General features: G+C 42.4%; 4 protein-coding genes across 9 annotated transcripts; 1 reads left to right on the top strand and 3 right to left on the bottom strand.

Moving 5' to 3' along the window:
- Nucleotides 1-17466: 17466 nt before the first annotated feature.
- Nucleotides 17467-61892, bottom strand: Slc25a17 (solute carrier family 25 member 17). 2 transcript variants are annotated; one of them, XM_048354903.1, is made up of 9 exons: nt 61722-61891; nt 44655-44715; nt 41744-41810; nt 38756-38907; nt 27421-27537; nt 24835-24980; nt 24651-24746; nt 21588-21670; nt 17467-18272 (listed from the first exon to the last, which is right to left on the bottom strand). In XM_048354903.1, exons 1-9 carry the CDS (start codon nt 61773-61775, stop codon nt 18125-18127), a joined length of 924 nt encoding a protein of 307 aa, XP_048210860.1. In that variant the 5' UTR covers nt 61776-61891; the 3' UTR covers nt 17467-18124. The 2 variants fall into 2 exon arrangements, with proteins under 2 accessions (XP_048210860.1, XP_048210868.1); XM_048354911.1 differs by lacking the exons at nt 38756-38907; nt 41744-41810 and having other exon boundaries at nt 61722-61892.
- Nucleotides 61893-63642: 1750 nt separating this feature from the next.
- Nucleotides 63643-92247, bottom strand: St13 (ST13 Hsp70 interacting protein). Its single transcript, XM_048354890.1, has 12 exons — nt 92063-92247; nt 86447-86504; nt 84405-84480; nt 83311-83381; nt 79729-79795; nt 76970-77054; nt 75952-76062; nt 73440-73542; nt 72093-72209; nt 69577-69625; nt 66138-66271; nt 63643-65433 (listed from the first exon to the last, which is right to left on the bottom strand). The coding sequence occupies exons 1-12, from the start codon at nt 92170-92172 to the stop codon at nt 65305-65307; spliced, it is 1110 nt and encodes a 369-aa protein (XP_048210847.1). The 5' UTR covers nt 92173-92247; the 3' UTR covers nt 63643-65304.
- Nucleotides 92248-92769: 522 nt separating this feature from the next.
- On the top strand, nt 92770-135183 carry Xpnpep3 (X-prolyl aminopeptidase 3). 5 transcript variants are annotated; one of them, XM_048354856.1, is made up of 11 exons: nt 92905-92926; nt 107072-107188; nt 108639-108786; nt 115082-115489; nt 117294-117496; nt 123744-123806; nt 125339-125452; nt 127321-127406; nt 130834-131011; nt 133050-133170; nt 134387-135183. In XM_048354856.1, the coding sequence occupies exons 4-11, from the start codon at nt 115138-115140 to the stop codon at nt 134551-134553; spliced, it is 1284 nt and encodes a 427-aa protein (XP_048210813.1). In that variant the 5' UTR covers nt 92905-92926; nt 107072-107188; nt 108639-108786; nt 115082-115137; the 3' UTR covers nt 134554-135183. The 5 variants fall into 5 exon arrangements, with proteins under 5 accessions (XP_048210792.1, XP_048210813.1, XP_048210806.1 ...); XM_048354863.1 differs by lacking the exon at nt 92905-92926 and adding an exon at nt 97727-97748; XM_048354835.1 differs by lacking the exon at nt 108639-108786 and having other exon boundaries at nt 92770-92926.
- Dnajb7 (DnaJ heat shock protein family (Hsp40) member B7) lies at nt 97172-98756 on the bottom strand. The gene has a single exon (XM_048354871.1). The coding sequence runs from the start codon at nt 98302-98304 to the stop codon at nt 97375-97377; it is 930 nt and encodes a 309-aa protein (XP_048210828.1). The 5' UTR covers nt 98305-98756; the 3' UTR covers nt 97172-97374.
- Nucleotides 135184-138969: the final 3786 nt, after the last annotated feature.

Genomic DNA, 138969 nt, shown 5'->3' with positions numbered 1-138969 from the left:
TCTAATCTTCTGACCTACCCCCCCCCCCGGGTTGTTATATAAGACACCCACTCTTTAGAAGAAAAAAGCAAGCTTCAAAGACGATGATGTGATTTGCCAAAAGCCACTCAATCTGCATAGAACTGAAGAGGACTGAGCCCAAGTCCCCCGAACCCACAAGTGGTGAACTTGCTGCGGCACCCAGCAATGGCTTAAAAATAACTCATTTTCCTCACCGAATCTTTCAGAGAGCAGCTCAGATGAAACCCCTCCCCCTCTTTTTTTTTAAAGTACAAAAGTCTGTGGAAGGGCTGGGGATATAGCCTAGTGGCAAGAGTGCCTGCCTCGGATACACGAGGCCCTAGGTTCGATTCCCCAGCACCACATATACAGAAAACGGCCAGAAGCGGCGCTGTGGCTCAAGTGGCAGAGTGGCGGGAAGAAGCCAGGGACAGTGCTCAGGCCCTGAGTCCAAGGCCCAGGACTGGCCAAAAAAACAAACAAACAAACAAACAAAAGTCTGTGGAAGTAACCGTAGAGCTCATGCAGAGGAGCACATTAGAGGCTCTTACTGGAACCCCAGATCCCTAGGAAAGCTTCATAAATGTTTATCAAGAGGAATCAGGCTTTGTGTTGTTGTTTTCGTGCCAATACTGGAGTTTGAATTCAGGACCAGTGTGCTATCCCTTAGCTTTTACACTTGAGGCCGGTGCTCTACCACTTGAGTCACACCTCCACTTCAGCTTTTTGCTGGTTAGTTGGAGATAAGTTGTACTGGCGTTCCTGCCCAGGCTGGCTTTGAACCTCAATCCTCAGATCTCAGCCTCCTAAGTAGTTAGGATTACAGGCAAGAGCCACTATTGCCCAGCCTTTTGAATTTCTTGAATTTATGTTCTTTCCCTTCAGAATTCACGTAAATTCTAACAGTCACACTGAAGCAACACATTCATTCCTCAGCAGAATAAAGAACCCTATGACATGCCTTAAAAACAAAGTAGAGATATACAAAACAAATTAGAATTCATTCAATTTCATTGTGCCTGTGCCCTTAGCTAAGAAACAGAGCAGATTTCATTAAATATTTCCCAAAACCCTCTGAGGAAGAAACTATTGTAATTCTGAATTTATGGATAAGAAAACTGAATTTCATTCCCACAGGCAGACAGTGGTAGAGCTGACATTGAAGCCTGGGTGTCTATTAACTGCTAGATAAGTCTGAGATGACCTTGACCCTTCTTCCTGAAGGGGGAACTTTAGAGGGAAGGTTTCAGGGTTAGTTTTATCTCCTCCCTTCATCCTCAACAGCTCCTAATTTGTGAGTAATAAATATTTTCAGTATCCACTGGGCTATCTTAATGATGGAGCGGGCCATTAAAAATTATGTTTACAGCCAGATGCTGGGTGCTCACACCTGAAATCCTAGCTACTCAGGAGGCTGAGATCTGAAGGTTGAGGTTCGAAGCTAGCCCAGGTTGGAAAGTCCACAAGATCCTTACCACCAGTTAACCACCAAAAAGCCAGAAGCAAAGCTGCTAGCGCACCAGCCTTGAGGAAAAAAGTAAAGCAAGAGCACAAAGCCCCGAATTCAAGTGCTCGTACTGGCACAAATTCAAAACAATATGATTACAAAATCATATCCTAACACGAGGAACTAAGTATAAGCCAACATACAGGGACCAAAAGCAGGATTGTTTCACTGATCTTAACCTATCTATATCTCAATCCTAGTTTTATGCACATACACTTAGATACAAATGGAAAAATATCCCAAGTATTAACAAAGTCTACTAAGCAGTGGAAAAGCTCTGGATGACTTCTTTTCTTAATCCATTTACTTAATTGCCCCAAATTTTCTACAACTAGGAAAGTGATAGCATGAGGCCCATAAGCTTAAGTCATGGTGACAGTTGGGAGTGATTTAAGTGAAATTAGCGTGGGAGGAAAAAGAATAAACTAGAAGAATAAACTAGAAAAAATGTCAAAGCTACAAGGGGCCAGTCTAGATCTTGACATGAGACAGGTAGGCTAGCTTGAAAGATGGATAATAATGGGCTGGGAAGGTGGCTTAGTGGTAGAGTGCTTGCCTAGCATGCATGAAGCCCTGGGTTCGATTCCTCAGCACCACATAAAAAGAAAAAGCTGGAAATGGTGCTGTGGCTCAAGTGGAAGAGTGCTAGCCTTGAGCCAAAAGAAGCTCAGGGACAGTGTGCCCAGGCTCTGAGTTCAAGCCCAGGACTGACAAAAAAAAAAGGGGGGGGGTGGTGGCGGGTGGCGGGGTAATAATGGGATACATGAGGTTGTGCATGACTGTGACTACCACACACCACACCCTCCTCCCTTTAACTCTGAGAGTACTGGAAGTGGTTTAACTGTTCAGTGGATGGTACAATGGTCCCGGTGGAGTGGCCAGTTACATGTGAGTTGAGCGATGGAAAGCCAGGCTCCTGTGCTCAGAGTTAAGCCTGCTGAGAGAGGACAGAGTCACTGGTTGCTGCTGAGCTTCTCTGACTCTCAGAATCCAAGAGAATCCAAGTGGTCTTTTGCATCTTTTTTGGGGGGTGGGGGTGGGGAGGTAGTACTGGGGTTTGAACTCAGGTCCTCATGCTTGTTGGGCAGTTGGTCTTTTGGCCTATTTTTTTTCTCTTCCTTTCTTTTGCTGGGCTTGAACTCAGGGCCTGAGTGTAGTCTCGACTTTTTTGCTTAAGGCTAGTGCTCTACCACTAGAGTCACAGCTCCACTTACAGCTTTCTGCTAACTGGAGACAGTCTCATGAACTTTCCTGTCCAAGCCAGCTCCAAACTTCAATCCTCAGATCCCAGCTTCCTGAATAACTAGGATTATGGATGTAAGCCATCGGTACCTGGTTGCCCTGGTTATTCAAATAGGGTCTCACGTTTATGCCCAGGCAACCTTGGCGCTCCCAAAGAGCGGGAATAACATGTGTATCCTGCCCAGCCTTTTCTTCCTTTCTTTTTTTTTTTGCCAGTCCTGGGCCTTGAACTCAGGGCCTGAGCACTGTCCCTGGCTTCTTTTTGCTCAAGGCTAGCACTCTGCCACTTGAGCCACAGCACCACTTCTGGCCGTTTTCTATATATGTGGTGCTGGAGAATCGAACCCTGGGCTTCATGTATACGAGGCAAGCACTCTTGCCACTAGGCCATATTCCCAGCCCCACTTCTGGCTTTTTCTGTATATGTGGTGCTGAGGAATCAAACCCAGGGCTGATGCATCCTAGGCAAGCACTCTAACCACTAAGCCACATTCCTAGCCCCAGATACTAATTTTGAGTATACATACAGAAGTAAACCAGATGCTTGCTTCTGGTTGATTTGAAGCTAAGTCCAAGCTAAACATTTCATAAAACTCCTATCTCCAGTTAAAGGAAAAAAAAAACAAAAACCCCAAACTAAAAAACAGAAGTAGAGCTATGGCTCAAATGGTAGTGTGTCAGTCAACCTTGTGTGAAAAAGCCAAGTGAGAGTGTTAGGTTCTGAGTTCAAGCCCCAGGATTGGGGGAGGGGGGGAAATGGGTGCCATCGGTTCACACCTATATTCCTAGCTAATAAGGAGGCTGAGATCTAAGGATCATGGTTCGAAGGCAGCCCAAGCAGAAAAGTCCCTGTGAGACTCTATCTCCAATAAACTACTCAAAAAAGCCAGACATGGAACTGTGGCTCAACTGGTAGAATGCTAGCCTTGAGCACAAGGAAGCTCAGGGACAGGGCCCAGGCTCTGAGTCCAAGCCCCAGGACCAGCAAAAGAAAAAAAAAAAAAAAGAAAAGAAAAGCAAAAGAAGAAAAGGAAAAGTACCTAGAAGAGTAATGAAAGATTCTAAACCAAACAGTTAGTGGTGGTCATTTCTCAGTGGAAAGCAGACAAAAACTATTATTATTTGAAGCCTGTACAACATGTCTAATTTTTGCCAATAAAGGAAGACACAGAGGAGGAGGAGACGGAGGAGGGGAAACCACCATCATTACATAACTGGGTACATACACAGTCACGACTCAGCAACACAAGGGTTCTGTTGCTAATGAAGGAGGAGGAAATGGGTATTAGCAAGCAGCTAAGCTGGGAGGCAAAGACACGTGCAGAGAAAGGGACATAAAACAGCAGAGTGAGGCTGGAGGGCCAGGTCACAAAAGTAATGCAAAGGCAGGAAGGCAGGAAATGCATGGTAAAGGGTTTGGTGCTTATTCTGGAGAAGAGTAAGCCCCTTGTAACTAACCAGTCACTGTATGTATGTATGCATGTACATATGGATGTGTGTGTATGTATGTATATATGTGTGTATGTATGTATGTATGTATGTATATACATACGTACATATTTTGTCGGTCATAGGGCTTGAACTTGAGGCCTGGGCACTGTCTGTGAACTCTTCTGCTTAAGGCAGGTGCTCTAACTCTTGGAGCCAGAGTACTACTTCTGGTTTTCCGGTGGTTAAGTGGAGGTAAGAGTCTTATGGACTTTCCAGCCTGGATTGGCTTCAAACCTCAATCCTCAGATCTCAGCCCCCTGAGTAGTTAAAACTACAAGTGTGAGCCAGTTGACCAGTCACTTTAGATAGCACAACAACCACCACCTGGTTACTGTAGCAAGTAAATAAATACATAATAAAAGTGAATCAAGTGCGGATGGCTCATGTCTGTAATCCTAGGTATTTAAGAAGCCGAGATCTGAAGGTTGCAGTTCAAAGCCAGCCCCAGTAGAAAAGTCTGTGAGACCCATATTTCTAATTAACCACCCAAAATACTAAAAGTGGCTCAAATGATAGAATGCTAGCCTTGAGTACAAAAGCTCAGGGACAGCACGTAGGCCGTGAATTCAAAGCCCCATGACCGGCATAGACACACACAAAAAAGCATCTGTTTTACTGTTAGTGCAAAAAGAAATACCAGTAAAGAATAGAATCTGAAATGTTTTCTGCAAACATTGTTGATGTTATAAGTGTGTCCACTCCCATCTAGCACAAGGCAAGCTGGCTATACACTGGGATCCCCAGGAACCCCTCTCTGGGTTTAATTAATTTGCTCAAGGAACTCACAAAGTTCAGAAGAACACTTAGGCGTGCTGTATTAGCTTTCTGCTACTGTAATGAAAACATGAATCAGTTTATAAAGAAGAGAGGTTCGGGGGCTGGGGATATGGCCTAGTGGCAAGAGTGCTTGCCTCCTTATACATGAGGCCCTGGGTTCAATTCCCCAGCACCACATATACAGAAAGCGGCCAGAAGTGGCGCTGTGGCTCAAGTGGCAGAGTGCTAGCCTTGAGCAAAAAGAAGCCAGGGACAGTGCTCAGGCCCTGAGTCCTGAGTCCAAGGCCCAGGACTGGCAAAAAAAAAAAAGGAAGAGAGGTTCATTTCGGCTCATGGCTTCAGAAGCTGCAGTTCACGATTTAAGTGGCCCTATTGTTTTGGACCCATAGTGAGTTACTCATCATGGCATGGTACTTATTTTATGGCCAAGACTTGAAAGGTAAAAAGGAAGGGAATGGGCACCTCCCAGTCGAGACAAGCCCACCTTCACTGGCATTTAACACACTGAAGCAACGCTCGCACCTGTAACCCTAATTATTCAGGAGGCTGAGGGACTGAGGATCACAGTTCAGAGCCAGTCAGGGCAAGAAAGTCCAGGAGACTGGTTTATTAATGACGCAGAAAAAGCCGGAAGCGACACTGTGGCTCAAATGGTAGAGCACTAGCTCTGGGCACAGAGAGACTCAAGGACAGAGCCCAGGCCCTGAATTCAAGTCCTGGGACTGGCAAAGAAAAAAGGGCGGGGTATGATCATGGATACAAATGCAATCAGATAGAAGAGGTGCTTGGGGCAAAGCATATGGGAAGGGGCAGAGATTCCATGACATCTCAGGTATACCAACCTATGGATACCTCCATGTATTCAACTACCTAGAAGCTTTCCAAGGGCTGGGGGTGTTGGTTCAGTGGTACAGGCCTGCCTAGCAAGCCAAAGGCCCTGAGTTCAATCACTAGTACTGCCAAATAATACTAATAAAAACACCTGCTTAGAAGCTCTCCAAACCCAATCCTTTTGGGGTTTTATAGAGGCTTCATTATGTAAGCAAGGTTGGATATATCATTTGTCTTTGTTCTTTTTTTTTGGTATTGGGGATCGAACCCAGGACGTTGCACTTGCTTGGCAAGCGCTTTGCCACTGAGCTACATCCCAGCCTTCATTTGTCTTTGTTAGTCATTCCAGCCCTTTTCTCTTCTCTTCCTGCTCCGAGGTTGGGAGACAAGACTGAAAGTCACATCCTCTGTAACTTTCTGGTGAGCAGCCTCCATCTTGGGACTATGAGGGACTGGACTATAAAACACATTGATCAAGGTTAAGGACTGACATGTTGATGAAATATTCTTTCTGGCTTAATTTTTTTTTTTTTTTTTTTTGCCAGTCCTGGGCCTTGGGCTCAGGGCCTGAGCACTGTCCCTGGCTTCTTTTGCTCAAGGCTAGCACTCTATCACTTGAGCCACAGCGCCACTTCTGGCTTTTTCTATGTATGTGGTGCTGAGGGATTGAACCCAGGCTTCATGCATGCTAGGCGAGCACTCTACCACTAAGCCACATTCCCAGTCCCTCTGGCTTAATTTTTAAAGGTATCAAGGTTTCAATGTTGATTTTTGTTTTAGTGATTTTGACAATCTTTGTATTATGCACCTGACTGCCATCAGATAGGTCTAGTTCAGAGCTTCTGTCTCTTTCTGATGCCTTACCCGCTGAGCCACTGTCTTCCGGCCCCTCAAATCCTGCACCAGGCTTTTCCTTTACCACCCATCAGCTTTGCTTTGCTTGGTTCGCATTGCCATCTTTCCAGCTTACTTGCGTATCCTCCTCACAGGCAGACACTGTTGTGACTTCTAATACAGGTTGGGATATTCGTGAAAATGAAGTCATACATTAAGGTTTTCTGTCTGGTTCCTCCAAGCATCGTGATACATTCATCTTGCTACCCATAGCTATAATTTGTTATCTCTCATTGCTGCAAGGTGTTTTGCTGCAATAATTAATATGACCACCTGCTATTTAGTCAATGCTGGGAATCCCTGGCTATTATGAAAAATATAAACATTTTCATGTATTGGAGAAGAAAAACAGAGTTCAACTAATGACAATGGGCTAGGAGTCGAGGTGAGGAGCAAGAGTCTAAAGCAAGCCTTGAAAAACACTGATACTTCACACCTGACAGTGACTCTTCCAGAACAGAACTGGGAACCTGGGACGCAGAAGGAGATCAAATAACCAGACAAGCGATTGGGAAGGTCCTGCATTTTAATTGCAGGGCAGTTTCTTTCTCAGCTTATTTGTCCTTATTTCACAAAAACATAAAAATGCCAATTCCTTTGTGGCTGATCTACAGAAAATCAGAAGTTGCCTATTAGCAAAGACAGGCATATGAAGACCAGAAATGTGCTAATCAACAACTAGGGACAGGACAATATGTATTTGCAAATAAGCAGATACAGAAATGCCAAACAATCTGCAGTGATTTATTTGAAGGGACAAGCAATGGTTATCACCTCCCAAAGGCAGCAGAGTAACACATGGCAATAATGTTTACGTTCCAAAGCAACAATTAAGTTATGTTTGATGTGGTCAGGGATGGTCAGCATTTTAGAAAGATTTAGCTAAGTCGTTAACAAAGCAGTAAGTATAAACATTTTGGTGCACACAGCAGCAGCAAAAAATGAGGTTAGGAAGAGTGCTAGTGCACTAGCACACACTCCCGAGAAGGGCTGAAAGTGCTCAGAACTGAGTAGGCTTGAGCCTAGTTGATTCTACACATAAACAATGGGATTCTGAACAAGATAGAAACGTCTTCCTCTAACTCATCCACTCAACACTGTACCACTGTACCTGAATACTGGAAGGGCTAGTCAGACCAATTAGGCAAGTAAGCAGTCATTTAGATTAAAAAGGAATAGTGTAGTAGTAAACGTGTCAGTCCTGGGCTTGAACTCATGGGCACTGTTCCTGAGCTGCTTTGCTTAAGTCTAGCACTCTCACCTGAGCCACTGAACTTTCAGCTTTTTGGTGGTTAATTGTTGTTAAGATTCACATGGAGGGACTGGGGATATAGCCTAGTGGCAAGAGCGCTTGCCTCATATACATGAAGACCTGGGTTCGATTCCCCAGCACCACATATACAGAAAATGGCCAGAAGTGGCGCTGTGATTCAAGTGGCAGAGTGCTAGCCTTGAGCAAAAAGAAGCCAGGGACAGTGCTCAGGCCCTGAGTCCAAGGCCCAGGACTGGCAAAAAAAAAAAAAAAAAAAAAGATTCCCATGGACTTTGCTGGCCAGGCTGGCTTTGAACTTTGATCTTCTAATCTCAGGCTCCTGAGTAGCTAGGATTAAAGGCATAAGCCACCAGCCCCTGGCTATTTCTCTTTTTATTTAAAAAAAAAACGTTGCAAAGTCGTTTATTAAACTAAAAGTTCAAAACCAAAGTGGCTGCAATAGACCCAATTTGGAGGTCCTTTCGCATAGTATAGCATTAAGCCCTCCCTTGAGAGAGAGAGAGAAAGGACTGGACTCGGATCCAAAGACTCTTGTTCCTACTGTTATTTACTGCTGTGTGACTAAGCAGCTCATTTCGCTATCTGAATTTATCTCCACACTTATAATATGGAGGTTCCATCTGCCCACTCCTACAGGTCTGAAATGAGTAGCAAACAAGACAGTAGATGCCAGGCTACTTTATAAACTATGAAGCACCATATACAGATTACTTACTATTATTCATATTTGCATTACAGTACAAGTGTCTGACAGGAACATACTTAGTATTTCAAATACTGGCTGGGGTACAGGGGTTGGAGGCATGGCTCAATTGATACAGCACTGGCAAATGAGTGAAAGCATCAGGTACCAAGTTCGAGTCCTGGTCTGAGAGCTATAAAAGAAAAAGAAAAGAAATACTGGGGTAAAGATTAAGAGCTATAGTTGGCTACAACCTAGATAGGTGCTCCAATAGTTATTACATTTCAGATGATATGGAAAAATGTGTATGTTTACACCAATATCACTTGTCTGTAAAGATTTGATTTGTCAATTCACAGACTGTCAAGGTACCTTTTTATCTATTTTTCTTCCTGCTCTTTATCTTATTTTATTGCCAGTCCTGGGCTTGAAATGGCAGCCTGGGCATTGTCCTTGAACTTCTTTTGCTCAAGGCTAGCGCTCTACCATTTGAGCCACAGCACCACTTCCAGCTTTTTCTGTTTATGTGGTACTGAGGAATTGAACCCTGGGCTTCATGCATGCTAAGCAAGCACTAAGCCATATTCCAGCCCCCTCCTGCTCTTTAATCATTTTCTACCTATCTGCCAGATAGTGACTAGAAGAAAGAGCAAGTTAAAACTGTGGATCAGTTAGTTTTCAAATTTTCACGAGTGCAGAAAAAGCCCTAAGAGGTGGGTGCTACTACTACTGGATCCAAACTGTGACTGTTATGTCTCTGGCTTCAATTTCTACTGGCATCTGGAGGTACTAAGTTCATCCTGTGGCCAAAAAGACAAATGAAAAGTTTTTGCACATGCTAGTAGGAAAAAGGATATCATGTCAGCAAAATACTTCCTACTCCATTCTTTGCTTTTATAGATAAAAGAATGCTTCAAAGCAGTGCATTGGGTCAATGTACATCCCTCTTCAGACTGCTCAGTGGGTCTAAGAACACTGCTTTCTCTGTTTAATCAGGGCAGTTCTTGCTGGCCAGTTCTGACAGGAGGGATTTCTGAAGATGATGTAGGAGGCTGAATGCAACGCCCCCTGCTGGTTTAAAGTTTTCTTCCTACCTACAATGGTGAAAAATGTTTAAAGAAAGAAATACAGCCTAGCTATTTTCTATCAAATGGAAGCTGATGGATAAAATCAAAAGTCAAAAGCTGTAAAAGTGTTCTGTGATTTCTATAGCCATTATTAGCATGAAGGATTTCTACAGAGGCTGTGTGTGTGTGTGTGTGTGTGTGTGTGTGTGTGTGTGTGTGTGTGTGTTTTGCTAGTTCTGGGGCTTAGATTCAGGGCTGGGCACTGTCCCTGGCTTCTTTTTGCTCAAAGCTAGCACTCGGCCACTTGAGCCACAGCATCAATTCTGGCTTTTTCTGGTTATGTGGTGCTGAGGAATAGAACCCAGGGCTTCATGTATGTGAGGCAAGCACTCTAGTACTAGGCCATATTCCCAGTCTTGTGTGTGTGTCTTGAACTCGGTGTCTCCAATTCTCACACAGCTTTATAGCCCCACACAGCTAAGTCTATCATTTGAGCCAGTCCAGCATTTTGCTAATTAACTGAAGAGTCTTTCAGACTGTTCTGACTGGGCTGGCTTTGAACTTCCATTCCTTATATCTCATTCTCCTGAGTGACTAGGATTACAGGCTTGCACCACCAGTCACCACAGTGATTAATAAAATGAACAGGAACTCCCTGGCATTCAGAAGTAACTATCTAACCTAGTGCTCACACCTGTAATCCCAACTATTCAGTAGGCTAAACTCTGAGCAAAGAGGTTTGCAGCCAACCAGAAAAGTCTGAGTGATTATCTTTAGCAACAATGTTGGATCCCCTGGGTGCTGGTGACTCACGCCTGTAACCCTACCTACACAGGAGTCTGAGATCTGAGGATTGTGGTTCAAAGCCAGGCTAGGTAGGAAAGTCCATGAGACTCTCATTCCAATTAACCACTAGAAAACCAGAAGTGGCACTGTGGCTCAAAGTGGTAGAGCGCTAGCCTTGAGCAAATTGCTCAGGGAGAGTGTCTAGGTCCTGAGTTCAAGCTCCATGACTGCAAAGGAAAAATGTTGGATTGAAGGTATGGCTCAAGTGGCAGGTCACCAGCTGTGAGTAGAAAAGTTGAGTGAGTGTATGAGGCCCTGAGTTCAAGCCCTCAGAGTAGTTCAAGAAAAAAATGAAATACTCTTATACAACTAATCAATGCTAATAATAAAGAGGGATAGAAAGAGAGAACTATTATCAATTTAAAATTTCTTTGCCTTAAGTGTTCACTGCGTTACTAATTTTTTGAGACAAGATCTCAAGAAGGCTAGCCTTGAACTTGTTAAGTAACCCAGGCTGGCCTCCAACATTGGATTCTCTTATCTCTACTCCCTGTGTCCTGGGATTAAAGTCATATACCAGCACGCTAGGTGCTTTTATAATTTTCAATACATTAACAAATGCAAAATGAAATACTCAGAAGGAAAAAAAACTAGCTTCAATAAGTTGCACTGGAAAACTAGATATCCACATATAACGAAATGAATTTAGACCCTTACACCAAAAAATTAACACCAAATGGATCAAAGAACTCTAGGAAATGGAAACATGAGTTTTTTGTTGTTATTGCTGATGGTGGTGGTGTATGTTTTTGCATTTAGTTTTTAAGGGGGGGGGACAAAGGAGGAACACAGGAAGGGAGAACAAAAGCTATTCATTATACACTATGGAGAAAACGAATTATGTAACTTGTGAGCCGAGATGAGATGGAAAGTAAGGGAAAGAAAAGGAAGGAGTGACATTGTCCAAAAATAACAAATGTACTCATTACCTGACTTATGAAATGGAAACTCCTCTGTACAACACCTTAACTTTTATTAATTTTATTATTATTTTATTCTGTTTTGAAGATGGATTAAAGACCTGAATATAAAACCTAAAACAATAAAAATCTTGTAAGAAAATATGGAGCAAGAATTTCACATTGGCCAACTGGCTGGTGGCTCACATCTGTAATCTAGCTACTCAGCAGGCTGAGATCTGAGGATCCCACCAGCCCACACAGGAAAGTCTGTTAGATTCTTGGAATTGACCACAAAAGCTGGAAGTGGCGCTGTGGCTCAAGTGGTAGAGCGCTAGCCTTGAGCAAAAGGAGCTCAGGGACAGTGCCCAGGCCCCGAGTTCAAGCCCCAGGACTGGTAAAACAGCAACAACAACAGAAAAATAGTGCTGGCAAGGATGGAGAAATTGTAACCCTTGTGCATTGTTGATGACAATGTAAAATGGAAGCTGGTACCTGGAAGCTGGCTCATGCTTGTCATCCTAGTTACTCAGGAGGCTGAGATCTGAAGATCTTGGTTCGAAACTAGCCAAAGTAGGAAAGTCCGTGAGACTCTTGTCTCCTGTTAACAAGCAAAATGCCAGAAGAAAGAGCTGTAGCTCAAGTAGTAGAACACCAGCCTTGAGCAAGAAAAGCTAAGGGACAGTGCCCAGGCCCTGAGTTCAAGCCTCAGTGTCTGCACAGACACAGACACAGACACAGATAGACACACACACACACACACACACACACACACACACACACAGCATGCAACATGGAACAGCCATTGTGGAAAACAGTCTTATGAAAACTAGAGATTCCACAGAGTTGAGTACTTCTACTTCTGTGTACCCAAAAGAGATGGAAGCAGGATGTTATCAGTGGGGAGGTCTGAGATGCTTCTGTCCTTCTGCTTCCCTGTTCGGAACAAAGCTAGCTAACCGCAGAGACCTGGTATTACCTGTGTCTGTAATCACAGCAATTGGCATAGTGCTTGGATACAGTAAACAGAAAATGATTTTTAAATTTATAAACAGAACATTACTCTTAGAACAGTAATGTGGCACCCACACAAACAACTATCTACTCGGTGGGCCATCCACTTGCCAATGGGTTCCACAGAATCTAGAGGAAAACAAGAACAAAGTACACAGGAAATGATTATTAGATGGCACCGTTACAGTGGATGGTTCTGGTGACCCCCTTTAAAGCAAAAACTAATGGGATTTAAAGGTTAAAAAACAAAACAAAGGCTGGGAATATGGCCTAGTGGTAGAGTGCTTGCCTCGTATACATGAAGCCCTGGGTTCAATTCCCCAGCACCACATATATAGAAAACGGCCAGAAGTGGCACTGTGGCTCGAGTGGCAGAGTGCTAGCCTTGAGCAAAAAGAAGCCAGGGACAGCGCTCAGGCCCTGAGCCCAAGGCCCAGGACTGGCAAAAAATAAAATAAAAAACCTGAAGTGGGGTGCTGGTGGCTCAAGCCTGTAATCCTAGTGGTAGAGTTCTTTCCTAGCATGCATGAAGCCCTGGGTTTGATTCTTCAGCACCACATAAACAGAAAAAGGTGGGCTCTGTGGCTCAAGAGGTAGAGCGCTATCTTTGAGCAAAAAGAAGCCAGGGACAGTGCTCAGGCCCTGAGTTCAAGCTCCAGGACTGGCAAAAGAAATGGAAGGAAGGAAAGGAAAGGAAAGGAAAGGAAAGAAGGAAGGAAGGAAGGAAGGAAGGAAGGAAGGAAGGAAGGAAGGAAGAAGGAAGGAAGGAAGGAAGGAAGGACTAGTGGCTCACGCTTGTAATCCTAGCTACTCAGGAGGCTGAGATTGGAGGATCACAGTTCAAAGCCAGCCCAGACAAGAAAGTCTCTGAGACTTTTATCTCCAACTAACTACCAGAAAACTAGAAGTGGCACTGTGGCTCAAAGTGGTAGAACACTAGCCTTGAGCAAAAGAGCTTAATGACAGGGTTGAGAGCCTCAGAGTTCACTGCATGTTACCTGTTAGTTTATAAATTTTTCTTTCTCTTTTGGAGATACTGGGGTCTGAACCCAGGGCTCTACTGCTTAAGTCATACCTCTAACCCATTTTCCTCTGGTTATTTCTGAGTTAGGCTCTCGCCTTTTGCCCAGCATTTCCATCCTCCTATTGCAGCTGGAATGACAGATATGAACCACTATGCCCAGCCTTTTCTGTTGTTTTGGGGTCTTGCAAACTTTTTGCCCATGTTGGCTTCAAACTGTAATCCTCCTGAATAGTTGGGCATGAGTCACCACTTGACTGGACTTGCCACTGAGTGCTGTACTATGCACTAGTGCCTCTCCCCCCTACTGGAGGGGTGTGCAGGGGGTCAATGCAGTCTGGGTGCTTGTTTGTCTCATTTGCCTGGCTTGCTGCTATAGGAACCACACCCCCAGCCCTACTCTGTCTCTAAATGGTAATTTTCTTTTCTCGTTCACACTTTCAAAAATGTTTTTCTTGCCCAATACATCCCTCTGAACATTTTTTTTTTGGCCAGTCCTGGAGCTTGGACTCAGAGCCTGAGCACTGTCCCTGACTTCTTTTTGCTCAAGGCTAGCACTCTACCACTTGAGCCACAGTGCCTCTTCTGGCCTTTTCTATATATGTAGTGCTGGGGAATCAAACCCAGGGCTTCATGTATATGAGACAAGCATTCTTGCCACTCGGCCATATTCCCAGCCACTCTGAACAACTTTTGAGGGACTAACCAGTGTGCCCACAACTGTCAGTACTAATCCACAGGCCCTTCATTTATATCCTGGCAAAAGGCTTGTGTAGTCTCAATTAACCACGTTTACTGGAGCCATGAAAAGCTGCACATGAGCCTTTCTGTATAGTTGGCACCTTGGTAACCCACAAGGAAGGTGAGGGCCAGTGGGAGTGCTCACTCAAGAGGTGTGGCGTTGGGCTTCACAAGTCACTACTCCGGCTCTTCTGAAGAGCCGCGGTAAGTTGCCTGGGACTTTCTGCTACTGAACTTCATGTTTTACTGAATAACCAAGCTTGGGGAGACTTGCTATATTTTGCTTCCTTTCTGGGTGGCGGGGAAGGGTAAAGGTATTTGTCACCAGTGGAATATTTGTCACAAATAAATTAGTAATGATTATCTTCAGTCCAAAAAGAAAAGCATGAATCATTTGTCGCTTGAGTGTCACCCTTGCCCAGCATGACGTGTGCAATTTTCTCTGCATTGCTCCAATTTTGCATTTGTGAAGCCAGCCCTGGCTTCTCCTTTGGAAAAGAAGACAAACTGAAAGTCATCCAGCAAAGAAACACTCAGAAGTAAAACAAAGAGGAAATGCTGCCCCATAAGAGTGATTTTCTTGGTTTGGACAGTATTTGTTAAGTAGATGTATAAGCACCTGTGCCAGGTGCTTACACATACACATACACATGTGCATGTATACACGCATCCATGTGCACACATGAGCACACGCAGGCATGAGGCACATCCCTTATTTAACACTTGCAAAAGTAATCATTTTTATTTGACAATGGAAGACACGAAGGCTGAGAAAGTTTAAGTGAGCCAGGTGCCAGTGACACATGCCTGTAATCCCAGCTACCCAGGAGGCTGAGATGTGAGGATCACAGTTTGAAGCCAGCCAAGGCAGAAAAGGTCCCCATGAAACTTTTTTTTTTTTTGCCAGTCCTGGGACTTGAACTCAGGGCATGGGCACTGTCTCTGGCCTCTTTTTGCTCAAGGCTAGCACTCTACCATTTGAGCCACAGTGCCACTTCCAGCTTTTTCTGTTTATGTGGTGCTGAAGAATCAAACCCGGGCTTCATGCATGCTAAGCAAGTGCTCTACCACTAAGCCACATTCTCTTAATTTTATACCAGAGTGCAGGAAACTAAAGTCTAGTCTTGTCTCTAACCAGACAAGTCATTTAGACAGTTTCTTTGTTAATTACATGGGGATACTGTTGCTTGCACCTACCTATTTCACAGAAATCTCAGTACCATCACAAGTTCCCCTCAGCTCTCCTCTATCTGATGATCATAAAGGGAGCTAGCTGACATCAGTAGCTCTCACACATCCTCTGAAGTAGGCAGTAAGCATTATTATCTCCACTTATCAAAGGACTGAAATGCAAGGACATGACGTTGTTAGTCAGTTGCAAAGCTGGGAACTCAACCTAAGGTTTCTAATTCCCACTGCTATGTTTTCAGGGTAAATCTCATTTCTGCCCTTCAAAGTAAACAGTACAATAGACTACAGTAGATATACTGGTATTCACTCCAAAACAGAAATTAAGAATGTACAGAAACTAAAATGTCTAATTCAGTGACACTACTGTGATCTGTAAGGTTCTCAAGCCTCATATTCTAGAGAAACTACACAGAGCCATAAGCCAAAAAAAAAAAAAATCCATCTCCTTAGGATAGATTTCAGCTCTTCAGTATCATCAAAATCAATATATTAACCAAAGGCTACAGAATGAGGTGAATTATTACCTATTTCAGCCAATGAGCTTTCCAGAAGGAACACAGAACTTCAATATTAAATTGTTCCCTCGGGCTGGGGATATGGCCTAGTGGCAAGCGTGCTTGCCTCGTATACATGAGGCCCTGGGTTCAATTCCCCAGCACCACATATACAGAAAATGGCCAGAAGTGGCGCTGTGGCTCAAGTGGCAGAGTGCTAGCCTTGAGCAAAAAGAAGCCAGGGACAGTGCTCAGGCTCTGAGTCCAAGGCCCAGGACTGGCAAAAAAAAAAAAAAAAATTGTTCCCTCATTAAACCAGAGGGGGGAAAAACGGGTCAAGTGCATTCTCACATTCACAAACACCTAGTAGAGCTATGCAATTTGGTTTGGAAGTGATTCTAACATAGCAGCCCATAATACCCTGAGCTCAAAATTCAAGTTTCAAAGTGAACAGCATAATTAAAACAAAAAGCATCACTAGCACCCTCAGAACCAGTCTCTTCCTAAATACAAATCCAAACAGTAGTTTTGTCCTTCCCACTCAAGGCCGAGGTAGGTATATGCAGACATTAAAGCAAAATAAAAAGTAGTCATGGGGACGATTCCATCTTTAGTTCAGTGGCTGAAATAGGGAGTAAGTGCGCAGTCTAGTTTGTCTTCATTCTCACTTTCTAGAACAACATAATAATCTTTGAATTACTCTGAGTTTAATAATCACATCTTTTGTAATTGCCAATGGACAATAAAACAAAGAGAAAGAAATTCGCTCTCAAAATTGAGCTAAGTATGATATCCATAGATGAGTCATTATGACTCTGACTAAATCGTAGATTTATAAATGAAAAGACTGTAATTTTGTTAGAGAGACAAAAACCAAGTCACAGGAATCAGATATGTTTCCCTATTGTCCAGAAAAATCTGCTTCTTGAGAAGGTGCTGAAAATATAGAAATCTCCTCCTAGCTATATGCTCTGAGGGAAAAGTGAATGATGACAGGAGAGGCCTAGATTTCTCAGAGGTTGTCTTCTTCATATATTAGTCTAGCTTTCCTTTGAGAAAAAAAAAATCTCTACCTTGGTTTCTATAATTGAAACCGATACAATCTTCTGTTGGGCCAGAGGCCTTGAGAGCTCCTGAACTTAAATAGGAATCACCCAGGGATCTTGTTCAACTGCAGAAATAAGATTTAGAAGGTCTGAGCTGCAAACCCAACAAGCTCTAACTGGTGTCAATGCTACTGTTTGATGGAGTAGCAGGACTCTAAGGAATGTTTCCAAATAGAAATAACCTCCATCAAATGTTGCTCCAAATATATAGCCTCCACCCTTTGTCTGTAAAGGGAGATAATATTTTAGAGCCTACACAAGATATTTGCTCCCCCTCCCTTTTGTGTGTGTGTGTGTGTGTGTGTGTGTGTGTGTGTATTTTTTGTTGTTGTTTTCTTTACCATCTGGTTGTATATCTCATGTAATCCCTGAGTAAAGAGAAACTTCCAAGAACATTAGATAATTTATTAGGACTTCTGATTGGAGCTTGTTTCAAAATAAATATTTTTGAAAATTATGTAGAACACTAATGAATAAGTGACATTTACAAATAGTTTGTAAGAGAATCATTTTAGAATTAGTCATCTTCATTTCTCCAAAATAAATACTTCACTTAACTCTCTGTAGGCAGGAGGAAAAAAACAACCCAACAAAAATAAAGTCACATCTGTGGCACAATCATAGTATTATTTTTATCGTATGGAAAATACCAAGATTAAAGACATTTAAAAGTAGCTGAAAAAATTACATGTTATTGAATTTGCCTGGAAACTGGGAGGCAGTTAATGGAATAAAAACAGCTAGAAAATTTAAGAAAAACTTTAGATAGGAAAGATTATACAGGAGAGGAATGTCCACCCCTCCCTTAAAATAACCAGTAAACTCTACAAACTTTCACTTTCAATATTTTCATGTTAGTTCAACCTCCCTCCCCAAATCCAGCCATCATAAAAATGAAGTTGGTGATCAGTCCAGCTATAGTCCCTGTTTACCCTTTCCACAAGGGTACCGTCTGCAGTGGGAGGAGCTGACGTGGAGGAGACTTGCTTCTTTCCATTGGACAGACACACCCAGCTACAGTATCTCCACACTTTCCTGGGGCGGCATCTCAGTGTTTGTGTGCGCGTTTCAGCCCCATTATGGTGAAGGTAGCTGCTGTCAGTTTCTCATAGACAAGGAACATGAGAGCAGCTGTGAGAACTGTCTGCAGCAGTTTGGCTTCAAGGCCTTTGTAGAGTCCAATTATCCCAAAACGCCTAAAAGAAAAGAGGTTGGAAATAACAGGTCTTCTTTGTAGAAGTCAACTTTTACATCAGAGAAATATGCCACCTTGATGGCTTCTTTGAAAAGGTTTTAGACTTCAACACAGACTTCTGTTGTCAAAGTACTTCTTAGTTTTAAAGGCATTTGGGGACTAATAAAGTTTAATATTCCTGGTCCCAGCAATACTTTTTATAGTCTCCATTAATTAGTGGAATGCTGGCAAGATTCTACTAATAGGATGCAGATTCTGAAATCTCCTAACACCATTTTAGATGCTAAAATCGGATCTAACTAAGAACTTTTAACAGTCTTCCAACTCAGTTATTTCAACTTAATAGCCTCTAAGTCATAGAAAAGCTGCCAATTAGGGGCTGGGGATATAGCCTAGTGGCAAGAGTGCCTGCCTTGGATACACGAGGCCCTAGGTTCGATTCCCCAGCACCACATATACAGAAAACAGCCAGAAGCGGCGCTGTGGCTCAAGTGGCAGAGTGCTAGCCTTGAGCGGGAAGAAGCCAGGGACGGTGCTCGGGCACTGAGTCCAAGGCCCAGGACTGGCCAAAAAAAAAGAAAAGCTGCCAATTAGATTAGAATATTTGGGCCTGAAAAGAAGGAGGGAAGGGCTGGGAATATGGCCTAGTGGCAAGAGTGCTTGCCTCTTATACATGAAGCACTAGGTTCGATTCCCCAGCACCACATATATAGAAAATGGCCAGAAGTGGCTCTATGGCTCAAGTGGTAGAGTGCTAGTCTTGAGCAAAAAGAAGCCAGGGACAGTGCTCGGGACAGTGCTCAGGCTCTGAGTCCAAGGCCCAAGACTGGCAAAAAAAAAAAAAAAAAAGAAGGAGGGCGTCAGAAATGAAAAGAAATGAAGTCTCAGACTTTCCAGACTTTTGATCTTCCAGCATCTCAATCACCCAAAGGGCTTCTTAAAATAGATTTCTGAGCCCATTCCCAGAGTTTCTGATTCATTAAGATGGGAATAGGGCTCCATAATCTCTATTTCTAGTTAACTCTGGAGACCAGCCCTTAGGAAACACTCAGAGAACAATGCTTTAGCTAGAAGCTGAAGTTCAGAAACAATAATCTCTCTAAGGCTACTTGTTGGAAATGAATTAACCCCTTATGCTGGTTCAGCAGCAACTCCAGGGGTACATATATATACATATATGGCATGTGGATTGAGAGATTAAAACCAATCTACTCAGACTGTAATTGAAGCTTCTCAGGAAAACTAAGGATCAAGGTCTGAAGCCAGCCGGTATAGATTCAAACCCAGCTCAGGCAGGAAAGTTCGTGAGACTCCTCTCTCTCTCTCTCTCTCTCTCTCTCTCTCTCTCTCTCTCTCTCTCTCCCTCCCTCCCCCCCTCCCTCCCTCCCCCTCCCTCCCTCCCTCCCTCCCTCCCTCCCTCCCTCTCTCCTCTCTCTCTCTCTCTCTCTCTCTCTCTCTCTCTCTCTCTCTCTCTCTCTCTCTCTCCCTCTCTCCATGGATCGTCTTGGCCACAGGCCAGCAGTTCGGTAATAAACTTTCTCTCCTGCCTGAATACCGCGTGGCGTTCTCCTTTACCGGCTACCTACTTTAAAAACCTAACAATTATATATATATTTCAATTCTGTTTCTGCCAACATGTGGCTGGAAAGACAGATCTTACTCGTTCAATCATTCATTAATCACCAAAAAGCCAAAAGTGGAGGTATGGATCAAGTGGTAGAGTGCCAGTCTTGAGCAAAAATGCTAAGGGGCAGTGCCCAATTCCCGAGTTCAAGCCCCATGACTGGTACAAAAAACAAACAAAACAAACCCAAAGTTATAGGAACAAGACTTGATCCATAATTCATTTTATTTTTTGGTGGTGCTGGTCCTGGGACTTGAACTCAGCGTCTGGAAACAGTTCCTGAGTTTTTCTGCTCAAGGCTAAGGCTCTACCACTCAGCCACAGGTCCACTTCTAGCTTTTTGGTGGTTAACTGGAGATCAAAGTCTCAGGGAGTTCCCTGCTCATGTTGGCTGCAAATCGAAACTCTCAGATCTCAGTCTCCTGAGTAGCTATGATTATAGGCGTGAGCTACCAGTGCCCTGCTCCAATTTTATTTTTATTTTTTTGTTTGATTTTGTTTTTTTTGCCAGTCCTGGGGCTTGAACTCAGGGCCTGAGCACTGTCCCTGGCTTGTTTTTGCTCAAGGCTAGCACTCTGCCACTTGAGCCACAGCGCCATTTCCGGCTTTTTCTATATATGTGCTGCTAAGGAATCGAACCCAGGGCTTCATGTATATGAGATGAGCTCTTTACCACTAGGCCATATTCTCAGCCCCAATTTTATTTTTTTATACGATGCATATATTATTTGTATAATAAATTTATTTCAAAGTACCTTGTATCTAGGAACAATAATCAAGTTATAGCCGCTTCTACTTTAAAAGGACTCCCTGATTTAATTTGACTTCTCTGTCAGTTTCTTCAAAGGAAAAAGAGAAATGACTAGCTTCTACCTCTACAACTACTGTTAGGATTAAATGAGATGACTCATGTTTTTGTTTTCTTTTCTTTTTGTCCCCAGTCCTAGGGCTTGAACTCAGGGCCTGGGGGCACTGTCCTTTAGCTTCTTTTGCTCAAGGCTAGCACTCTACCACTTGAGCCACAGTCCCACTTCTGGCTTTTTCTGTTTATGTGGTGCTGAGGAATGGAACCCAGGGCTTCATGCATGCTAGGCAGGCACTCTACTGCTAAGCCATATTCCCAGCCTGAGATAACTCATGTTATAGCACCTAAGCCGATGTCTGTTGTGTAGCTACATACCCACCATCACTACTACCATCATCATCACAATTGTCATCATGCTTCCCACTCTCTACTCTTTTTCCCAGGACTTCTGCTACTCTACAAGCAAATGTCATATTCCTAAGGGAGGCCATATATGCTGTGAACAGCAGGAGCACTCAAATGGGGATCTCTTTCTCCTTCCTTATTTTGTTAGAGGTGGGGGACTACTGTAGTTAGGAATTGAACCTGGGCCCTTGTCCATACTAAGTATGGCTCTACCACCGAGTACGCCTCTAGCCCTAAAGAGTTCCCTCTCTGGAGTTGTATATACCTGCAAATAACCTTTGCTAGGGCCAGAAGTTTCCCATAATTTCCCAAATGCAGTCATATTGTGTTAAGCTTCTAAAGGGAGAAATATTGGAATGCACACACGGGGAGAGGTTTCAGGTGCCATTGCACTAGTGCAAGAGAAGCAGATTCAACCACTCCTGGGCAGAGGGGGCTGCTGAGGGGAGGGCAGAAGGTGGAAACACAGAGAAAAGGCTCACTTGACTCGCTGGTGAAGAAGATAGAGAACATTCCGAAGACTCCCCAATGTTCTGTTATCTGGGTTTAGTCTATGACGTCCAAACTGTGAAAGGAAAAATAAACATTTCTATTTATTGCTGCTTAAAAAAATTCAAAACTTGGGCTGGGAATGTGGCCTAGTGGCAAGAGTGCTCGCCTCCTATACATGAAGCCCTAGGTTCGATTCCTCAGCACCACATATATAGAAAATGGCCACAAGTGGCGCTGTGGCTCAAGTGGCAAAGTGATAGCCTTGAGCAAAAAGAAGCCAGGGACAGTGCTCAGGCCCTGAGTTCAGCCCCAGAACTGGCCAAATAAATTAAATAAATAAATAAACCAAAACTTTATTTATACATGGAGAGGAAATTACATTAATGTCTTGTATAGTTCATAAGAAAAAATATCTACTTAAAGTGCTTGTCTCGTATACATGAAGCCCTGGGTTTGATTCCTCAGCACCACATATATAGAAAAAGCCAGGAGTGGAGCTGTGACTCAAGGGGTAGAGTGCTAGCCTTGAGCAAAAAGAAGCCAGGGACAGTGCTCAGACCCTAAGTTCAAGCCCCAGGACTGGCAAAAAAAAAAAAATCCACTTATTATCATACATTTCATTAATCCTGTTTTTAATTAAGTGAAATATTTTGATGAAATAAGTTGAAGATTTTTTTCTGTACATCACTTTTGATCCTCGGATCTCTGCCTCCTGAGTAGACATAAGCCAGTTAAATATTTCCTTTTTAGTAAAGCATGAGAATAGGTGGTTTTTTAAATCCACTATGGGGCTTGAACTCAGGGCTTGGGCACTACATCTGAGCTCTTTTTCTCAAGGCTAGTGCTCTACCACTTTGAGCCACAGCTCCATTTCCAGTTTTCTGGTGGTTAATTGGAGGTAAGAGTCTCATGGACTTTCCTGCCTGGGCTGGCCTTGAACTGCTATCCTCAGATCTCGGCCTCCTGAATATCTAGGGTTATAGGTAGGAACTATTGGTGCCTGGCAAGCATAAGAACTTTTACTGTTTTTGTTGAACCCATGTAAGCTTGCACTGTACCATTAAGCTCATCTCCGGTTTCAAGAATTTTCATTATTACAGGGAAGTATGGAGAAAAGTCTACTATCGGGGCTGGGAATATGGCCTAGTGGCAAAGAGTGTTTGCCTCATATACATGAGGTCCTGGGTTCAATTCTTCAGTACCACATATACAGAAAACAGCCAGAAGTAGTGCTGTGGCTCAAGTGGCAGAGTGCTAGCCTTGAGCAAAAAGAAGCCAGGGACAGTGCTCAGGCCCTGAGTTCAAGGCCCAGGACTGGCCAAAAAAAAAAAAAAGAAAAAAAAAAAGTCTACTACCAAAGGATGATGATGGAACTATGTTTTTTATAACTTCGAGTTCTCTGAGAAGTTCTGATCAACCCAAATCAATCACAACTTCTACAGACTAACTCCCTCCATGTTATACATTATGTTAATACATAAGCATGTATTATTATTATTAATTTATTTATTTTTGTCAGTAGTGGGGTTTGGATACAGAGCCTCATGCTCTCTTTCTAAGCTTCCTTTCTTGCTTGCTTGGCTAATATTCTATCACTTGAGCCATCTCTCCTGCTTGGATTTCTGATAGTTATTTTAGAGATGGAGTCCATAAGATTCTTCTGCTTGGGCTGTCTTGAAATCTTTTTTTTTTTTTTGGCCAGTCCTGGGGCTTGGACTCAGGGCCTGAGCACTGTCCCTGGCTTCTTTTTGCTCAAGGCTAGCACTCTGCCACTTGAGCCACAGCGCCACTTCTGGCCGTTTTCTACATATGTGGTGCTGGGGAATCGAACCCAGGGCCTCATGTATATGAGGCAGGCACTCTTGCCACTAGGCCATATCCCCAGCCCTGTCTTGAAATCTTAATCCTTTGGATTTTGGCCTTCTGAATAGCTAGGATTACAGGTGAGTCACTGGTACCTTTGGTTTTAACAGAAAACCAAAATACTTTCATCACTTTCATTTTATCTAGCAATAAGTCTTTCACTAATTTTCTTTCCAGAACATTTTGTTGTTGTTGGTGGTGGTGGTGGTCATGGGGATTGAATTCTGGGCCTAGGCACTGTCCTGCAATCTTCAGCTCAAGGCTAGCACTCTATCACTTGAGCCACAGCACCACTTCCAGTTTTCTGGTGGTTAACTGGAGATAAGAATCTCATGGACATTCCTGCCCAGGTTGGCTTTGAACGGCAGCCTCAGCCTCTTGAGAAGCTAGGATTACAGGCGTGAGCCACTAACACCAACACCTGACTATCAGAACTATTATTTTTGACAGTGCTGGGGCTTGAGCCCTGGCTTCTCATATGCTTGACAAGTACTCCATAACTGAGCTACATTCTCAGCCCCAGAACAGATCATGAAACTGGCCACATCTGATCGCTCTCCTCTCTACTGCTGCTATCCTGGTCTAGGCCATCACCCCCTCACTTGGATTACTGAAATGGTTCCTTATCTGATCCAACTTCCTGCTTTTGCTTTCAGTTTCTAACCAATTTGCCACAGAAATCTTGTGGAATTATTCATCAGGTAAAAGCCTCTGAGGCATCCCACTGAGCTGGGGGTACTACCTGTACTTTGACCTATAGCCTCCCTGCTACTCTTCCAATCTCACCCTAAGCGAGCCATTCTCAACAGTGGCCTCCTTTTAGTTCCTAGGATGCACCAAGCTCTTGGCACTTCATGCTTCCTATTCCTGGAATGTATTTTGCATGGCAAGGTCCTTATCTTCCCATGCATCTTGAATTCAACAGGCCTACTACACCCTTCTCCACTAAGTCAGGGTCTTCTAAGAAACTTGGTTGCCTACAAAATTACAGATGTAAATTCCATTCCACACCAAAGAGGAAGCAAATCGACAGCCTGGTTACCAGAGTACCAAACAAATGGAAAAAAATGGAGGGGGACTACTCAGGCATACCAACTGACTTCTCATGTCCTTATTAACATTGCTTCAAATAAAGAGACCACATGTTAAGGGCGTTGTTGGACTCAATGCAGGTAGAACACCAGACTCACCCTCAGGATCGACTGCACCGTCTGCATGGGATAGGTGACTGTAGTGGCAATTGCTTTGGCTATTGCACCAATAATGAACACATCCAAAGAAGAAAGCTGGAAGGCAAAGAATGAACCGTATCAACCCAAACAATGAGAAGGAGCTCGGCATTATTATTTGGTTGCTTTCAAAATCAGGGATTACCTTCGTCTTTTTCTTTAGAAGCTGTCGTTTCAAACCTTCATAGAACATGAACTGGATGGCAGGATTGAAGACCAACAGCAAAGAGGGAAATGTACCATTCCATAACGCCAAGACTCCTTCATCTCGAATGATTTGGTGAAAAGCATCTAAGCAACATATCAGGAGTTTAAAAAGGATGACGACAATACCTTAACTAGAGAAGATAAAAAGTCTGTTCAAATGTACCCAGAACACAAACCTAACTGGTTCCTTCTTGCAAGGGCATTGTAGGGACACATTCATGAGTTAATCATTTATTGCTGCTGTTGTTTTAGTAGTACTGTGGGGTTGAACTCATAGCACTATTCTTGCTAGGAAAGGGCTCCATCATGTGAGCCTTATCCCCAAGCTGTTTATTTTGGAGACAGAGTTGCACTATGTAGCCCAAGCTAGCTTTGAACTCACAATCCTCCTACCTCAGACTCCTAAGTGCTAAGATTACAAGTATGTACCACCACACAGAGCAATTAATTACTTTTGTCAATAGTTTGTTAATTATTAGCTAATGGATAACTACTAGTCATTTAATTATGACTAATTAACCAATCAGTCACTGAGACTATCCTCAATCACAGGAAACTCTTCCTGACAATCTGGCATTAGAATAACACATATCTACCACAGAGCTGTGAACTGATAATGCCCCTAAAACACAAGATCTAGTATAACAAAAGATAGATTGTCTCCTGGAATTCACTGCATAGGACTGACTTATTATTGAAACTCAGAACCTTGGCCAGGTGCTGGTGCCTAATACTTATAATCCTAGCTACCTGGAAGGGAGTTCCAGGCCAGCCAAAGAAGTTTGTGAGATCTCCATCTCAAGAGAAAAAGTTGTGTGTGGTGATATATGCCTATCATCACAGCTAGGGTAGGAAACCTAAGTAAGAGGATTATAGTCCAGACTGGTCTGGGAAAAAGGAAGACAGTAGCTCAGAGCAAGAGAGATGAGGCAGGGCTGGGGATATGGCCTAGTGGCAAGAGTGCCTGCCTCATATACATGAGGCCCTGGGTTCGATTCCCCAGCACCACATATACAGAAAATGGCCAGAAGTGGCGCTGTGGCTCAAGTGGCAGAGTGCTAGCCTTGAGCAAAAAGAAGCCAGGGATAGTGCTCAGGCCCTGAGTCCAAGCCCCAGGACTGGCCAAAAAAGAAAAAAAAAAAAAAAGAGAGAGAGAGAGAGATGAGGCATGTTCAAGCAGTACAGCACCTGCCTAGCAAGCAAGAAGTCGTGAGTTTAAATCCCAGTACCTGAAAAGCAGAAGGAGAAGAGGAGGAGGAGGGAGAGGAGGAAGAAAAAGAGAAATTAAAAGAAGCTGGGCACTGGGGGCTCACACCTATAATCCAAGCTACTTAGGAGGCTGAGATCTCAGGATCAAGGTTCAAAGCCAGCCCAGGCAGGAAAGTCGGTGAGACTCTTATCTCCAATTAACTACCAGAAAACTGGGAGTGGCACTATGATTCAAAGTGGTAGAACCCTAGCCTTGAGCAAAAAGAGCTCAGGGACAGTGTCCAGGCACCAAGTTCAAGCTCGACGACTGCCTCCTCCTCCCCCCCAAAAAGCAAGCAAGCAAGCAGATCAAAGATCATCAGATATGAAACGTGCATCTTTATCCAAAGAAAACACTAGGAAAAAAGGTGTAGTCAGTTATTTTCTAAAACATTTACTTGGTTTAGGGATATATCTCAGTGGTGGAGTCTTGCCTAACAGGCATGAACCCCAAGTTCAATCCACATCACCAAACAAAAAAAGAAAAGAAAATTATATGGGAAGGTGGCTTAGCGGTAGAGTGCTCGCCTAGCATGCACAAAGCCCTGGGTTCGATTCCTCAGCACCACATACACAGAAAAAGCCAGAAGTGGTGCTATGGTTCAAGAGGTAGAGTGTTAGCCTTGAGCAAAAAGAAGCCAGGGACAGTGTTCAGGCATTGTCATATATAAACTACACTTTATAAACTGTTTTTAATTTTTTTGTCAGTCATGGGGCTTGAACTTGAGGCCTGGGCACTGTCCCTGAGCTTTTCTCAAGGCTGCCACTTTGAGCCATAGCAACACTTACAAACTTATATAATATGTAAGTTACACACACACACACACACACACACACACACACACACACACACACACAATGCACCTACATGCTGTGAGAACAGAGAGCAGTATTCGCTATCTCATCTTAGGCTTGGATATAATGATGCACTTTGGCCTCTATAGTATTTGTGGGCAAGATGCAAACAGGTTTGAATACGCTTTGCTACTGGGTACAGCCCTGTGTCCTCAATGTCTTTACCACTGCCACAAGAAGAGCATATTCAAGCCTAGTCCCAGAGAGAGGGAGAGAGAGACGTGTGGACCTGAGACTATCAGCTGGGGTTGGCTTAGATGAGTTCCACTTCCTGCCAACCTATGGACACATTAGCTAACAAAAGCTTTACTGAAAGTCATTGGGGCTTGAGGCTGGCTGTTTCCTAGCTTGATTGTGGCAACAGGTTCTGTATGTAAAGGGAACAAATCTCTGAGAAGAACTATAGCCTAGCAATACTCACCAATGATGCCTTTGTAGTTGGTTGGAACAATGTCTTCATTTCGAAACTTTGCCCCTTGTAGCTTCAGTCTGGTGTTTACCACCCAGAGTGGAGTTGTGAGCAACACATTCACCACTCCTTAAAAAGAAAGAGAAAAGGAAAAGGGAACATAAATTAACCTTTTAAGCTATGTTGTATTAAAGCTACATACTAATATTCCACTTACTCTTCTACCACTGACCTCAGGTAAGTGGTGCAATTGCGTACATGCCACTATTGTTAGAAGCAATCTGGAAGTAAAATGGCTGTCAGCAGCTCCTAGAAAAGAGCAGTGAGCTTCCTTCATTGCACAACAGGAGGTAATCACATGCCCATCTTTATAGCATTCCCAGTAGTAATTTTATGTTGGAGATAAGGAGCAGCGGCAGAGCATTTGCCTAGCACCCACAAAGCCCAGGGTTCAATCCCCACCACTGCAAACACCAAAGACCAAAAACTGCCCCCAAAAGCAGTCGCAATTTTTATATAGTTTTAAAGATAATTTTAAAGTAACAGTCTTAGAGAGGGGGACCTGGATTATTGATAACATGTTATGCATAGGACAATATCAAAGAACACAGAGCTGTCAAGTCTTAGCAGTTTGTGTGGCTTTAAGTGAATCTGGATCCAGCACAGTAAAGTGGCGGGTGGGAGGACATGGTGACATTTCAAAGTGCCTCAACAGGGAACAGAAGTTCACAGAAGAGTGGCTCATCACTTGGAGAATCAGAACAGGCAGGCAGCAAGCAGTCATTACGAAGTGACACACACAAAAGCAACCAGAAACAGCTGCATGCTCATCATGACCCTTACAAGGATGGGTCTGGGCCCCCTAAGGCTGCCTCCCAGGAGAACAACACAGTGGGCCAGGTTCTTGAGTGAAAACACTCCGTCCCACTTCAACACCATCGAAGAGATTAAAACGTTCCCCCATCAGTCCTGAAATGATTAACAAAAATGCCTTACAAAACTGTAACAATGTGATTGATAAATGGTATATACTTTAAAATATGCTAACCAAGGAACAAACTCAACAAGTAAACATATATAGAGCTATCTGGTTCTAGCCCTGCTCTGGACAAAAAAAGAGAACAATCTTAAGGGAGAAAAATCATCTACCAAAAGTCCTTTAAACCCAGAGAACAAATGCTTTAAGGATCCACAAAAAATTCTACACAGAAAACACTTCAGCCAAGAACAAACCAAGTGAATTAGACAGAAGACTTAAATTCAATGTTTTCATTTGTGTACATAGTTGCAAAAGGAAGATATTTTTCTATGTCTTGGGAGCACTGTGAGAACATTTTGCACCAGGCTCTCACCTATAATCCTAACTCCTCAGGAGGATGAGACCTGAGAACTGTGGCCCAAAGTCAACCTTGGTAGGAAAGACAAGGGAAGACTCCTTTCTCCAATTAACTACCAAAAAGCTGGAAGTGGAGTTGAGATTAAGTGGTAGAATGCCTATCATGAGCAAAAAAGCTAAGGGACAGCACCCAATCTCTGTGTTCAAGCTCCAGTACTGGCACATAATTACAGAGGGAGGGAGAATATATTTCTTAAAATAAAGGATCCAGTGATCCCTCATCTATCGCGGGAGTTAATGTTCCAGAGACCCCGCAACAGGTAAAAATCTGCACAGCAGCAGCATTGTATAAGTTGCCCTTGCTGTACCATGGTTCACTTATTGCTGCTTTGTGGATTTTCACCTATCGTGTGGGTCTCTGGAATGTAGCTCCCGTGATAGGTGAGGGATCACTATTTATGTGGGGTTTTTTTTCAACCCGATATAGTGAAGCCATAATAAGTGAACTATGATATAGCAAGAGACAACAATTGTACTCTCAAATAATTTTGTAAGTTGTACGTGTCCTATTTTTACAAATGCACATAACATCCAGACTTATTTTCATACACAGTCACTTGAGACTTTCACCATTATCTTACCAAAAGTGATTCTTTTTTTTTTTTTTCTTTTGCCAGTCCTGGGGCTTGAACTCAGGGCCTGAGCACTGTCCCAGGCTTCTTTTTGCTCAAGGATGGCACTCTACCACTTGAGCCACAGTGCCAATTCTGGCTTTTTCTATATATGTGGTACTGAGGAATTGAACCCAGGGCTTCATGTATACAAGGCAAACACTTTACCACGAGGTCATATTTCCAGCCACCCCCCCTCCCAAAATGATTCTTGCTTTTTTTTTTTAATGCCCGTGCATCAGAAGCCAAGATGGAAAGACAGAAACATGTGCTCAGAGTTAAGGACGGATTCCTTCCTACCCATGCAGCCCACACCTCACTCAACAGAAACAAAGCAAAAGCTGGAAGAATCAATGAGGAATGTGACAGAGCCGTCCTACTGCACTTCTCTTAAGAGGAAATGAAGAGAGCTTGGCCACCAGATGTCACGTGCACCCATGGAAACCACAGAAACTGCACACACACCTTTCTAAACAAATGAAGTGCAGCACCCAGTAAACCCATTAGAAATCAGAGTTTCCTTCATGTCCTTTTCAAGAGGTAGGCACACAGAGAACATGTACGAGGTAATGCAGTCGAGGTTAAGGTTTAACCACGATGGGAAATTCTGCTTTCACACCCACATTATCAACACAGCTGGAAGACCACAAGAACTTAAAGGACAACCTCAGGTACAAAGTGTACCACATCATTTTAAAAAGAGAACACAAAAAGTCCTTATTAAAGTATTCCTTATTTCAAAGCTTTTTATTTCAGAAGTTCAAGTACTTTTTTCATCTTGTAAACCAAAATAGACAGAGAGGTACTTTTTAACCACTATAATTTTATGAATTCTGGGAAAAGGGCACTCAAAATACTTGAGAATCTAAAACTTTACTAAAATTTGCAATTTATATAATCAAGCAAAGGACAATATTCTATTGAGGAGAAACATATCATGAACTATTCATGACTACTAATGCCAGCTCTTACTAACTCTTACTAAAAGCTTTCAAACAGCATGTGGAGAAAACTGCTGCCTTCTATGGGCGGCTCCTACTTGAGCTCTAAGATGGGAAGATGGGAATGCTGATGAATACTTACCTAAGGACAGGAGGTTAAATGTCTATGATTCTATTTTCTTTTTCAAAAACAAGTCAGTTATGAGAAAAACAGAACTAAAATTAAGAGATGAAGACATATAACTCAACATCCTAAAACCATTTCCCCATTCAAGTAAAGGAGCCCTGGGAATGTCACTTCAAACAAGAGTATGCTGGGATTTCGATTCTTTTGAACTCTGAGATGGGGAAGGGAGAGAGAAGGGAATGGATGGGGGTGGGGGTATTAGCGGGATCCTGGAAGCGGTCTGACACTGATATTCTTTTGTCTGCCTAAACAAACCAAACCTGCCAAACAGCAAAGAAGCTGCCACTGGTCCCCTCCATAGGGGGAGTTCTCATAATGAACTAAACCATTATGAGAAGGAAACAAGAATGCTTCCACTCCTAGATATTCTCTGTGGTAAAATATCATCTGTGTCTCTGACTTACTCAACTCCAAAGATAATCACTGACATCCATGAACTGGGGCTCAAGGATTGTTCATTCCTTCCTAAAAAGCATTTACAACACCTAGAAAATTCCCTCCTTTCCTCTTATTATGAAGAACATGTAAGCATCTGAACCTCACTGGGTTACCACTCTTCTGTGATCTCCCAACTCCCATGCAAGTTAAATCAGTTTGTGTGCCTTCACTCCCGCTAGCCTGCCACTGTCAGCTCATTTCATCAAACACTTGGAGGGTAAAAGAGAAGCCTTCTCTTCATCTCTCAATAATGGGAACATAGCTACATACGTCTGAAATCTTGACAGCAAATAGTTTTATTTGGTAGTGGTGGTGGTGGTAGAGGTGATTGATGGTGTGTGTGAAGTTTGAATACATGCGTGTGTGTGTGTGCGGCAGTCCTGGGGCTTGAATTTAGGACTTGGGTGCCATGAACATTTTGTGGTGGTGGTCATGGGGCTTGAACTCTGGGCCTGGGCACTGTCCCTGAGGTCTTCAGCTCAAGGCTAGCACTCTACCACTTGAGCCACAGCACCACTTCTGGTTTTCTTGTGGTTAACTGGAGATAAGTTTGTCAGCCTGCCCTGGCTGGCTTTGAACCATGTTCCTCAGATCTCAGCCTCCTGAGTAGCTAGGATTATAGGCATGAGCCACCAGTGCCTGGCCTGTCCCTGAGCTTTTTTGCTCAAGATTAGTGCTCTATCACTTGAACTACAGCTCCACTTCTGGCTTTTGTTTTTTTTGGTGTTTTTTTTTTTGTTTTTTTTTTTAGTTTATTGGAGATAGGAGTCTCTCAGACCTGACTACCCAGGCTGGCTTCAAACCTTGATCCTTGGATCTGAGTCTCCTGGATAGCTAAGATTACATGCACAGTTTAATCAGCAGTGGGCTTCCTTTATTAAAGAGAAAACAATGGTAGAGTTCAAATAAGAACAAAAGACCCAGTGAGAACTTGAGGTCCGACATAAGAAAATGACAGCACAGGGAATATGGCCTAGTGGTAGAGTGTTTGCCTATCATATATGAAGCCCTGGGTTCAATTCCTTAGCACCACATATATAGAAAAAGCCAGAGGTGGTGCTGTGGCTCAAGTGGTAGAGTGCCAGCCTTGAGCAAAAAGAAGCCAGGAACAGTGCTTGGACCCTGAGTTCAAGCCCCAGGATTCGCAAAAACCAAAACAAAGAAAATAACAGAACAAAGCCACAATCTAACCATTTGAATCCTTAGGAAGGAATATAATTTGTTGCACAACAAGAATAAACCTGGAAGCTGGGCACCCGTGGCTCATGCCTATAATTCCAGCTACTCAGGAGGCTGATATCTAATGACCACAGTTCAAAGCCAGTCCAGGCAGGAAAGCCTGGAGACTTTTTTTTTTCCAGAGCTGAGGACCGAACTCGGGGCGCAAAGCTTGCCAGGCAGGCGCTCTTCCGCTGAACCAAATCCCCAGCCCCCCCCCCCGGAGACTCTTATCTTTAATTAAACACCAAAAAAGCTGGAAGCAGAGCAATAGCTACAAATGGTAGAGATTAGCCTTGGGCAAAAGAACTCAGGGACAGTACCCCGGCCCTGAGTCAACCCCTACCTACAACTGCCAAAAATCAATAAATAAAAGAACAAACATGGCTGCCAGATTTAAAGCCCAATAGCAGGAAATATATGATAACTATCACTCAAAAAGAGTTATTTGTAAAATTTGCGATTTTATAAAAAAAATGGCAAGGATCTTTATTTAAGTTATCTTTAAAATTCTATTCTCAAATTCTTCCTCAGGGTGTTATATGTTTTTGTTTCTTCTGTGAAGCTACAATAAATAATGCATTTCTAAATTTCCAAGCAGATTTTGAATAACAATAAAGCTGCTCCTAGTTTTCCTTGGAGATAATACAAGTCATTTCTACAGCAGTAATGGGACAACAGGCTCACAGGAGGACGAGGAAAACACTGTTCTAATTATTGTAAGAATATGTGCTTATTAAGATATGAAAAGTTATGCAAAGAGATTTAAAACTCACAAAAGTAATTTCCAAGGAATATTCTGCCATTAGAAAGAGAGAGTATCTCTAATCAGAGAAATCTCAAAAATCATAAAATCTTAGCTGGGCACTGGTGGCTCACGCCTGTAGTCAGAGTACTCAGGAGGCTGAGATCTGAGGATCATAGTTCAAAGTCAGCCTGGCCAGGAAAGTCTGTGAGATTCTTATCTCCAATTAACCACCTAAAAAGCAAAACAAAAAATACAAAATCTTGTAAAATTCTTCTTCTTTCTTTTTGATGCCAGTCCTAGGACTTGAACTCAGGGTTTGGGCTCTATCCCGGAGTGTTATCCTAAGACTAGCACTTTACCACTTGGGCTACAGCTCTACTTCTAGCTTTTTGCTGGTTATTTAGAAATAAAGAGTTTCATGGGCTTTCCTGCCAGGATGGCTGCAAACCACAATCCTCAGATCTCAAGCTCCTGAGCAGCCAGGATTACAAGTTTAAGTCACCAGTGCCCAGCTTTGTAAAATTCTTTAATGCAGGGTCTACCATGATGATATTATCAGCTGGGAAGGGATGACTCTGTGTGTGTGTGTGTGTGTGTGTGTGTGTGTGTGTGTGTGTGTGTGTGTGTGTGTGTTTTATGTGTTCATGCGTATGTTTGGCAGTATCCTTCATGTCTACCCACTAGATGCCCATAGGAGCAACCTCACTCCCTGCTCTCGTGTGAAAATCACAAATGTCTGTAGATACTGACATAGGATCTGGGATCACAATCAGCCCCGCCTGAAAACTGACCAAACCCAACGAGCAAATGATTATTCACTGTAGTTTTTAGACTCTCCAGAGACAGGCATTCACTTCATTCACTCACTTATTTATTTATTTATTTGCCAGTCCTGGGACTAGAACTTGGGGCTTGTGTGCTATTCCTGAGCCTTACTACTTTAGTCACTGTGCCACTTCCGGCTTTTTCTGAGTAGTTTATTGGAGATTAAGAGTCTCACAGACTTTCCTGCCTAGGCTGGCTTCCACCCACAGTCCCTCAGATCTCAGTCTCTGGAGTAGCTAGGATTACAGGAGTGAGCCACTGGTGCCCAGCTTAGACATTCACCTTTAATTCAACAATCTATTTTCTCCCAAGAGCTGTGAAGACTATTGTTTAATTGATATGAACAATCTCCTTATCAAATATTTGTGTGTCTAATCATCAGGGAAATGCAAATAAAAACCACAATGAGAAATCACCTTGTCCTAGATAGAATGGCTACACCACCTCATTAATGTGCACAATTTCTTAATATTTTTATGTACCAGTTAAAAAACAAATAACAAATTATTAAAAATAACAAATGTTGGCTAAAATGTAGAGAAAGGGATGCTGTTGGTTATGTACCAGGATGGAACTTCTTGTAAAAATGAAAGGAGAAGTATTCTGTGTTCCAGCAATCCCATTAAATCCAAAGGAAATGAAATCACTGTATTAAAGAGATGCTTGCAGAAATGTACTGAAACACTATTCACAGCAGTGAAGATATGCAATCCACCAAGATGTCTACCAACAGAGGAACAAAGAAAATGTGATATATATATATATATATATATATATATATATGATGCTATTCAGTCTTAAAAAGGGTGAAATCCCATCATTTGTGGCAACACTAATGGAACTGGAGGACACTATGTTTAGTGAAATAAACCTGACACAGAAAGACAAGTACCTCATGGTCTCACTCTAAAGAAGCATACAGAACAAGAGAGTATAATAGAGGTCACTAGAAGTCAGGAAAGGACGGGAAGAGAAGATAGAGAGGCTGGGAAATGGGTACCAAAACAGAATTAGGTAGGGGTATCAGTTTTGGTGTTCAATAAAACAATAGGGTAAGTACAGTTTAAGACAGCTTAAATACATTTCAAAATAAACAGAGAATTTTTTTTTTTTTTTTTTTTTTTTTTTTGGCCAGTCCTGGGCCTTGGACTCAGGGCCTGAGCACTGTCCCTGGCTTCTTCCAGCTCAAGGCTAGCACTCTGCCACCTGAGCCACAGCGCCCCTTCTGGCCGTTTTCCATATATGTGGTGCTGGGGAATCGAACTGAGAGCTTCACGTGTAGGAGGCAAGCACTCTTGCCACTAGGCCATATTCCCAGCCCAAGGAGAGAAAATTTTGAAGGTTCCCAACGCATAGAAATGATATTGAGAAGACAGAAATGCTAACTATCCTGCATACATGTATTAAACTGTAAATCTAGGCCAGGTGACAGTGTCACGTGCCTGTAATCTGAGCAGTATGCTGAGACCTGGAAGATTCCAGTAAGAAGCTAGCCCAGACAGAAAAGTCTCCAACTCCAATTAACCAGCAAAAATCTGAACTGGAGGTGTAGCTCAAGTGGTAGAGGGTCAGTCTTGTATAAAAAAGCTGAGGGGGTTGAGGATGTGGCATGCACGAAGTCCTGGGTTCGATTCCTCAGCACCACATAAACAGAAAAAGCCGGAAGTGGTGCTGTGGCTCAAGTGGTAGAGTGCTAGCCTTGAGCAAAAAGAAGCCAGAACAATGCTCAGACCCTGAGTTGAAGCTCCAGGACTAGAAAAGGGGTAGGGGAAAGCCTTTTTAGGTCAAAGACTTGAGAAGACATTTCTGCAAAGATGAATAAAATGAGCAATAATATGAAAAGATATTCAATATCAGGAAAACACAAATCAAAACCGTATTACCGTATCAAAAAGTATTACCTCATACCCATCAGGATGCTCTTAGCACAGAATAGCAAGTGAACTGTCATTGTATTATTTTTGGTGAGATTATAAATGATACAAATGCTAAGGAAAATGCTACAGAGGTTTCCCCCAAAAGTAAACATAGGACTATATGTGATTTCTGGGTATATAACATGAAAGAATTGAAAGCAGGCTTTCAAAGAGATACAGCATGCCCACGTTCATGTAGCACTATTCACAATAGCAACCCCAGTGTCCATTAACAGATGGATATATACAATATAATAAACACAATAGAATACTATCTAGCCCTAGAAAAGGATATATCTCTCAAATGCTAAAGTATGGATAAACCTTGAGGACACTATGCTAAGTAAAATAAGCCAATCGGAAAAAAGACAAACTCTGGGCTGGGGATATGGCCTAGTGGCAAGAGTGCTTGCCTCGTATACATGAGGCCCTTGGTTCAATTCCCCAGCACCACATATACAGAAAATGGCCAGAAGTGGCGCTGTGGCTCAAGTGGCAGAGTGCTAGCCTTGAGCAAAAAAGCAGCCAGGGACAGTGCTCAGGCCCTGAGTCCAAGCCCCAGGACTGGCAAAAAAAAAAAAAAAAAAAAGACAAAGACAAACTCTACATAATTCCACTTACATGAGGTATCTAAAATAGTAAAAACAAAAAATTGTATACTGGTACTGGGGCTTGAACTCAGGGCTTGGAAGCTCTAATTAACAACCAAGGCTGGTAGAGCACTAGTCTTGAGTAAAAAATAGTGCTCTACCAGCCTTGGTTGTTAGAGATTAGTCTTATGGACTTTCCTGCCAGAGCTAGCTTTAAACCGTGATCCTCACATCTCAGCCCCCTGAGTAGCTAGGATAAAGGCATGATCACTGGCATCCAGCTTTAACACAGTCAAATCATTTAAGACAGAAAGTTGGGTTACAAGAGTTTTAGACTCCAAGCCCAAACTCCTAGTTTCATATGTCAGGTTAGGACACTTGCCCCAATAGGCCACCTGAAGAGATCAGTAATGGTAAAGGTCAGGGAAAGGAGATTTAATTAATATAGAGAAAGACTTAGTTCACACTGAACTGGCATGCTGTAGGAAAAGCAAAAGTATGCATTATATTTGAAGCCCTCTTTCTCTTCCACAAAGACATTTACTTAGGTTTAAAGGAGAGGGTGGATGGGGGCAGGGAGGGGTGGAATCCATAATATTAAATGGCCCCAGTCACAGGTAGTGGCCACCAGTGGGCAGGCCAGTTGGTAACTGTCTCAAGATTGGTAGGGTGGGGCCTTCTTACAATGAGTCACTACTACCCAGTAGGGGGAGCTGTGTCTACAGATAAAGAAAGTTTATCCATCAGTCCTGGTCCTTCAGTAGGGGCCTTGTCACAGTGAGTCAGGCAGAGTCCTGCCTGGCAGGAACGCTGTCTTTCATCCCTCAGTCTTGTCCTTCCTGGATTTCAGGACCATAGCAGAGTGACTACAGAAAGGTATGGTGCAGAGCCAAGGACACAGATATAAAATGGAGGCTGGGACACTGTGTCTTTGCTCTGTTTTTAGTTAATTCCTAGGCCCAAGTACAGAGTCAATGCTTTTCAACAAAAGCACTTCAAGAACCTGTTGCAGTAGAATGGTGGTTACTAAGGAGTGGGGAGAAGAGTACTTTATTTATTTTGCCAGTCCTGGGGCTTGAACTCAGGGACTGGGTATGGTTGCTGAGCTTCTTTTGCTCAAGGCTAGCACTCTACCACTTGATCCACAGCACACTTCCAGCCTTTTCTGTTTATGTGGTACTATGGAATCAAACCCTGGGCTTCATGAGTGCTATGAAAGCATTATATCACTAAGCCACATTCCCAGCCCAAGAGTACTTTATTTAAGGGGCATGGAGTAAGGCTTACAAGATGAAAAGCTCTGAAGATGTGTTTCACAACAGTGTGAATAGGCCTAATGCTACTAACTTATATTTAAAATGGTTAAAATCATAATTATGTGTGTCTTCCACATTAAAAAAAAAAAAGCCACAGTCAGGCACGATGGGCTCAAGCTTGTAATTTTAGCTATGTGGGAGGCAGAGATTGGGGAAACTGCAGTTCGGAGAGAACCCAGGCCACATACTCAAAAATTCTGGAGAGTCTATCTTTTTTTTTTGGTCAGTCTGGGGACTTGGACTCAGGGCCTGAGCACTTGTCCCTGGCTTCCTTTTGCTCAAGGCTAGCACTCTGCCACTTGAGCCACAGCGCCACTTCCGGCCATTTTCTATATATGTGGTACTGGGGAATCGAACCCAGGGCTTCATGTATACGAGGCAAGCACTCTTGCCACTAGGCCATATCCCCAGCCCCATGGAGATTCTATCTTGACTAATGGCGGAGCAAAGGGGCTGGCACCTGTCAAACCACGCTATGTGGGAAACATAATGGCTAAGTGCAGTGGCAGTCATTCCAGCAATTTAGGGAGGCATAACTAGGAGGGGTCACAGTCCAGGCTGACCCAGGCCTAAAACAAGACCCTACCTCGAAAACAATCAATGCAGCCAGGAGCCCATGGCTCATACCTGTAATCCTTGCTACTCACAAGTCTGAGATCTGAGCACTGTGTTTCAAAGACAGCCCAAGCTCTCCAATTAACCTCTAAGAAAAAAAACCCAAAACTGGAAGTAGAGCAGAGGCTCAAGATGTAGAGTACCAGCTTTGAGGAGAAAAAACTAAGGGACAGTGCCAGGCCGAGATCAAGCCCTACTACTGGGGGGGAAAAAAAAAAAAAAGGAGGATAATGGTGAAGCTTGAGTGGTAGAGTGCCTGCCTAGCAAGTGTGAAGCCCTGAGTTCAAACCACCTCACCCAAATCAGAAAAGTAGTTTTTGTTTGCTTGCTCTTTAGAGATAGGATCTTGTTTCCAGCTCTCCTGGAACTCATAATCCTCTCTCCTCAGCCTGACACAGAGGCAGGAACACAGGCATGTGCAATTGTGCCAGATGACTACTGTCTCTATAACATTACTATGTGCTTAACTAATCTCCTGGAGGCTATATAAATCACAAGACAAATATTAAAATGTAAAAACATTTTATGCCCAGAAAACCTTGTTACCTGCAACAAATCCAACTACCAGATCTTTTCCAGTAGTAGAACGTTGGTCCTTGGCCCAGACTGCTTTGAGACTATTAAAAGTATAGAAATAGACAAAATTGGAGCAGCAGAGACTGGAAATAACTGGAAACCACCCTCGATATGGTGCCAGGCTGGGGGAAAAACAAAATAGGCAAAGTAAAGGTCATGTACAAAAGCCATTTAGAAACTGCCAGAGACATCCTAGGAAAAGGTGACTTGCACTCACACACAGGCTCAAGGCTCACTTCTACAACATAAGAGACTCCAGGTCACACACACGTCACGTCCAAATCAAGAAATCCTTCCTAGTCGGGCACTGGTGGCTCATGCCTGTAAGCCTAGCTACTCAAGAGGCTGAGATCTGAGGATCACGGTTCAAAGCCAGCCTGGAGAAGAAGGTCCGTGAAACTTAATATTTTGTTTTGTGTCCTCAGTCCTGTGGCTTGAACTCCAGGCCTGAGCACTGCCCCTGGCTTCTTTTGCTCAAGGCTAGTGTAATGGCATCCGGGCGGGGGGAGGAGGGGAGAGAGGGGGAATCCCCCATCCCTCCAAGAGTCCACCACTCAGAGACAGTCTCAAGTCAAGTAGAAAGATGGATTTATTGGGGAAGTTCCAGATGGACCGATCTCAGGTTTCAGAAAAACATATAACACAGAACTGGACAGTGGCACAAAGACTTACTTCTGGAGGATTTCCAAGTACCAACAAACCAATGGCTCCAATGGAGAGCTGAATTGGGATGCCATGGGGACGACAGACACAAGACTTGAACATGTGGCATGGCATAATGGCGCCTGAGCTCGCCTGCCCCTAAATAGGGTCAGGCCAGAGGGCTGCGTCACAGGGAGCTCCCAGTTCCAAGCACTTTACAGACCAGTTAAGTAACCTATAGGCCATATGCCTGCTCCTGTCTCTCTCTCTCTCTTTTTTTTTTTTTTTGCCAGTCCTGGGCCTTGGACTCAGAGCCTGAGCACTGTCCCTGGCTTCTTTTTGCTCAAGGCTAGCACTCTGCCACTTGAGCCACAGCGTCGCTTCTGGACGTTTTCTATATATGTGGTGCTGGGGAACTGAACCCTGGGCTTCATGTATACGAGGCAAGCACTCTTGCCACTAGGCCATATTCCCAGCCCCTGCTCCTGTCTCTTGGGGTTCAGGAACTCCCATTACCTGGGGATGGGGCTTCCCTGGGGCTTCCCTTCCTGTAGGAATCCAGGCATGCCCATCAATAATTGGCATGCTGATTCAAGGAGAGGGGCACTACTGTTTACAGGGAGAGGGAATCTTCCAGGGTCTCTAAGCAGAGGGGGCTGGGGAGATAGTGGAGATGGAGTCAGCTTCTGCCCTCTTTCGCTGGCCAGATCTGACCTCCATATTACAGCTAGCACCCTACTGTTTGAGCGACAGCGCCACTTCCAGCTTTTTCTGTTTATATGGTGCTGAGGAATTGAACCCAGGGCTTCATGCATGCTAGACACTCTACCACTAAACCACAATCCCAGCCCTCCATGAGACTCTTATCTCCAGTTAACCACCAGAAAACCAGAAGTAGTGCTGTGGCTCAAAGTGGTAGAGTGCTGGCCTTGAGCTGAAGAGCTCAGGGACAGCACCCAGGTCCAGAGTTCAAGCCCTATGACTGACAAAAAAAAATAAATAAAATAATAATAATAAAATTATTTAATGATCTTCTTCCTTCATTAGCATTTCTTTTCTTTTTCTTTTCTCTTCTTTCTTTTGGAGACAGGATCTGGCTATGTTGTACAGGATGGTCTCAAATTCCTGGACTTGAGCAATCCTCTTGCCTCAGCCTAATGAATAGCTGAGATTGAGATGTGTGTCACTGAGCCTGGCCAGCTAGGACAAAAGCATTTAAAATTAACTAATTATAGAAAATAGGTGCAAAAAAACAAACAACGATGGGACATGTCAGAAAGTCACAAAATTGGGGCTGGGAATATGGCCTAGTGGTAGAGTGTTTGCCTATCATATATGAAGCCCTGGGTTCCATTCCTCAGCACCACATGAATAAAGCCAGAAGTGGCGCTGTGGCTCAAGTGGCACAGTGCTAGCCTTAGGCAAAAAGAAGCCAGGGACAGTGCTCAGGCCCCGAGTCTAAGCCCCAGGACTGGCAAAAAAAAAAAAAAAAAAAAGAAAGAAAAACACAAAAACTAAAGTAAAGTGACTCCTACTGGTCAAATCTGAGACAATGTGAGCACTAAAGTAGTCAATCAATTGCAAGCCACTAAAAAAGAAGAATGATTCACCATACTAGTAATAAATAAATAAAAGAAGGGAAGGAGAAAGCTCCTGTTTACTGCTGGTGAATGTAGAAGCAATGGCAGATATGAGAAATTGCCATCTAAACTTCATGATAAATTTACAGAATATTTTTTAAAGTAACTATATGTGATTGAAGCACATGTAAGGAATCCTAAGTAACCAATGGAGAGCAAGCAGACCTTAGATGACTACAGGCAGGACACCCTGAGAAGGATACACTGTCTATGTATTAGTATTATTTTGGGGTCATATTGGGGCTTGGGCTTGGTAGCAGATGCTCCACAACTTGAGCCATGCCTCTAGTCCTTCATGCTGTATACTATTTTTTAGGTAGTATCTTGCCATTTTAGCCTATGACCAGTCTCAGTCAGAGATCTTCCTATCATCTATGTCTTGGAGGTATGGTTCAAAAGCAGAGTGCTAGTTTTGAGTGGAAAGACAACGAGTTCAAGCCCCAGTACTGGCAAAACAAAAAAAGCTGAGAGCTTGAGGCCCTGAACTTAAGCCCCAGTACCAGTGCCCAGGTACACATACACACACACACACACACACACACACACACACACACACACTCAAATGACCACCAACACAACACTGTAAGGCTATGAGAACTGAGAGAGGATTTAGGGGTCAGAAGTACAGGAATCTAGCAATTGCTCTAACACAGTTGTGAGAATGAGATGCACTTACAGGCCTTCTTCCTTAATGATTTCCAGGAGCACCATGTGTGTGGTTTTAGACTTTCTTTTCTCATCAACTAAAACAATAAAGAGTACATGTTTTAACTTTGAGCATTCTTATCTCCGGGAATCAGCAAGTTTCAATGAAATGCCATTTACCTCACCCAATTAGCCTTTCACCTATTCTTTGAGATCCCTAGATAACCATAGATGCTCCTGTATAACTGTTTGCTGAATTCCCAACTGTAGATTCCTTGGATTTCATTGTTCAATTTGAAAACATTTTTATTCAGTTGCTAGTTCCCACAGTGAGGCAGAAATTGATAGTTATTTCTAATATTTTGTAGTTAAATACAGATACTGGATCTAAATAACCCCACCTTGTCCTCACTGCCATCTTGGCCTCTTAATAGACAATAAGGAATTTTCACCCAGTTCCAAGAACTCTGTAGGTGACATAGGACTTCCTTTGAACTACAGCTGTGTTATGGGTCATTAAGCACAGTAGAGGTGATATTCTTTGAAGTACAGATGTGTTGTGGGTTGTTTAGCCCCAGGAAAGTTTTGCTCCAAAGAATACTTGCCCTTGGTTGTCCTTGGTTGTTCCCCCTTAGCTTGCTTTGCTGCTGTGAAACACACTGTTAGTCCCCATACCATGTGACATCTGCCTTGGTGTGGTTTTTGCCTTTATAAGCTTTGTTATAACTGCATTCAATACTGCAGGTTCTTTGGGACACGAGTCCACTTGCAGTTACCAGCCTTCTAATAAAGACTCCTGATTCAACCTCTCAAAATATGGCTTCCCTGTACCTCACTGATGGAATTCCTGTATAACATCTGGAGGACCCAGCGAGGTCCCAGTGCCAAGGGGGCACTTGGGTTCCTTGAGACTGGGCTGCTGGGGGACAGGAAGCTCTACAGGGGAGGCATTGCCTGAGATGTTTCGGGGCCCCATGGTCTTTCCACCACTCCCAACAGCGGGACTACGGACACCTGACATGCCACTAAATCTTTTTGGAGTCACTCAGGAGGCCTCCAGAAGTGAGTAAGTTTGTTTTTCTCTGTTTCTGTTTTCTGGAGATCCATCTATCTGAACTGTTGTGGTAGGGGATTGAATGCTATCACACTCCCCAACAGGCCCTCGAAGCCTGAGACTTTCCCAAAGGGTTTGGTGGGGTAACTCATGGCGAGCTAACTCATCTGGTTTTCCTGAATTTGGTTGTTGGGGATTGACAAGGACATCCATCTGGTCTCAGGAAGACATTTGGTATTTTGTCTGTTTGTCAAGTTATGTCCTATGCAGTCCCTCTCTCTCTATGGTGGCACTAGCTTTTATCTCACTCTGTTCTTAATAGTGTCTGTAACAAGTGATATCCAAATTAAACCTTCCCTAGCATTGATAATACCAAAGAAACAATACAAAGTCAATATTCAGTACAGTGGAAAAGAATGGAAGGAGGAGAGGGCAGACTAGAGTGAGTTTTCCCTGTACTTCATATATATACACATATATACTTCTATGCATATATTATGTTATATTATACATAGCATATATGCATGTATCTAAATATATATGTATGTATATATGTGTATATATTGCCTTATGAATCGTATAAAATTATCAGTCCAAAAACTATTAATTAGTCACAAACAGTAGGTATAAATGGTTAACCTTGGATTTGTATATGCCTTTTATGAAGGTTCTTGCATTAGTTTATAATTTCAAACTGAAAAACGTGAAGGAACAAGCAATCAAGAATTACATACAGTAAGTTGCAAATCCCTTAGTATTAAAGAGGCAAAGTAGAACAATAAGCTTAGACTGGCAACAACAGTATTGTTTCCAATGAAAACTGTTTTCAATGAAAACCTCATTCTCTCAAAGAACTCTGCCCAAGCCTTTCAAAGTCATGGCTATAGATGTAGCTTAATGGTAGAACACTTAAAATAGTACACATAAGGTCCTAGGTTTGACCCCTCCCCCAAACACACACAAAAACAACAAAAAACCAAGCCACATAAATAAAGCTTCACATCATATGGCTTATCAGAAAGAACTGCAATGATCTGTGAGTTTAGTGCAAGCCCACTCATGTTCTCTCAGATTACAAAATGTCTAAGGCCATGGCTCATCCACATGACCACTCTTTAGGGAACAATGATGGTCATTAGTTAAAAGGCAGTAAAAATACACATACCAATTAGCGTGATCACTTCCATCTTAAAAACAAATCTAAAAATTTATTATATATATAATACATATAATATAATATATATAATATAAATAAATATATATATATATATATAAAGCACTGTGGGCTGTATTGCAAACACTTGTGCAAATCTGTCTTGATATAAGGAAAAGCAAAATCTGTATAACATTATTACTACTTGAATGCCTCTGTGACTGAATTTTTTTTCTTTTTTTTGGCCAGTCCTGGGGCTTGGACTCAGGGCCTGAGCACTGTCCCTGGCTTCTTTTTGCTCAAGGCTAGCACTGTGCCACTTGAGCCACAGCGCCCCTTCCGTATTCCATTTTCTGTATATGTGGTGCTGGGGAATCGAACCCAGGGCCTCATGTATACGAGGCAAGCACTCTTGCCACTAGGCCATATCCCCAGCCCTTTTTTTTTCATTTTAAATATAAACTTTTTTGTGAAAAGTATGCTCAATGTTTTTTTCCTCTTTCCCCATTCCCTTGTAAATACATTTCGTTCTATGTGACTTGGTTTGGAAATAGTTAACTGGTACTGTAATTTGCATTAAATAAAAAGTAGGTTAGTCTGGAAATGAAAAAAAAAAAAGGCAGTAAAAAGAGAAAGCAGAAGATATTCATTAAGGAAGCATAACATCCATATCCTAAGGTAGAGTTTATTAGAGAAATATGTTAGTTCCCAACACCAAAGAAACTTAACACTCACCCTGAAGTCGAAGTCTAGCTGTATCCAAGGGGAAAAACACTGTCATAGCAGTCATACTTCCCTGAAAAGTTTAAAAAAGACTTTAGCCATTACAATATTAAAAACATGAGCCACGATTTTTGTTGTTGTTGTTGTTCTGGGACTTGAAGTCAGGGCCTGGGTGCTGTCCCTGAGATTTTTCATTCCAAACTAGCACTCTACCACTTGGAGCCATAGCACCACTTCTGGTTTTCTAGTGATTAATTGGAGATCAGTCACATGGACTTTTCTGACTGGGCTAGCTTCCAACTGTGATTCTCAGATCTCAGCCTCCTCAGGAGCTAGGATTACAGGTGTGAGTCACCTGCACCTGACTGAGCTATGAGTTTCTTTCCTTTTCTTTCTTATCCTTCCTTCCTTCCTTCCTTCCTCTTTCCTTTCTTTTTCCAGTCCTAGCGCTTGAAATCAGGGCCTGGGCACTGTCCCTGAGCTTCTTTTGCTCAAGGCAAGCACTCTGCCACTTGGGCCACAGCGCCACTTCTGGCTTTTTCTGTTAATGTGATACTGAAGAATCAAACCCAGGGCTTCATGAATGCTAGGCAAGCACTCTACCACTAAGTCACATTCCCAGACCCGAGCTACAAGTTTTAAATGAACAAAAGCTCATTAGTACAATGGTCCACAGCAGATTTTTAGTGAACAAATACAATATTCTTTCTATTGGGCTTACTACTATTCAAACTTGTATCATTTTATTCTTATAGAGAATGGTTTTAATTTCTGGGAAGAAAACTCATCTGACATTGAAAAATAAAATTAGTAAATACCTGTAAGTGACAATCTCATCTACAACACAAGTCACAGATGGCAGGTAAATAGATTTCTAACCTTTTTGGCTCATTTGCTACTACTATGATCACTTTGATACCCGGCAAATAAAAAACGCCTAGTAATTCAACTGGTACATCTATTTTCTGTGCTTTATCTAATGGGCTTTCCTACTAGGGCAGGCTTTGAACTGTGATCCTCATATTTTAGCCTCCTGTAGAAACTTCTTTTTCAAAAATGGACTATCAATCCTGCTTCTCTGGCCAGTCTTAAACAGGTATCTGAAGGTTCCTAATTTAGAAACCCTATCCACCTTGAAATCTTAAGAGTGAAACAGGGGCTGGGAATATGGCCTAGTGGCAAGAGTGCTTGCCTTGTATACATGAGGCCCTGGGTTCGATTCCTCAGCACCACATATACAGAAAATGGCCAGAAGTGGCACTGTGGCTCAGGTGGCAGAGTGCTAGCCTTGAGCGGGAAGAAGCCAGGGACAGTGCTCAGGCCCTGAGTCCAAGCCCCAGGACTGGCCAAAAAAAACAAACAAACAAAACAACAACAAAAAAAAGGGGGGCTGGGGATATGGCCTAGTGGCAAGAGTGCTTGCCTCATATACATGAGGCCCTGGGTTCGATTCCCCAGCACTACATATACAGAAAACGGCCAGAAGTGGCGCTGTGGCTCAAGTGGCAGAGTGCTAGCCTTGAGCAAGAAGAAGCCAGGGACAGTGTACTCAGGCCCTGAGTCCAAGCCCCAGGACTGGCCAAAAAAAAAAAAAAAGAGTGAAACATCATGATAAAATCAGTTCAAAGAGCTTGTTGGCCTATTACCTGAAGAACTAGTGCAAAAATCTTCAGTAAAATGAGCCAAGTATAGGTGGCTCAAGCCTGTTATCCTAGTTACTCAGGAGGTTAAGATTGGAGAATCATGGCTCAATGCCTGCTCAGGAAATCCACGAGACTACCGAAAATCCAGAAGTGAAGCTATGGATAAAGCAGTAGAGTGCTAGCCTTGAATGACAAAGCTAAGGGACAGTACCCAGACCTGAGTTCAAGCCCCATTACCAGCACACAAAAAAGTGGGGCGAGACACAGGTGGGAGATGCAATGTGAAAGGACTCAACTCATCCCTGCTGGCCTCCAAGAGGAAGACAGTAGTAGATATACATCAGTCTGATGTAGAGATAAATTTACTAGGTTACAGGACTACAACAAATGGTGGGGACAAACCCCGGGAAGCAGAAGGGAGCCATGGGGAAACTTTCGTGTTGACTAGATAGGTACCACGGTATTCACTGCCAGGTAGTACTCACCTTGGGTAACGGCCGAGACACCAGGACCTGCCTAAGGTGACTAGGAACACTTGGCATGGTCACATTTGGCCAGAAGCACACCCACCTCTTCCCACTAATCCCTGGAGGCTGGCAGGAGGAAGGCTCTGGAGTAGGGAGTAAGCTAAAAACCTTTCCAGCTTTACCATATAAAAAGAGAGAATAGAGGGCTGGGGATATGGCCTAGTGGTACTTGCCTCTCATACATGAAGCCCTGGGTTCGATTCCTCAGCACCACGTATACAGAAAAGGCCAGAAGTGGCGCTATGGCTCAAGTGGTAGAGTGCCAGCCTTGAGCAAAAAGAAGCCAGGGACAGTGCTCAGGCCTTGAGTTCAAGCTCCAGGACTGGCAAATAATAATAATAACAATAATAATAATAATAAAAAGAGAATACAAAAAAGAAGTTTAAAAATATTACTGAACAATGAAGACAAAAGTCTCTGTAGTAAACATTCTGGTTTAGGAGTTTGTTCGGTCATCTCAAAGGTGGCAAGGTGCATTTGTGGTAAGGAAGAAGAGAATAATAAAACATTTTTTAAAAAAAGAGAATACATATTCTTGTTCTATGCTTTGTTAAGTAATATATGCTTACAAGTGAGGTTTAAAATTCTAAAGTTGAAATGTGGGTTCTAATTCTAGTAACACAATAGCTTAGTATGTTGCTAGAAATGCCAGATAAAATAGAACAAACTCTCTTCAAGTGTTTAGCTGAATCACAAGAAGCTAAGGGAAGTCCACAGGCTAGAGAAAGAATAAAAAGCCAAGGGGTTAAGCAGTCTCTTCTAAGATTTGGCTTTTGGTTTTGTTTTGGCTTTCATTTTGTTTGTTTTTTTAACTGAGGTACACCCAGTATCAAGTTAACCATTTTAAAGTATAACTGCCACCCGGTGGTGTTTGGTATATTCACAATGTTGTGCCACTGTCATTTCTCAAGTTCCAAAGTATTTCCATCACACTAACTAACATAAAATCCCCATTTCCCCTGGCCCAGTGATCATCTTTGTCTCTAAGAATATAACTTCTCTGGATATTACCTATAAAAAGAATCACATAATCTCCAATCTTTTGTGGATAAACTTGAAAAGTTCAACCAATTCTTCATTCCTTTGCACTGGATGGTAATCATGTTGTGTGTACAGTAAATTTTGTTTAGCAATTCAAAACATTTTGGAACAAGATAAAGGTGGCAATGTACAACACTGTGAATGTACTAAACACCATTGAACTGTGCACTTTAGAATGACTAGCCTTATGTTCTATGAGATGATCCTCAATTTCAAGAAAACTGTAGCCCTTACCACAGCCTGCTTAAGGAAGAACTATTCTCTTCACTTCACAGATAAGAACAAGTCTGTAGAACCCTGAGATTCGATAACAGAGTTTCTAAGTTGCAAACCAGGATTTGGATCTAGGCAGCCTGCTTCGGGGTTACTCTTAACCAACTACTATAACTGGAATAACTTTAAAAATAATTGCTTTAGGGCTGGGGATATGGCCTAGTGGCAAGAATGCCTGCATTCTGGTTCGATTCCCCAGCACCACATATACAGAAAATGGCCAGAAGTGGCGCTGTGGCTGAAGTGGCAGAGTGCTAGCCTTGAGCAAAAAGAAGCCAGGGACAGTGCTCAGGCCATGAGTCTAAGCCCCAGGACTGCCCCCCCCCCAAAAAAAAATTGCTTTAGGGCCTGGGAATGTGGCTTAGTGGTAGAGTGTTTGCCTAACATGTATGAATCCCTGGTTCAATTCCTCAGTACCACATAAACAGAAAAGGCCGGAAGTGGTGCTGTGGCTCAAATAGAGTACTAGCCTTGAGCTCTGGGACAGTGCCAAGGCCATGAGTTCAAACCACAGGACGGCCAAAAAAAAAAGGAAAAGAGGGAACTTTTTGTTTTCATATCTGAACAGTCTTGACCTGCAGAGATTAAACAAAAGAAAGGATTTTTTTTTTTAATTGCTTTAAAGTTGGGCACTGGTGGCTTACACCTATAATCCTAGCTACTCAGGAGGCTGAGATCTGAGGACTGTGGTTCCAGGCCAGCTCAGGCAGGAAAGTCCATGAGACTCTTCTCTCCAATTAACCACTACAAAACCCAAAATGATGTTACCCAAAGTGATAGAGCACTAGCCTAGGGGAAAAAAAAAAAAAGCCTAAATATACCTACATCTTGGTTTTGGCAGTAAAGTCTTTGTGGGTATTGTTTTGTGGAGCAAAGGAATTTAGGATTAGGATGTAAATTCACTCCTCTGTTTCCTGCTTTAGTTTTTTTTTTTTTCCTTCCCCTTCTTCCCAATGTGGACATTATAAATCAGAGGCCTTAAAAAATAATTCCCTTGGCCAGGTGCTGGCTCATGCCTGTACTCAGGATGCTGAGATCTGAGGACTGTGGTTCAAAGCCAGTCCTGGCAGAAAAGCATGAGACTCTTATCTCCAATTCATCACTCAAGAACTGGAAGTGGTGCTGTGGCTCAAAGTGGTAGAACAATTAGCCTTGAATAAAAAGAATTCAGTGACAGTGCCCAGACCCTGACTTCAAGCCCCACAACTGACAAAAAAAACCCCACAACCCCCAAAAACATTTGTACAAAAGAGTACAAGCCTGTCTTTGTTAAAAAAAATAGTTTAGAGTGCTAATATAAACTTAAGGTATGATTTTTTGTGGACTAATGTGAAACACAACATACTTTTGCCCAGTGTAGCATAAGTTGTGAACCTGTCAATGAATGTGTATGTATGCCCTACAAATAGTTAATTATCTATTCCAAATGCCTAAGGAAAATTTGGAACACAGGCATTTTGTACATCAGGAACTTGCTGTATTTGTCTCATAGCCAAGCAAACACAATGATGACTGTTTTCATAAGCAGCTGTTACCTGATGGAAAATATTTATTATGGATGTGAGCCTTATGCCAAGAAGTAGAAGCACATGATTTTTAGGAATCTGAATTAAGTTCCTTTTAACATTCTTAATGTTTTCTTCCTGAGGACTAATTGTTCATTTACACAAAATTAGAAGGCACAAAATAACCAGAAAATAACTATGATGTATGGTACTGTTGTGCCAGATAAGGAACAAAATAAATCTATTATTTGAGTTTCACGGAATTATAATCATCTGAGTAGGAGTTTTGTTGTTGACAATAATTATGATTTAAGAGAATCTATTTCCAGAGAAAAGTATTCCTGAGATTTCTTTGTATCTCACCAAAAAACATTTTTGTTACAGCCTTCTGCTCCCCTCACCCCACACACTGAACCAGTACCGAAGTGAATTCTTACACTTCCTGGCACTTGGAGGCCTGGAGCCCCTTCAGCTGGGGCTGGAAAAGGAAAGCAGAGGCCAAAGATGGTTACTGTGTATGAAAGGCCATTATGGTGAGAGATGGGGAGATAAAAAAGAAACTTCAAGCAGGACTCTGCTTAAGGAACCATGATAGGATTGTCCCTTTTTAAAATGTTAAACACTGCAAGAGGAGCAAATTCACATGAAGAAATACTAGTTTGCTTCTGAATCAGCTCAAGGTTAAGGACATCCAAGACTTCTACTTAAAGAGACCCAGCAGGTAGCCATGTACTAACCTAGAGCTCAGGAGATTCTGGAACATAAATGAAGATTTGGAAGTCACTAAATATTAAGAACATAGTCTATTTCCTCACACTGAAGACAACATTGCACCATTACAATATGTTTTTATTGGATAGGAGTAGGTAAGATAATCTTTTTTATTGTGGGAGAGGGAGCTGGAACTTAGGGCCTAGGCACTGTCTCTGAGCTCTTTTGCTCAAAGCTAGCACTCTATCACTTTGAGCCACAAAATCACTTCTGGCTTTTGAGTGGTTAATTGGAGATAAGAGTCTCATGGAGACTTTTCTGCCTGGGTTGGCGTCAAACTATGACCCTCAGATCTCAGCCTCCTAAGTAGCTGGGATTACAGGTGTGAGCCACCAGCACCCAGCTTGAGATAATTATTTTACCAGTAGTATCTGATTACATTTCCCCTGGATTTTCATAATCAAATTTTCATTCATTCAACAAATAATTATTAGGGGCCGGGAATATGGCCTAGTGGTAAAGTGCTCGCCTCATATACATGAAGCCCTGGGTTCGATTCCTCAGCACCACATAGATAGAAGCCAGAAGTGGAGCTGTGGCTCAAGAGGTAGAGTGCTAGCCTTGAGCAAAAAGAAGCCAAGGACAGTGCTCAGGCCCTGAGTCTACGCCCCAGGACTGGTAACAAAAACAAAACAAATAAACAAATAATTATTAAAAGCCTACATTACAGGGCATTTAGTTTATTTCCTATTACATTAATTTCTTCTCTATCTGCACTGCTTTTCACTTCATTTTTTTTTTATTTTTTTATTTTTTTTGCCAGTCCTGGGCCTTGGACTCAGGGCCTGAGCACTGTCCCTGGCTTCCTTTTGCTCAAGGCTAGCACTCTGCCACTTGAGCCACAGCGCCACTTCTGGCCATTTTCTGTATATGTGGTGCTGGGGAATCGAACCCAGGGCCTCATATATATGAGGCAAGCTCTCTTGCCACTAGGCCATATCCCCAGCCCGATTTTTTAAAATTTTTACACGCAAGTACCAGCATTTGAGCTCAGTGTCTCATATTCAGAAGGCCTGCTCACTACTGACACTCTACTCCTTGAGCCATACTTTGATGTTTTGCTGGCTAACTGGAGTAGAGTCTTACAGACTTTTCTGCCCTGGCTGGCTTCAAATGGTGGTCCCCCAGTTCTCAGCCTCTCAAGTAGCTATGATTACAGGTGGGAGCTGCAGGCATCTGGCAGCCCTTAAGTTCTGACTGTGACCCATTGCCTGAAGTTTGATGTGGAATTTTCCGCTTGTGGTGTCATGTTGGTGCTTGGAGCTTCAGATTCTGGAACATTGTGGACTTTGCATCTGCAGATTAGGGATGCTCAACCTGTACCTCCTCTAGAATTTCTTGCTAGTGGCAAACTGGTTTCAATAGTCTGATTTTTTATTTATCTATTTATTTATTTATTTTGCCAGTCCTGGGCTTGGACTCGGGGCCTGAGCACTGTCCCTGGCTTGTTTGCTCAAGGCTAGCACTCTGCCACTTGAGCCACAGTGCCACTTCTGGCCATTTTCTATATATGTGGTGCTGGGGAATCAAACCCAGGGCTTCATGTATACGAGGCAAGCACTCTTGCCACTAGGCCATATTCCCAGCCCCGTCTGATCTTTTAAAAATTTCATTTTTTTAAAAGATTTTTACTGAGTATCATGTTCTCTCTGCAAAACAAAAAGACTATTCCCTGGTTTTCTGAGTACATAGTGATTATATCTGAGAAATGGATGCTTGCATCTTTCAGTTTATTACTTTCTTTTCTTAAAGGTGGGGAGGTGCTAGGGTTTGAACTCTGGGCTTGTTGCTTGCCCTGCTCACTTGAGCCTCACTCCAGCTCCTAATTCATTAATTCTACCTTAAGCTATGTATAATACGTTGATAATCTGCACTTGGCTTTGACCCTATCACCAACATCACCAATCTTCCTAAATTTAGTTATGCAACAAGTATTTAGGGTCTATTTTTCCTGTTCAAGGCTGGTACTCATCCAGTTGAGCCACCATTAAACTTCGAACTCTGCTGGCAAACTGGAGATGAGTTTCTGGCTCAGTGGGGGAGGTGGGGTGGGAGTGAGACTGAAGCCCTCCAGCTTCCCCCACCCCCCCCCAGGCGCCACTGGCTACAGGGAAGGTCTTGGTTCTTGCAATGACTCAGGCCAGCCCTCCTGCAAGCCCTCTCTCAGAAGGAGGGCCTTGCCTATTTCAAAGAAACCAATCACAATCCAAAAGATCCCTCAGAAGGCAGAGGAAAAGGGGAGAGGGTAATACAACCAGCCTCGACCACAGGGAAGACAATCCTTTTTCAAGTCCAGTTTTGCACTCTTCTGAGTAACTTTTACTTTTACTTTACTAAATACTGTTACCCTACTATTAAAAGAAAAGGTTTCTTGCTTGAGCTGGCTTTGAACTGTGATCCTTAAGACTTCAGCTCCTTGAACAGCTAAGATTACAGGCATGAACCACTGGTACCTGACTAAATATTTAGGTTTTTTTTTTTTTTTTTGGCCAGTCCTGGGCCTTGGACTCAGGGCCTGAGCACTGTCCCTGGCTTCTTCCCGCTCAAGGCTAGCACTCTGCCTCTTGAGCCACAGCGCCGCTTCTGGCCGTTTTCTGTATATGTGGTGGTGCTGGGGAATCGAACCTAGGGCCTCGTGTATCCGAGGCAGGCACTCTTGCCACTAGGCTATATCCCCAGCCCCCAAATATTTAGTTTTAAATGTGTATTTAAAACATGCACACGAAGTCATGTAGTATAAAGCCAAGTGTAAGCCAGGCACACCTGCAATCCTAGCTACTCAGAAGGCTGAGATCTGAGGATCATGGTTGGAAGTGAGCCAGAGCAGAAAGTCCATGAGACTCTAAATCCAATTAACTAGAAAAGGGGGGAGGGGAGGCAGAAGTGGAGCTATGGCTCCAGTGGTAGAGTGCTAGCTAGCCTTGAGCAAATAAGACTCAGGGACGTTGCCCATGCCCTGAGTTCAAGCCCCACAAAGAGAGCACTAAAAATAAAGATAAGCAAAGGAAATGTGATGGTCCATGCCTGTAGTCCCAGGTAAAGTCACGTGGATCATCAGTTCCAGACAAGACTACATAGCGACTTCTCCTGGCAGGCTTGAGCTTAAGAGAAAAGCAAGTCAAATACTATAAATGACAAAACAGAGTAGGTCTAGCCCTACCTTTCTCCATATAATTGAATCATACACAGACATCTTTTAAAATCATAATTTTAGGTATTCACTTACACTCTATGACAGGGAATAAGAATTCAGCTCTTATACCTTATACCATTTTCTTTTTTTTTCCTTTTCTTTTTGCCAGTCCTGGGCCTTGAACTCAGGGCCTGAGCACTGTCCCTGGCTTCCTTTTGCTCTAGGCTAGCACTCTCTGCCACTTGAGTCACGGCGCCACTTCTGGCCATTTTCTGTATATGTGGTGCTGGGGAATCGAACCTAGGGCTTCATGTATACGAGGCAAACACTCTTGCCACTAGGCCATATCCCCAGTCCCCTTATACCATTTTCTCTCCTCATCTAATAGCGTTACAAATTTTGCTTAAATCAGTGTTTAGTATTCTCCTAATCATCACACATTTTTTTTCACTTCTACATAATCTGTTTGGTTAAGTCTCAAATATGCTTGGCCAAACTTCTTTTCTTGAGGCATTTCCTAACTATTCTGGTAGTGGTAGGTTTCCATCTCAGGATCTCACACATCATCTGCGCCAGACAGACGCTCTGGACTATGCTACTCCCTTCTATTTTCTTCCTACAGTAACTTTTCTATTCTGACTTAAAACTCTGTTTTCTTACTCTATGCAAGACTGTTGCTATCGTCCACTGTTCTGGATTTTCCTGCCTCACTTGTCTTAGTTTGGACTAAGCTGCTCATTTTCCTTAGAATCTTATTTTATTTGCTGGTACTGAGGCTTGAACTCAGGGTCTGGGAGCTGTCCCTGAACACAGCTCCACTTTGAGCTTTTTGGGGTTAATTAATTGGAGATAAGAGTTTCGCATGGGCTGGGAATATGGCCTAGCGGCAAGAGTGCTTGCGTCCTATACATGAAGCCCTGGGTTCGATTCCTCAGCACCACATATAGAGAAAATGGCCAGAAGTGGCGCTGTGGCTCAAGTGGCAGAGTGCTAGCCTTGAGCAAAAAGAAGCCAGGGAAAGTGCTCAGGCCCTGAGTCCAAGGCCCAGGACTGGCCAAAACAAAATCAAACAAACAAACAAAAACAAACAAGAGTTTCACAGACTCTTCTGCCCCTCTTTAAGCTAGCTTTGAACCTTGATCCTTATATTTCAGCTTCCCAAGTGGCTAGAATTACAAATGCGAGTCATTGGCCCACCGCTAGAATTTTATTTTTGATGTTGTTTCCAGAAGGATAGTTGATTCCTGTTAGGCACTTTGGGGTCCAACCACCTGACTCACTCTACATTTGTTTTATAACTCTACATTTATTTTATAAATTTATTTAGTTTTCAAATCATTCATGTACTGACAATTTGGACTGTAACTCAAAAGAAGGATCATTATTTTCCCACTTCAACTCAGTGACAAAGGTAGGAGAGCTGATTTCCTTGGGGAACAGCAAGTTCTTTTAAAAAGAAACAAGGCTGGGGGCTGGGGGCTGGGGGCTGGGGATATGGCCTAGTGGCAAAGAGTGCTTGTCTCCTATACATGAGGCCCTGGGTTCAATTCCCCAGCACCATATATACAGAAAATGGCCAGAAGTGGCACTGTGGCTCAAGTGGCAGAGTGCTAGCCTTGAGCAAAAAGAAGCCAGGGACAGTGCTCAGGCCCTGAGTCCAAGCCCCAGGACTGGCAAAAAAAAAAAAAAAAAAAGAAGAAGAAACAGGGCTGGGAATGTGGCTTAGTGGTAGAGTGCTTGCTTAGCACGCATGAAGCCCTGGGTTCGATTCCTCAGCATATAAACAGAAAAAAAAAGCCAGAAGTAGCACTGTGGCTCAAGTGGTAGAGTGCTAGCCTTGAGCAAAAAGAAGCTCAGGGACAGTGCTGAGGCCCTGAATTCAAGCCCCAGGACTGCCTTCCTGCCCCACCCCCCACCCCCAGCTCCAAAAACAAAGGGTAAAAATTAGTGGCAGATATTATGGAGGCAATGATGGGGAAGATGTTGATTCAAGGTCAGTGAAGGCAAAAAGAGGGAGACCTCATGTCAACAGATATTTGACTGTCGTTCTACTGTGTAGAAGGTATGAGTAAGATTGCAGTCCAGGCCAAAAAATATAGTACCCTACGTAAAAAATAACTAAAAACGAAAGGAGCTATGAGGTATGGCTCAAGTGGTTGCAAGTTTGATTAGCAAGTATGAGACAAAAACAAAAAACAACCACCAAAAACCTCCTAAGGGGGGGCCGGGGATATAGCCTAGTGGCAAGAGTGCCTGCCTCGGATACACGAGGCCCTAGGTTCGATTCCCCAGCACCACATATACAGAAAACGGCCAGAAGCGGCGCTGTGGCTCAAGTGGCAGAGTGCTAGCCTTGAGCAAAAAGAAGCCAGGGACAGTGCTCAGGCCCTGAGTCCAAGGCCCAGGACTGGCCAAAAAAAAAAAAAAAAAAAAAAAAAAAACCTCCTAAGGGCTGGGACATAGCTCAGTGGCAAAACACTTGCCTAGTAAGTACAATGTTCTAGGTTGGATCCCTAGTACAAAAGTACCCCCAAAATTTAAAGATTAAAAAAAAATACAGTTAATAAAAAAAAAAACCTAAGATAATATTGTAAAGATTGAAAGCCATATTCAAAAATGTTATCTAATCAGTTAATTTAAGACTTTTCTATTACCTATAATCAAGCTAATCCTCATACAGATACAGAGACAGATATATTAAGTTAAACAAGGAACCTAATGGAGAGGTTTGGCTGTAGGTCAATGGTAGAATGTGAGCTTAGCATGAACAAAGCCTTGGGTTCAATCTCTAGCACTAAGGAAGAAGGTAAGTCTAATGGACAACATGCCTGAGTGTTTCGAGCATTACCTTTATGTACAGCAAATCTAGAACAAGTCCAAGTAAACCTAAGCTCAATTCCATAATTATTATATAACAGGTAAGTTCAAAATCTCATACTGACTTTCCTTATTTGGAAATTTGGGACCAATGCCTGTCAAAGCTAGTATAACAGGTTATAATTGAATTAGGGACCATGGACACATAGTGCTACAAAGGTGGGTTTCAAAGTTCATTCTAAAAGTGAAATTGTTATTGAGCCAAAAAAAATCAAATTAGAATGCAAAAACAGTCACTTTCTCACGCCTGAGAAGCTCAGGCACGACCTTTGGAAGAACAATTCCGATGTTCAAATGGAATAGGCAGGAATGGCAGTGAATGTGAATGAAGAGTATTCTTGAAATAACCTTGGCATGAAAGGAAGGGAACGAGCAATAGCTGAAGGAGGAGACAGTCTTAGCAGTAGATGATAGTTTTCTGGCAGGTCAGGACTGGGCATATTTGGGGACTGAGGGAAAGTGAATGCTGGAGAGAGGGTTAAGGATACAGGGAAGAGGTGAAATTAATGGAGCAGAGTTCCAGAATATAACTGGGAGTGGAGTGGAGGAAAAGGCCAAGATCAAAGGTAGCAGATTGGACCAGTCTGTTTTCCCTATGAGACCACAATATAGGAAACATAAACTACAGTTGGCTTTCTAACTAGAAAAACAGAAAAGTGAGAAAGCTCAACCCAAGTACCCTCTATTTGAGTCTTTTACAAAGAAAAAGGTGAGATTTTCTGAGTGAAAGAATGGATGGAATTGCCAAGTGAGAAAAGGAAACATTTCAATTCCATTTGTCATACTTTTGGTATTGAACCAAGCCCCAGGCCTTGTACACATTCACTGTCTAAAATGGATACAAATACTATGTTTCTAGAGTACATTGAAATCAGAAATGAATAATTATGGTCATACTACAATAGTTGTTCTGCAAATGTTTGTCATGGGAATTCCTCATGACAGCCCAGTAGGCAAGATGGCTACTCTCAGAAAAATAGAAATTATCCAAAATGACACTAATAGTTAAGCCTTATACCAAAATGCCTTTTCAGTTCTTTTGTTTGTTTGTTTGTTTGTTTTTGCCAGTCCTGGAGCTTGGACTCAGGGCCTGAGCACTGTCCCTGGCTTCCTTTTGCTCAAGGCTAGCACTCTACCACTTGAGCCACAGCGCCACTTCTGGCCTTTTCTATATATGTGGTGCTGAGGATTCGAACCCAGTGCTTCATGTATACAAGGCAAGCACTCCTGCCTCTAGGCCATATTCCCAGCCCGCCTTTTCAGTTCTTATACCACATTTCTTTGTTTAAAAAAAAAAAAGAGCTGTAGAATACTGCATGTATTACGATACAATTTTTGTTATTATTCTGACACAGGCATAAAAAAGCAAAATAAATGCAGAAAAATGCCAGTAACTGTATAGGAATATTTACAATTAAAACTGGGTACTAGAGCCAGGTGTGCCTAGCAATTCAGGAGTTGAGATCTGAGGATCCCAGCTCGAAGCCAGCCTGGGCAGGAAAGTCCATGAGACTGTTTAATTCCAATTAACTATCAGAAAGCCAGAAGTGGAGCTGTGGTTTAAGTGGTAGAGCACTAGTATCTGTCTATCTGTCTCTCTCTCTCTCTCTCTCTCTTTCTGTCTCTCTCTTTTTTGGTTGGTTGGTTGGTTGGTTGTGGGGCTTGAACTCTGGGCCTGAGTACTGTTCCTGAGCTCCTCAGCTCAAGGCTAGTGCTCTACCACTTCGAGCCACACTTCCCTAAGACCTTTTTGTTTTAGTTTTCTGTGAGAGAGGGTCTCATATTTTTGTTCTGGCTGCCTTGGACTGTCAACCTCCTACTTATGCCTCCTTCATGGGTGGGACCACAGCTGGAACTCAGTTTGTTTGTTAGATAGGTGGTTCATTTACTTTTTACCTGGGCTGGCCTCAAAATGAGATTCTCATAATCTCCACCTTCTGCTTAGGTAGGATTACAGGCACATACTACCATGCCTGGCTCGCACAATAATACTCTGACACTCTATTTGATCAACTTTAATCCACCAGCAGTGGGGAAAAAAATCATGTCTACCTAAATAACATCACACCTAATATTTGAGAATGTAGAACTTGGAAAGAACTGAGTAAAAACAAAAAAGTTGCTAGGCCAATTCAAAGATTGTAAGTCAACATCTTGAAACCAACAACCCTTTAGGCAGAAGCAATTACTCCAGGTAGCATACCAAAGTCACACCACTAATGAGAAGCATAAGTGGATCCTAACCTAGGCTGCCTGGCTCAAGAAAGGCACTCAAGTACTCTTGCCCAACTTTACTTACTAGCTGCCTCTCCACTATTATCTCTAAGCTTTGTTTGAACATTATGTTTAGGAGACTTAATCACTACAATACTACACTGTTATAAACACACACATTATTTTAATCACTAAGTATAATTATATTTTTGTGCTTACATTTTTCCTTTTGTAGCAACTAAAAGTTAGGAGCCAGGCACTGGCTCCTAGCTGTAATCCTAGCTACTTGGGATGTTGAGACTCAAGGGTCACAGTTCCAGGCCTTCCTGGACAGAAAAGTCCACAGGACTGTTTTTCAACCTGTAGCTCAATGCAATGGTGTGTGCCTATCACCATAGCTTTGCAGGAGACTGTGGAAGGAGGATACTACTTCTATAGCCTAGGCAAAGGACTGCAACAATTCATCTCAAGTAGGCATGTGGCATACACATGCAAACCCAGCTCCAACAGGAGACCTGATATGGGAGATCATAGCCCCCACACACAACTAAGAAGGAAACAACTTCTTTTTTAAAGTAACCAGCTCAGCTGGGTGCCAGTGGCTCATACCTGTAATTCTAGATACTTGGCAGAATGAGGTCAGAGGACCACGGTTCCAAGGCATCAAGGGGAGAAAAGTCTGTGAGACTCAGTCCCTAGCCAGCAAAAAGAAGAGCTCATAGCGAAGTTTCTGGGGACCAAAAGGAGAGAATTCAGTGATGTTCCTCTGAAGTCAGTGACTGAAAATGGCTAATGTATGTGCTGACAGCTACTGAAGGATGAGAACAGTCAGCGGAAGAGGAGAAAAATCAGAAGGGAAGCTATACAAGCCAATAGGAAGATTCCAAGAAATTTAGGCCAGCTAAGTTGGCCTCAGTCATTGCATCTGGTGAGAAGAATTTAGGCAAGATGCATACATAGGAAAGGTGATCTGAAAGTTTGTTAGAAAAAAAATATGGCAGAAGAGTTGTGGCACAGACATGCTACACAAAGACAATACTTGAGCCTGTGTCACCATCTTGTGCTATCTTCTTCCTTATAGAGATTGGACGGATTAAATAGGGAGAATTGGGGTCCTTGGGGACGGTTTTGATTGGCAGGTCTCCTTTCTGTTTCCTATAAGGTTGTGACATTGCCAAAAATTGAGTATCCTGTCTTTTCCTTATTCTTTTATCCATACTTGGCAAGTCTTACTTCATTCTTTTGTAGCTCCCTACCCCTATTCATTGTCAGGCAAGTCTGAGTTTATCAGCTTATCCTGCCATCTGCATGCTGACTGCTTTTCTTTTTTTAAATTTTTTTTTGCCAGTCCTGGGCCTTGGACTCAGGGCATGAGCACTGTAGCGGCACTTCTGGTCTTTTCTATATATGTGGTGCTGAGGAATCGAACCCAGGGCTTCATGTATACGAGGCAAGCACTCTTGCCACTAGGCCATATTCCCAGCCCTGCTGACTGCTTTTCTACTCATTACTATCACAAGGAAGAAGGGGTGTTAAATGAAGCTTAGACATTGTAAGCCTGATAGCCTCCTCTCCCATAGCTTAGCATGCTCCTTCCCTAGGCAACACCAGGCCCATCTAGAGAGGGCAGTAAATAATTAGTCTCCACCCCCTCTGCCTTTAGATGGCACTCTTTAAGGGCAATTATGTAAGGCAACAAGATCCCCTTACAAGTGACCTCCCGGGTCAAGGAAGCTGCAGGACCACTTGACAGCTGCTATCAATTATAGCCCCACACAGTGAGGCCCCCTGGGCTACACATCCATGCCTCCAAGACCTGCTAGGTTATATATGTCAAGGCAGACATGGCAGACAATAGACCTCTTGACAGCCCTTTTGCTGGCCATAAACCTTTCCTTTGTTCTTCTGTATCTGGGTGTCTGTGTGGTTCCTGGCAATGTCTAATATATTTTAACAGACATCCACAAGTTCAAGAAACAAGTGCACACTTGTCAATAACTCCTGTGGTGGATAACATTGATCTTGATTTAAAGGGGAGATAGGTGTGAACAAAGTCCTCCTACTTTTACATAGAACCTCTTGATACTGTTTTGAGAGGGTAAGGGACAGTGATGGAGCAGAAGCTGAATGTGTACTTTGTCTGCATGTTTAAAGATGTCCTAATAAGCCAGGTGCCGGTGACTCACACTTGTATTCCTATCTACTCAGGAAGCTGAGATCTAAGGATTGCAGTTTGAAGCCAGCCCCCACAGGAAAGTCCATGAGACTATTAACTCTGGTTAACCACCAGAAAACCAAAAGTGGAGCTGTAACCAAAAGTGCTAGAGTGCTAGCCTTGAGCAGAAAGGCTCAGGATCAGCCCCTAGGCTCTGAGTTCAAGCCCTGCTCCCCCCTCCTATATCCTAATGAAACTCCCCTTGTACAAAACTGTATGCTTATAAAAAAAAATCTTAAATAGCCAGAAAGGAGTCTGTTCAAGGTACAGTAGGCATATATGGACATGTCAAAAAATGATAACCTGGGGCTGGGAATATGGTCTAGTGGTAGAGTGCTTGCCTCTTATACATGAAGCCCTGGGTTCAATTCCTTAGCACCACATAAACAGGAAAAGCCAGAAGTGGTGCTGTGGCTGAAGTGGCAGAGTGCTAGCCTTGAGCAAAAAGAAGCCAGGGATCCCTGAGCTCAAGCCCAGGACTGGGGAAAAAAACAAACAGATTCTTTTGTACAATTAATTGATGCTATTTAAAAAAACCAAACACCTTCAAGAAAGCTGGCATGGTGGCTCCTAGGACCCACCCAGACAAAGTCTGTGCAGTGGGGGCGTCACAGGAAAATAATTCAGAAAGAACCAAAGGGCCAAAGTTCTCTTCTTCCGACTCCCTGAGGCATTTGTGACTAGCTGTCTCCTAGCCTAGACCAAGGTGAAAGGGGGAGGGAGGAAGGGAGGGGCGGGCGTCCCTCGCCCAAGGCCTCCCAGCACGCCCACCCTCCGCTTCCCGCACCAAGCCCCACCCACACGCCCACCCCCTCCCGACCAGGCCCCAACCATGTTCCGAGGACCCCCGAGAGCCCCGGGCGTGGAGACCCCGCCTCACCACGGCGCCAGCCACGGCGTGGACCAGGCTCTCGTAGGACAGCACGGAGGCCATTGGGGCGACCACCCGCAGACCTAGCCACACTTTCCTCTCAGACGCCTCAGCCCGCAGACTTGGGAAGAGCCGAGCACCAGGCCTGAGCGCCACAGGCCCCGCCCTCGCAAGCCACCGCCTCGACCACTTCCGGGCCAGAGGGCGCACCGCCTCCCGTGACGGAGCCGCGGGGAGGAAGTTGCGGGCCCAGGAACGCCCCTGGAAAGGTGATTGGCTCTCGGGAGAGGGGGCGTGGCGGAGCGCGCTGGCGCCCGTCCAAGCCTGGGGAGCGGTGGGAGCCCGCAGACTTCCCTGGACTCACCCGAATAATTCCAGCCCACTTCACACCCACTACCACAAAACTGCGCACCCCAGAAATTGTCTCCTTTCCCCATTCTTCCAAGACAGGCTGGGGCCTTCCAATCTTTCTCAGTAAAATGACTGGCAGTGGCTGGGGAGCCTACAACCGGCTCTAACTCAAACCATCCTTCAGCCTCGGTGACCCAGACGCTTGGACTACAGAGGAGCACCGCCACCAAAGCGCAATTTCTTCTGAAGCTGTTTGTTTTTTCAGTCCTGGGACTTGAACTCAGGGCCGTGGCTCCATGGCTGAGCTTCCTTTGCTCAAGGCTAGCACTCCACCACGTGAGCCACTTCCTTTTTCTGTTTATGGGATACTAAGGAATCGAACCCAGGGCTTCACGCATGTTAGGCAAGCACTCTACCACTAAGCCACCTTCCCAGCCCCCGTTTTTTGGGGTGTGCGTGTGTGCACTGGGACAAGGACTCAGGGCCTGGATGCTGTTCCAGAGCTTTTTATGGCTCAGAACTAGCGTTCTATCGCTTGAGCCACAGCACCAATTGCGGCTTTTTGGTTAACTGGAGAAGTCCCATGTACCTGCCTGCCCAGGCTGGTCCAAACTGCGATCCTCAGATCTCAGTCTCCTGAGCAGCAAAGATTAGAGGACTGAGCCACTAGCGCCAGCTATGGTGTTTATTTTGAAAATTAGTGGGCTGGGCATGAGGACATGCAACTGTCATCTCTGAGAAGCAAAAGGATAGTAGCACCAGGAATAAATAACCAAGGCCAAAATTGACTATAGGTGTGGTTCAAGTGGTAGACTACCTTACAAAGTAAAGGCCCAAAGTTCAAGCCCCAGCACTGCCAGTAAGTTTCCTTCCATAAAGCTGACCCGGGGCTAGGAATATGGCCTAGTGGTAAAGTGCTCACTTCATATATATGAAGCCCTGGGTTCGATTCCTCAGCACCACATATATAGAAAAAGCCAGAAGTGGTGCTGTGGCTCAAGAGGTAGAGTGCTACCCTCAAGCAAAAAGAAGCCAGGGAGAGTGCTCAGGCCCTGAGTTCAAGCACCAGGACTGGCACAAAAAAAACAACCCACAAAACAAAAAGCTGACCAATGGAATATGAATGTTAATTCCATATGTTAATAACTAAAGTACTTCCATATTTCCTTAGGTAATTAAATGAACACCAAAGCAACTCCTTTGAACCTATGAAAACAAGCTATTTCCTAAGTATGGCAGAAATACTGACTCTGGGGTCAGCTACCTGCAAGTAAACCTCTATAACAGAATAGGGGTCTAAGCACTGAATACCCTCCAGCCTGCAATGGCCAGGTAAAAGCACTTGACATAAAATATAAGTACTAACAGGAATCACTATCCAGTCTATCCAGCAGGGCAGTCACTACCCAGTTTAAAACTGTCATATATACATATACATGTATATATATATATGTATTTTTTAACATAGAAACATTCAACAACCATTTTATAAGCAGAAAACAATCCTTTTATATTGATTTTTTTTATGAAAATGAAGCATTTTTCTATTTGTGTTAAAGCCTAAAAGCACAGGACACAATTTCACATGGGCAATTTTATCCATTTATGGTGATATTTGCAGTATTAGAATATAGTTAGGTTGTGTATAATTAAGTTCAACAAAGTCCAAAAGAAAGTGGTCTTCTTGAGTTAATAGGCAAAGTATACAATGGAAATTGTGACAAAGGAGAACACACATGAGCAAAAAGAAGACTGGCAAGTTCAAATACAAGCATGTAAGGTGAGTGTTTTCAAAGGATTTTAAAAGCATGCTCCATTAGCATATAGCTTTTTCTTATTCATGTAACAGATAAATTTTTGTCTGCTATATATAGCACTTAGAATCAGAATAAACATTATTTCAAAAATGTCCTAGTCTTAGAAATGTACTCCATGAAATTTGTCATTTTCTTTCTCCTTCAGAGGAAGGAAAGAAAATCAGAGGTTGGGGTATAGTTGCAGCGTTTAGGGAAGAGCTGAATAGGATAACAAATCTTTCACAGTACCAACAACTCAAAAACCATTAACTGTGGCTCTTACAACCCAATACATGTTGTATCAAGCAGTTAATTCCCTATACGAGTATCAATTAAAACAGCATACTTTTCAAATTATAAAGATGAGTACTGCAAGACAACTTGGAGTAGGTATCTCCTACTCTGAAAGGAGTCTTTGTCATCTCTTTTGATGTGGCAAGACTTTACCAGTGGAAGTTTAATATTTAAAAAGTAATGTCATGGCCAAAGAAGAAACTACACTCTAAAAGTATTATTAGTCTACAGTCAGCAAACAGTATCTGATATTAAATTAGATGCTGACATAAGGATGTCTGGACAATGATGCTGTGAATGATAGCAGTGATGCCAGTTTAGAAAACAAACAAAAATTATCTTAAGCTCAAGAAGATTCACAGAGAAAATTATGACAAGCAAAACACAGTTCTTTTCTGATAAGGAAAAATAATTTTTAACACAAATATAAAAAGAAAAAGCACTCCCTATTTCTTATGTGGTAATATTATATATGTGATAAGAACAGAGCTAAATATAATCCAATTCCACTGCAATGTAAAACAGAAATTACTCATTCAACAGTGTAAGATTTAAATGCAACTTACAGAGGGCTCGTGTTATAAAATATAGTTAAGACTGCTGCTGTCCTGGCAATTATTTCCAGTGCCTACCCAGGTCATTCTGAAATACTGGTGGTCCCATGTTTTACTGAAATCATTTTTAAAAAAAGTTATCTGGAAGGATAAAAATATGACTAGGAGTAACATATCCAACTCAAATTTAACCTACTTAAATGAGTTTTATTTCCTCCCACTAATAAACCCTTATTTCACACTCACATTGGAGCAATAATTTTTTCCATATTTTCCTTGCCCAATAATTCAAAGAAAACTCAAAATGATTAGTAAAGAAAAATGGAGGAATTAACACCCCTTTAATTTGTTTCAAATATTGAAAGATTTAGAAAGTGTTAAAGTTTCTAATTCCTAGGAGAACATTATCTGAATGAATACCCTAATGGCAAACCACTGTACAATGCTTCAGCTGCATTTGGTGCAGAGGGGTAGGGATAATCTTCAAAGCACCTCAGTTCTCCAGATGAGGACAGAGGTACACTGGTTTATTATTGCGACATCCACACAAGCAGTCGAGGTTGCTTTTCCTTCACCAAGGGCTTTCTCAGTGGGGCATTATGCTTGACCTCCAAATTTGGCAGACAATTTACTGATGAGGTTCATAACCTTTGGATTGCTCTGGTATTTTGACATATTTGCAGGGTTCTGGGCCACATCTTGGAAGGCCACCATAACCTCTGGATCCTGAAAAGAAAGTTTGGTTTGTTTTCAGTATGTAAACAAGGTGTCACACCGGACCCATAATTTACCATCCTAAATCCCAATCTCTGCCGCAACTTTTTTCTTCAGCTCTTTATTTTAGAGCCATAATTTTGTCATGGGCCAAATTAACTGGAGTTCCAGACAAGTTCCTGAAATGTAAGACTACCATTAACATGCACTTCAAAGTTAAGCTCATTTGGGTCATTTGAACTATATAATGAAAAAAAAAAAAAAAAAAAAAAGGCACTTAGCTCTGGTGTAAAAAAAATGGCACAACTGAATAAAATGGCTATGTCCTGAAACCAAATTTTTTTTTGGAATTGAACTGAAGATCTGGGTGCTGTGCCTGAGCTTTATTGCTCAAGGCCACTGGTCCACTTCTAGGTTTTTGCTGGTTAACAGGAGATAAGAGTCTCATGGATCTTCTCCTGCCTGGGCTGGCTGGCTGTGAAAGGTGATCCTCAGATCTCTGCCTCCAGAGTAGCTAAGGATTGCAAGCTTGAGCCATAAATTCCTGGTGCTGAAACCAATTTTTAACAACTTGGATCTATTTAATATAAGAAGAAAGTGTAACTTGCAAAAATGGCCCTTTGACAGCTACAATAAATAAAAGTGACTGAGTGATCTTGTTGTCACAGAACTCTGAATGAAATGCCTCAGTGACTGATGTCTAATTTTGTCCTTACCTGCATGGCTGCAAGAACCTCTGGATCACTAAGAATCTCATTGAGCCCAGGCATTCCGGCCATTCCAGGCATGCCTCCTCCCATTCCAGGCATTCCTCCAGGAAAATTACCAGGCATTCCCCCTGGAAAGCCACCTGCAAGAATAAATGAGAGACTGGAAGAATAGCTCAAGCAGCTAGCACATTTGAAGTTCTGAGTTCAAATCCCAGCGTCAAAAACAACAAAATTTAAAAACAAGAAATCAAAGAAATTTAGACCTCAACCAAAATCCCAAGTGGTCAGTTTCCAAGTACAAAATCTCTCTTCCCTTCACTTCTTTTTCTTTTTGTCAGTCCTGGGGCTTGAACTCAGGGCCTGAGCACTGTCTCTGGCTTCTTTCTGCTCAAGGCTAGCACTCTACCACTTGAGCCACAGCGCCACTTCAGGCCATTTTCTATATATGTGGTGCTGAGAAATTGAACCCAGGGCTTCATCTATGTGAGGCAAGCACTCTACCACCAGGCCACATTCCCAGCCTTCCCTGCACTTCTTACATATTCTCACACACATTCCTACCTGAAGAACAAGGACAATACAGAGTAATCTCTCTAGTCTAATCAGAACTTCTAACTCTTTAGTAAACCATTTTACTACCTCTGGACTCATTTGTCTATTAGCACAGAACTGAAAACAAGAAAACAAATTTTACCTTACAAACAAAGCGTCAAATAATACCTCAGATAAAATTTAAGCCGTGTACACCCCAATCATCTAATTCCATATTCTTGACTATCACTTTTGTGTTTAAGTAAATTCTTTTCTGGTAACAGTTATTTCTTTTACTAAATGTTGTATGATGATTAAGAAAATTTCTGGCACTTCATTCATTCATTTATTTATTGCCAGTCCTGGGCCTTGAGCACTGTCCTTGGCTTCTTTTTGCTCAAGGCTAGCACTCTGCCACTTGAGCCACAGTGCCACTTCTGGCCGTTTTCTATGTATGTGGTGCTGGGGAATTGAACCCAGGGCTTCATGCATACAAGGCAAGCACTCTTGCCATTAGGCCATATTCCCAGGCCAATTTCTGGCACTTTAATGAGTAATTAAGAACGTAAGAAGGGCTGGGGATATAGCCTAGTGGCAAGAGTGCCTGCCTCGGATACACGAGGCCCTAGGTTCGATTCCCCAGCACCACATATACAGAAAACGGCCAGAAGCGGCTCTGTGGCTCAAGTGGCAGAGTGCTAGCCTTGAGCGGGAAGAAGCCAGGGACAGTGCTCAGGCCCTGAGTCCAAGGCCCAGGACTGGCCAAAAAAAAAAGAACGTAAGAAAATTCATGCTATACAAAGCAAAGAAAGCTCTTATCAGCCTTGGAAAAAATAAAGACAAATAAGTCTGATTTTTTTTCTTCAGTTTGTCCATATTTACTTAAAGCAGCCATTCAAGGATTACCTAAAACAGGTAACACAAAATTCTATGAATTTCTCATTTCCACTCCAGATACAACAAAATTTCTGAAAAACAATACTAGAAACCTGAACTTAGAATAAGCACTCCTGGTGATTTCGTTTTTGCTTGTCTGCATGTGTGTGCACATGTACTCAAGTGCCAGTACTAGGGGCTTGAACTCAAGATCTGGGCGCTGTCCCTCAGCTTTTTCTCTATAGGCTGGCCCTCTACTACTTAAGGCACAACTCTACTTCTGGCTTTGGCTAGTTAAATGAAGGTGAGAATCTCAGATTTTCCTGCTCAGGCTTAAGTAGCTAGGACCAGAACCCTGTTTCCTGGTGGCTCTTAACATAAAACAATTCTTTAAAAAGGACTTCATCTACCCAATATATTGTTAGCTTACGAACATACAATATTTCCTATTGTGATTTACTGACTTAAACCTCTATGTTCACTGGAGATACTTTGAAACTACAATTGTGCTTATATAGAAGTATCCAGAAGGGAAAGCTGGTGACTATGTAGTCCCTAGACTAAGGGTCACTGTAATAAGTAAAGCCTCAGACTCAACTATTTCTTTTTGGGGGGGTCCATTTTGGGGCTTGAACCTTCAGGGCCTGAGCTTCTTTTGCTCAAAGCTAGTGCCCTACCACTTTGAGCCACAGTGCCACTTGCAGCTTTTTCCATGTAGTTTATTGGAGGTAAGAGTCTCTCAGCCTTTCCTGCCCAGGCTGGCTTTCAACACCAACCCTCACACTGCAACCTCTTCACTTCAGTGGCTAAGATTACAGGCATAAATGCCACCAGAGCCCATCTATGCTCAACTCAATTATTTAAATGAACAAAAAAGACAATTCCTCTCTTTTTCTTTTTGGTGCCAGTCCTGGGGCTGGAGCTCAGGGTCTGAGCTCTGTCCCTGAGCCTTTCTTCTCCCCCTCAAGGCTATATAGTGCTCTATCACTTGAGCCATGCCCAGGCTGGCCTGAACCAAGAGTCTCCCAATCTCAGCCTCTCTTTAGCCTAGGATAATAGGTATGTGCCATGGTCTCCAGCTATGGTTTGAAGGTCTTGCAAACTGACCTACAGTGCAATTTCTGTTTACGTGGTACTGAGGCACTAAACCCAGGGCTTTATGCATGCTAGGCAAGCACTCTACCACTAATCCATATTCACAGCCCTCTAATTTTTCTTGTAGCCACTTTTGATGGGCTTTGAAAAATCAGTTCCGAAACATAAAAAAAATTATTGGTCCAAGACTTATCAAATCTAGATAATATAATAAAATATACATAAGAGATTATCTACAGCACTAGTAATTTATATTAGTGGTCATTTTCTAAAGCAAAGGTGCTGGTGGTGCACAATACAAAGGTGGCCTGTGCAGAAAAGTCCCCAGGAGACTCTTATCTCCAAGTACCCACTCAAAAACCACAAGTGGTGTGATGACTCAAGTTGTAGAGTGCTATCCTTGAGCACAAAGAGGCTGGGGGTGCCACAAGCGCCCAGGCCCTGAGGTTCAAGCTCCACAAAACTGACAAAAATAAATAGACAAATAAACAAAGCAAAGGTGCCTGATAACTAAGATTATTTATATTTCCAGCAAGAAGTTATATATAATTTATTTTTTCTTGCTAAGTATATAACCTATAATACATATTACATTTTCAAACTTGAGACCAAAATAACCTATGTTCTAGGCAATGACACAAGCATAAATGGGCTCCATGAATCTACCTTAACTACCATTAACTAGCTGGAGGAAATATTAAGTTTTAGTTAATGAAAGCTTTAGATAATTACTTGGAGCATCATTCCTCCCTCTTCCATCAGAATGTTAGCAATAACCCCAGCTAGAGAATGAAATTTCATAGAGGTTCAAGTTCTCTGATGTTCAAGTTCTTTTAAGTCAATGTCTATGTGTATACATGTACAGAAACACAGACAAGCACACACATAACACACAAAGCTTCAAACTAGAATACAATTAAGGTTGGTTTTTTTTCATATATACCTGGAAAAGAGCCATACTGAGATCCTGCTTGTCGTCTTGCCTCTTCTTCCTGTAAGTACAAAAAAGCAATTATATAATAGAGAGAGCATCTGATATCTGCCCCTTAACCAATTATGTATTTTCATGAAAAATTATAACATAGGAAAGTAGAGCACTTTAAAACATCTTTTCTAACTTCATTCTCACAGAGAATTATTTTTCCTAATTAAATTCACATGTTCCTCTCTAGAAACAAAGTAACCCCAAACTGGAAATCATTAACTGATTTTAAACAGTGAAGGACACAGGACATAGTCTGCCAGGCCACATGTTTTCCAGCCTCATCCATCCAGTCTCTCTCCCAACAAAACTTAATACAAGTAAGAGTTAGACTGCTCTGGCGTTGCTGGGTTTTTGTTTGCTTGCTTTTTTGGTACCAGTCCTGCAGCTTAAACTCAGGGCCTGGGCACTGTCTACCACTTGAATCACAGCTCCCTTTCTGGCTCTTTGGTGGTTAACTGGAGATACAGAGTTTCATGAAGTTTTCTGCCCAGGCTGGCTTTGAATCTCAGCTTTCTGAGTAGGATTACAGGCATGAGCCACTGGCTCCTGCCTGTTTTTGCTGTTTTTAAGTGTTCTATTTTTATAACTGTTACAATAAAATCACCAAAGAAGGCCTGCACTGGTAGCGCACATATGTAATTCTAGCTACTCAGGAGGCTGAGATCTAAGGATCACAGCTCAAAGCCACCTGGGGTAGAAAAATCTGTGAGAAGCTCTTACCTCTAATTAACCATCTGAAAACCAGAAGTGGCACTGTGGCTCAAAGTGGTAGAGTGCTAGCCTTTAGCAAAGAGCTCAGGGACGCTGCTCAGGGCCAAGTTGCCCATAATTGACAAAATAATCAAAGAGATAAACAAATGTAAACATTTTACAACTATTTCACTGAAAATTAAGGTTTAACATTCTTTTGCTCAAGGCTAGCACTCTACCATGAAGAGTGTTATATAAAGCTTTTTGCCCCTTCAATTAACAATGTAGAAAAGTCAGTATGTGATAACTGATACAACCAGTAGTACAGAGCAATCAACAGAGTGAAGGAATGAAGAAGAAGAAGAAAAAAAGGAAATTTGGAAGGAAAACTAGGGGTTGAGAATGTGGCTTAGCGGTAGAGTGATTGCCTAGTATTCATGAAGCCCTGGGTTTAACTCCTCAGCACCACATAAACTGAAAAAGCCAAGAAGTGGCGCTGTGGCTCAAGTGGTAGAATGCTAGCCTTGAGCAAAAAGAAGCCAGGGACAGTGCTCAGACCCTGAGTCCAAGCACCAGGACTGGCCAAAAAAAAAGAAAGAAAACTATTAAGAGAAACCATTAAGATCTGCACATGTCTACCAGACCTAGAGAAGAGATAGAAAAACAGGACGTAAGCTATCACAAGAAATGTACACACTGCCCTACTATGTAACTGTACACCAAAAAAAAAAACCACAAAAAACAAAACAGAAATGAAGACTACTATTTTAACTATAAAATTACATTATAGAAATTTAGGGGAGGGCCTGGGGATATGGCCTAGTGGCAAGAGTGCTTGCCTCATATACATGAGGCCCTGGGTTCAATTCCCCAGCACCACATATACAGAAAATGGCCAGAAGTGGCGCTGTGGCTCAAGTGGCAGAGTGCTAGCCTTGAGCAAAAAGAAGCCAGGGACAGTGCTCAGGCCCTGAGTCCAAGCCCCAGGACTAGCAAAAAAAAAAAAAAAAAAAGAAATTTAGGGGAAATTTTCATAACTAATCCCCAGTACTGTTTGTGCAGATCTTTTTTTTTTTTAATTTGTTTATTAATTGAACACAAATTTTTTGACAAGGTGTCAGTCCTGGGGCTTGAACGATCCTCCCAGCTAAGTGCCTGGAAAGCTGAGTTTATATTTTCTATCATGAACATCTAGAATCTTTTTTTAATAGTCTTGAAATCAGTGAGTGTTAGAACAGAATCAAACTAATAAACCAAAGCAAGAAGCCGGGTGCCTGTGTCTCACACCTGTAATCCTAGCTACTGAAGAGGATGAGATCTTAAGATCACAGTTTGAAGCCAGCCCATGCAAAAAAAGTCCACAAGACTCCTATCTCCAATGAACCACCAGAAAATTGGAAGGGCACTTGTTTCTCAAAGTGGTAGAGCACTAGCCTTGACAGATAAAGGCCCAGGCCCTTAGTTCAAACCCCACGACCGGCCGACCAACAAACAAAAACAGAGCAAGAATTCTCAGAAAAAAAGTAAAATAACAATGTTGGCAAATTTAATTACTTGATCGGGAATTTTCTGATTGGGCAGGGGGGAAAATGTTCTACCACCATGAAGTCCACTCCCAGCCCCCAATTTTTTATTTTAGAAGAACAAACTCTTTTAAGTACTAGCATGTGTCATTCTAGAACTATAGCTACCATTAAATAGAAACTAGTATGAGTTATGAATTACAATAGTATGCTAAACTCTATTGCATTTTCCTCTCATGAGTTAAGAGTTAGAAACTTTACCCTTTGGGCTCGCTCATGTTCTTCTCGAGCCTTCTTAACCCTCTCTATTCGTTCTTTAATCTCTCGCTCTTCCCGTTTTCGTTCATATTTTCTCCGGTGCTCTGCGATTTTCTGGGCCTAGAAAAAAGAGCCAAAGGGAAGTAAGTCTACTACAAATGTTTGATGGTCAAAATAAAAAGGTTGCAAGTTACTTTTCCTTTCAGAGTTGTTCAATATAATTCTGAAAAATGACAGATTTACATTACTGCCTAAAGCAGTATACAAAAGAGAAAGACTCAGTGATATACAGGTATTATTTCAAACTAAGCTGAAGAACAAAGAGGTTTTTAGCGCAGCATTCTTACCTGATAAGTTTCTACAGCTGTCTAACTTTTAGGGTTCTGTCACAGCTGAAGTTCAACAGCAAACTTACTGTTCATAAAAGTGTGCCATGGGAAAACAAAAATTCAGACCCCACATGAAGTATTTGCCACCCTCTATATGTTTCTTCATTTGTAAAATGGGGAGATAACTAACATTCAGTATTTGGATGAGAATAAGGCACATGCTATTTTAGTATGAGTTAAGGTGCCAAGTTCAATCACTAGGACCAGGAAAAGGAGAAAAAAAAAAAGAGGGAGGGAGATACCAAGTATTTCACAATGGCTCAGAACATTAGAGAGAAACCTAAGCGTACCAGCCATTAATACACAGTACCAAGTACTTTAGATCTATTCTTTAGACGTTAAATAAATGTAGGAGATTCATATTCAACTGCTAGTTTAGCCTGTAACAAGTACTTTTTTAAGACCTTCATGTTCTAAATGTACTCGGAGCACAACACATTTGCTGAGTTACCCATTACTTAAAAAAAAAAAATCTTATAGCAAATTAAGTTAAAGTCAATATAACTATCTTAATACCTTTGGAAGGAAATTCTTAGAAGTATAATTTACATTTTAAACCATCTTAAAACAATGCTCTTGGTTTTTGATTCAGTATTCTCATTTTTTAGAAGGTAATAGTGGGAACAAAAAATTTTAAACTTAATTTCCCTTCAAGAGGTCTTCACGCTTTACTGAAGAAGTATATAAGAAATGAACAGATGTTTTCCTAAGCCACACTTTGTAGGGTTTTCTATTTTTCTGTCCTTGTTGTAAACCTGTCATTTTTCCATTTCTGATTTTCTGGTTATAACTCCACTGCAGTCTTGCAAAGTGTCAGAGCTTTCTCTAATACAGCATGAGTATAATTTCCAGAATCATTAGAATTTAACTTCCAAATGTTTCTTTCCACACTAAAGCTGGCAGCCCTCAGTGCTAGCGCTGTGGAGTCTTGGGCATCCCCTTCCTTCTCTAGTTCACATACCCTCGGTTGAACTTCTTTCAGCATTGCACTAGCATCATCATCATAATCCAGTTTACAGGCAAGGGCAAGATCATGGGCTGCTTCTTCCCAATGGCCCAGAAGTCTGAAATAGATTCAAACTCATTATAAAAGTCTTTTATGCACATTCACCCTGTGTAGCTTGGAGTCTTTCCGTATAAGAAAAGGCATTGTGATTAAAATAAAAAAAGGCTTGAGTTAATTGTGAACTATAATTTGATGGGGGAGGTACTAGAGCTCAAGTTAGGGCCTTGTTGATTTTCTTTCTTTCTTTCTTTCTTCTTCTTCTTCTTTTTTTGTTGCCAGTCCTGGGGCTTGAACTCAGGGCCTGAGCACTATCCCTGGCTTCTTTTTGCTCAAGGCTAGCACTCTGCCACTTGAGCCACAGCGCCACTTCTGGCCTTTTCTATATATGTGGTGTTGAGGAATCAAAACTAGGCCAAAAATAGATTCAAACAGAGATTCTCTGTGATGATCTACACCTCTCAAGTATCTGAGACCACAGGTAAACACCAACAATTACACATGAATCCATTCCTATTTACAGTGTTAGTTAAGTCTACAAAAGCATGATGTTGAAATCTGTCTATGGTAATTATAAATCTGCTCTCCTACCATCTTAATTCAGAGTATCAAGGTATTTTTAAAATACAAGAGTGCTTTCAACTCGTCAAAAGAGGACTTACATGACATATACGTAATAAACTACTTTCCAAGAAAAGACTACAGAGAGCTATTATTTGTAACTGCTTTATTGAAAAAAGATTGAGGGACTTGCAGGTGTAATTCAGGTGGTAGATGGCCAGCCATGAGTGAAAAAATGACTAAAAAACTAAAAGAGGTACAGAAAAGAGAGGGTTTGAGGGGATAACAGTGGGAGTTCTCTGGTCCTATTTTTAACTCAGTTTTGAGATTTCAAACATGTCTTACATATTAAAAAGAAATTAAATCAGAAATGGAAATAAAGCTGTCTTAAACCTGAATACTAACAATATATCATTGAAAAAACAATTATACAGAAAACTAAATAAATTAACTTTTCAAACATTAATTTGAAAATACATTTTAAGAGTAATATGCTGAATAAGGACTTCTAAGAAAACCTTCAAACTTAAGACACTATTGTAGTTCAACTAGGAAATAATTTATCTTCTAGGTTTACACGAATAAACAGGGACAAGGATTTTGCCATAGGAGAAAAGTATTCAAAATATAAATGACAAAGGAAAACATTAAATTTGAACTGAAAATATCAGCATAAACCCAATCTATCATTAAAATCGAAGAATCAATTAACCACAATATTTTTCACTAGCTTTGTTCAACTCAAGAGTAATGATATAACCATAAGCAGTTAAAAATACCCTGCTATCCAAATCCTAGTTCCCATTAAAATGAACTGTGGCTTTTATAGAAGTGGCTCATTCTAAATTTCTAACAAGTACAAGATAAGCCCATGTCTATGTCAAAAAGCAAAGCAATGCTTAAAGACTACCAGGATTTCAACAGGACCAACAGCAATGTATGAGCTTCCCTAAGCATCAGTGAATGTCATCTCAACTTATCATGCTCTTTGGTGCATGAAACCCTTAGAGACACTTTGAGTCACATCATACAGGTGCCTCAAGGACATCCATCTTCACCTCAATCATGACCTGCTCTGTAACCCATGTTAAGACACAAATGTCACTAACTTAACCCCCCAAATGCAAATCCATTTGCATAACAAAAGTTTGCCACCCAGAATAACTCGTGATCTGGGTAAAATTTCCCTCTGTATTTTCCAGATTTTTGAGGGGTTATAGTAGTGACGAAAGTAGTTTAAGGCTATATTGTACCTGCCCCTTATGTCACGTATAAGTCAAACAAAATTTCTGGGAGGAGGTAATAAGTTGGATAAGAATGTATGCACTGCCTTTCGTATAAAACTGTAACCCCTCTGTACATCACTTTGACAATAAAGAAATACATTTTTTAAAAATAGACAATTTGTGAAGGACACTAAAGTAAGACTATTCTCTTTCCTTGAACTATGTGATCAAAACTTGTGATCTTTGAATAAAAGGAAGGAAAAGAAATTCTTGTGGGAACCCGTGAATGCAGAGCCATGAGGTCAGCCAAAGAGAATTGGACGGACATTCTCTGACTCTCAGGAGGCTGAGAGTGGCCCTAGTAAGATCTGTTGCTCTTAGCAGTACAGTGGTTTCTACCCTACTGATAATCCATTTAGCTCCAGGACCTGGACCTTGGGGCTGGCAGGTGGCACACTATGCAAATTAGTTGTTTGTCACCTTCACCTGCTTACCAGAAAGTCACTAGTCCTAGAATTGTTCCCCGCCTCTGGTGCCCTTATGTCTTTGAAGTAGAGACCTCTCTATCACTGCTTTGTTCCAGGACAGAGTGGTTTGCAACAAATTTTATTTCCTTAACTATTCTTTGCCAGTTTTCATTCTTCATACAGAGTACATTATAATAATTAAATTTCAGTATTTACCTGTGTGCTTTTCCTCGCCACTTATATGGCTGAGCTGAATCAGGATTTATTTCAATGGCTCTGTCACAGTCTCGAATGGCAGCATTTGGCTTCTGTAATTTGATGAAGACACTAAAAAATAAATGTATTTAAATTCTTTTTCTGTCTATTAAACTTTTAGTTTTATTCCATTTCTCCTACACTTTTACAAAATTATAATTTAGTACAAAATTTTTATTACAAATAACATGTGTTCATTATAAAGTGACAGGCACAAAAGTGATCTTCAGAGAGAGTAGCTAGGATTACAGGCTTGAGTCACTGGCACCCAGCCCAAAGAATCATTGTGTTGTTGTGTTTATGTGTGTGTATGGGGGGGGGGGAGTAGAGAGTCCTGAGGTCTTGGTGTTGTCCTTCAACTTTTTTTGCCTACAGCTAGTGCTCTGCCACTTAAGCCACTTCTATCTTTTTGGTGATTAATTGGAGATAAGTCTCAGACTGGGGCTGGGAATATGGCCTAGTGGCAAGAGTGCTTGCCTTGCATACATGAAGCCCTGGGTTCAATTCCTCAGCACCACATATATAGAAAAAGCCAGAAGTAGAGCTGTGGCTCAAGTGGTAGAGTGCTATGCTTGAACAAAAAAAAAGCCAGGGACAGTGTTCAGGCCCTGAGTTCAAGCCCCACAACTGGCAAAAAAAAACACACAAAAAAACAACAACAAACAAACAACAAAAAAGAATCTCGGACTTCTCCTGCCTGAGTTGAGTTTGAACTGCAATCCTCAGACCTCAGCCTCCCTAAATAGCTAGGATTACAGGAGTGAACTACTGACACCTGTGGAAGCAGATGTTTTTAAACAAATAATTATGCAGAAATTATGCCCAAGGAGTAAACTTAAAACTTTTCTGTTTAAGAGTGCTTAAAATGTGTAAGTAGAGCTGAGGCTTAAGTGGTTAGAGTATTAAAAAAAATTCAGGACTGCACCCAGGCCCCAAGTTTAAGCCCCAGAACCAACACGCACACACGCACAGCTCTTACCTGGCCCTCTTGGCATACAGAATGGCCAAACGAGGATTTAGCTTGATAGCATCTGTGAACAAGTCGATGGCTCTCTGTAGCTGACCTAAAGTGAAATAAGAGCTACTGAGAAATACTCAGAGGACAAAAATATTAATATTTTGATCTTTTACCCATCCAAAAAGTCTTTCATTTATTCTTCTTTAAGTTCAGCTAGGACTAGTGTTGGGGTGGGAAATACAAAGCCCAGTAGTAGAGCACTTGCCAAGCAAACATGATACACTGGGGTTAGCCTCTAGCACCATAAAAAAAAAAACAAAACTTTTAAATAGTGCTATATATGGTGACTCCTACCTGTAAATTTAACTACTTGGGAGGCAAAATAGAAGAATCCTGGTGAGAGGACAGCTCCGCCAACACAAGACCCTATCTCAAAGAACAAACCAGGTAAGAAGACACGTGCCTATAAACCTAGCAATGCAAAATAGGTAGGTCTAAGATTGGCAAAAAGACACCCTTTATCTGGAAAAATAAAGCAAAAAGGGATGAAGAATGTGGGTCTTACCTACCAAACTCTAATGAAAAACCAACATACATTTTTGAACCACCAGTTTGTCACTAAAAATAAAACAAAAGCACAAACATATATATATTTTCAATATGAGTGATAAAATATCTACCTAGAAAAAGGTAAATAATAAAACACAGATCTTGCCAGGCACTTGGTGGCTCACACATGTAATCCTAGCTACCCAGGAGGCTAAGGTTTGAGGATAGAAGTTCAAAGCCAGCGCAAACAAGATAGTACATGAGCCTTTTATCCCCAATTAACCACCAGAAAAACCATAAGTGGCACTGTGGTTCAAAGTGATAGAGCACTAGCCTTGTACAAAAGAGTTCAAAGACAACACCCAGACCCTGAGTTCAAGCCCCATCACTAACAAAAAAAGGGGGGAAGGGGGCTGGGAATGTGGCTTAGTTACCAAGAGTGCTTGCCTAGCATACAAACATAAAGCCTTGGATTAAAAAGCAGGAATCCGTGCTGAGATCAAGGGGTAGAGTACTAGCCTTGAGCAAAGGAAGCTTGGGTACAGTGCCTAGGCCCTGAGTTCAAGCCCCATGACTGGCAAAAAAAAACCAAACCAAAACAAACACAAAAAAGCAGTTCTTGCCTGTGACTCACTCACACCTCTAATCCTAGCTAGCTACTCAGGAGGGCGATGCTGTGACAAGAGCACCAGCCTTCAGCAAAAGAGGTAAGAGACAGCACCCAGACTCTGAGTTCACTCCCCAAGACCAGGACAGAGACACAGATACACACAACACACACACACACACACACACACACACACACACACAGAATGCACAATTCTTAAGAAAAATAATCAAATAGTCTAGGGAAAGGAAACAAAAGGCTAGAAAAGGAAAATCAGTATTTCAAACTATGCATTCATTGTAAACACGATAAATAAGCACAAGAAAAGGATCTAAACAATAAAGGCAGTTAGACGAGCTAAGCACTGCTGAGGCTGAGACATGATCACTGAGCTCCACAGTGTGACTCTGCCAAGGAAGAAAGGAAGAAGAAAACAAAAGGAAAAGAAAGAAGAGGAAAAAAAGAGGAAATAGGTTTACGAAACATAAAAGTCCAACAGTCAACTTGGGATAGTAACACTGAACTCTATTCTTTCAAATTACTAATTACTGTCATCCCTCTCTCATTTCTGACAGGATTTTTACTAGACTGTGTGATATTATACATAATCTGTGAAAAATGTAAAAAGTTACATAAGTCACTATTATTATTTAGGAAAGTCTTTCACCTATTTAAAGTTTCTCACCAGATAAAAACCAAGATATAGGGCTGGGGATATAGCCTGTGGCAAGAGTGCCTGCCTCGGATACACGAGGCCCTAGGTTCGATTCCCCAGCACCACATATACAGAAAACGGCCAGAAGCGGCGCTGTGGCTCAAGTGGCAGAGTGCTAGCCTTGAGCGGGAAGAAGCCAGGGACAGTGCTCAGGCCCTGAGTCCAAGGCCCAGGACTGGCCAAAAAAAAAAAAAAAAAAAAACAAGATATACTCAGAAAAAAAGTTTTGAGCAGGGTCAGATTTGTGCTCTCAGGGTAGGTTAATAAAGTAATTAAAAAGAAAAAATTTTGCTGGGCACTGGTGGCTCACACCTGTAATCCTAGCTACCCAGGAGGGTGAGATATGAGGATTAAGGTTTGAAGCCAGCACAGGCAGAAAAATCCCTGTGGGACTCTTTTTTTTTTTGCCAGTCCTGGGCCTTGAACTCAGAGCCTGAGCACTGTCCCTGGCTTCTTTTTGCTCAAGGCTAGCACTCTGCCACTTGAGCCACAGTGCTACTTCTGGCCATTTTCTGTATATGTGGTGCTGGGGAATCGAACCCAGGGCTTCATGTATAAGAGGCAAGCGCTCTTGCCACTAGGCCATATCCCCAGCCCCGCCTGTGGGACTATTTATGTCCAATTAACCACTCAAAAACCAGAGGTGGAATTGTGGTTCAGAGTGGTAGAACACAAGCCTGAGCCAAAGTGCTCAGGGACAGTGCCTAGGTCGAGTTCAAGCCCTACAACCCTACAACAATTCCACTCTCTTTACCAATCTGGAAGTGCTGTGTGAACAGTAAGACACTATTTTCAACAAGATGATAAATCTAAGGGTCCCTCCAACTTCTTTTCTAGTCACTGCAGAAGGAAATGAATATTCATACTACTACAGCAATGTTGCAAAGAATAAACAATGAAAATACTCACCATCATTTAGTGCTTCAATGGCAGCACCTTTCTTTTCATTTGCTTGATCCATCATCTCCTCAGTTATCTAACAGAATACAGAAATTTATCTTAGATTACCTTAGAAAACAAAGCAGCAATCTGCATTTCCTTAAGAATGAAGCAGTCACACCCCAATGCTTATTTATGCTTCTCTGGTCTTCAGAAAGAAAACAATCACAGTAACAGATTTATAAAAATTAGAGATTATGGTTGGATTTTGTTTTTTCGGCCAGTCCTGGGGGCTTGAACTCAGGGCCTTGGCTCTGACCCTGAGCTCTCTGTGCTCAAGGCTAGGGCTCTACGGCTCTACCACTTGAGCCACAGTGCTACTTCTGGCTTTTTCTGTATATGTGGTGCTGAGGAATCAAACCCAGGGCTTCATTCATGCTAGGCAAGCACTCTACCACTAAGCCGCATTCCCAGCCCAGATTACGATTCATACTTTAATACTAAGTCTTACTTCCCAATCTGCCTGCCTCTATCTACTAATCTTTCCACCTCCTTGATAACTACTCAACATAAATATCAAACCCATTCTCACCACAAAAAAGTAGTGCTTCTTCTTACACTTGAATCCTCAGAGATAAAGGTTGCTTTCTTTTACTTACACAAAAATAGCACCTACAGTATACAGCTACACTAGGAAGATAAACTGTCTTTACATCTATATACAAACAGGCCAGGCTAAGGTGGCTCAGACCTGCACACCTAGCTATTCAGACTAAGCTCAGAGGATCACAATTCAAAGCCTACCCAGGCAGGAAAGTTCAAGAGAGTTCTATAACCAATTGAACACCAAAAAGCCAGAACTGAAGTTGTGATTCAAGTCGTAGAGCAAAAAAGCTCAGGGAGAACACTCAGGCCCTGAGTTCAAATTGCAGGACCAGCACCAAAAAAAAAAAAAAATAAAGAACAAAACCTGTTTGCTATATAGTTCTAACGCCTGAGCAAAAATCACTTATAAAATAGAACAATGTATTTTCCAAAATAGCACAAAACCCCATGAAACAGAGGAGGACTTGAAGCACATACGACTTTTATCAAAAGGGAAAAGTAAAATTTTATTAAGAAACACAAAAGACTTCAAGGCTAGGAATGTGGCTTAGCAGTACAGTGCTTGCCTAGCAATACAGTGCTTGCCTAGCATGCATGGAACCCTGGGTTCCATTCCTCACTACCACATAAACAGAAAAGGCCAGAAGAGGCACTATGGCTCAAGTGGTAGAGTACTAGCCTTAAGTAAAAAAGAAGCTCGGGGACAGTGCTCAGGCCCCGAGTTCAAGCCCCAGGACAGGCAAAAAAAAAAAGGGGGGGGGGCGAGCTTGGCACAGTGCTTCCCAACCTAGGAAAGTGAGGAGGAAAGAGATCAAGGAGCTTCCAAGGAGGGCTGGGATGTAGCTTGGTGGCAAAGCGCTTGCCTAGCAAGTGCAACGTCCTGGGTTCGATCCCCAGTACACCCCCCCCAAAAGGAGCTTCCAGGAGTAGCTTATCAAGACCAGGCCGAGTTACACAATGAGATTCTGGGGAAAAAAACCTAAATGTGATTTTATAAACCCACATCCAAGAACAAAAGACATCAGAATATGGTTCAACTTTATTCAAAAATCAAGAAAAGACAAATTGAAAGTCATGTGGTCACACTATTTTGTCTAAGACTGGCAAGCATCTTATGGATATAAGGATTTGGATCAATGTTTTTTTTTCCTATACCAGAACTTCAACTTAGGGGCCTCACGTTTGGCCAGCTTGCTTGTTCCACCATTTGAGTCATACCTCTAGCCTAGCTTTTATACTGGCTAGAGAGAGTCTCTTGGACTTTTCTGCCAAGACTGGCTTTAAAAACCTCTATCTCAGGTCTCAGCCTCCAGAACTGCTAGGATTACAAGTATGAATTACTGACACCAGGTTATGGATTAATACTTGTTCCCACTTATTATGGTCTTTTTTCAGTTGAAATGTGGTTTGAACTTAAGACTTTCCAGCCCTTTTTGCCCTTTTTTGTTTTCTTTAAAAATTTTAACATACATTAACCACACACAAAGGGAGGGGCTCCACTTTGACATTTCCATTCATGTTCACAATGTATTCCAATCAGTCTCACTCCATCTATCACTCCCCTCTTCCCTTTTACCCTTTTCCCTAAAATGTTTTCAACAGATTCCTTTGTTCTAGCTTCATGCAATCTTCTTTGACCATATTCATCTTTACTCTGGTTATTTGTAAAATAGGTGCCTCACTGTTCCCACAGGCCACCCTGAATCATGCTCCTCCTTTTGCTCTCACTGTAGCTCGCATAACTAGCACAGGCCACCACACCCCATATTTTGCTGTTGAGTTGGAGTCGTGAAAACTTAACTTTTCCATTTGGCCTGGATTAGGCCATAATCCTCCCTACCTCAGCCTACCTCACAGCTGGGATGACAGGCATGAACCACCTCAACTACCTATTGGTTAAGATGGAAGTCTTGTAAACTTCGTGCCTTAGCTGGCACTGAACCATGGTCCTCTAGACCTTAGCTTCCTGAACAGCTAGGATTATAGGTCAGCACCTCACAGCTGTTAAGTGTTTGTTTCCTTACTGGCCACCAATAAATCTTTCATACACTTTTTTCTCTCATTTCCAACATTACTTTAATATTAGATACAGCGCATCTATTACTATGCTATCGTCCTCTGGAAGGTCACTGGTCACTAGCCATTGCAGTAAAGTTCCTTCAAGTTTCCCCCCAAGAACCAGGACCTTGATTGACCATTTTGAAAAAGAATGCGGTACTACAGAGCTCAGTAAGAGGGAATTCTCTTAGGTATACACCTCAGGTGAACTCCACTCCACTTTAGTAGTGGAGTCAAGCCAGATGAAAATTTAAAGACTCAAGTTTAAAAAGACAAAAACAAAAACAGATTTCAGAAAGAATATGGTTAAAAATAATGTAAGAGCCAGGCCATGCTGGTGGCTCACACCTGTAATCCTACGTGCTCAGGAGGCTGAGATCTGAGGAGTCTGGAACAAAGGCAGCCTGGGCAGAAAAGTCTTGTGAGACTCAAACTCAGGGCCTAGGCACTGTCCCTGAACCCTTTTGCTCAAAGGTAGCATTCTACCACTTGGAGCTGTCACAGCTCCACTTCTGGTTTTGCAGTGGCTAACTAGAGATAAGAGACTCACGGACTTTCCTGCCTGGGCTGGCTTTGAACTCAGATCTCAGCCTCCCAAGTAGTTAGGATTACAAATGTAAACTACCAGTTCCAGGCTTGTGAGACTCATCTCCAACAAACTACTCAGAAAAAGCCAGAAGTGGAGCTATGACTCAAGTGTTAGAGCACTACCCTTGGGCAAAGAAGAACTGGGATACCACTGAAACTGTGAGTTCAAGCCCCACAACTGACAAAAGAAATGTAATAGTGTAAGATTTTCACAGGTACTTTAGGTAGTACAATAAAATGCTGGTCTAAATACCTTAAATCAGAGAAAAATTTCATACATACTTTTCCTAGATATGTCACAAAATGATACCAACAACAAGAAGCATTCACAACAAATAGAAAGTAAGTCATGAAACTTACCTCTACATTTTCATCTCCCATTTCTTGGGGGGCATCAGTGTCTGGTTCAATTACACCTTCATTATCAATTTCTATCAAAGTTGAAAGCAGTAAATCAGCAATGTACAATACAGTAGCCACTAGCCAGTGGACACTGATATGGTTAAAACTCTCAGAGGATTTACATCAGTGGTTGAATACCTGCCTAACTAAGCAGCCCAGGATTTGACAAATAGCACCCTAACAACAATAACAACCCATAATGATTTTTGGCTAGTGCAGCTATGAGTTGAATGCTTTATATTGTAAAATACTTCCCCTTTAAACATGACTTTATTGTTTGGGTAAAACTACCACTTAAAGCTGGGCGCAAAACAAACAACACCACAAAAAACCCAACTACTAAACTATCACACTATTTTATGGTGATTATTTGGAGATAAAAGAGTCTCATGGGCTTTCCTGCCAGAATGGCTTTGAATTTTGATCCTCAGATCTCGGCCTCCCAAGTAACGAGGATTAAAGGGATGAACCACCAGCGTCTAGCAATGCCGACTTAGTATTTTTCTTTTTTTTTAAAGGAGGTAGCCCGGGGCTGGGGATATGGCCTAGTGGCAAGAGTGCTTGCCTTGTATACATGAGGCCCTGGGTTCAATTCCCCAGCACTACATATACAGAAAATGGCCAGAAGTGGCGCTGTGGCTAAAGTGGCAGAGTGCTATCCTTGAGCAAAAAGAAGCCAGGGACAGTGCTCAGGCCCTGAGTCCAAGCCCCAGGACTGGCAAATAAATAAATAAATAAATAAATAAATAAATAAATAAATAAGGAGGTAGCTGGGTGCCAGTGGCTCGCCCCTGTAATCATAGCTACTCAGGAGGCTGAGATCTGAGGATCAAGGTTCAAAGCCAGCTGGGGCAGAATTAACCACTCAAAAACCATAAGTGGTGCTGTGGCTCAAAGTGGTAGAGGGCTAAAACTTGAGTAAAAGAGTTCAGGGACAGTACCCAGGCCTTGAATTCAAGCCCCATAACCAACAAAAAAAAAGTTAAAACTGTTGCAGAATCAACACAGAACTATATCACAAGGTTATCAAATACAAACTATTTTCTGCTCACCTAGGTCACTTTCCTCACTGGATGGCTCCTCTGTCGGTATGTTTTCCTCTGTCTTTTTACTATCTGCTTTTTCTTCCTAGAAAGAGGAAGACAAACAGTGCTATCAGTATTTAATAACATATGGAACACATACATGCTAACGTACACAAATGTATTTACCATTTGCATATATTATATTTCAATTGTTAATGTTCTTTGGTTCATTCTGGAACGCTTTATTGTTTTGTTTTCATTTTTCTCTGAATTTACAAATCTAGTCTCTTATCTAAACTGTTAGTATAATATATTTTAAAATTTAACTTTTTCTTTTAGATTTTACAAAGTAAATTCAATGTCTATATCACAGTGGTAGAGCGCTTGCCTTGCAAACAAAGAGACTCAGGCACAGTGCCTAGGCCCTGAGTTCAAGCCCCTACAACTAAGGGGGCAGGGAATACCTCATGATTAGTGGCAAAAAAGCTGTAAGGAGCCAGGCAAAATGGTAATCTATACTCCAAGCATCCAGGAAGCTGAGACTAAAGGGCTACCTGAGCCCAGTTTGAGGCAAGCCTATGCAACACAGTGACACTGTGTCCCAAAGGCTGGTTTAAAAAGAAAAGATAAAGAAAACTACAAAACAGCCTCATGTCTATTCAGGTCATGCTTTACTCCAAAATTTACTAAGCATTTATCTTATTTTTCAAAGATGTTTCAGTTTGGGAACTGCAAAATAAGGGCATGTAGAACTATAATACACAATAAAATTCAAAGATTATTAAAGTGCATATATAAATAGAAACTCCTCTGTACAACTACTTAAATAAGAATTAAGTGAGTATGACTTCTTATATATTCCAAGTTAATATATTCTGGTGTACAGGAAATAGCTCTGCAAGTTGCCATTTCCATTTAACAATGCGGTGTGGGGGTTGTATATGTAGTTTAGTGGTAAAATGCTTACCTAATATGTGCAAAGCCTTGGGTTAATCTCTAGGACCATGATGGGGGGTGGGTGGGGAATCCCACTGAAGTAAGCAAGTTATATAAACAAATAGGGTAACAACTTCTTGGACTTTGTTTAGCTCATTTATAAAACTTCTGCTTTCTCATCCAAATATATGAAATCACATTGAAGGTTCTAAACAAAATAAATAGCTAATTAGAATAAAGGCAAAAAGTAGGAAAAAAAAAAAGGAAGCTGGGAACCAGTGGCTCACATCTATAAGCCTAGCTACATAGGAGGATGAGATCTGAGGATTGTGGTTTGAAGCCAACCCTGGCAGGAAGTTCATGAGACTTTGTTTTTTTTTTTTTTTGCCAGTCCTGGGGCTTGGGACTTACGGCCTGAGCACTATCCTGGATTGTTTTTGCTCAAGGCTAGCACTCTACCTGTCGAGCCACAGCGCCACTTCTGCTTTTTCTATGTATGTGGTGCTGGGGAATTGAACCCAGGACTTCATGTTTGCGAGGCAAGCACTACCACTAAGCCACATTCCTAGAGCCTCATGAGACTCTTTTATCTCCAATAAACTACTCAGAAAAAGCCAGTAGTAGTACTGTGGCTCAAGTGGTAGAGCACTTGAGACAAAGCAGCTCAGGGACAAGGCTTAAGCCTTGAGTTCAAGCTCCACCGCCAAAAGCAGAATTAAAGAAATATATTATCTGGACTTGGGATGTAGCTCAGTGGCAGAGCACTTGCCTAGCATACACAAGACTCTGAGTTCAATCCCCAGTACAAAAAAAATTTTAAGGCTGGGGATATAGCCTAGTGGCAAGAGTGCCTGCCTCAGATACACGAGGCCCTAGGTTCGATTCCCCAGCACCACATATACAGAAAACGGCCAGAAGCGGCGCTGTGGCTCAAGTGGCAGAGTGCTAGCCTTGAGCGGGAAGAAGCCAGGGACAGTGCTCAGGCCCTGAGTCCAAGGCCCAGGACTGGCCAAAAAAAAAAAAAAAAAAAAAAAAATTTAAAAAATAACAATAGAGAATCACAGCCCTTCTGCCCCAACCTCTTAAAAAAAAGGAAACGTATTATTATTTTAACATGTTTAAAAGAAACTTACCCTGATATTGTCTTCTGATTTAGCTTTATGAGTAGCTGGTGGTACTTTACCCCCCATGCTTGAGGAAGATAAGAAAAAAGATTTGTTTAGAAAATACAAATTCAGTCACAAATAACATATTTACGCATAAAAACATAAGTTAAATCTTTAGATGGCTAACTCTCAAAAACTGGAAAGTTCTCGATTGATTTGAACACTTTTGGTATTACTCTGGCTCTAATACCATATATAGTATTGCCATATATTTTGGTCTTTAAACTTTTATTTCTGGCATACTAGTTAATGAAACCCTTCTTCCCCTGTCTCATTGAGCCTAACAAGCATAATTGCACAGCTTCAAAATGCCAGAGGTATGCATTAACAAAAATATTCAAAACTTGCTAAAATTTAGATTTGAGTGGATATATTTGACCCCAAAGCCTGAGAAGATTTGCCATTCAGCAAGCGTCCTTGAAGGAGGGGCTGGAGGGGGGGCGCGCATAGCTCGGCTGCACAGCATTTATCTGGCATGTGCGGACTGTGAGTCCCTCATGAACACTTCTTTTCCAAACAGTCCAAGACAATATAAATTGTAGGTAAATAAGTGAAAATCATGGCAAAAGAAAAAAAAAAAAGACCAGGCAACAATATGTTCTATTTGGTATAAACCCTGGTTCATGTGGCCTGTATGCCAACAGTTCAGTGACTGAAATGGTTCAAGGATTTATTATAAAAAAATAGCAAATAACAAAACATTTTTTGGAATGATGGCTGTGGGGCTTAATCTCAGGGCCTGGGCACTGTCCCTGAGCTCTTTTCCTCAAGGCTTGCGTTGTACCATTTGGAGCCACAGCTCCATTTCTGGTTTTTGAATAACTGGAATTAAGAGTTTCACAGGGACTTTTCTGCCCGGGCTAGCTTCAAACCTTCTTCCTCAAATCTCAGCCTCCTAAGTAGCTAGGATTACAGGCATGAGCCACCAGAGCCTGGCTCAAAAATGCAATTTAACTTTCACAAAGTAACAAGGATTCGTTAATTTAGAAAACAGAAAGAAACCTATTCCAAACACCCTTAAAATGCTGATTCTTTTCTAACTATATGGTCGTTATACTCAAATTTAGATTCACTTCAGGCAATAAAAAATTGTAAACAAAATTTACATATGCGGGCTGGGAATGTGGTTTAGTAGAATGCTTGCCTAACATGCATGAAGTCCTGAGTTCGATTCCTCAGTGCTACACAAAAAGAAAAAGCCAGAAGTGGCGCTGTGGCTCAAGTGGTAGAGTGCTAGACTTGAGCAAAAGCAGCTCAGGGACAGTGCCCAGGCCCTGATTTCAAGCCCCAGGTCTGGCAAACAAAAAAATAAAGTTTATATGTGAGTTAAAATGAAATGGTTATCTATTTTCCAAAGCGTGTTTTACCAATTTACACTATCAACAATATTTGAGAATTCTAGTTGTTTAACACCTTGGCCAACATTTGGCAATTGTCCACTCCTACAATTTTTAAATTGTTTTTATTAGTTTTTTATCTTTTATTTTAGGTAATGGGGATAGAACCAAGGATGCTGCACTTGCTAGGCAAGCACTCTGCCACTGAGCTACATCCCAGCCCCGACTCTTAAATTTTTAGCCTTTCTGATAGGTGTATAGTGTTAGCTCATTGTGCTGAATCCATTTTCACATACTTGTTGGCCATTCAAACACCTTGTCTTGTAAAGTTCAATTCCTAGCCTCCTTTTTCATTAGGTTTTTACTTGTAGGTATTTTTTGTATTTTATATTCAAGCTCTTTGTTGGGTTTTGTGGTCAACAACTGGTTTGTCTTTTTCTTAGGTTTTTTTTTTTTTTGGCCAGTTCTGGGGCTTGAACTCAGGGCCTGAGTACTGTTTTGCTCAAAGCCAGCACTCTATCACTTAGCCACAGCGCCAATTCTGGCTTTTTCTATATATGTGGTGCTGAGGAACCCAGGGTTTTATGTATGGGAGGCAAGCGCTCTACCACTAAGCCATATTCCCAGCCCCTCTTGGTATCTATTGATGAACCCCAAATAAAGCACAAGTTTAAATGCAATGCAGCAGATGAAAAGAAACAGAATCTGGAATTTCTTATTAAGACTGATCACTAAAAATGTGCTGGTCACCAAAAAAAAAAAAAAAAAAAAAAATTCAGTTCCTCAGCACTCATAGTAAAGAATTGCTCCTATATGCCAAAAATAAAGACAAAATTACCTGATCCAAACAAAACATCTTGAATTTGTAACTTCTGCAAAAACAACAGGTAACAGGTATATAAACCAAAACTTCTTTTTTACAGAAAACTCTTTTCAAAAGAACACAATAATCCAACACTACCTCTTTGTAGCTAAATTTTAATGAAGGCAGAACCTAAGTTCCAAAATGCTGTGTGAGCAATCTCTTAACAGTCTAACTTCAGAAAGATATTCCTGCCAAGAAATGTATTAATCTAAATCAAAGACTAGACAACCCCAAATTGAAGGAAATTCAACAAGATAACTGGCTTGTAATTTGTAATATTCAAGCTGCCAAGAACATGAAAGTAGAAGCAAGTCTAAAAAATAATTTCAGAATGTAGGTTAAGAGACTGACAACTAAATGTAAACCAGCAGTTCTGAGTATTAGGTATTATCGATGCAACCATTATTTTTCTGAGTTTCATGGTTGTACTGACTACTACCCTAGTTTATAAGAAACACATTCACTATTGTTAAGTATGGTATTGGCTACTATCAAACAAAATAGTTCTTTATACTGTAATTTTTCTTTGAGCTGGAAATTGTTCTAAAAATACAAAAATTAAACACAAGGTTTTGCAGTTCTCAGATTCTAAACTTTAGGTTCATTAAAATTGCTGAGTTAGGGCTGGGGATATGGCCTAGTGGCAAGAGTGCCTGCCTCATATACATGAGGCCCTGGGTTCGATTCCCCAGCACCACATATACAGAAAATGGCCGGAAGTGGCGCTGTGGCTCAAGTGGCAGAGTGCCAGCCTTGAGCAAAAAGAAGCCAGGGACAGTGCTCAGGCCCAGAGTCCAAGCCCCAGGACTGGCAAAAAAAAAAAAAAAAAAAAAAAAATTGCTGAGTTAACACAAACTTTATATATACAGATACTTGAACTAATGCTCCAAAGATTAAGTTAGTTTCCCGCTGGCCTTTATCAACACAAGTTTTGAGGCTTTTTTTTTTTTTTTTTGGCCACTTGTAGGGCTTGAATTCAGGGCCTCTGTGCTGTCTCTGAGCCTCTCTGTGCTTAAGGTTAGCGCTCTGCCACTTGAGCCATAGTACCACTTCCAGCCTTTTCTGAGTAGTTTATTGAAGGACAGAGTCTCACTGACCTGCCTGCCAGGTCCTGGTGGTTCACGCTGTAATCCTACTCCAGAGGCTAAGATCTCAGTTTGAAGCCAGCCCAGGCAGGAAGATTTTGAGACTCTTATCTCCAATTCACCACCAGAAAAATGGAAGTGGTGCTATGGCTTAAAGCAGTAGTGATAGCTTTGAGCAGAAAAGCTCAGGGACAGCACCCAAGCCCGGAGTTCAAACCTCATGAGGGACAAAAAAAAAAAAAAAAAAAAAAAATCAGTGCAAAAAAGGGTTTAAGACATTGCTCAGGGCTGGGATGTAGCTCAGTGGCAAAGCGCTTGCCTAGCAAGTGCAACGTCCTGGGTTCGATCCCCACTATCAAAAAAGAAAACACAAAAAAAATAGTTTAAAAAAAAAAGACATTGCTCATCAGTAGGGGGAGCTTTGAAGTGGTAAATTCAGACCCTAGTGCAGGATGACGAAAGAACACATTTGTTGAGAAGTTTTCTTAGATCCTCACTACTACTGATAGATATTTCCTCATTTCTCTATGTAATTTAAAAGACTGGGTGAAAGGGTGGGTGAATGTAGTCATAATATTCAATGTACACGTTAAATGGAACACGGTAAACTGAGAAAATGAGGGGGTTCCTGAGACGGAGGAGATAATGGAAGGACTATAGAGCCGTGGCTAAAGTCAGAGTGCCTTGAGTTCAGGGACAGTATCCAGGACCTGAGTTCAAGCTCCAGTTTTCCCCTTCCTCTCTCTCTTCTCCCCCTCCTCCCCTGCATTCCTCCCTCCCTCATCTTTGTCTCTCAGTGGACCAAAACGTTCAATAGAGAAAAACACTAAAATTTAGTCCTGAATGCTAGTACTGACATTTTATCTAATAGCGACTTGTGGGTTGTTTGTTGTTGAGCAGGAGTGTGCAAAATAGAATTGTTTACTGCTAACAGTCAAACAGTTGCTACAGTAACAACTATAAATGTCTTCAGAGTTCGTGTATGTGTGTGTGTGTAGACAGAAAAAGACTGAAGAGCTTTTCAGAGGAAAAATTACTACCATGACAGAACACCGACAGATTTTAACTCAAGTTTTCTCCCTTAGGACTTTCAAGTTACTGCCAGACACCTGTTCATTTTCCCCCATAAGATCACTGCCTCAAACAGCTTAACGTTCACGAATTACATTAACCTCTTAGGAGTCACAGCGCTTTACAGAGCTGTTATTTGTATGCAACTTACACGTTTGTTTGTTCTGAGACAAGGTCTCTCCGTGTAGCCCAGGGTAGGTACCAGTCTAGAACTCCTGGGTTCAACACCCGCCGCTCAACCTGCCAAGTAACTAGACTATAGGAGTGCTCACAGGCCCAGCTGTTATCACCTTTAAACGCCCCACTAGTGGGAGGGGCGGCGTGGGAGGGGCGATGGGACTGGGGCTAAGGCTAGGACCAGGCCTCGCATACGCATTTTCCTAAAACCGCCTCCTGGGGGAAAGATTTCCTTCCCCACCCCCACCCCGCGCTGCCCCTCAAAGACGTAGTTTGCAAACCTATTGCCAACTAATATCAAAAGAAAAATCTTAAGTTATTCGTCTGCTTATTTTTATTCGTAAATAAGCAGTACTTCCATCTACCAGATGCTGGCACGATGCCTGTTCCGTTGATTGCTCGTACAATGCGAAATACTCTACATTAACGACAATCAGGATACATCCTGTAAACACGCCAGTCCTTGAAAAAAATCATTTTCCTTAAAGTCTGGGTATCTGACGATAGCACCGTTACTACAGAGATAATAACAAGTAACTCCCAAGATAATCAATTCTTTGCCGTCCCGGAATCGTCGTAAGCCCGGGGCAATCCAAGTCACCCTTATTACAATTTATCAGATAAATTATCATTACCCTATTTAAAAGAAGAGCGCGTAAAGAAGCTTCCAGATAAATGCGATCTAAGCAGGTCGCCCAGGATTTAAAAGTCACGGTCCGCCCTGCGGTTCCCCGGATCGCTTGGATCGATTTTGCCCAACAAACGTGGCCGAGGGGCCGCCCGCAGGGTGCGGGGGGGAACCCCAGGCTCGGGCCCCGCGCCTCCCCGCCCCTGTCCTCCCCCGAGGCTCCCTCTCCTCCATTAACCCAGCCCGCCAAGTCGGGTCCCTTCCGCGGGCCAGGAAGCGAGCCGCGGCGCGGCCTCGAGCTCGCGGCCCCGGCCCCTCCCCAGCTGCGGCCGGCCTGGTTCCCACCCTCGGCGCTCCGCCAACGGTCCCCGGGCCGGGGTGGGGTGGGGTGGGGTGGGGGAGTGGGGGGGAGGGTCTCACCTCTCCACCCACTCCCGCAGGAAACGCATTTCCTCGGTGTGCAGGACGCTCGGGTCCTGCTTACACATCTTCACGAAGGCGCGAAGCTCGCTGACTTTGCGGGGATCCATGGTCGGCGGGCGGCGGGCGGAGGACGCGGCGGCCCGGTCTCAGGCCCCAGGCGCAACCTCGGCGTGAGCAGAGCGGAGCGCAACGCAGAGAAGGGGGCGGCTGCCGCAAGGCCGAACAGACGAGCACGTCCCGGGCCGCGGGCTCCGCCCCCCTCTACCCCCCCCCAACGGCCTCGTGACCCTGGGTCCTTCGCTAGCCCTTCCCACTCCGGCTCCCACCCGCTCCTGCGCGCGGACTAGAACCTTCTAGAAGTGTGGCTGTCCAGGCTACTGCCTGCCTGGTCACGCGCACGTTCCATGTAGTCTTTCCTCAGGGCCAGTTCCCACGTAGGGAGCTTTCAAACGTGCTGAGGGAACGGTGTGGGGCGGGGTTGGGGAGACATCTTCCTCCTCTCAAGGAGGCATTAGGAATTGGATCCCCTATGAATATAGGCATTTCAGTGGACGCTCGGCGCCATAACGAAAACAAGGACCCAGCCGGAGGAGGCGGGGGGGGGGGCGCGCGCCAGCCGGGACGTGACGTCATCGCTGTGCGCCGCCACCTGCGGCTTAGCCCCCGAGCGGCGCGGGGAGGAAGGGGAGGGACGGTTGGTTGGCCTGGTTTCCTGCCTGCGCGGCTGGGCCCGGCGGCTCTTTCCCGGGCAGTGTGTCTCTTCCTCTCCTCGACGCGCTAGGAGCTAGCTAGCAGCCATGCCTTGGCTTCTCTCAGCTTCCAAGCAGGCTCCCGCCGCAGCCAGAGCCCTCGGCCTTTCAGGTTAGACTCTCCGCGTGCGGCGTCCCCTCCCGGGCTTGGTCCTGGAGAAGCCTGGGGCGTCTCACCCGGGACCTAACTGTGTCCCAACCGCTGCTTCTCCGCTCACTCTTCCGCCGGGGGCTCCGCAGATTTCCCTGTTACCCGCCGCTAATGGAAGAGGGTGGGCCCTGTGTGTGTGTGCTACAGTTGAATTTTTGTTTAATGGGAAGCAGACGTCGCTGGGGAAAGTCGGTGCCATCCCGCAGAGGGACTTCAGCCAAGTTACTCGGACTCAACGGAAGTTGTGTCAGTTACCACACTTACCTGGGTGACTCGTGTGTCTGGTGGGACGACGTTAAGCCCCGATATTCGTGTTTTAAAGAGTTGGCTCCACAGCTAGCTCCGGGATATACCAGAAGCACGCTTAGTGACCACACATTTTGTGCAGTCCCTCTCAGGAGAGCTAACGTATAGACGCATTCGCTTGTGCCTTTTGTGTCTAAAAGTCCTGTGTGTTGGACTGGGAATGTGGCCTAAGGGTAGAGTGAGTGCTCGCCTCGTTCACATGAAGCCCTGGGTTGATTCCACAGCACCACGTATATAGAAAATGGCCAGAAGTGGCGCTGTGGCTCAAGAGGTAGAGTAAAAAGCCAGGGACCGTGCTCAAGACCCTGAGTCCAGGCCCCAGGACTGGCAAAACAAAAAAGTCTTGTATGTTCCTCCTAGTGAAGGCTGTCTTGTATGGCCAGCGGTTTATCTTATGAGCATAAAGTTTATAGTGAAAGCTGAGCCATCTATTTACAAAGGGATTACATTTCAGTTTGAGGGGGCCATTCTGTTGCCCTTAAAGTACTTGGTATTTGACATCAAATCTTGGCAAATTTTTATGATGTACTTGGATTCGTAGAAAATGTATTTTTAATCATATTGACTTAACACCTTTCCATTGTGTGACCCAGGGTACATGGTATTTGGCATCAAAGCCGTATCTTGGCAAGTTTTTATGATATACTTGGGTCCATAGAAAATGGATTTTCAGTTATATTCCATACAAAATAACTACCCAGCACACAAAAGTTGTTCAGTTCTAATAGTTACACTACATGCAAAAAGATTCTGACTTTCAGTTTCCTTCAAACTTGTTATAAAGCCTGATTGACCAGATTTAAAGCCAGATACTAGGTTATAGATATAAAAATCTTGAGAAAGATAAAGACTGTGTTTTGTTTTCCATGGAAAAAAAGCAAGTTTAACTTGTTAGCATTAATGTCTTTGGGCTTCTTAGCCCAATGAATGAGAGGTCTTGAATCAACCTTAGTTTACTAATGAAATGAAATGTAGCTCAAGAACCAAGTCAGCAAGTTTAGTTGTGACTGTGTAGTACTTTTTTCCCTACTATATTATCACTGACTTTTACACTAGTTTTATAGTGTCTTTTTTTGGAACCTTTTATTTATTGAGTCAAAGACTGCTTCCTTTCTTTTTTCCTTTTTTTTTTTTTTTTGTGCTAGTCCTCGGGCTAAAACTCTGGTTAGGAGTTTCAGAATAATATTGAAAAAGAGTGGAAAAAGTGGACATCCTTGCCTTGTTCCTGATTGTAGAGCAAATGGTTTCAGTTTTTCACCATTTAGGATGTTATCCCTACAATAAATGAATGGATCAAAAATGTGATATATAATACACAATGGAATTTTACTCATCATAGTATGTCACTTGCAGGGAAATGGACCTAGACCCGCACCAAAAAAAATTGCAGTAAAATGTGCATTATATAAATATTACAATCCAGGGCTGGGAATATGGCTTACCGGTAGAGTGCTTGCCTAGCATGCACAAAGCCCTGGATTCGATTCCTCAGCACCATACTAACATAAAAAGCCAGAAGTAGCACTGTTGCTCAAGAGGTAGAGTGCTAGCCCGAGCAAAAGAAGAAGCCAGGGACAGTGCTCAGGCCCTGAGTCCAAGCCCCAGGACTGGCAAAAATAAATATTACAATCCATGGTTTTGTGTGTGTGCCTGTATTGAAGCTTGAACTCTGGGTTGAGGTACTATCCCTAAGGTCTTTGGCTCAAGACTGGTGCTCTATCACTTGGAGCCACAGGTCCAGTTTTGGCTTTTTGGTAGTTTATTGGAGCTCAGTCTCATGGACTCCCCGCCCCACCCCCCAATCTGGCTTCATACTGTGATCCTCAGATCTCATTCTCCTGAATAGCTAGGATTACAGGCATGTACCATCAGTGTCCCATATAATCTTTTTTTTTTTTTTTTTTTGCCAGTCCTGGGGCTTGGACTCAGGGCCTGAGCACTGTCCCTGGCTTCTTTTTGCTGAAGGCTAGCACTCTGCCACTTGAGTCACAGTGCTACTTCTGGCCATTTTCTGTATATGTGGTGCTGGGGAATCGAACCCAGGCTTCATGTATACAATGCAAGCGCTCTTGCCACTAGGCTATATCCCCAGCCCCCCATATAATCTTATTTTTTAAGCACAGAGTTCAGTAGTGTTAGTGTATTCACATTTTTGTGAACCATCCAGATTGTTTTTGTAATGTAAATCCAAAACTCTTTACATACTATATAACCATTTTTCCCCTTTCTCCTGATCCCTGGTAACCACTATTTTACTTTGTCTTTGGGTTTGACTACTTTAGATATCCCATTTACCTGAACCATAGAATCTTTGTCTTTGAGTAACTGGCATATTTTGCTTAGTACAATGTTCTAAAGACTCACCCATGTTGTAGCATGTGTCAGTATTTTCTTTTCTAAGGCTGAATAATATTCCATACTTTGCTTCTCCATTTGGGCTGATTCCACCTCTTCACTATTCTGAACATTTCTGCTTTAACCTGTTTGTGCAAAGTCTATTTAAGTTTAAAAATTAGAGGCTGGGAATGTGGCTTAGTGGTAGAGTGCTTGCCTAACATGCATGAAGCCCTGGGTTCAATTCCTCAGTACCACATAAACAAAGAGCGGAAAGTGGTGCTGTGGTTCCTGTGGTAGAGTGCTAGCCTTGAGCAAAAGAAACTCAGGGATAGTGTCCCAGGACTGGCGTGCTCAAGCTCTGTGTGTGTGCATATATACACGCACACACATATATATACACTTTTTTTTTTTTAATTCACTGGGCAATGGTGACTCCCACCTATATAATCCTAGCTATTCAGGAGGCCGAGCTCTGAGGATCGTGGTTCAGAGTCAGCCTGAGCAGGAAAGCTGGTAAGATTCTAACTCCAAAAAAAGTCAGAAGTGTGCCTTAAGTGACAGAACACTAGCCTTGAGCATAAAGCTCAGAGACAATGCCCCAAGACCCAGGACGGACACAAAAATAGCAAACATTGGGGCTGGGAATATGGCCTAGTGGCAAGAGTGCTTGCCTCCTACACATGAAGCTCTCCGTTAGATTTCCCAGCACCACACATGGAAAACGGCCAGAAGGGGTGCTGTGGCTCAGGTGGCAGAGTGCTAGCCTTGAGCGGGAAGAAGCCAGGGACAGTGCTCAGGCCCTGAGTCCAAGGCCCAGGACTGGCCAAAAAAAAAAAAAAAAACATAGCAAACAGTTTAAAGTTAAGAGAAAATACATGTTAGTTTACGTCTAAGTAACACATCAAATAGTCTGCCTCCATTAGAAAAAGCAACTTCATGAGTAATTGTATTCACTGAACCTGTCTTTCTTAACACATATTTCAAATATGTGCATAGTGGCTTTTATTGGATAAAATGAATGAAATAGGTCATAAATTCTACCAAAGAAAATTTATATATGCTAGGAGTTTGGCCTAGTGGTGGAGTGCTTGCCTATCATGCACAAAGCCCTGGGTTTGATTCCTCAGTACCACATACACAGAAAAGGCCAGAAGTGCTGTGGCTCAAATGGTAGAATGCTAGCCTTGAGCAAAAAGAGCTCAAGGACAGTGCCTAGGTCTTTAATTCAAGCCCCTGGACTGGCAAAAAAAAAAAAAGTGGAAAAAATAAAGATGGGGATGTTGGTAGCAAAAGAAAAAGTTTTTCCAAAGTTGCCAAGTCTAACCACAAACTCTTTCTGATATACCTAATCCGAACAACTACTGACAAGTATCTACCACTTTAATTTAAATGTTAAAATACCTGTAGATGTTAAAATTTAGGGTTTGGGTTTTTGTTTTTTTCTCCAGTCCTGGACCTTGAACTCTGGACCTAGGCACTGTTCATGAGTTTTTGTACTTAAGGCTATCATTCTACCAGTTTAGCCACAGCTCTACCTCTGGCTTTTTGTGGTTAACTGGATCATAGACTTTCCTGGCTGTGTTGACTTTGAACCATGATCCTCAGATCTCAGCCTCCTGAGTAGCTAGGATATAGATATGAGCTGCCGATGCCTGGCTTAAATTTATATATTATTAAACAAATATTATCTAGAAAACTTTGATCAACCAACACACACACAGAATCACATTCAAGTGTTATATGGTCAAAATGTATCTGAAGCCAGTTTAACGGTTCCTTCTGGTTGACTTCTTCTTCTGTCCCTCTTTGTGCTTCTTTTTTTTCCTCTTACTACCTTCTTTGAATCCTGCTGAGAGAATAGAAGGATCCCAGTTGCTAGTGACCCAAGGTATACCTTGTTGATGATTGTCCACAAAAGTAAATGGAGATACGTGTTTGGGACTGTAGGAATTTGGTGGATAATGGTTGAATGTCTGCCTTCTCCAGTTGCCTTCTGCAAAGCCTTCTTCGTCTGCCACACTGTTGATAAGGAAGGATTTCACTCCACCATCATCTTCAACTTCTGTTTCATGACCATACTCATTAATTTTCTTTGTACTAATACGTCTGCCATTTACAGTTTTGCCTGAAGTTGTAACAGGTATGTACTTGCCCATCTCACTGTCATCAAATATCCGGGAAGAGGCTGAAGTAAAGCCTTCATGTCCCAGTGGACCATACGATGAGTATCCTGTATCATAGGAAGAAAATCTCTGATAAACTGGTTGTCCACTGGAAGTAGGGAAAAAGGATCCTGTACCTCTGCTTCTTCCACAGGTGTGTCTTGGACTATTTAAAAGGTCCTGAAGTGAGTCTTCAAAGAAGTGAAATGAAAATGGATCCCTTTCGCCAAAAAATTCTTTAAAGACATCATCTGTCTTATGGAATGTGAAGCTATCTTCACATTCATTATCAAAATGACTTCTGCCTCCGCCATCTAATCCTTTTTTGCCATATTTATCATAAATGACCCGTTTTTCACCATCTGACAGTACCTCATATGCCTCAGCTACTTCTTTGAATTTTTTCTCTGCTTCTTCTTTATTTTCTGGATTTTTATCAGGGTGCCATTTAAGTGCTACTTTATGGTAAGCTTTTTTAATGTCCTCGGATGAGGCGTATCTCTGCACTCCTAGAACTTCATAGTAATCCACCATATTTTAACAGATGATTGGAAACGAGTGCACAGGATAGCGAGCACTGTAGTTTCCCTGCAGCTCAGGCTCTGCTGGGGTGGTTTGGTGGTAGAGGCAGTGACTGCTTGTAGATAGGCACATTTTTACATTGATGGTAATGCTACTGTGGGCCACTGTTAGGACTTCAATTATGTGTCAAGCAGAGGTAAAGCTTATGTCAGAGAGGGCTGCATTATGGTGTCATTCTGGGGTAGTGACAGGGACTGAACCTTCCAAATGGAGCTGGTCGAGTCACACTATCCAGAACTTTCTGTGCTTTTCCCCTGTATTTCCCTGGAAACCTCACAGAATGCCTCATAAACCAATGGGATCTGTTGCTGCTGGTCACAGAATTGCATAATTTGACCTCCAGATTAATGAGCCTTGACTGTTGCTAACCAGTTCTTCCATGTTTTGCTTTAGAAAAATGAAGACTTAGGGGGCTGGGAATATGGCCTAGTGGCAAGAGTGCTTGCCTCGTATACATGAAGCCCTGGGTTCGATTCCCCAGCACCACATATATAGAAAACGGCCAGAAGTGGCGCTGTGGCTCAAGTGGTAGAGTGCTAGCCTTGAGCAAAGAGAAGCCAGGGACAATGCTCAGGCCAAGTCCAAGGCCCAGGACTGGCACAAAAAAAAAAAAAACAAGGAAGACTTAGGAAATCGTAAAAACTATTCAAGCAGGTGATGTTTACTCCAGGCAGGAGACTGATAACTCAGTAGGAGTTACAAACAAGTAATTCAGTACAACATAATACTGACTCTGGTGGAAGGAACACTGGATGCTAAGCAGTGCTTATGAGAGGTTCCCTAGACTGGGTGTCAGGGAAGACTTCCTGGAGCACATAGCCTAATAATGCAAGCTTTCTGAGTGACAATGGTGAGTTATTTAAAATGTTGGTTCCTATTCCCATCTAGAGTTGACTCCTTGGGAGTGGGAATGTGGCTCAGGTGTAGAGGGCCAGCCTAAGTGACAGTGCCAGGACCTGAGGTCAAGCTCCAGAAATAACATAAAAAGTTAAAGTTTACTCATATAAAAATGTAGGTAAAGATTTTGGAAGTTGGATATTTATGTTCTCTCTCTTTTCTTTTCTCTCTCTCTTTCCCTCCCTTCCTCCCTCCCTCCTCTTTTCCCCCCTCTCTCCTCCCTCTCTTCCTCCCTTTCTATATATATTATTGAATACCTGCTTTGTGCCAGGCATAGTTTTGGCCACTGGTGATGAGTATTAAAAGATTGTTTTTATAAGAGACTAGATAAACTTTTTTGTGTCAGTTATGGGGCTTGAACTCGGCCTGGGCACTGTCACTGAGCTTCATCCCTCAAGGCTAGATTGGAGATGAAAGTCTCATGGATTTTCCTGCCTGAGCTAGCATTGAACTGCGGTCCTTAGAGTAGCTAGGATTATAGGCATGAGCCACTGGTGCCTGGCTTTGTAAAGATAATTTGAGATATGTGATACTGTTGTATTTTTATTTTTTTATTTTATTTTTTTTTTTTGCCAGTCCTGGGCCTTGGACTCAGGGCCTGAGCACTGTCCCTGGCTTCTCTTTGCTCAAGGCTAGCACTCTGCCACTTGAGTCACAGCGCCACTTCTGGCCATTTTCTGTATATGTGGTGCTGGGGAATTGAACCCAGGGCTTCAAGTATACAAGGCAAGCGCTCTTGCCACTAGGTCATATCCCCAGCCCTTACTGTTATATTTTTAAATGTGATGGTTGGGGGACTGGGAATGTAGCCTAGTGGTAGATTGCTCACCTCATATACATGAAGCCCTGGGTTCGATTCCTCAGCACCATGTATATAGAAAAATCCAGAAGTGGCTTAAGTAGTAGAGTGCTAGCCTTGAGTGAAAAGAAGCCAGGGACAGTGCTCAGGCCCTGAGTCCAAGCCCCAGGGCTGGCACAAAAAAAAAAAGTGATTGTTGGGGGCTGGGAATGTGGCTTAGAGGTAGAGTGCTTACCTAGCATGCCCAAAGCCTTGGGTTCAATTCCCCAGCACCACATAAACAGAAAAAGCCACAAGTGGTGCTGTCGCTTGTGTTCAGTATATACTGTGTGGAAAATGAACTATGCAACTTCTAGGCAGGGGACGAGAGCAAATGGGGAAAGTGAAGGAAGGGATGACATTGTCCAAAATAGAGATGTACTAATTACCTGACTTATGAAATGGTAACCCCCTGTACAATACCCTAATAATAACAGTAAAATAGTAATTTTTAAAATGTGGTGGTGGCAGTGAGACCAAAGGAGGATACTCTTAGGAGAGCAGCACAAAGGCACAACACCTGTCTAATCATATAAAATAATGTTTATCAAAATAAACTCCAAAGCCAGGCACTGATAGCTCACACCTGTAATCCTAGCTGCTTGGGAGGCTGAGTGCTAAGGATCACAGTTCAAAGCCAGTCGGGGCAGAAAAGTCCTCCATGAGACTCTTTAACCGCTCAAAAACCCAAGTGGGGCTGTGGTTCAAAGTGGCCTTAAACAAAAGAGCTTTGGACAGCACACAGGCCCTGACTTCAAACTCCATGATGGGGGGGGGGGGGCAGATAAAGGGAGAGCTCCAAGAAATGGAAATAAGAGGTTTGTTGGTTCCCCCCCCCCCTTCTTACTGTTTTTGTTTTCTTTTTGTTCTTGTTTGTTCATTTATCTGTCTTTGGAAGGGTAAGGGAGGCCATAGAAATGTAGGGACAAAGGGTAAACAATTTAGTGCAGCAGTGGTGCTCACTAGACACTGTGGAAAATGAACTATACAATGGGGATGGGAAGGAAAAACTGGGAGAAGCAAGGGGAGGGGTGACATTGTCCCAGAAGAAATGTGCTCTTTACCTGACTCATGTAACTGTAACTCCGTCGCACATTACCTTCCTAATAACAAAAAACATTTTAATGTGATGATGGAGGCAAAGAACTACTTGAGATCAGCTTTAGAAGGCTTCGTAACACCAGTGAAGCTGAGATCTAAATGACAAGATTGTCCATCAGATGGACGTTTTGTTTTGATGGTATCCACTTTGGGGCTATTTCTGATAAAGATAATATTTCATGTACACTGAGAAGCCATAGGTAGGGTTATATGCAAAGAGTTTTTTGTTCCTTTTCTTTTTCTTTTTTGTTATCTTCTTTGTTTTTGAGACAAGGTCTCTATATTTGACTTCCAATTTGTGACATTCCAGCCTCAGCTGCCCAAGTGCTAGGATTTTGGGTGTGCCCCACCATGCTCAGTAGATTTGTGAGTTTAATTACCTGATTTACACATTTGACATCTGTGTAAAGAGTCCCTTGCACATAGTGAAGTAAAATGAAAGAGCCCAGTTAGAAGCAAATAAGATGATTGATTTGTGAGCAGAGGGATGATTTAAATTATCAGTAGACTTAAATTAGGGTTCAGGATGTTGCTCAAGTGGTACGGCACTTTTCCTAGCAAGCATCAGGCTCTGAGTTCAAACCCTAGTACTACCTCCCCCTCAAAAAAAGTTACACTCCAGGGTGGGGGATATGGCCTAGTGGCAAGAGTGCTTGACTCGTATACATGAGGCCCTGGGTTCAATTCCCCAGCACCACGTATACAGAAAACGGCCAGAAGTGGCCCTGTGGCTCAAGTGGCAGAGTGCTAGCCTTGAGCAAAAAAAAGAAGCCAAGGACAGTGCTCAGGCCCTGAGTCCAAGCCCCAGGACTGGCAAAAAAAAAAAAAGTTACACTCCAGGACTGGGAATGTGGCTTAGCAGTAGAGTGCTTTCCTGACATGCATGCGCCTTGGGTTTGAATCCCCAGCACCACATAAACTGAAAAGGCCAGAAGTGGCACTGTGGCTCAAGTGGTAGAGCGCTAGCCTTGAGCAAAAAGAAGCCAGGGACAGTGCTCAGGCCCTGAGTTGAAGCCCCAGGACTGGCAAAAAGAAAGAAAGAAATGTGTCAAACTTAGCTAAGCACGGCTCATGGCTCATGCCACTAATCCTAGCTACTCAGGAGGCTGAGATCTGAGACTGCATTTCAAAGCCAGCCTGAGCAGAAAAGTGTATGAGACTCTTATCTCTAAACAACCACCAAAAAGCCAGAAGTGGAAGTATTGTTCAGGTAGTGGAACACTATATCCTTGGGTAAAAAAAAAGCTCAGGAACAGTACCTAGGCCTTGAGTACTTTTTTTTTGGGGGGGGGGTGTCTTGGGGCTTGAACTCAGGGCCTGAATGCTATCTCTGAGCTATTGTACTCAAGGCCAGCTCTCCATTACTTTGAACCACAGTGCCACTTATGGGTTTCTGGTGATTAATTGGAGGTAGCTACAATTACAGGCGTGAACCACCAGCACCCAGCCTATTTTACTTTTATTTTGATAGACAATTTTAATTTGATAGACTAATTTTCAGAAATGTTTAAGTGTGAAATGTTTAAAACTCAACTAATTTTAATTCCAATACATGTATGATATACACATGATTATATCTGCTTCTCATTAAAAATGATAGCAAATAGTGATGTTAAGCATTATTTGAGGGCGCTTTGAATCAAACATTACCAAATGATTTATATGGACTTTTCTTTCATTTAATTAATACTGTATTCCAGCAAACATTGTTTGCTTTGAATTTGTTAGAGTCAGGCTTCTTGAAATTAGTCCAAAATAGGGCTGGGGATATGGCCTAGTGGCAAGAGAGCTTGCCTCGTATACATGAGGCCCTGGGTTCGAGTCCCCAGCACCACATATACAGAAAATGGCCAGAAGTGGCGCTGTGGCAGAGTGCTAGCCTTGAGCAAAAGGAAGCTCAGGCCCTGAGTCCAAGGCCCAGGACTGGCCGAAAAAAAAAAAAAAAAAGAAAAAAGAAATTAGTCCAAAATAGAGAGAGTGGATTTACTATTTATTTCATTTGAGCATTTAAAATAAAAAATTAGAGCTGAATGCCAGTAGCTCATGTCTGTAATCCTAGATACTCAGGAGGCTGAAATCTGAGGATGACAATTCAAAGCCAGCCTGGACAGGGAACTCTTATGAGACTAACCTGCAAAGAGCCCAAAAAATGGAGGTATGGCTCAATTGTTACAGCACTAGCTTTGAGTGAAAGAGCTAGTGCTCAAGCACATCACCCAAACCCTGAATTCAAGTCCAAGTACCATCATAAAAAAAAAGAAAAGAGCCAGGCTCCAGTAGCTCACGCCTGTAATCCTAGCTACTCAGGAAGCTGAGATCTGAGGATTGTGGTTCAAAGCCAACCCAGGCAAGAAAGTTTCTTTATCTCCAATTAACGACCAGAAAACAGGAAGTGTTTCTGTGGCTCAAATGGAGCGCTAGCCTTGAGTTGAGGAGCCTAGGGACAGCGCCCAGGCCCAGTTCAAGCCCCAACCATGACTGACCTGGGGGGTGGGGGAGAAAAAAGAAAGAAGATAAAGCAGACCTAATGGTACATAACTGCGATCCCATCCCATCTTTGTATCTTTTCCTGTCTTGATGTTTATGTGCTGAAAAACTGAGGCTAAGGGGCTAGGAATATGGCCTAGTGGCAAGAGTGCTCGCCTTGTATACATGAAGCCCTGGGTTCGATTCCTCAGCACCACATATGTAGAAAACGGCCAGAAGTGGCGCTGTGGCTCAAGTGGCAGAGTGCTAGCCTTGAGCAAAAAGAACCCAGGGACAGTGCTCAGGCCCTGAGTTCAAGCCCCAGGACTGGCAACAAAAACAAAACTGAGGCTAGATTTTGTTGATTGTATCCTTCTGATATCATTTTAGCCAGCTCATCATTCCTATGAATTTCTATAAATCTCTTGCTTTATCTTTGTTAAATTTTGGATGTGTTTCTCTATAAATATATTCCATAAAATATATTCTGTAAATTTTCAAAGCAAAAATTCGAAAACTATTTAATAATATACTTTTTCTCTCATGGGGCTTGAACTCAGGACCTGGGGACTGTCCCTAAGTTTTTACACTAAAGGCTAGCACTCTACCACTTTGAGCCACAGCGCCACTTCTGGTTTTCTGGTTAGTTGGAAATAAAACTCATACTTTCCTCCCTGGACTGGCTTCAAACCATGATCCTCAGATCTCAGCCTTCTGAGTAGCTAGGATTACAGTTGTGGCCCACCATAATATTTTTAATTATTACAAAACTTTCTTTGGAGGCTGGGAATATGGCCTAGTGGTAGAGTCCTCTCTTCCTATACATGAAGCCCTGGGTTTGATTCCTCAGCACCATATATGTAGAAAAAGCCGGAAGTGGTGCTGTGGCTCAAGTGGTAGAGTGCTAGCCTTGAGCAAAAAGAAGCCAGGGACAGTGCTCAGACCCTGAGTTAAAGCACCAGGAGTGCCAAAAACAAAACAAAACAAAGGAAAAACTTTCTTTTATATTTTGTCCATTTCCTCCTTTAGTTATTTAACTATATTTTCAAACTGCCTAGAAACCTACACCAGCACTATCCTAGAAGCTAGCATTTTCCTCACCAATCTCTTTTAAATTTAATTCAGTGTTAACATTTAAGACTTCTAAACTCTCTCAAATACACACACACACACATACATACGTACGTACACTTCCTAGTCTCTACAGAAATCTTTACTTCAGTCCTGACCACTCAGCCCTTTTATAGTTCTGGTTATGTTGTTGGGATTAAGCAGAGAAGATCTAATGGGCAGCTGGTGCAGACATAAATACAAAATTATGATGTTAAATAATCCTGGGTTGGCTGGGCAGGTGCTCAATACCTGTAATCTTAGCTACTCACATGGCTGAGATCTGAGGATCATGGTTCAAAGCCATCTAGGCAGTAAAGTACTGAAGAATTTTATCTCTTACCACCAAAAATCCAAACAAGAGTGCTAGCTAGCCTTGAGCAGAAAAGCTCTGGGCCAGTGCTCAGGCCCTCAGTTCAAGCCCCAGGACCAGCACTAAATAATAATAATTCAGGGCTACGAATGGGGCCTAGTGGCCGAATGCTTACCTAGCATACCTGAAGCCCTGGGTTCGATTCCTCAGCACCACATACACACAGAAAAAGCCCTAAGTACCACTGTGGCTCAAATGATAGAGTGCTCAAGGACAGTGCTCATGCCCTGAGTTCAAGCCCCAGGACTGGCAAAATAATATAATAATAATAATCCAAGGTTTGACTCTTCGCTTCCCCAATAGGATGTAACCTTGTACAAATTACTTTTCTTAACCTACCTTCTCATTTATAAAATGATGATAATGTCTATTTCATGCAGCAAAAATATAGTCTTTTTTTAATCATTCAAAGCCTTCAAAGTTGTAATCCTTGCCTTCCTAATCTCCTTCCAGGGACACCAGCCAGCAAGGGTTCAGGGAAAGGTAATCCTGTTGCTTTAGTATGTTCTTGTGTGTTCTTCCCCCCTCCTGCCTCTTCTCTACATTCAAGCACAAGTGCAGACATATGCATCCTGAAACCTCATCCACGATGCCTTCAGACTCTCATTCCTTTAGCTGGCCATTTTATATTCAGAGCAGGCATTGCCTACTTCTGCAGTAGTATACAAACACCTTTTGAAAGCTACTCAGTGCCCCAGAACAAGCATTCTGTGCCATTTTAAGACTGTAATAATCAGTTTGTCCATGAACCCAATACTGCATTCACCATGTACTACCGAAATGCTTTCTTGTCTCCTCTCCACTACACTATATATTTTTTTGAAGATAAGAGCAATAAGAACAATTATTTTTTGTGTATCTGCCAGTTTGGGGGCTTTGAACTCAGGGCTTACGCATTGTCCTGAGCTTCCCCCCCCCCCCTCAAAGTTTGTGCTCTACTGTTTGAACCCCAGCTCTACTTTAGGCTTTTTTGTTTGTTTATGTAGTACCAAGGAATCCAACCCAGGGCCTCATGCATGCGAGGCAAGCACTCTACCACTAAGCCACATTCCTAGCTCTACTTCAGGCTTCCTTAGTAATTAGTTGGAGGTAAGATTCTCACAGACTTTCCTGCCTAGGCTGGCTTTGAACCACACTCCTCGGATCTCAGCCTCCTGAGTGGTATTACAGATGTGAGCCACTAGTTCCCAGCAAGAAAAATTCTTATATCTTGCCATGTGTTCCAACCATGTGCTTAATAAGCTTTTATTAAACTCTCATAATAGTAACATTTATTTTGTCATGATTATGATTAAGCATTTCTCATCCATTATTTTATCTTACTATAACATTACAAGATTAAGAGCATTATGTATTTTTTCATAAATAATGTTTAATCCTTTTTCCAAAATTTGAAGTCACAGACTCAAGCTACTTCTGACCTTCTTGACTCTGCTTTTGTTTCCTTCACTCCTTGTAACTTTATTCATACTTTTAGCCGAAAGAGATTCCATGAAACTCTAGCAGACTAATGTCTCTGGGGATAAAGATGATCTTATTTCTGTCTTCCTAGTTCTCAAACATAGGCTCTTGGCATAAAATAGTATCCATCTAAATGCTAGAAGAGAAGATAGGAATTGATAATTTGCTCGGTTTTGGTTGTGTTGTTTTTTTTTTGTGGGGGCGGTGCTATCCCTGAGTGCTTATGTCCTCATGGGTAGTGCTGTACAGCTCTACCTCTGGTTTTCTGGTGGCTATTTGGAGTCTCATGGACTTTCTTGCCCCGGCTGGCATCTCGGTCTCCTCAGTAGCTAGGATTATGGGCATGAGCCACCAGTGCCCAGCTTAATTATATTTTCTAAACAACCATATTGCTTGAAATAGATGAATATATGAATAACGTTAAGACTTTCTAGACCCATTGTTCCATTTCATTCTCCTTATTATTCCTTCAGGATGCAGGTTATGTGTACAGCGAAGATATTCCCTCCAGCCGATGCCCGAGAGAAGAATTCCTAACCGATACTTAGGCCAGCCCAGTCCTATTACACACCCACACCTCCTCGGGCCAGGTAAGGCATTTTAACTATAGCAGCTGTCCCTCCTCCCATGTATCTTCTCTAGAAAAATGCTGTTAACATTTTTTGTAATAAAAATGTTTGAGATGTATGTAAAAGTAGCCTCAGACCACATGTGGCTATTATACACTGAAAATATTGGTAGTGTGACTGAGGAACTCAAGTTCATAAAGTTCATATCATATTTTTTTGTCATTTTTTTTTGTCAGTCCTGGGGCTTGAACTCAGGGCCTGAGCACTGTCCTTGGCTTCTTTTTGCTTAAGGCTAGCACTCTACCACTTGGGCCACAGCGCCACTTCTGGCCATTTTCTGTATATGTGGTGCTGAGGAATCGAACCCAGGGCTTCATGTATACGAGGCAAGCACTCTTGCTACTAGGCCATATTCCCAGCTCATATCGTATTTTAATTAACTTAAGTTTAAACTTAAATAGCGACTTGTGACTTGAGTTTTTGTCTAGAACAATAAATACAATAAATCTTACAGTTCAGAATAACTAATGAAAGTATGTATTTCAAGGTGTGATTTAAGAAAAATTCTGGTTCTAATTGATAGTTTCTAGAACTGTGTTATAACCTCTCTTTGTGGGTTGCTATATTAAAGATAGTTTAGACAACACTTTTAAGTATTAAATATTCATTTCAAAATTTAGATTAGTGTGGTATCCAGATCTGTTACCACAGTGAAAGCTGTCAATCCCAGTTGGTAAAGGTAATGCAAGAAATCCTTCAAGATTTTTTTTTTTTTTTTGCCAGTCCCTGGGGTTTGAACTCAGGGCCTGAGCACTGTCCCTGAGCTTCTTTTGCTTAAGACTAGCACTCTACCACTTGAGCCACAGTGCCACTTCTGGCCTTTTTCCGTTTATGTGGTACTGAGGAATTGAACCCAGGGCTTCATGTATAAGAGGCAAGCGCTCTTGCCACTAGGCCATATCCCCAGCCCCATCAATAAAGTTTTATTTCATTATTTTTTTTCTATATGATACCAGAGTTGCTGCTAAATGATATGTTGTCACTATTGCTCTCACAAGGTTTAAAGATATACACATACACACATACTTATGTACTTATGTATGTGTGTATATATATAAATAAAATAATAAAGGGATTTAAGGATAAACTGGTGGATGAGTGCCATCCCAAAGAGGTAGGCAGCATAAAGTGTTTGGTAAAAGAAGAAAAAAAATAGATTTTCTTTTTTTTAAAATCAGACACAGGGCTTGAACTCTGGGCCTGGCTAGTGCTCTACCACTTAAGCCACAGCAGGACTTTCTGTTTTCTCGTGGTTAATTGGAAATAAGAGTCTCACCTGGCAGAAAACTGGTTTCCAAGCAAAGTTGTATCTTCACTTCTACCATGGGAAGTTAAATCTGCATTTACTTTGTAAACATATACATTCATGTAAACTGCCTTTAGAAATATGTTACTCTTTCACTGTCTCCAGGCAGTGAGTGATACCAGTATGTCTCTCAGTGAGGACTTCCTTTTGCTGATTCTTCATCAGACTGGAATTCCTGCTGGGAAGCGGCTGAAACTCAGAAGTGCAGCTCACCACTGAAACACACAAGAAATCAGTTTATCAAAGCTGTAAGGTAAGCTTACTAGCAGTCTAGTTGGTATTAAATGAAGAATTTCTCTGCTCTGTCAACTTACCTATAGCTTCTATTTATTTTTTTAAAAAGAATTGATATTTTTATCAGCTTTGAGAATTATTGATTTCTTGTTGTGAAAATACTTCTGTGTGGTGAGCTGCATTTTCCAGGCCTTGAACTCAGTAATAATATTAGCATAATGGCTTCTGTCTTTTGACTTTTGTCTATATATTATGTGCCTGTTAGCTATATTTGTTAAAGATCATAAGAGTGAATGTGTGTGAAGTTTTAGGTATGGAGAAAAGGGAGTGCTTGTCTTGATTTCACTCTTCTAGATGTGGAATTTTAGGCATTGGGAAAGGTGGAAAGAATTAGGATTGGATAGGATTTTATTTTATTTATATACATCATTCCAGATTTTTACACAATTACAAATATGTACTCCTCAGTTTTTTCTTTTTTTGTCTGAGACCAGGACTAGAAGGGAATTTAAACTCACTACCTGATGCTTTTGCTCATTGGCTAGCGCTTTACTAACTGAGCCACACTTCCAACTCCTATTTTTTAGTCCTGAACACTCAATTATTTTTTACTGGCATCCATTAGTTGTACACTAGCTTGTAATCAGTATATGGACATAGCAAGAACAAAGGTGCCCAAAGTATTAAAATTATGCTTTTCACTATCTAAAGAGTTAAATCTTAGCCAAGCACCCATGGCTCATGCCTGTAGACCTAGCTACTCAGGAGGCTTTGATCTGAGGAATCAAGGTTTGAAGCCAGCCCAGGCAGGAAAGTCCAAGAGACTCATCTCAGTTAGTGACCCAAAAACCCAGAAGTGGAACCCTGGCTCAAGTGTCAAGAGTGCTAGCCTTGAGCGGAAAAGCTCAGGGACAGCAGCCCTGCCCCTGAGTTCAAACCCCAGGACTGGACTGGCACCAAATTAATTTCTTTTCTTTTTTTAATTTAAATCTTGGGCTGGGAATGTGGCTTAGTGGTATAGTGCTTGCCCAGCATGCACGAAACCCTGGATTTGATTCCTCAGCACCACACAAACAGAAAAAGCTAGAAGTGACACTGTTAGTCTTCTTGGGACAAGGTCTCACTATGTAGCATACAGATGGCCTGAAACTTGTGATCTTTGTGTCTCAGCCTCCCAAATGCTAGGATTATATGTATGTACCACCTTACCTGGCAAGTATAAAATCTTTATTTTGGTAATAATTATAGCTAACTACCTATGTAGTGCTTGGTGTTTTAAGTATTTTATTAACTTAATTCTTCTGAAAAATTTGTGAAGTGGGTACTTTTAGTTTTACAGAAAAGAACTGAGGTACAGAGACATTTAATAGCTCCTCCCAAGTTAGTCACTCAGTAACTTACTAAGCCAAGATTTCAGCTGATCAAAATCTCTATTGGAGCTCAAAAGCTATGTATGTACATTCGTATAGACTACTGTTGACATATGGTCTAATATCGACATTACATTTAAAGCCCTAGGCGAACTTTCTTGGGCGTGGCCACGTGGCTACTGTATATGTGCTTGATACATTGTATATTGTGTATATGTCTACCTGACCTAGAGAAGGGATAGAAAAACAGGGCGTAATGTACACACTGCCCTACTATGTAACTGTACCCTTTTTGCACAACACCTTGTCAAAAAATTTGTGTTCAATTAATAAATAAATTTTTTTTTAAATCTCTATTGGGGCTGAGAAGGTAGCTTAGTGGTAGAGTGCTTGCCTAGCATGCATGAAGCCCTGGGTTCAATTCCTCAGTAGCACATAAGCAGCACATAAACAGCAAATGCAGACGTGGTGCTGTGGCTCAAGTGGGAGAGTAGTGCTAGCCTTGAGCAAAAGAAGCTCAAGGACAGTGCCCAGGCCCTTATTTCAAGCCCCATCAGAGTTTACATCCCCTGTGTATTTGTGTTTTGATGAGATCAAAGGAATTAAATGCAAGGGCTGGAAATATGGCCTAGTGGTAAAGTGCTCGCCTCGTATACACAAAGCCCTGGGTTTGATTCCTCAGCACCACATATATAGAAGAAAAAAAAAGACCACAAGTGGCGCTGTGGCTCAAGTGGTAGAGTGCTAGCCTTGAGCAAAAAGAAGCCAGGGACAGTGCTCAGGTTAAACAAGCACTTTATTGTTGAGTTATACCCCTAGCCTCAGAGTTCAACCCCACACAACCATAAAACAGAAGATAGAGCCTACGCAGAATAGTGCTATCAGATTTTGTTTGTTTGTTTATATATTTATTTTGTAGGTTGTAGGCCTTGAACTTGGGGCTTGGGCAATCTCCCTGAGCTCTTCTGTTCAAGGCTAAGGCTCTACCTCTTTGAGCCACAGCACCTCTTGTACTTTTCTGGTAATTAATTGGAGATAAGAGTTTTACAGGCTTTCCTGCCTGGGCTGGCTTTGAACTGCAATCCTCAAATCTCAGCCTCCTAACTAGCTAGGATAATAGGCATGAGCCACCAGCACCTGGCCAGAGTTCTGAAATATCTTCTCAATGTTTTTGATTAAAAAAAGAAAGAAAGAGGGGCTGGGAATATAGCCTAGTGGCAAGAGCGCCTGCCTCCGATACACGAGGCCCTAGGTTCGATTCCCCAGCACCACATATACAGAAAAAACGGCCAGAAGCGGCGCTGTGGCTCACGTGGCAGAGTGCTAGCCTTGAGCAAAGAGAAGCCAGGGACAGTGCTCAGGCCCTGAGTCCAAGGACCAGGACTGGCCAAAAAAGAAAAAAAGAAAGAAAGAAATCCAACTGAAAGAAATCTCTTTCTGTTTTTTTGTTTTGGTTTCTGTGTTTTGGTGCTAGTTCTGGGGCTAGTTCTGGGGCTTGAACTGGGAGGGATAAGAGTCTCATGGACTTTCCTGTCTGGACTGGCCTTGAATTGCAGTCCTCAGATCTCAGCCTCCTGAATAACTAGGATTATAAGCATGAGCTACCAGTACCTGCATCTCTCTTTTTATGGTTCTGGGGATTGAATCAGGGCTTTGTGCATGCTAAGCAAGCGCTCTGCATCCCAACTTGAGAGAAGTTTCAATATGATAGATTAGACAGCAGTATACTTTTCTTAAGTAAAATTTACATGTAGTGAATTGCACAGATCTACAATTGCATGTGTTTTGATAAGATATACACCAGCATGACCTAAACCTCAATCAAAACACAGAATAGTTACTAGAAAATTCTCTCATACCCTTTCTAGATCAGTCCCCACCTCGATAGGCAGCCACTCCTCAGGTTTCCACATCATTTTGCCTGTCACATCCTATAAGTAAATCATACGGTATTCATCCACCTTTCCTTCCTTCCTTTCTTCCTTTCTCCCTCCCTTCTTTCCTTCCCTCCCTCCCTCCCTCCCTCCCTCCCCTCCCTCCCTCCCTCCCTCCCTCCTTCCTTCCTTCTTTCTTTCCTCAGATGGGATTCTTGCTATGTAGGGCTTACCTCAAACTCAAGACCCTTCTTCAGCCTCCAAAGTGCTAGGATCTTACAGGCATGTACAATTACTACCTTTTCTAGCTGTCTTTTTGTTGTTGTTGTTGTTCTATATATATGATAGTCTAGTTTTAGCATATTTTCTAAATTAGTCATTTGATGTTTTTCAGAGAAGTCAAGCTTCACATTATAAAGTAAAAACAAACAATAGGTTTTACTTTCTCCCCATTTTCTGCTTGAGTAGTAAGTAGATCAGTTCATGAGCTACTCAGCTCCAGCTATGCACTTGTAAACCTCCTGTACAGCTTCTGGAGTGCTGGGATTACAGTTATGGGTCACCACACCTAGCATAAGGATATATTTTAAACAGAATTTTCACAATCAGACCACATTGAAATTAATTTTGTTTCAGAAAATAATTAAAATACATACCTATGTTGTAGCAAAAAAAAAAAAACTAGGTTTCCATCCATTGTTAGTCTTACTTCGTTTTTCCTCTCTGGATTTCCTGCTTGGCTGACAAATTATGAAGAACATTGTTTTTGCTCTGTTGAGAGGTCCATTTCCAAATGTCCTGAAAGAGCTTTCCTTATTGACTGCACAATCTCAGAATTGACTGAGACTTTGGTGTTCACAGTCTAGTTTATGCCACCTAGACTTTAATTGGTTAAATAAGCTTATTAGAATAGCCCTTCCGTCCTTAATTGATTCCCCATAATAAAATACTGACTTTAGTTCTTCGTACTTTACAATTTGACAGAGTGCCAGAATGTCTGTTGAGATAAGTTTTAATAGAACCCAGGTCAGACTGACTCTAAGTAAGTTAAAATTTCTATGATCAAAGGCCACTATAACTGCCAACTTCACTACTGAAGTTGAAAGTTCATTGTTTATTACACTTTTCTCCCTTGCCCTTCCTTCACATGAAAAGAATACCTTCTTCCTAGATAATTCGTTTATTATTCTGGAGGGTTACTTTTTTACTTGAAGTTTTTTTTTTTTTTACTTTAACATTTTGAAAGCTTGGAAGCATTTAGTTAATGATAACTCCATGTTGTTGATAATTACAAAACTTTGTATTTCTTATTAGTCATTCATATGAAATTAGATTCTATAAAGAGTGTAAGATTGTTTTCTATCTCTGATTTGATTTCCAAACAATTTCAGCTTTTTTCAGAAATTACTTAAAAGCTAGTGAAAATAGGAATTGTGTTCTAATCTGAATTTTTTTCCCCTCGTGCTGAATATTTAACCTAGAGCCTCACACTTCATAAGCATGCATTCTTCCATCAAGTTACCTCCTCATCCCTGATAATTGTTGTTTAGCCACAAAATGAATGGATTTTTTTAAGTCCTTTATTTCATAAATGTAGCTATGAAATAACAAATCTTAGGAGAACCTAAAAGAAAAAAGAAAAGTCAGATAATCTACCAATTATATCAATCTCTTCTTTTTCTTATGGAAGTATTTACTGCTTAGGTGAATTAGAAAGTTTCTAATATTAGGTAACAGTAGCAGTCTTAAACATGAATAGTTATCAGAGTCAAGCTGTTCTTTGGCTCTGGTACGAAGTCCAGTTTTCTACCCAAGAATTCTAGGGAAGTCATAGCCGTCTCAGTCTCAAAAGAAAAATGTGAAGTGAGCTTCCAGCCCCTGCTGCTTTGCCCAGTTTAGACTGCATCATAAAGCTCTCGCTTACACATTTTATTTCTTGCCAACTTCATCAATAAAAGAATTTCTATTTTGCATATTTGAAAATATGTTTATTAGCGGAATGCAAACTACAGAATTTGTTTAAATTTGCAGAATGAAGCCATGGCTTTCAGAAGGTTCCCTGTGAGGTAGTCAGTCCATAAGAACAACATAATTGGGGCTGGGAATGTGGCTTAGTGGTAGAGTGCTTGCCTAGCATGCATGAAGCCCTGGGTTCAGTTCCTCAGTACCACATAAACAGAAAAGGCTAGAAATGGTACGGTGGCTCTAGTGGTAGAGTGCTAGCCTTGAGCTCAGAGAGCCTCAGGGACAGAGCCCAGGCCCTGAGTTCAAGCCCCAGGACTCGCATAAAAAAAAGAACAACAACAACTGCAAAACCAATGTGTGTGTGTGTGTGTGTATGTGTGGAGTGTGTGGAGAGAGAGAGAGAAAGAGACTATTTAGCAAGTGTTCATTATGTTCTGGGTATTATAAATCCTAGAAATATAATAGTTAACAAACAGAAGAAGGTTTTTGAGCTCATAGAGCTTGTGTATTCCTTTAGGGAAGTCATGCACATAATGTGACCTTTTTTACCTATCTTATTTATTGAAACTTCAGGACAACTTTGACTATATGCCTATAACGGTGCCTTCTATATAATAATGTTGAATAAATGTTTGGATAAGTAGAAAAATGACAAGAGGGCTGGGAATATGGCCTAGTGGCAAGAGTGCTTGACTCATATACATGAAGCCCTGAGTTCAATTCCCTAGCACCACATATATAGAAAACAGCCAGAAGTGGCGCTGTGGCTCAAGTGGCAGAGTGCTAGCCTTGAGCAAAAAGAAGCCAGGGACAGTGCTCAGGCCCTGAGTCCAAGGCCCAGGACTGGCAAAAAAAAAAAAGAATGACAAGAATCAGGAAGAAACCATGATCCCAGTCTCAAGGTGACACATTTAATACAATTTCTTCCAAAAGTTTGTGGTGAAATTTAGAAAACCAAACTGGGTTAGTGTCTTAATTCTCCATGTGCAGTGAGATATTCAGTATATATTGATGAAATGACCTTGGGTGTCTACATCTACTTTTAAACTACCTTAGGCACTTTGGCATTCTAGATATGTACAGCATCACTTTTTGTCATTTCTAGGAGAAGTAACACCAGGACTGTCTCAGGTGGAATACGCACTTCGCAGACACAAACTAATGTCCCTGATCCACAAGGAAACGGAAGGGCAGAGTGGAACAGATCAGACAGTGGTTGTGCTTTCCAACCCTACATACTATATGAGCAATGACATCCCTTACACTTTCCACCAAGACAACAACTTCCTGTACTTGTGCGGATTCCAAGAGCCTGATAGCATACTGGTCCTTCAGAGTCTCCCTGGCAAGCAGTTGCCATCGCATAAGGCCATTCTTTTTGTGCCTGGGAGAGACCCCAGTCGAGAACTTTGGGATGGCCCACGATCCGGCACAGATGGAACAATCGCCCTCACTGGAGTGGATGAAGCTTATACACGAGAGGAATTTCAACACCTATTGCCAAAACTGAAAGGTAACACATGGGAACAAGCCTAATCTTTGGCCAAGGTGGGATTTAGACCTTTATTGCCTGGGTAGTTTTTAATTTCCTAAAATAAGCATAGCAGTTCTTTATTTGTGGTGAAATAAAACCTTGGGAATTTTTATTTCCTGTATGTAGTGAGATTTAGCCTAAACTGATGATCTTGTATATCCACATTAAGCTGTGACATATCTAAATCTTTCCTGGAAAACTGAGCTACTTTACCTATCCTTTTGCTAAATCTTCACTAAGTTTTTCATACAGAGACAAGTTAACCATTCTAGCTTAAAATGTCAAGAGAAACTGGGGGAAGTGGAAGGAAGGAGTGGCATTGTCCAAAAAGAATTGCACTCATGCCAGGCACTGGTGGCTCACACCTGTAATCTTAGCTACTCAGGAGGGAATCTGAGGATCCATGTTTGAAGCTAGCCCCAGCAAGAAAGTCTGAGACTCTTCTCTCCACTAAACTACCAAAAAAGACAAAACTAAAACAGTGGCTCAAGTGGTAGAGAGCTAGCCTTGAGCAAAAGGAGCTCAAGGACAGCACCCAGGCCCTGAGTTCAAGCCCCAGGACTGGCACCAAAAAAAAAAAGATAAAAGAATTTTACTCTGAGATATGAAATGGTAACCCTGCTGTACAACAATAATAGTAATGACAGTAAAATTATATTTTTTAAAAAGTTCTTGCTTTGCAGCCCAGGATAGGCTCAAATTTGAGATTCTCCTGCCCCAACTTCCCAAATGCTGAGGTTAAATATATAACTACCACACTTGTACCTGGCCTGATAATTTCCTTCTATAATAGAAGGATGGGCATGAGCCAGTCTTCAAGAATATTGATTGACCTGTTGACTTTGACCACTATTCCTTACCCTAATTACTGTTCCTTCTTGCCTTTCTTTTATTTACATAATTGTTAAAACTGGTGCCAACTCTTATAACACAGAAAATAGAATAAACTTTTATGCCCTACAAAAGTAATTTTTCCTCTAAAAAAAAAGGTAGACTATATAAAAAATGCATGGAAACAAATCAACTGCCACACAAGCCGTAATTTTCTGACATTCCAAATGGAGGCACTGTGTCATCTGCCTCAGAATTATGTGGTGATGTATATTAGTACTAGAAATACATAATTCACATTGGGAAATGTAAAAATAAAGATTTTCAAGTGATTCATAGGCACAGTTAAGATGTTGTCTCTCAGAATCGCTTCTCAGTATTTATTCTGGTGAAATTTTGATCACTAGAGTGTTTTGGGCTTACCGTCTTGCATCTTTGCCTGTGCTGTCCTGGATGGAAGCCTTTCTCTTTACACTCTGCTCATAGCTGGGTTGACAGGCATACAGCAACCATAGTTTTTGTAGGGTTTTTGTTTTTGTTTATTTTTTGGGTCCTAGGGTTTGAACTCGGGGCCTGGGCACTGTCCCTGAGCTTTTTTTGCTCAAGGCTAGCACTCTAGTACTTGAGCCTCAGTGCCACTTGTAGCTTTTTTATTAGATAAGGCTCTCATGGGCTTTTCTGCCTAAACTGGCTTCAACCAAAGATCCTTAGGTCTTAGCCTCTTTTTCTTTTTTTCTGCCAGTCCTAGGGCTTGAACACGGCCTGGGTGCTGTCCTGAGCTCTTCAGCTCAAGGCTAGTACTCTACCCCTTGAGCCACAGCTCCACTTCCAGCTTTTTCTCTGTATATGGTACTGACGAATTGAACCCAGGGCTTCATGCATGCTAGGTAAGCACTCTACCACTAAGCCATTTTCCCAGCCCCTGAAATTATATTTTGACTTCTTATTCTAGCTGAGAGCAATACCGTGTGGTATGACTGGATGAAGCCTTCTCATGCACAGCTCCATGCTGACTACATGCAGCATCTAACCGAGGCCAAAGCCAGGAGTAAGAATAAGGTTCGGGGTGTCCAGCAGCTGATACAGCGCCTCCGGCTGATGAAATCTCCTGCAGAAATTAAGAGAATGCAGATTGCTGGAAAGTTGACGTCACAGGTATGGCTGTAGTTGAAAAAGGTTTTCCAAATTTAAAAAAATCATAAAGTTCCTAAGGTTCAGTAGACCCCTTGAGGTATTATAGTAATCTCACCATCTGCCATGGCTGTCTAGCTTCTGCTTTCATATGATTAGTGAACATATCTAGGGATTTAGTACCTTGTAAAGCAAAGTAAATCTGTCTTCTTTTAAAACGAATCTTTTATTCAGCAATCTTACTTGTCCTTGAAACAACGTAAATTAATTTTATTCTCATTCCTTTTGATAACTGCACTAATAGTGACAATTAAACAAGAATTTAATTGCTAAGGACTCAGGACCCAAAATGATAGTGCTTAATCTAATTTATTACACATGCCCCTGAAGGGCAGTGGGATTATATCCTAATAAACCCATCATAAGTTGAAAATTTTATCAAAAAATGCATTTAGGGCTGGGAATATGGCCTAGTGGTAGAGTGCTTGCCTCATATACATGAAGCCCTGGGTTGGATTCCTTAGCACCAAATATATTCGAAAAGCCAGAAGGGGCGCTGTGGCTCAAGAAGCCAGGTACAGTGCTCAGGCTCTGAGTCCCAAGCCCCAGCACTGGCAAAAAAAAAATGCATTTAAACTGGGTGCCAGTGCCTCATGCCTCTAATCATAGCTACTCAAGAGGCTGATATCTGAGGATCACAATTCAAAGCCAACCAGCAGGAAAAGTCCATGAGATTCTTTATCTCCAATTAACCACATACTTACACTCACAAAACAGAAATAGGGCTGTGGTTTAAATAGTAGAGCACTAACCTTGAGCAAAACAGCTCAGGAACAGTGCCCAGGCCCTGAGTTTTAAGCCCCAGAACCAACACACACACACTCTCTCTCTCTCTCTCTCTCTCTCTCTCTCTCTCTCTCTCTCTCTCTCTCTCTCTCTAAAAAGCATTTGGGGCTGGGAATGTGGCGTAATGGTAATATGCTTGCCTAGCATGCATGAAGCCCTGGGTTCAATTCCTCAGCACCACATAAACAGATGAGGCTGGAAGTGACACAAATGTGATTCAAATGGTAGAGTGCTATCCTTGAGCAAGAAAAAGTTAGCTATCCTTGAGCAAGAAAAAGTTAGGGACAGTGTTCAAGCCCCAGGACTGACCACCCCCCCCCAAAAAAAAAGCATTGAATACACTTAACTTACCACACTTTGATTCTTTTTTTTTTTTTTTTTTGCCAGTCCCGGGACTTGAACTCAGGGCCCGATCACTGTCCCTGGCTTCTTTTTGCTCAAGGCTAGCACTCTACCACTTGAGCCACAGCGCCACTACTGGCTTTTTCTGTATATGTGGTGCTGAGGAATCAAACCCAGGGCTTCATGTATACAAGGCAAGCACTCTACCACTAGGCCATATTCCCAGCCCCTACCAAACATTTTGAATTAGCTACATAGCATACTGTGGAGTTTTGATTGTTTCTCTGAGATTGTATGGCTGACTAGGAGCTGTGTCTCCTCGTCTTTGTTCAGCATGATGAAGAGGTTATACCTCACACATCACTAGCCTGGAAAAAGATCTAAAGCTTCCAATAGAAAAATACAAAGCAAGTGCATATCATTTACCCACCATTGAATAGGTAAAAGCTAAATCCAAAACTAGTTAAAGAACTTAGAAAAAGAATATAAGCCGGGCACCAGTGGCTTGCACCTGTAATCCTAGGAACTCAGGATGCTGAGATCTAAGGACCACAGTTCAAAGCCAGTTAGGGCAGGAAAATCTAAGAGACTCTTATCTTCAATTAACCACCAGAAAACCAGAAGTGGCTCTGTGGCTCAATGTGGTAGAACACTAGATTTGGGTAAAACTGCTCAGGGACAATGTCCAGGCCCCGAGATCAGCTAGGATTACAGGCATGAGCCACCAGCGCTTGGCTTAACTGCCCATTTCTAAAGGTTGGTTTGAGCAGCGCCTCAGTTCAAAACCCCCAACTGGTATATGCCGCTATACCCAGCCTATCTCTTGAGCATATGTGGTAGAACCTGAGTCAGTTTTAGCAAACAGCTTCTCTGTGAACTGGTAAGCACATACCCCACTCACCCCAGTACTGTTCAAAGCCAGAGATTTTCCTCCTTGATCCAGAATTCTCAGAAAACAGTAAAATAAGGGTTCATACAGATATTGTATAAACTAATCTGGAAAGTGGCTTCTTTTCTTAACTCAATAACAACTCCTTCTATAATTCCTTACCTTCTAATATGGGCTTGCTACTTGAATATTATTGTTGTAGTCTTGCAGGATTAGCTGATTCATCAGAAAGTGTAGCAACCACCAGCTGGGCAGCGCGAGTTTAGCTCATACCAGCTCAGGATTCTAGTTTAAAGCTATACTGGGCAGGAAAATTCAAGAAATACTTATCCTTATCTTCAATTAACCATGAAAAAGCCAGAAGTAGAGGTGACCCTCGAGTAGTAAAGCTCCAGCCTTGACTCAAAACAGTATGAGTCCCTGAATTCAAGTTCCAGTTCTGGTACAAAAACAAAACAAATTATAGCAGTTAGATTCTTCTGGTTAGAGCTCCATCTGTTGACCACAGAGAGGAGCTCCATCTGAAGAGATCCTGAGTTTCATTTTTTTGTTTGCTTTGTGCTGGTACTAGGGCTTGCACTCAGGCTGTTTAATGGTACTAGGGCTTGCACTCAGGCTGTTTATTTCAAGCTGGCACTACAGTTGGTATTGTGCCGACCTGCCCTAACAATTTACATTTCTTGTCTAGTTACATTCTAATTCCCAAATTTTTCAGAATCTACTTACTTCAAAATAAATGCTACTTCAAGCAAAACATGACTTGGTTCATTGTCTTATTTTGCTCTCCTCTATCAGAAGCATAGTTTTCCTTCCAAAATAATGCCTTAGCTATGTTTTGCTTTAGAATATGTGAAGTGTGAGAAAGATAAATAGAGAACAGGAATTTAAGGGAAAAAAAATGAGTTACATGTGCTAGGACAATCAGATGCCCACATGTTGAAAATGAAATTGTGTCCCTGCCATAAACCATATATGAAAAGTATCTGAAATTGAATTAATGACCTAATTTAAGAGTTACAAATTGAATGCCAGGAGCTCACACCTGTAATCCTAGCTACTTAGGAGGCTGACATCTGAGGATCTATGTTCTGAGCCAGCCTAGGCAAGAGAGTTCGTGGGAATTCTCTTATCTCCAATAAACTACTCGGAAAAAGCCAAAAGTGGTGCTGTGGTTCAAGTGGTACAGCACTAGGCCTTGAGCACAAAGAAGCTCAGGGACAGTGCCCAGGCCCTGAGTTTGAGGCCCTGAGACTAGCAAAACAAACAAAACAATTTCCAGTGAATTTTTATCATGCCAAAATCACAGGCAACAAAAGAAAACTTTCATCAAAATTTAAAACTTGTACATGAAAGACACAATCAAGAAAGTTGAAAACAGGGCTGGGAATATGGCCTAGTGGCAAGAGTACTTGCCTCCTACACATGAAGCTCTCGGTTCAATTCCCCAACACCACATATATGGAAAACGGCCAGAAGGGGCGCTGTGCTCAAGTGGCAGAGTGCTAGCCTTGAGCAAAAAAGCCAGGGACAGTGCTCAGGCCCTGAGTCCAAGGCCCAGGACTGGCAAAAAAAAAAAAAAAGAAAGAAAGAAAGAAAGTTGGAAACAAAGTACAGAATGGGAGAGAGTTATACATCATCTATATGATAAAGGACTAATATCAGAATATCAAAAGACCACATAGAATTCAACCACAAAAAGATTCTAAATTTATTAAATGGGTATTTCTCTAAAGAAGACCGACAGTAGCCAATAAACACATGAATTGGCTCAACATCATGAGTCATTAGGAAAATAAGCAAAAAAGAATCTTGGGGGACTGGGAACGTGGCTTAGCCGTAGAATGATTGCCTAGCATACATGAAGCCCTGGGTTTGATTCCTCAGCACCATGTAAACAGAAAAGGTTGGAAGCGGTGCTGTGGCTCAAGTGGTAGCGTGCTAGGCTTGAGCAAAAAGAAGCCAGGGACAGTGCTCAGGCCCTGAGTTCAAGCCCCACCAGGACTAGATCCCAAAAAAGGATCTTTGGAAAAGTTGGGGGGAGTGTACAGAACTCTAGTGAAAAAAGGGTAAAAAAGTGCAGCAGTGGAGCTCACTGGACACTGTTGAAAGTGAACTATAATTTGTGGGTAGAGCTCCAAAGGAGGGTCTGGGAGAGAGTAAGGGAATAGAAGATACTTTATGAAAGGAAATGTGCTCATCTGATTCGTGTAATTGTAATCCCTCTAAATTTCACACGCATACACACACACAAAAAAAAACAACACTTCAAAACCACAATGAGATACCACATTACACCCATTAAATGGCTACTTCAGATAATAGAAACTGGGCTGTGGAGGCTGAGATCTGAGGATCACGGTTGAAGTCATCCCATGCAGAACAGTCCATGAGACTCTTAACTCCAATTAATCAGCAAAAAGCTAGAATGTGGATGGGTCTCAAGTTGTAGAGCGCAAGCCTTGAGCAAAAAAGCCAAGCAAGGGCATGAGGTCCTGAGTTCAAGCACCAGTAACAACACAAAATTGGTGCTAGTGGCTTGTGCCTGTGATTATAGAAAAAGGGGGACGAGATCTGAGGATTGTGGTTCAAAGCCAGCCTGGATAGGAAAGTCTGTAAGATTCTTATCTCTGACTAACCATCAAAATGCTGAAAGTAAAACTGTAACTCAAGTGCTGGCCTTCAGCAAAAAGCTCAGAAAGAACACCCAGGCCCAGGACTGGCAATCAATCAATAGGTCAGGTATAATGAATCCTATCTATAATTCTAGCTATGTGAGAGGTAGAGACCAAGAGGATCACAGTTCACGGATAGCCAAAGCATGTGATTTGCAAGATTCAGTTGCAACCAAGAAAAAGCAAAATATAGTGGCACATAGCTGTTATTCTAGCTGTGTGGGAAGCATTAAGTAGGAGCATCACAGTCCAGGCCAGCCTAGGTGTCAGTGTGAGACTCTACTTGAAAAAGAACTGAGACAGAATGGGCTGAGAATGTTTCTCAACTGTTAGAGAACCCGCATAGTAAGTACAAGTCCCAGAATTCAAACTCTAGAAGGACCAAAATAATGTTGGTGAGAATGTAGAGAAATTGAAACTTTTGGACTTTCTAGTGGCAATGTGAAATGATTCTATCATAAGGTAGAAAAGGTCAGGTAAGGTGATACAGCCTGCAGGATTAGAGGCTTACGGTCAGCATGGGGCTATGTAGTGAGACCTCATCTCAAACAAAAGTGTCCATCAACAAATGAGCAGAAAAGGTGTGTCACCTACATTGGCATACTATTCATTTCCAGGAAAGAATGAAACACTGATTGGGTAAGCCTTGAAGTCATTGTGCTGAGTGAGAGATTCCAGATACAAAACTCCACACCCCAAATTATTCTACATCCTGTATGATTGTATATGTAATGGCCAGACCATGAGAATCCATAGATATCAGGGGGTAGAGATGTTTTTTGGTGGATTATTTTTAATTAGAGATCAGAGTCTCGGGTACATTCCTTCAAACTACAATCTTCAGATCTCAGCCTCCTGAATAGCTAGAAGTACAGGCATGAGCTACCAGTGCCTAGCCACATCCAGCCCTTTCAAAAGATTGCTTATCCCATCCATGAGGACATAGACCTCACACCCGAATCAGTTCCCAACAGGCCCAGACTACAGTGGAGATGAAGTTTGATCTGGTGGTTTGCAGGGAACACACAGCAGTTTCAGCCATAGCATAGCACTTCCCAAGTGCTTTATTCTGCATTTATTCTGAGTGGGAAAATAGATGCCTTTCTGCTAGTTCTATCATTAGTCCAGTATTCTGGAAAACAATGTTTTGTCCTTCCTTCCAAGCAAAATAATTCATATTATACTCATTTAGTCACAACTTCAGGTTGACAAAGCTGAGTGGAAATGTTTATTTAAATTCCAGTATTAGGGCTGGGAATATGGCCTAGTGGTAGAGTGCTTGCCTCATATAAATGAAGTCCTGGGTTCGATTCCTCAGCACCACATATATGGCAAAAGCCAGAAGTGGCGCTGTGACTCAAGTGATAGAATGCTAGCCTTGAGCAAAAAGAAGCCAGGGACAGTGCTCAGGCCCTGAGTTCAAGCTCCATGACTGGCAAAAAAAAAAAAAATCCAGTATTATTTGAATGTTGGAATATACAAGATGGCTGAAATGAATATTTGGTCCTCCCTTTCTTTTCAGGCTTTCATAGAGACCATGTTTGCCAGCAAAGCCCCTGTGGAGGAAGCCTTTCTTTATGCTAAGGTGAGCCTTGGATCTTGGGGAAGGTCTTGCTGGGGAAGCATGTGACTTCATTGATTCACAGCATACTTATAGCATACATACAACCAAGTTCTCGTCCTTGTAGAGGATTGTTCTCAGATATTATTGGAAGTTTATTAGATGACTCTAAAACATGCAGAATTAGAAAAGAAAAGTACAGGGGCTGGGGAATATAGCCTAGTGGCAAAAAGTGCTTGCCTCATATACATGAAGCCCTGGGTTCAATTCCCCAGCACCACATATACGGAAAACGGCCAGAAGTGGCGCTGTGGCTCAAGTGGCAGAGTGCTAGCCTTGAGCATAAGAAGCCAGGGACAGTGCTCAGACCCTGAGTCCAAGCCCCAGGACTAGCAAAAAAATAAAATAAAATCACAAAGTACAACTGATGAAGAAGGAAAGATTCGGTGTGGGAAATATGAATGAAACTGAAACACTGTTTCATTGAATGTAAAGGTGCTGGCAGTGGAACAGTCCCTGGAGCTCAGTGAATTCAGTTTGCCCAGCATCCTTTTTCAGTTGTCCAGAGCAAGTAGGTTGGTAGCTATTTGGAAAGCTAATTTGGGAAGTAGACACCAGGAGATCTTGATTTAAGACCAGGCCCAGACAGAAAGTTGTCGAGACTACATCTCAGCCAATGGCTGTCATCCCAAGCTAAGGGGAAAGCACAGTGGCTGGGCAGGGTGGTACATACCTGTTGCTCCAGTGACAAAGGGAAGCACAAAGGGACCACAGTCCTGGCTGGCCTGTGCATGAAGTGAGGCCTGACCTCCAAGGATTCTGGAGTAATTAGTATATTATTGCATATGATAATATCCTATGCATCCTTGTTTGGTTTATTTCCTCTGGTCTGCACTGTTATTAAAAGCATTTTGTGAGCCAACCGCCAATGACTCACTCCTGTAATCCTAGCTACCCAGGAAGCTGAGATCTGAGGATCAAGGTTCAAAGCCAGGCAGGAAAGTCCATGAGACTTTATCTCCAGTTAACTACCAGAAAACTGGAAGTTGTTCCGTGGCTCAGAATGCTAGCCTTGAGTGAAAAAGCTCAGGGACAGACAGCGCCTAGGCCCTAAATTCAAGCCCCATGACCAATAAAAAATAATAATACCAACAACAATAAAAAGGAATAACAGAGTGGCTCAAGTGGTAGAGTGCCTACTTAGCAAGCATGAGACCCTGAGTTCAAACCCCATTTCCACACCCCCCCCCAAATGTAAGCCATATTTAGCTTAAATGGGAAATTTAGAGAACTCAGAAGAAAAAGGATTTAATGATAAGGCTAACAAGACTGGTGGCATTAGAAGACTATGCGTAGAATAGACTCCAGTACACAGATGAGAGCTGAAGAGAATGGGATGAAGTTACAGCATGAAGAGCTTGGTAAATGTAATGACCGGTTTTGCAGTGATGACCTAGAGTAAACTCTAATATCGGGAACAGGCAATGCAAGACAGCCTGGGCAGAGCAGCCCCACAGAATCCAAAAATTTCTCAGGCACACCTTGTTGTTTTTCAGTTTGAATTTGAATGCCGGACTCGAGGAGCAGACATCCTCGCTTACCCACCTGTGGTTGCTGGTGGTAATCGCTCAAACACTTTGCACTACGTGAAAAATAATCAACTCATCAAGGTATATAAAACCCCCTGCTTAGGGGCTGGGAATGTGGCTCAGTGGTAGAGTACTTGCCTGGCATGCATGAAGCCCTGGGTTTAATTATTCAGTACCTCATAAATAGAAAAAATCCATAAGTAGTGCTGTGGCTCAAGTGGTAGAGCGCTAGCCTTGAGCAAAAGAAGCTCAGGGACAGTGCCCAGGCTCTGAGTTCAAGCCCCACAACTGGCTCCCCCTCCCAAAAAAAAAAAAAAATGCCCTGCTTTGCTGCTCCCCAAAGGTCTAGATGCCCTAAGAGAAACGTGTCTCTACAAATGAACCACCATTTAAAACACACATCTGCAGATTGGTGTGCCTGTAATCCTTACTACTCAGGAGGATCAGATCTAAGGATCAAGAGTTCAGAGCCAGCCCAGGTAGGCAATAAAGTCCACGAGACTCTTATTCCAATTAATCACCAAAAAGCCTGAAGTGAAATTGTAGCTCAAGTGGTGGAGTGCTAGCCTTGAGTCAGAAAAGCTCAGGGACAGTGTCTGCTCCCCTGAGTTAAAGCCACAGGAGCCCCACCAAAAAAAGAAAAAGAAAAAAGCCAGGCACTGGTGGCTCACATGCCTATAATACAAGCTACTCAGGAAGCTAAGATCTGTGGATCATGATTCAAAGAGCCCGTGCAGGAAAGTTCTTATCTCTGTGGCACAAAAAATAACAGACAGGCTCTGGGCGCTCACTTGTAATCCTAGCTACTCAGGAGCCTGGACAGGAAAGTCCATGACACTCTTATCTCCAATTAACCACCAGAAAACTGGAAGTGGAGGTGTAGCTGAAGTGGTAGAGCATTAGCCTTAACCAAAAGAGCTCAGGGACAGTGCCCAGACAACCAACAAAAAAATGATTATGATCATTGTATCATTATACATAATTCCACAGATAGTATTAATTAGGTCTTATTTGTGAATTATATAAAACTATAATAAAATTTGAGGAACATTTTTATCAATAAAACATGTTTCCCAAGTATTAGTGTCTGTTTATATTCCTAACAGTTGTGTACAATTCTAGTAGCTACATCCTCTTGCTGTTATCAGACTTCCGATTTCTGCCATTGTAATTGGTATCTCACTATGGTCTTAATTTTTCTTTGAACAAAATAAGTCATCTTTTCATCTTTAGTACTTCTTTAACTTACTAATATTTTGGTTGGAAAATTCTGATTATGGACAAAATAAATACATAATTTTTTATGTGTATGTGTTGGTCCTGGAACTTAAACTCAGGGCCTGGGCACTACTCAGGAGGCTGAGATCTGAGGATCGTAGTTCAGAGCCAGCTCAGGCAGGAAAGTCCATGAGATGCTTATCTCCAAATTAACTAGAAAACTGAAGTGGCACTGTGGCTCAAAGAGTAGAGCACTAGCCTTGAGATGAAGAACTCAGGGACAGCGCCTAAGCTGTTCAAGCCCCACAACCAACATCAACAACAACAAAAATAAAAAGCAGAAAAGTCTGAGGGGTGTGGCTCAAGTGGTAACAAATGCAAGGCTCTGAGTTTCAAATTCTTAAGACTATTTTTTTTTTAATTAGAACTTTGTGGCTGGGAATATGGCCTAGTGGCAAGAGTGCTTGCCTCGTATACATGAAGCCCTGGGTTCAATTCCTCAGCACCACATATGTAGAAAAGGCCAGAAGAGGCGCTGTGGCTCAAGTGTCAGAGTGCTAGCTTTGAGCAAAGAGAAGCCAGGGACAGTGCTCAGGCCCTGAGTCCAAGCCCAGGTCTGGCAAAAAAAAAAAAAAAAATAGAACTTTTCCAAACAAAATCATGTTTTAGAGTAGAAGATACAACTTAGAATGGCGAGATCACCCCCTTCCACTTTTCTTACTTTTCTCTAGGATGGTGAAATGGTGCTCCTGGATGGAGGTTGTGAGTCTTGCTGCTATGTAAGTGACATCACGCGCACCTGGCCTGTCAATGGCAGGTAGGACTTCCACTGCAGAGTGACACTCGTGCTGCTCCTTCTGGGTTGTAGTTAGAATATGGACACATACAGGATAAATGACTAAGAACATTTGGGCTCCTATAGGTCAGGTTAACCCTCTCTGCAAAGGTCCTAATACACTCCAGACTGTTTCTCATAAAGCTGTTAGGCACCTAAAAACACTGTGAACACTACACCAAATTAACTAACTGTGAAGTAGTTTTTGTTGTGTTTTTTTTCTTATGGTTACAAAGGTAATATTTAGAGAATGGTAGACTTCCTTAGCTGGGCCAGCTGCCACTGGCTCACACCTGTAATCCTAGTTTCTCAGGAGGCTGAGATCTGAGGATCAGGATTTGAAGCCAGACTAGACAGGAAAATCTGTGAGACTTTCATCTCCTCTAAACTACCAAATAAAGCCAGAAATGGAGCTGTGGCTCAAGTTATAGAGTGCTAGCCTTGAGCAGGGACAGCACCCAGGCCCTGACTTCAAGCCCCAGTAAGCCCCAGTACCAATACCAAAATAATAATAATAATTACAAAATTTGGACAGAGTAGTAAAAATAATTCTTTGAAGACACACCAGAGAGCTTCTTAAACAGGCACAGTCTGTGTGTCTGTCTTTGTAAGGACTGTAATGGGTAAATATAGTGTTGAAGGCTCTCTGAGGGCATTCCCCAGTCCACACAGCTGTGGCATCATAAAGCCAGAGCCCTATGGCTTAAGATGTCAAATGATAGATTTAGATACTGGCAGAATCAGGAAGATGGGGAGAAATCCTTGAAGACAAGGTATCACAAAAGAATGCGACTCTCGGGCTGGGAATATGGCCTAGTGGCAAGAGTGCTTGATTCATATACATGAAGCCCTGGGTTTGATTCCTCAACACCACATATATAGAAAAAGCCAGAAGTGTCACTGTGGCTCAAGTGGTAGAGTGCTAGCCTTGAGCAAAAAGAAGCCAGGGACAGTGCTCAGGCCCTGAGTTCAAGGCCCAGGACTGGAAAAAAAAAAAAAAAGAATATGAGTCCCAAAAACTGTACATAGTATATGCAAAAATCCTTTAGTGGTCTCTAAATTGAAGAGACCTCAGGAGACTCAAAACAATAGGAACAGCTGGAAACTGAATAACCTGAACAGAGATTTTAGTTGTTTCTATCGAAAGCAGAGTTTGTAGTTTGAATCCAGACAGGGAGGTACCAATAGCTCACATTTGTAATACTGGCAAAAAAAAAAAAAAATAGCTTAGAAACAGTATCCAGGCCCTAAATTCAAGCCTCAGTACTGGCACAAAAATAATAATAATAATAAAATTTTTAAAAATTGTCACTCACCTATTATCCTGGCTGCATAGAAGGCTGAAATCAGAAAAAGTGACTTTCCAGGTAGAAAAGTATGCAAGGCCCTATCTCCATGGAAAAAAGCTAAATGTGATGTTCAACATTTGTCCTCACAGCCATTGTGGGAAGCAAACAATAGGATTGCAGTACAGGTGCCTGAAGGAAGTCAAACGCTATCTCAAACATCTTCCTATATATCTGTATGTACATATGCAGATATAGATTGTAGATGTGTACTACCATGCCCACCTTTTGCATATATTGTTATATTTAATGGTTAGGGGACACTTAGCATCTGTCTACAGTTTTCAGATTATAAGCTAGGTGCAACGGGCTGGGAATGTGGCCTAGTGGCAAGAGTGCTTGCCTTGTATAAGCGAGGTGCCAATACCTCATGCCTGTAATCCTAGCTACTCAGGCAGCTGAGATCTGAGGATCACAGTTGAAAGCCAGCCCAGGTAAGAAAGTCTGAGACTCATCTCCAATAAACTACTCAGAAAAAGCCAGCGTTGTACTGTGGCTCAAATGGTAGAGCATCAGATTTTAAACATTAAGAGGCTCAGGGATAGCACCCAGGCTCTGAGTACAAGCCTCAGGACTGGCAAAAAATAAAAATGAGGGCTGGGGGTATAGCCTAGTGGCAAGAGTGCCTGCCTCGGATACACGAGGCCCTAGGTTCGATTCCCCAGCACCACATATACAGAAAACGGCCAGAAGCGGCGCTGTGGCTCAAGTGGCAGAGTGCTAGCCTTGAGCGGGAAGAAGCCAGGGACGGTGCTCGGGCCCTGAGTCCAAGGCCCAGGACTGGCCAAAAAAAAATAAAATAAAAAATAAAAAATAAAAATGAAATTTTTTTTTCAAATTACAAATCATGGCCAGGCACTGGTGGCTCACACCTAAACCTATTGACTCAAAAGACTGCAATCTGAGAATCACAGTTTGGAGCTATTCTGAACAAGAAACTGAGCCACTTAATCTCCAATTAATCATCCATAAAAGTAATAATAATAATAGAGCTGTGACTCAAGTGATAAAACTCAGGAGCAGTGCCCAGGCCCTGAGTTCAAGCCCCAGGACCAGAACCAAAAAAGAAAAGAAACTGTGGTGAACATTTTTGTACATTGATTTTATTATTATTATTTAAGCGGTGCTGGTGGCTCACACCTATAATCTTAGCTACTCAGGAGGCTGAGGTCTGAGGATCACGCTTTGAAGTCAAGCCTGGGCAGGAAAGTCCAATAAACTACTAAGAAAAAAACAAAGTAATAGTACATGGCTAGTGCCAAGCTATTGACTGGTTTATTCCCATGATAACCTGTTTCACCTATCAAAACGAGTTCCAGGGCTGAGAATGTGGCTTAGTGGTAGAGCTCTTGCCTAGCATGCATGTAGCCCCAGTTTTGATTCCTCAGCACCACATAAACAGAAAAGGTCAAATGTGGCTCTATGGCTCAAGTGGTAGAGTGCTTGCTTTGAGCAAAATAAGCTCAGGGACAGTGCCCAGGCCCTGAGTTCAAGCCCCTAGACTGGGAGAAAAAAAAAAAAAAAACGGGTTCCATTTTCCCCAGTAGTACGTCAAAGAAAGATCAGAGTCCTTTAATCAGGGTGTGCCTAGGAATGTCTTCTAGCATCGCCTCATAAGCACCAGCTAGCCGTTGGAAGGAGGGACCTTGGTTGCTGCTCTGGCTTGAAGGAGTGCTGCCCTTCCCATTGAGCACGTAGGGTATGAGCCAGAGGTCTGTCAGTTCTGTTTTGTTCTGTTTTTTTGCCAGTCCTGGGCCTTGGACTCAGGGCCTGAGCACTGTCCCTGGCTTCTTTTTGCTCAAGGCTAGCACTCTGCCACTTGAGTCACAGCGCCACTTCTGGCCATTTTCTGTATATGTGGTGCTGGGGAATTGAACCCAGGGCTTCAAGTATACGAGGCAAGCGCTTTTGCCACTAGGCCATATCCCCGGCCCAGGTCTGTCAGTTCTAATCAAACAGAAACAAACTTAAAAAAAAAAAAAAACAGAAACAGAAACAAACTTAGAGTAATACATGATTATTCTGAATTCGATTTGTTTGTTGTTTTGTTTTCTTGTCCTCAGATTCACCACACCTCAGGCAGAACTATATGAAGCTGTCCTAGAGATCCAGCGAGGCTGTCTGAGCCTCTGCGTGCCTGGGACAAGCTTGGAGAATATCAACAGCTTGATGCTGACACTGATGGGTCAGAAGCTAAGAGAGTTGGGCATTGTGAAGAGCAACAAGGAAAATGCTTTCAAGGTGCTTCACTCTTCTTGAACCCAGTTCTCAAGAATACCTTAGTATACTACTTAGTTTTTACTCTATATAACAAAGCTAATTAGATTTAAAATAGTCTGCAATTCTTTATGAGGGACTTAGTTTAACATGGATTAAAACAAAGGGAGTAGTTACTTCTTTCTTCCAGAAGATGGCAGCACATTCTGATTCTCGCCTATAGCATAACCACCTCAATATTCAGAAACCATGAAATTAAGTCTGGTACAGACAGGGTGGGATGCTAAGGACACAAAAAAAGGTTAACAATCCTTAAGTAATTCCAGAGGTCACAGGGGAAGATGGTCATTGTTTTAGTAACAGTGCTTAGACTTTAACAGTATGATCAAAGACCACATCTTGAATGGATTTCGTTTGCATTCTAAATGTAATGGCCAGAGGTTGGTGGCTCACACCTGTAATGCTAAGTACTCAGAGCTGAGATCTCAGGATCTTGGCTTGAAGCCAACCCAGGGAAGGAAAGCCCATGAGACTCCCCCCCATCCAAGGGCTTGAACTCTGGGTCTGAGTGCTTTGTGCTTTAAGCTACTGCTCTACCATGGGAGCCACAGCTCTACTTCAGGCTTTTTGCAGTTAACTGGAGATAAGAGTCTCACAGACTTTCCTGCCTGGGCTGGCTTTGAACTGTGATCCTCAGTAGATCCTCCTGAGTAGGACTACAGGAGCAAGCCATCAGTACCTGGCTCCGTGAGACTCCAATTACTCTCCAATTGGACACCAAAAAGCTCGATGTGGATCTGTGGCACTACTCTTGAGCACAACAGCTCAGGAACAGTACCTAGGCTCTAAATTCAAACCCCAGAACTAGCACCCCCAAAAAATATAATAAATAGGGGCTGGGAATATGGCCTAGTGGCAAGAGCGCTTGCCTCCTACACATGAAGCTCTTGGTTCGATTCCCCAGCACCACATATATGGAAAACGTCCAGAAGGGGCGCTGTGGCTCAGGTGGCAGAGTGCTAGCCTTGAGCGGGAAGAAGCCAGGGACAGTGCTCAGGCCCTGAGTCCAAGGCCCAGGACTGGCAATCAATCAATCAATAAATAAATAAATAATAAATAAAGGTAAATGCTAAGTGCTAGCCAGACAGGCCATTTAGCATCTTCTACCTTCAAGCTCAGTCTGTCAGGACTCCTATTAGCAATAGAAATGAAGCTAAAAATTCCCTGTTGCTTAGGTCAAGAAATCCTTCATTAGCTAATAGAAGTATTTTCTTTCTTTCTTTCTTTCTTTTTTTTGGGGGGGTGGTGTTGGGACTTGGAACTCTGGGGCTGGGTGCTGTCCCTGAGCTCTTCAGCTCAAGTCTAGTGCTCTACCACTTTGAGTCATAGTGTCACTTCAGATAGAAGTGTTTTTCTAAGCTGGTAAATGCCCAGTAATTTTCCCCACAATTTGCTGTGGGGTCCTTGAGAGTCTTCAGAGTAGGTATCCTGAAATGATATATGAATTTGTGTTTCTGCGTGTGCAGGTCCTGGGGCATATACTCAGGGTCTGGATGCTATTCCTGAGCTTTTTTTGCTCAAGGCCAGCACTGTACCACTTGAGCCACAGCTCTACTTCCAACTTTTTTGGTAGTTAATTGGAGATACAGACTTAAATACTGGGTCTGGATCCTCAGATTGCCTCTCGAGTAGCTAGAATTACAGGCATGAGCCACCAGCACCTAGTGGGTTATATGAATTAGAAAGAGAACATAAACAACCTCCTTTTCCCAAGAAGAGATTTTCATTTGCCATAGTTATTGCCACGATTCATTCCCCAAGTCAGCATGTGTCTAGTAGATTTAATAGTGGATGGAAGTGCAGATTAGTTAGGATGTAGTAATTGCAGACTTAGTAATTACAGAATTACATATAAGAGGTGAAGGTCTATCCAGTCTCAAGCATTCGTTGAACCAAAGTGGCAGGACCATGGAGGAGGGATTAACATATTTCTCACTGACTTGTTTATGCCCAACTTTCCCTTAAGACCTCATGGTTCTAATAATAATGTATATTCTTCCAGGTTGCTCGAAAATACTGCCCTCACCATGTTGGCCATTATCTTGGGATGGATGTGCATGATACTCCAGAAATGCCCCGTTCCCTCCCACTGAAACCTGGTATGGTGATCACAATTGAGCCAGGTAAGGAGGCGGCCTAGCAGATCTGATCTGGGCACAGGGACTACTGTGAAGGGGACACCACTGATATTAACCAGAACCAACATGATTAAATTAAAAGAAATACCAAGAATAGTCTCTTCAGTGTTAGAAGATAACTTTGTTTTGGATTTAACATCAGTTTTTACTGACTCCTCCAATAAACAACAGATGGTAAATACTTTCTATAAGTAGATATTAAAAAATAAATCTTTTTAAATCTTGCCTTTGCCGGGGCTGGGAATATAGCCTAGTGGCAAGAGTGCTTGCCTACTACACATGAAGCTCTCGGTTCGATTCCCCAGCACCACATATATGGAAAACGGCCAGAAGTGGCGCCGTGGCTCAGGTGGCAGAGTGCTAGCCTTGCGCGGGTAGAAGCCAGGGATGGTGCTCAGGCCCTGAGTCAAAGGCCCAGGACTGGCCCCCCCCCCCCAAAAAAAAAAAATCTTGCCTTTGCCAAGGCCCATTTGTATTAGTCTCCAGGTTGGTAATAATAGGTTTCTCCAGCTTCGAGAGCCCAGTATGCAGAGACAAGAGGCAACCAAAACTCCCGCTGTGCAGTTGCAATACCCCTGCCAGCCTCAGGGAATTCCCAGCATTATCCTTTTTTTTTTTTTCCCCTGAGATAGGGTGTCTTCCTTGTGTAGCCAGACTACCCATGAATTCTCCAGCCTCCTGAGTACTGGGATTATAGCTACACACTACCATACCTGGCTCTCCCAGGTCCTTTCTGAGAAACATCAGGAAAAACCGATAACTCATCTCACTGGAGTAAAGCTAGCTTTGGGGAAGAATGCCAAAGCCCACTTGGTGGCCACAGCGAGCTGCAAAGATAGATGACATAAGAGTTTATTTTTTTATTTTTTGTATGTGTGAGTCAATTCTGGCTTGAACTTGCGTCCAAGGCACTGTCCCTTATTAGCTTTTTTGCTCAAGGCCAGCACTATACCATTTGAGCTTTGTTGGGGTTTTGTTGTTGTTGTGGCTTAATTGGAGATAAGAGTTCAAACCCCAGCACCAGGAAGAAAAGAAAAAAAAAGCATATTGTTTAGAGCCAACAACTCTTGCCAGGTAGACATATTGAGGACCCAGTTTGCAGGCAAAGGAATTGTGACCTGGAAAGGTGGACACGCTCCAGATATCAGCCACGCCGCAGGTACAGTCACTGTTGAACCACCCTCTCTTCTCTGCTTCTCAGGTATTTATATTCCGGAGGATGACAGAGATGCACCAGAGAAGTTCCGGGGGCTTGGTGTACGAATTGAAGATGATGTAGTGGTGACCCAGGACTCACCTCTCATCCTCTCTGCAGACTGTCCCAAAGAGATAAGTGACATCGAGCAGATCTTCAGCAGGGCCTCTTGACTCCCACAGCAGCCTGAAAGCATCTCAGGTTGGGGGGGGGGCATGGCCTGGCACCCCTGCATGAGCATGGAGTGACTCGCTCTATGTGTACACGTGTGTACACATCCCAGAGGGAAGACAGCAGCACACCCGGCTTTTTCATTTTTAGTAGGAATCTGGGAAAGCAAACTTTGGAACTATTTGTTACTGCAGTTTTACCAACATTAATTCTGTAGAACTAATCTAAGTGAGTTTAAAATTTTTAAACAGAAAATAAGGTCTTAGTTACATTTGTCCATGCATTCCAACTAACACTTTAAATGCGTTAAGTTCTCTCTAGATTCTTTCTTTTTTGTACTTAGAATCACTTTTCTGAAATCCATTTAGTATCATAAAATGCTTGTTTGATGCCTACATTTTGGAGCTAGTCACCAGGGTCTCTGCTATGCTAAACACAGTCAGTGGATTTTCCTTTACATATCTTCCTTCACTTCTGCATGCTTCAACAAGATTCGCGTATCCACCAGAATGCCACAGTCCAGATTGCAGCAACACTAGCTAGCCAACAAAGCAGATTGGGGCCTTTCTTGCCATTGGTTGCCTAGTACCTGAAAAGCATTAAGATTCCTCGTAAGGAAGAAATGAAAGATTTTCTTTAAAGTAAAGTATCTACTGTAAGGGCTGGGGATATGGCCTAGTGGCAAGAGTGCTTGTCTCGTATACATGAGGCCCTGGGTTCAATTCCCCAGCACCACATATATAGAAAATGGCCAGAAGTGGCCCTGTGGCTCAAGTGGCAGAGTGCTAGCTTTGAGCAAAAAGAAGCCAGGGACAGTGCTCAGGCCCTGAGTCCAAGCCCCAGGACGGGCCAAAAAAAAAAAAGTATCTACTGTAAGTCTAGACCTCCAGCCATCTGTCGATGATGCCTTTCCCAGACCTCCATGATTCCTTCATTTTTGTTTGTTTGGTTGGTTGGTTTTCATTTGGTTTTGATTTTTGCACTGCTAGGGACTCAGGACTTGCCCTGTGTTCTACCACCGAACTAGACCCCAGCCCTAGATTTTTTATTTTTGCCAGTCCTGGGGCTTGAACTCAGGGCGTGGGCACTGTCCCTGAGCTTCTTTTTGCTCAGGGCTAGCACTCTAACCACTTGAGCCACAGAACCACTTCTGGCTTTTTCTGTGTATGTGTTACTGAGGAATCAAACCCAGGGCGTCATGTATGCGAGGCAAGCACTCTACCAACCCTTGATTTTTTTTTTTTTTTAAGAGTCTTACTATGTCACTCAGGCTGGCTTTGAACTGTATATCAGACTAGCCTCGTACTCAGTCCTGCCTCCACTTCCCAACTGCTGAGGTTGCTGGGTTGATGGGCTCCCTTCTTTCCTTTTCACTTTCTTTTCCCTGCTTTTCTTCTTTTGTTTGAGACACAGTCTTGCTATGTCTCCCAGGCTAGTCTTGAACTCATGGGCCTCAGCCTCTGAGCAACTGGCACTACAGGTGTTTACCTCTGGACCTGGTTCCTTCATAGGTTCTTTAATACACTGACACTTGGAGATCATCCTTGAAGCTACTGCCCTGGCCAACGGCAGATCTTCTGTTTACCTTGTTATACGCAGAGTAGTAACACTCAATTTTCAGAGAAAACCCCCAGTTATTCTGTGACTTTTTTTTTTCTTTTTGTGCCAGTACTGAGGCACTTGAACTCAGAGCCTCACACACCCACTGGTGCTCTACCACTTGAGCCACACCTCCATTTCTCTTGAATGTGTCTGTTCAGGCCCGATTCAAAACACTATCTTCAGATCTCAGCCTCCTGAGTAGTTAGGATTATAGGTATGAACCACCAGCCCCCAGCTCTGTGACTTCCTGATAAAAACAAAATATATAAACCTCAAGTACTATAAACATCTTACCTTTTCTCTGAGGTCAGCTCTGGAAGGGCAATGGCAGTCATGTTTCTGTAAGTATTGCATCAGATGGAATTATGTAAAACTCAATTTGCATGGCCAACAGAGCTAGATTACTGTAATAGTTTATTCAGAAGCTTTTATGTAGGGGGAATCCCTAAGAACCAATGTGTTTACCTCCCTTAAAATTGAATATGGGACCAAGGTACACAAGAATGCTGGTTGTTTAGGGGCTGGGAATATGGCCTAGTGGCAAGAGTGCTTGCCTTGTATATATGAGGCCCTGGGTTCGATTCCTCAGCACCACATATACAGAAAATGGCCAGAAGTGGTGCTGTGGCTCAAGTGGCAGAGTGCTAGCCTTGAGCAAAAAAGAAGCCAGGGACAGTGCTCAGGCCCTGAGTTCACGGCCCAGGACTGGCCAAAAAAAAAAATGCTGGTTGTTTAACAGTAAGTTAAAAGGTTTTGATAGGGTTTCCCCCACATTTGTGTTAGGGAAGCACAAGCTAGAAGATGTTCCCCTCTCAGGGAACCCTATGGTACAGGTCTGAAAGCAGACAGGAAACAAAGATAATGTTACCAGGAGTGGAGGCTTCCTGGCTGAGGTCTCCTCTGTCCATCCCCCCTCGTCCCTGCAGTTCTCAGTTCTGTACTACTTTCCAAAAGAAGATAAATCCAGCACTGGAATGTAGCTCAGTGGTAAAGTGCTTGCCTAGCAGGTGCAACTCTCCAGGTTCAATCCCCAGTATCTTTAAAAAACAACAACAAACAAACATTTAAATCCACAACCCTGCTTTCTGTGTGCCTCAATAAGCCCACCGAATTAGGTTTCTCCTTTTCTTCCTAGAAGTCATCTTCTCTAGTCTTCACCTTTCTAGCTAAAAACCTAGGTAACTGGTATGTATAGGAGCATGCCAAGGGCATGAAACAGATTTTGATTCGTTTTCAGTTATGTTTTCCAGATAATACTGGTAATTAGAATGGCTATGATAGAATTCTTCTGGTCATTTTAGACCAGGGGCCGGGCTTGTTGTCCTCTCAGTACCTGGTTAACCATAGCATCTAGGCATTTGAGCCAGACTGTTAGAACCATCCAATTACATAGTGAATATATTACAGCTTCCTGATAAATCCAGGATTTGTTTATTTTGTTTATTAAGACAGGGTCTCAAAGGCTTAGGATTTAGCTCAGTGGAAGAGCACCTGCCTAGCGAGCACAAGGCCCAGAGTTCATTCCTCAGCTCTGGAAAACAAAACAAAACAACTATAAAAAACTATAAAAGACAAGACAGGGTCTCACTATGTAGCCCTGGCTGGCCTCAGCCTCCCAAGAGGTAGGATTAAATGAAGGAAGCTTATCTGAGTAGTCAGTGTCATATACTCAAAAGTGTTTATTTCATAAGTTGCCATTTTCCTCCCATTCTGGAAACTGAGAATATATTTTTTTAATTGGAAATACAACAGTAGGAATAGTAAAGTAGGAATTTACCCTCTTCATAGTTTTAGTCTTCCAGTTCAGAAGGTGCTATAAAATACTGTGTGTATAGCTAGGCATGGTGGGTGGTGTACCTCTATAATCCCAGCACTCACAGAGGCAAGAGGATCGTGTAAGCCAGCCTGTGCTTACACAGCAAGTCTCAGCAAAACAAAACAAAACCATTCATAGGGTATCCCCTTCCTCCCTGCTTGTCCTTTCCTCCCCCCTTCCTATCTCCTTTCTGCTTTCTCCCGTCTGCTGTCTGCCCCCCCCCCTTTCTTTTTCAGGAGAGGGGACAGGTGCTGCCTTTCCCCCCTCCTGTGCTATGTCAGATCTCGAGTGAAGCTCAGTACACTATTCCATATCAGGGTCACATGATAGGTGATAGTGTAATTTTGCGTGAGAAATTGAGAGCCAAGGTGGTGGCACCAGAAAGGACCCCTGCATGAAAGAAGTTTTGACAGTGTGGTTGCCCCCTACCCAGACCAGGACTGGAACTCATCAGTATCCAAGGCTTTCATTTATTGGCTGTCGCTCTGCCAGCTGAGCCATGCCTTTTTTTTTTTTAATAGTTTCCTGAGATCCAGAGCCACAGCTGAAGCAGGTAGGATAAGTTTTAAGCCTGGGCAAATGCGCTGCAAACTGAAGTGGTCTTTCATGTTCCTGGAGTTAATGAGAAATGGAATGCATCTCTAACGCAATAGAACTCCACAGACACAAAAACCACAGGGCTTCTTCTGCTTGTTCTTGTCTTTTCCTTGTGTAAGTCTGAGGAATGTTACATAAACATCAGTATTGTTTGGGTCTGGGGTCTCCACTGAACTCAAGGCGCGATCCCAAAAAATATGAGGAAGCTGAAGTCTTTATTAAGAGTTTCTTCATGTTTTGTATACTTTCTGTGCAATTACGTGAGTTCAATTTGGACAAAATGCTGTTACTTTTTAGAGCCCTATTCACTGAAAATAGATACTATCCCCCCCAACAAGGGAAAAACATTTGTTACTGTTATTTTTTAAATATACTATAAATTGCTTTTAGTGCTTTGTGTGTG

The sequence above is a fragment of the Perognathus longimembris genome, chromosome 1 (assembly GCF_023159225.1).
Source record: "Perognathus longimembris pacificus isolate PPM17 chromosome 1, ASM2315922v1, whole genome shotgun sequence".
Lineage (NCBI taxonomy): Eukaryota > Metazoa > Chordata > Mammalia > Rodentia > Heteromyidae > Perognathus > Perognathus longimembris.
This window is presented reverse-complemented; position numbering and strand designations above follow the sequence as displayed.

What these genes read in the sequence shown, in the direction of transcription:
- Slc25a17 (XM_048354903.1), bottom strand. Translation starts at nt 61,775, where the DNA reads ATGGCCTCCGTGCTGTCCTACGAGAGCCTGGTCCACGCCGTGGCTGGC. An exon ending in CAACTACAAAGGCATCATTG is followed by an intron (nt 24,981 to 27,420) that starts GTGAGTATTGCT and finishes TATGTTGCTTAG; the next exon opens with ATGCTTTTCACCAAATCATT. An exon ending in CGGTGCAGTCGATCCTGAGG is followed by an intron (nt 21,671 to 24,650) that starts GTGAGTCTGGTG and finishes TTCCTTTCACAG; the next exon opens with TTTGGACGTCATAGACTAAA.
- St13 (XM_048354890.1), bottom strand. Translation starts at nt 92,172, where the DNA reads ATGGATCCCCGCAAAGTCAGCGAGCTTCGCGCCTTCGTGAAGATGTGT. An exon ending in AATCAGAAGACAATATCAGG is followed by an intron (nt 84,481 to 86,446) that starts GTAAGTTTCTTT and finishes TCCTCTTTCTAG; the next exon opens with GAAGAAAAAGCAGATAGTAA. An exon ending in CTGTATGCCAAGAGGGCCAG is followed by an intron (nt 76,063 to 76,969) that starts GTAAGAGCTGTG and finishes TTTATTTTTTAG; the next exon opens with TGTCTTCATCAAATTACAGA.
- Xpnpep3 (XM_048354835.1), top strand. Translation starts at nt 92,863, where the DNA reads ATGCCTTGGCTTCTCTCAGCTTCCAAGCAGGCTCCCGCCGCAGCCAGA. An exon ending in AAGCCTTTCTTTATGCTAAG is followed by an intron (nt 123,807 to 125,338) that starts GTGAGCCTTGGA and finishes GTTGTTTTTCAG; the next exon opens with TTTGAATTTGAATGCCGGAC. An exon ending in AAAATAATCAACTCATCAAG is followed by an intron (nt 125,453 to 127,320) that starts GTATATAAAACC and finishes ACTTTTCTCTAG; the next exon opens with GATGGTGAAATGGTGCTCCT.
- Dnajb7 (XM_048354871.1), bottom strand. Translation starts at nt 98,304, where the DNA reads ATGGTGGATTACTATGAAGTTCTAGGAGTGCAGAGATACGCCTCATCC.